Genomic DNA, 144,179 nt, shown 5'->3' on the forward strand with positions numbered 1-144,179 from the left:
AAAAGTAGCCAAATGCCTGATAATAATTAGAGATGTTCACTGACCCCCGTGTTTTGGTTTTGGTTTTGGAGCTGGATAAACTTCGTGTTTTGGTCTTGTCAAAATCGCCCTCGTGTGTTTTGGTTTTGGTTTTGGATCCTTATTTTTTTTTTTCTAAAAACCCTATTTTTTTTTTTGCTAAAATCACATAATTTGGCTCTTTATTTATCCCTACATTATTTTTAACCTCAATAACATTAATTTCCAATCATTTCCAGTCAATTATTGTCAAGTGACAAGAACACTGCTACCCCTCCTGTTTCTGTGTGAGCCATGGCACTGAGCAATGTCACTGGAGACTGGAGAGTGACAAGAACACTGCTACCTCTGTTTCTGTGTGAGCCATGGCACTGAGCAATGTCACTGGAGACTGGAGAGTGACAAGAACACTGCTACCCCTGTTTCTGTGTGAGCAATGGCACTGAGCAATGTCACTGGAGACTGGAGAGTGACAAGAACACTGCTACCCCTGTTTCTGTGTGAGCAATGACACTGAGCAATGTCACTGGAGACTGGAGAGTGACAAGAACACTGCCACCCCTGTTTCTGTGTGAGCAATGGCACTGAGCAATGTCACTGGAGACTGGAGAGTGACAAGAACACTGCTACCCCTGTTTCTGTGTGAGCAATGGCACTGAGCAATGTCACTGGAGAATGGAGAGTGACAAAAACACTGCTACCCCTGTTTCTGTGTGAGCAATGGCGCTGGATCTCCTGGGGAGGGAGGTACATATGGAATCTAAAACCTGCGAGATCCGACAACGCAACAATGACGTTTTGCCTCAATTCAGATCCGAGGACGTGCAAAAGTAACAAGCTGGCTTGCGAGCCTACTAGGATCCCCTAAGTTCGGGTGGACTCGTTATCAGAAAACCAAGCCCGAGCATCTCTAATAATAATACAATAAAAATCATTTGTGTTATCAAGCATGTATGTGGTTATCTTCTGACAACACTAATGAGCCCCAATGAAGCAGGAAGAGTCTGGCTCTTGGCCTATGTGCGAAAATGCTGGATTATGTCCAATTTGGCAACCCCTATATGTGGAATAATTTGGACAAATCTTATCATTCCGGGGTAGGATCATCCCACATGTGGCGTACTTTACTGGTTTCTCTGTACAAGTATACTGCAAGTCCTATACCCAGTGGTGGAACTACAATTGGTGCAGCAGGCGTGGTGCACCAGGGCCCATGGAGATAATGGGGCCCACTGCATGGGGAACTAGTGAGCTAAGGGCCCCGGTTCCCTCCTCCCCGCTAACCTGCAGTGGGGCCCACAGCTCGCTAGTTCGGCCAAGGGCCATAACTAGGGATGTGCAATAGGGGCGACTGCCCAGGGCGCAACACGGAAGGGGGCGCAGTTTAGGAATATTTTAGGTACATTTGGTTAAAATTGAGGGCTAGGGGGGCGGCATTTAACATTCTCGCCCCAGGCACTAGAATTTTAAGCTACGGCTCTGGTTCCGCCTCTGCCTATACCACAGACGTTTGCAGATCTAATTAGCTCAAAGCAGCTATATGATCCAGGCCTGAATTTGAGTAAAGACCTGTTATACCTTATTATCTACTATATAAATGCCTAGTGGCATGTGTGGAAGAAAAACAAACCAAGCTGCAGCGCCACCTGCTGGGCAGAGTTATACACTGACCTATATATTTCTTAAAGGAGAAGTGACAGTTGGGAGTGGTTGGTGGTTGCCGGGGGTGACAGTGGGGAGTTTTTAACACCTTAAGTAGCTTGATGAAGGATGTAGCGATGAAGATGAAGGATGAGGTGATGGAGAAGAATGATGAGGTGGTGACATGTGGACAAAACCACGTTAAAAAAGGGCGCTTACGTCGGGAAGTAATGCTCTTCCCCTGAGGAGGCCTGGGCTAGGCCCAAATGCATGACAAGAACCTTTTTAACACCTTAAGTAGCTTGATTTGACTAGAATGCATGAGTATCATGCACGGGTTAACTTGTATATACATATATACCTTATTTATATATACATAGCTCATTAAATCTGGCTGTGTCAGTGCTATAAATTAGCCATACACCCATTATGGGTGTACAGTTAGTGATTTGTATGTCTCTGCCAACAATGCATTAAATGACATTTCCCGTTTCGAAAATGTCCTTTTAAACGATGACCACCTTTGCCCCTACCTGTACAGTTGGGGATCACCTTCCTCTGGGTCGCTGGGCTACCCCCACAAAGGGCTACCTTGTGGGCAGAGGGTCAAGAGTGCCCCCAACCGTGTCTTATTGTTTTGAACCTATAATGAGATTTCAATGCCCCAGAACTCAGTTACCGTGTTGGCAATTTTTAAATGGCAGCAGCTGGCAGCGTACTTGTTTTGCTGCTGTAGATGAAGGATCACCCTTACGCTCCAATAGAACACTGCCACTTGGGACAAATTCTCATGAAAAATGGTATAATACTTGCTTGGATTTGCCAAGTATACAGCCATCTACAAAGCATCTCATTGAATTTGATATAACTGTGTTTTCCCCCACACTCATATGTGCGTATTATATTCAAAATGACCCATATTTCTATTGTGGTGCCAATTGCAACGATGCAGCCTCATTAAAATGATGTCAGGACTCCAGAGACATATAAAGCATCTGCAGAACGCCCGGCAGGTCATGGCTTCACGATTTCCTTTTCTGAAAATATGTGGGCAAGTAAGATCCATTCATCTGTGTAAGAGAGATCCTGTATACACAGTCTGCTAGAGATTACTGAACACACGGCTGAGAAATAGTCCCAGGCTTTGTGAGAACATAGAAGAAATCTAAATTCATTATTGGTGCATTAAAGCACAATGCTGTACTGATCAGATACAAATCAGTGGCCAGACATTATTTGCTTAACATTTTGATTTAACAGACAGCAAACTAAAGGTCCTGTGTGTGATAACAGTGATATTTGAAGATATCTTATGCAGTGTTTTTTCTACATAGAAGAGGTATAAAATTATATCAGAAAATGTATTATCCCTTTCCAAAGGAAAAGTGAAGGTGTTGCCCATAGCGGCCAATCAGATTCTAGATAGCATGTTCTAGAATGTACAGGATAAATGATTGTTAGAATCTGATTGGTTGCTATGGGCAACACCACCTCTTTTCCTTCTTAAAGGGTTTAGTAAATCTTCCCCAATATCCCACAATAACTTGAGAGTCAGGTCTAAAGGATAAACTTATCTGCATCCAGTTTATGGTGAGATTATCTTAGCACATCATAGTTTTTCTGGAAGTCCAAGGCTGTCGCAGGACACTACACGATCTCAGAACAAAACATAAGGTCCCCACAGTGTACAAAAATGTAAGAGCCGTGAAGGGGGTTAAGTAGTTTGTCCCTTATCATCCTACCTTTTAGGAACCTGCTGTAAAATTAGTTAATAGGTTGTGCTGGCCCTCATTGTGAGGTTGGGAGTGTATATCCAACTGTTGTTGTCAGGATAAACTAGTGTTAGGCAACTAGCTGTTGTGGAACTACAACTCCCAGCATACTATGACATGCTAAGACTTACAGTGCCATGGCAGCTGCAGAGTACAGGTTGCCTAATCCTGGTGTAATCTACAGAGACGATAAATTGATTGCTGTGAAAATGTTTTAGATTACAGGATAAAGGATAAGTCGCTAACAGTGCTTATTTCTACTGCAGAGTATTTATGTTTGTTACAAATTAAAGGTGCTTAGAAAAAGTATCCTGTTTGTCAGAGATTTGAATTCCACCATAACATTTGATTCTACCTTTGGACCAGCTACTTGTACAAATACTCTTGTCCCACAGTTTTGTATTTTATCACAAAACAATAAGTAACTACAGGAATGTTAACAGCAAATATAGAATTGTAATCGATTTAATCCCAGAGGTCTCTAATGCTTTGCAGTGACATTGTTAACACAACCCCTCCATGAGAGTGGGCACAAGCCTTTCCCTGAAAAATTAGGCAACTTGTATTGGAAGGAGAATGGTACAATAGCTATATAGTCCTATATGCTCTATGTCCCATAGATTGTAAGCTTTTGAGCTGGGTCCTCTTACCTCTCTGTCTGTCTGTGTTACCCAATATTGTTTTATTACTGTGCGTGTTCCCAATTGTAAAGCGCTGCAGAATTTGCTGGCGCTATGCAAGTAAATGTTGATGATGAGGAAGATATGTAAAATTGTCAGCATCATATAATAATAATTATCAGTAACCTGCCAATGAAGCTTGTACAGGACACAAGATGAAAAGGGACTTTGTACAGGACAGAGCACAGACCCCAACGCAGACCTGATATTTATTATCCAACTTTTATTTGAATGTAATATCAATATCATCAGATTGATATAAATAGGTTTAAAAATATGTGCAATTTTATGCCGCGCCTGCTAATTTCTTAATATATACAAACAGTACAGGATACAACATTTTAGCAAATATTCAATACATATAAAAACAATACAAAGATGAACGGGATGATCTTGCCTATAACAGATCCTCTTTTCTAAATGTCTGCAGTGGAGAAAATAGGACAAAACAGATGGCGGTGGCAATGATTACACACATTTCTGCCATCGATTTGCCCACTGTTGCTGAAGACCCATCAAGCAAAAAAATATCCAATATTAGAAAACTATAGATTGCCCCAGCATATAGAACACAGTTAGGACCTTTTTATCATACTGGACGATCATATTGGTCATAGATAGTCTCACCATCACTAGTAACCATGAGTAAATGTCCACTCACACCGGTCATTTATTGTTTGGAAATTTCAGAAGACCCAACCAGAAAGGTGTCCTTCAGTAGTAGATCAGCTGGACTTGGAGATTTTGTAGTCCTAGTCCTGAGATGTCCAAGGATGTCCACTCTGACTAAAGCAGACCCTGCTGCGGTTATGTCCCTTTGGAGTTGTTGAGAAGGGTGGTAAGCTCCTCAATGTAGGAGATGGTACATTTTAACGTCTGGATCTTGGTGAGAGGTTGTCTGCCCTGGCTGTAGACTGGTGGCAGATTCGTTCTCAGGGTATGAAGTGCCTCAGCTATGGCCCTCATCCTCATCTTCTCCCTCTCACTGGCCTTTCTCCTGCGTTGGGTGCTCATAACAGCTTTGAAACTTTGCTGACCACTTTTATTGTGACCTCCTTTGCTCCGTTCCATTTTGTGCTGGCATTCAGCAGGGTACTGTAACACCCTGTAAGCAACCATATCCTCGCTGTAGGGCATCTCCTCCAGGCTGGATGGATGTGAGGAACCAGAAAATGGAGACTCATAGGAGGCAGCAGAAGACAAACTCTGTGGGGACGGAGTCTGGCTAAGAGAATAGTTCTCGTTGTTTTGTTTCCAGTCCCAAGAGGTGGACAAGTAAGCAGATTCGGGGTCCGAGTCTGAACACAGGGCATAGTCCTCTTCCATCTTTACAATAGGTTGGTGAAGAGTGTCCATTACACAAGAGTAGGAGCTGGTAGGGAGGATGTAGAAGATACCTGAGCTCTGGAAAGTAGCAGATGACAGCCAGCTTCTCTGTGTGTTGTTAACTAATTCCCTGTAGGGGTGAGGAGGGGGGGGGGACCTTTTTATACAGACCTGCCAAATCTGAAGTGGGTGTCTAAATGGAACAGTTCAAAGGAGACTGCAAAGTGTTAACATGGAAAATTAACTCCTGAAGTGTGACTTTACACTCATGGAGAATTATCAGCTCTCAGCTAAATTGACAGGGTGAGGAGGGGGGAGAGGCTGGGTGGATAGATCTTAAAGATGCAAATGAACATATTAAAGAGTGTGCAAGGCTTTATAATACAAGTTATTTTCCAACTAATAATCACCAAATAAGAGACAGAAATGGCACAGAATACATAATACAGAACACGTGTACTTAATACAAATGTTAGAAGCAAAATTAGGTTTTGCCTAGACAATTTCATGCTATCATTTTACATAGGTCGTCAGGTACTATCCTTTTTACTGTAGATTTACTGTTATCATTGTAATTTTACTGCGTAATTTTGTTTTTCTGCTTTTGTTTGTGCAATAATGGTCCAGGAGCTTAAGTTACATAAATATACACTGTGTTTGTGAGTATTGATGAATACATTTATCCAAATCTAACATTGCCACAAATAATTTGAAAAACTACTTATTTATCTGATATGTGATACATATGTGCACTATTAAATAGAAAGAAAAATAGGTCCCAACAAGGGAGACCTTTATCACACTATAATGTAATAAACTATTGGTATAGCCACATAGCATAGCTACAGTGAGACCCATTGGTTTTTTTTTCACCTCTATTTTCCTCCATATATTATTCTGCAGCTGTGTGACTGCATTTTTCTGTACAGATGTAGGCCCATATTTACAAAGTGGAGATATTGCCTATAGCAACCAATCAGATTCTAGTTATCATTTCTTTAGTACATAATACAAAATGACAGCTAGAATCTGATTGGTTGCTATAGGCAACAGCTCTGCTTTTTCAAACCCACAGTTTAGTAAATATACCCCCAAGTGTAAAAACTTAATTTTAGGGTCTAGCCAGACAACGTAGCAGGTCATGGAAAACATAACAATAAAGTAACCCAAAAGCCACATATCAGCATCAAAACTTTAATATTGCTGTAGGAAATGTGCCCATCACTATTATTAAGTTAAACAGCCAGCACATATATTGTCACACTATTGGTAATGGCTCTCTGAACATATATTGTTGAAATAGTGGAAGCGACACTTGGTACATATATATTTTGACAAAAGTGGTGGTGGTCCCCAGCACATATATTATCACAAGAGGTAAAGTGACCCCCGGGACATATATTATCACAGTAGTGATAGTGACCCTCAGGATCGTGATTGCAGGGGTGATGTGGAATAGGGACCCAGAGGTAAACGGGGGGCGGCAATATCTGTTCATCTGCTCCCACGACCTTTGTTCTGCGCTTCTGTGGGTGGAGTATGGACTGGCATCGTAAGGACCCCCCAAAATAGTGCTATGGTGGCCAACGATGGAGTTTTAAACTCTTGCTCAGTACATGTTTTATTTGAATACTGACATATGTTATGGGAATAGTAGTAGTAGTGCAACCCAGTATAAATATTATTGCAATATTGGCAAAGACCCCAATTGCATATTATATCAGAATTGTGTTAGTGACCTCCAGGATATATATTATTATAATCGTGGTAGTGACTCCTAGAACATATATTATCCCAATAGTGGTAATGTGTTTCAGCACAATAGTGGTTGTGATTCCAACCCATTATAGTGTCACGACAGTGGTAGTGACTAGCACTTATTTTATCACAATAGTGGCAGTGACTAGTACTTATTTTATCACAATAGTGGTTGGAACTAGCACTTATTTTATCACAATAGTGGTAGTGACTAGTACTTATTTTATCACAATAGTGGTAGTGACTAGCACTTATTTTATCACAATAGTGGTTGGAACTAGCACTTATATTATCACAATAGTGGTAGTGACTAGTACTTATTTTATCACAATAGTGGTAGTGACTAGTACTTATTTTATCACAATAGTGGTAGTGACTAACACTTATTTTATCACAATAGTGGTAGTGACTAGCACTTATTTTATCACAATAGTGGTAGTGACTAGTACTTATTTTATCACAAAAGTGGTAGTGACTAGTACTTATTTTATCACAATAGTGGCAGTGACTAGTACTTATTTTATCACAATAGTGGTTGGAACTAGCACTTATTTTATCACAATAGTGGTAGTGACTAGTACTTATATTATCACAATAGTGGTAGTGACTAGCACTTATTTTATCACAATAGTGGTTGGAACTAGCACTTATATTATCACAATAGTGGTAGTGACTAGTACTTATTTTATCACAATAGTGGTAGTGACTAACACTTATTTTATCACCATAGTGGTAGTGACTAGTACTTATTTTATCACAATAGTGGTAGTGACTAACACTTATTTTATCACCATAGTGGTAGTGACTAACACTTATTTTATCACAATAGTGGTAGTGACTAGTACTTATTTTATCACAATAGTGGTAGTGACTAACACTTATTTTATCACCATAGTGGTAGTGACTAGTACTTATTTTATCACAATAGTGGTAGTGACTAACACGTATTTTATCACCATAGTGGTAGTGACTAGCACTTATTTTATCACAATAGTGGTAGTGACTAGTACTTATTTTATCACAATAGTGGTAGTGACTAGTACTTATTTTATCACAATAGTGGTAGTGACTAACACTTATTTTATCACAATAGCGGTAGTGACTAGCACTTATTTTAATCACAATCGTGTTTCTGACTCCCATCACATAAATTGTCACAATACTGGTAGTGAACCCCGACATATATTGTCACAATTATTTTTCCACAATAGTAGTAGTGACCCCAAGCACATATGTTATCATAATAATGGAAGCTTACCCCATCATATATATTGTCACCATAGTGGTAGTGACCCCAGCACAGATAATATCACAATAGGGCTAGTCACTCTCAGCACATATATTATTATCATAGAGATAGTTAGTTACTCCAAGCACATAACATATCACATTCACAATAGTGACACACTGAAGTCTTTGCTAAGTGCAGCTTTGTACCACGCAGCTTCCACCGCCATGCCAAACCTCAACACCCCCCCTTGCATCCCGTGTCTAATCAAACCAAGGCTCCCTCTTCCAATTCTCTTGTACTATCTACCAAACACTAGATTAAACCTTGGGTTAAATTTATGCATCAATTTAGTCTGGTTTACACATATGTTTATTTACTATTTACTTTGATAGTGTTTTTTATTACTATAACCAGTAATGTTGTGTTTTCTCTCAATAAAAGAGATTTAACAAAAAAATAAGTGACCCCCAGCACATGTATCATCACAATGGTGGTTATGATCTCCAGCTTTCACGGCCTGATTATCCAATAGGCTGACTAGGCTGCAGCCTAGGTCATAAGGATTTTGGGGGGGCGCAAAAAAAATTGGGGTGCAAAATTTTGACGGGGGAGAGGTATAATCTAATTAATTTTAGATTATGTGTTCTCCAAAGTACAAAGAAAACATGAAAAAGAAATGTAGTAAGGATTTAATCTTGAAATATTCCCATGGTAAAGGCTGAAGACAATGGGTTATATTTACTAAACTACAGGTTTGAAAAGTGGAGATGTTGCCTATAGCAACCAATCAGTTTCCAGTTAGCATTTATTTAGTACATTGTACAAAATGACAGCTAGAATCTGATTGGTTACTATAGGCAACATCTCCACATTTTTCAAACCCGCAGTTTAGTAAATATACCCCAATGAGTTATCTGGGCACTTTAGGATAAACGAGTAGGAGAGATGAGGATGGCGACAGGTGCAGGTGTGGCAGGCTCCTCCCCCTTCATGCCTCTGTTCTGCTATATAGTTCTGATTTTAATGAAAACAAAATGAGTGACCAAGATTGCCCTGACCCTTTTAAAAGCCAAGTGGAGCCGAGTTTCGAAAACACAGGAACATAAACAATGTTGGGGTTGTGGGGTGAAGGAAGCAGGATTTTAAGTTAAGGACAAGTTCATTTTTAAATACCGCGTGTTATCCTGGCGCGGAAGGCTAGGCTCTTAATCAGGCCCTGACTGCCTATATATATATATATATATATATATATATATATATATAGTAAAACAAAAAAGTTGCATTATTTATAAAAGACTTGGGGGTGTGTTTGCTGCGCTGTGGGTTGGGGGGTGGGGATGTTGCCTGTCGTGGCCGGTCGGATTCTGGGGCCTGATTCATTGGGGATCTTGACTTGGGAGACTTCTGCTCCACGGGAGGTTTCTGTCCTCCCTGAGCTCGCTTTATATATATATACATTTTCACAATAGCTATAGTGACTTCCAGCACATATATTATACCAATAGTGGAAGTGAACCCAAGCTCATATATTATCATTATAATTATAATAACCTCTAGTTTATATCTAGCTTATATGACCCCCAGACACATATATTGTTACAGCCAGTGGTGAAAGTGAGCTGGTATACACAGTGATATGTCCTACCGCCACCTCTGTTACTGCTTTCATTGTAAAACTATCAAATTCCATTCAATTACGTTTTCCATACCGTCAATACTAAATTTCCACTTTGACCACTGGTCACAATAGCTGTAGAGACCTCTGCACATTTATTGTCACAGGAATATAAAATTAAATAAAACACATCATGTAAAAAAAAAAAAAAAGATAAAAACATTCAAAGCATTATGTAATACATTAGTAAAATATGCAAATATTTGTTTTCTTTGTCAAAATCCTCTACTTCTTTGTTATGCGAAATAACTCAGCCCATAGTGAAATATGAAGGTATAAGATGTCACCCCGGAGTTGTCTCTGGTGAGTGCATGCGTGCATCTTGTGTCTGTGGTACAGAAATTAGAAAACAAATCTCTGATTGTACAGTGCTGCAGAATATTATTAACACACACACACACACACACACACACACACACACACACACACACACACACACACACACACACACACACACACACACACACACACAGAGAGAGAAAGAGATTAGGGTCAATTTGATAGCAGCCAATTAACCTACTAGTATGTTTTTGGAGTCATGTCAGCACCATATATATATGAAATATGATAATAATACAAATATGTACAAAATATGTTACATGTAAAAATAAATAATAAACACTGATTTAAGTGCACATTTCACCTGGTTGTATTTAGAGTTGGTGCGATCCCTAGGTAGATGATAAATAGTACAGTAGTAAGACAGAACTACAAGTATAAATATAAATACATTTACATTTTGTGGAATTCCCTCCCTTGCACAGCAAGACTTCCCTATGGTCTTCAAACCTTCAAGCGTTCTCTGAAAACCCACCTCTTCAGACAAGCTTATTATATTCCTCAACCACCATCTTAATCTCCCTAGGTTACCCTATTACCACCCTCTACACAGCTAATACAAGACAGCAACCCTCTGACCAACATTGCTGTGTGACTGATCACACAGCCCACTCAATACTTTGACCTTTGCATTCTAGCTGCTCCAATGTGCAATATGATGTAGCATGTGCCCTTGTGTATCAAACCATTGTCCCATAGATTGTAAGCTTACGAGCAGGGTCCTCTTACCTCTCTGTCTGTATGTATTACCCAGTATTGTTTTATTAATGTTTTCTCCCAATTGTAAAGCGCTATGGAATCTGCTGGTGCTACATAAATAAATGTTGATGATGATGATGATACATATACCATGAAATGATTGTTGCGGCACTCTGACCATATCTGCTCTAGGCAGAGGTCATCTGGTAAGAGGGGCTCACAGTTTTTTCCCACAGCCCTTTGATCTCTGCAAATGGAAATAGGAAGGGAGTAAGTATGTGGTGTAGCACAAATGTAATCAGTGATTTATGACACGGGGGGGGGCATTTCATTATGTATATTTTCTAACTTTCACTGTTTATTAGCAATGCATTTGCACACCAGAGGCCCATGAGGGGGCCCTCCAGATAAGCAGATCATCAGATAAAGGCCCCATAGGAAGATAGGTCTCTGGACACAGATAACCCACCTAGAGTTATGTCATTTTAGGACTTAGCATTTATAACTCTGCCAAAAATACTCTGTAAGGAAAACTTTCTCTATTCAACTCCTTCTGGTTTGCTAAATATTTGTCTTATGTACAGTCTCCTCTTTACTATAGTCCCGTACTTCAGATGTCCCTGCAGACCCAGGCCCTACTTACTAAATAGGCAGTGATGTAGTTAGAAGCTTCCAGGCCCCGATGCAAAATCTGACCCAGGGACCCTCTAATCCAGGCTTGACTAACCTGTGGCACTCCAGGTGTTGTGAAACTACAAGTCCCAACATGCCTTTCCAGCAATAAGCTGCTGTATATTGGCAAAGCATGCTGGGGCATGTAGTTTTACAACACCTGGAGTGCCACAGGTTAGCCAAGACCCAGTCTGCACTCCATCCATGGGCAAACAAAGCTGCAGTGCACAGAGATTCCATTGCACCGTGAACCCCTGCTTTTCACTCCTATCCCAGGTATGCATCTACTTTTGGCAATCATAGATACATCACCACACCATGAGCATCTTAATGATGAGACCTGTGAATAGCCCTTAGGGAGCCCTGGAACATATACTCCAGTGATGGGCAACAGGCAGCCCTCCCAGCCTTCACTTTAGGCCCCCAGAGGGAGTAAGTTGCTGTACCAATGCCTAAAATTCCACTAGCAGCCCTGGGTGAACCTAGGCAAATTGAAGCACACAGCAAAACTGAAGAGGATTAATTTGGTATGGCTCACGGGAAGTGTTGACATTTGGCTGCTGTGGAATGGAGCAGTATCAGCATCATTATGTGAGTTACTGGAGTCTCCTCCGACTTATACTGATAGAAAGTTAGGATTTCAGGACCTCTCTGCCAATGTAACCCAAGGCATTTTATACATAGGGTAATATATCCTTTATTAGAAGTCAGAAAGTAGCTCTGTGACTATATAAGACACAAGGCTACAGGTAGACCCATGGGAGATCATAGGAAAGTATTATTATTTCTATACATATTAGATTATAAAACTTTTTGACATATATCCCAGCAACTGGAGTACCCTCATTTTAACCGGCAGTGTTCTACATATGACTTTTTTTTTTTTTAAAGCAATATTTTCCTTTTAAGCAGAAATTTGCTGAAAACAAAGTGGTTGTATTTAAAAATAAACATAGTTGAGTAAAGAATACAGGTCTATTTATAACACAAATATTTAAAATGGAAACTAGAACCACTTTTGTTTTTACATTTTTAGTCCACTTGAAATTGGTGGTATTATTGGGCATCTTGATAAATGCTGTTAGAAGATTATTACTATTGGTCAATGTGTAACGATCATCTAACTGCACTAACAGGCCCCACTCAGGTTAGTAGAGATCTGGCTACTCAGCCAGTCCACCAAACCCCTTGTTTTAATGCAATCTGGTCAGATACAAGTTCGGCCAAGTTAGGAACATTTATTTTTTTCGAACTGGTTTCATCACCCTTCTAACAACCCCTCTATTAATTAGCTTGATGTGCTAGCTGTCTATCCCCTGCCTATCCCCTACCATAGCTGTTCAGTGAATCTTATTCAAGACCACTCTTCACCCTGCCTGCCTCCAGCTAAAGCATGTTATCTTACATTTACCAAAACTTCTAAAAAGTGAACGTGAGGTGTTGCCCATAGCAACCAACCAGATTCTAGCTATCTTTTACCTAATACATTCTAGAAAATGATAGCTAGAATCTGATTGGTTGCTACACCTCCACTTTTGCATTAGAGAAGGTTTGTGAAATCTAATCTTACTTATGAGAAGTTTTACCTGCCGTTTGAACTGGATTGAACTGGTATTTAACTCACACTCTGTCATTTCAAAGAACAAAATCAGGTCTCAAACAACTGCCCCTAAACTCTCTCTGTATTCATCCAATCTAATCCACACTCACCTACATCTCCCATATTACATCACCCTGCACCCACTTCCACCACAATTCTCCACAAACTATTCCTCTCTCCAGCATCATATTCCTCTGTCCCATCACTATTTCCTCCGTTCTACTTTTCTGCACCAAAGAACTATACTGTTCCCTGCATCCACCTCACTCGATGAGCTACACAAACAGAAACTAGTCTCTCAACCTCAATCCATTCTTATTTCTCCCCTCTTTGCTCTGCCTCTGCCATGCTTTACTGCGCATCTGCTTATTGCTCTCTCACATAGTATATTTTTACCAGCCTTAGCTCCTGATATGTCCCAGTGCTCTTTATCACTGCACTATACTCTGCTACTCTTTGCTCTAAATGGCCCTGTCCTTCATCTCCCTACTAGTGCTTTTTGCTCTGCATTCACCCTCCCTTCCCCAGAAATTGATTGCCCTCTCTTCTAAGCTACCCGAGCAGTCTCCACTCTACACCTACTCCCCCTCCCTGTTTCGCTTGACCTGTTGCCCCTCCCCACTTCCTCTACATATTTCCCCTACATTCATATTTGACATCATATTTTAATTTTTGCCATCCCACCTCACTATCTACAAAATGCTATTTGTCCCTTACCCAACCCCCTCACTCACAAACTCTACAGACCCAAAGGCAGACTAGGTGGCAGGGTGGGCATCTCTCCGCTGCACCTTTTGGGCAATGGCCAATGAGTCCTTTCTCCTTCTCCTCTTCGAGGTCCACTCTGTTCGTCTCTCCTACGCAATCCCCCACTCCTGTCTACCAAGTCCTTGATTGCTTTGGAGCATGTCTCCCCCACATCTTATCCTTTGATCTACTCTTCATCATCTTAATATCCCTCTTCCACCCACTGTAATTATCACTGGAATCTCACCAACGACTAGCGCCTCAACTCCCCACTGATAAACACAATTGTGCGACTCCGCAACTATGTAATATGCTTGCCCATCCAATCAGGCCCTTCATCAGCCTCCAACATCATCATCATCATCATTGATTTATATAGCACCACTAATTCCGCTGCGCTGTACAGAGTCACACTCACATCAGTCTCTGCCCCATTGGAGCTTATAGTCTAAATTCCCTAACACACACACAGACTAGGGTCAATTTTTGATAGCAGCAAATAAACCTATCAGTATGTTTTTGGATTGTAGGAGGAAACTGGAGCACCCGGAGGAAACCCATGCAAACACGTGGAGAACATACAAACTCCACACAGATAAGGCCATGGTCGGGAATCGAACTCATGACCCCAGTGCTGTGAGGCAGAACTACTAACCACTTAGCCTCCGTGCTCCAACATTTTAAACAAAATCTTCAAAAACCCACCTAAGCCCACCGTTCGTTTGTAAGGTCCCGTGATCAGGGTCCTCTGTCTTTTTGTCTTTCTTGTCTGCTCCCACCATATCCCTCTTTGCCTCCTTCACTGGTTATCTGTATATCTCACCTGTTATGTCTTATGTACAGTGTAATGCTTATCTTCTACTATTCTTGCACATATGTGTCTTGAACGTCCTGTATTTTGCCTATTGACCCTCTATGCCTTTGTATTATGCTTTACTACCCCACACTGCAGATGTTTTTGTAGCACCTTATAAATAAACAATTCTAATATTGGCAATGATAGCAGTAAATATAAACGTCAAGCAAACTATTGATGCCTCTTTTGCAGAAAAGAATATGTTCGAGTTTAGCGATGGACGCCCCCAAGGCAATTGCCTCTTCTGCCTTATACCCTCCCCCTACCCCAGCATAAGAGTAATTTAAAAGTATTTTTAGACACTCTTTTTGCCTTCATAATTTAAAGCCATGCACCCTTTAGCTTGCTGCAGTGGAAATCCATGAAAATGTGATTTACGCCCCAGGGGTCAATCTCCCTGAGTGAATTATATTTTGTTCAGGAAACGGTTATTGGGAAAAATGTTATGGCCTGTGACGCATATGGCATATAAAATTCAGACACCCAACACCGCAGTTCACATGCGGATCTTTATCGAATGTGTATCTCATTCATTGTAATTCCATCAGCATCATCAGAATGTCATGGGCCTCCAGCAAACAGGCAGGGAATAAACAAAATATGTAAAGAAAATAAATTAAAATACATAAACTTGGACAGTTCCCGTAGATGTATTCATGTGTTCTAGAAAAAGTGTATAAATAATCAGAGAGAAGGTTAATCTTTATCCCAGATCATGTAAATGAGCTAAATCTAAAGGAAACAAAATGATTTCTGGGAGGAGGATGATAACCACACAATATATAGCAAATCTAATTGCTTTTTTGGTAATTGCATTCAAACTGTAACATATAAATATAGGAGGCATCTTATATCTGAAATTAACTTAATAATCATCTAGTATGTAATGCCTTATGCATTTGATAGGGTAATAAAAGAGGTGAGGGGGGAGGGTAATTAATCATGTCAATTTGAGGCATTGTCAGGGGAAGCACTGCTGGGGTGCAATTTTTTATATGAGTGCATTTTTTAAAAAAAGTGCACAATAATATTATTTAAGAGTTATACAAGAATTGAACAAGAGGCGAACAGGAAAACATATATTACATGACAGATAAAATGGAAGTCTCAAAAGTACACCAAGAGGTAGATGTATCAATCGGCAGTAATTTAAAACGGCCGATTCTCTGCAAATTTTATTAAAGGCAAAGCCCATCGTATTGCACTTTCTAGGGATTATGTGTAACCACTTACATTCGCCTTATTTACAAATTATTCCTCCTCTACTCTCTATTGCTTGATTAATTAATCCCTACTTTCTTCCCTCAAATACCACATATATTGTCTCTCACCACCCCTCCATGGACAAATTAGTTTGTCCTCCTTTTACCTACCTCCACCTTCCCTCTCTCCATCACTTTCCTTCACTACCCTCTTCCTTGCACTCATGTACCTTCTAAATGCTGTTCCTTGCACTCTCCTCACTCTCCAGACTACACAACCCTCCCTCACACCCACATACCACCTTCCCTGGTCTCTTTTCTCACCCACCTCCTACTTTTCAATGCTGGTGATATCTCCCCCAACCGTAGACCCCACACAATACCCGCTATTTACTCAACCTCCTCTTTTACCTCCAAAATATCCCACCCACCAGATACCTCCAACCTAATTCACATCTCTTCGCTTCCCACCCTCCTTCCCCTTTTTCCTGCGCAGTCTACAACTATACTGACATTGCCGTCTCTAAATTTCTTTCACTCATTTTATCCTTTGGTCTCTCTCAGTGTGTGTCATCTCCTACCCACCACAATGAACACTCCTTGGACCTAATTTTATTCTGTCTCTGTTCCATCTCGAGCTCATCCTTCCTGTTTTCTGATCACAACCTCCATTCTTCCTACTTGACCTTGCCTCTTGCTGCACCTAAATCCATGCACAGCACAAACACCTAAAAGGCCTCAATGAAATTCTCTTCTCTGCTCCCTATTACTACCCTGTCCTACCCTGATGTAGCAGCGTTTGTACAAGATTACACTCATCACAAGCCTAGAAGAGGCCGCTCCGGCCAGCTCACATCATCTCTGGCTTTCTAAACCCCAATCTTGATACTTTTGAGACACAGAGTGCCAATGGGGAAAATCTCGCTTCAACGCTTCCTTCTTCCACTACATGTGAATCCTGTCTTCTTACTAGAGATTCCTATCTCATGCCAAGTAAACCTACTTTGTGTCTACTTGCTTCTCTGCCCACCACCACCCTCTTCCTTATTTCCTCACTGCTCTAAAATGCACCAGCTACTTTAAAGGCAAAACAGACACTATCCATCAAGAAAGGTCCTCTCGGCAGATCGAACACCTCACACTCACCTTTCCCTCTTCCTTATCTACCCTCAGTTACTTCTCTCATGTTACTGAAGATATGGTCTTCACGTGAAATAAATGACAGGCGGCGGGTCTGTCCATCGCTGATTTAAGTCAAGTCGCGGTGGTGATGACATCATTTTATACAGTTGGCAACAGAGCAAGTCGTGATATGAAGTGATCTGCATTCTGTCCTCTCAACTTGTCCAATTAACCTTCTTCCCTACCAACTACTCCATTTCCCCCTCTACTTACCCACACCTAGGTTACCTCTTCAACCTGTCCTCTCCACTGACACTGTCTATCAAACATAAGCTACGTTCAAAAAAAATCTCTTAACCCTACATCTCTTCAGTAACCATCCTGGTTCTCTGCTACTATTTTCTGCAAAACTATTTGAGTCTTGTATAAAACTCCCTTAACCCAGTTTCTCTCTTTTCACTTCCCCCTCAACCTTCTCCACTCTCTTTATCTGTTAGGTTCCCCTCAGGACTCTGTTCTTATATCCTCTTTTCTCTCTTTATGCCTCTTGATGACCGAATATGCTCCTTTAGCCTCCCCTCTATATAAGTGACAGCCAAGGGGTAAGTGTACTATGGTCCGGTTTTTTCAACTCGCGGGAGATCGGCAAATTGACAGCTAAAATTTAAAGCAGCGCTGGCTTGTAAAGGCAAACTATTATCTCATGTGTTCGACTGCCTCTATACCTCTCGCCCTCTCCACTTGAATGTCCCAACTCTACTTAAAGCTCAACATGTCCAAAACTGAGCTCACCATATTCCCTCCACTCACCGTCACTGCCCGCGCCCCCTTCGTCTCCCCCAATATATCATGCTTACCCAGTTCCCGATGCCCACTGCCTTGGTGTACACCTTCAGTTTCACTCCTCATATCCAGTCCCTTGCACTCTTGCTGCCTCCCTTGAACCATTGCCAGTTGACACCCTCTTTCTCACTCGTTACCAAACGCTTATCCATTCTGTCATCATCACCTCTCTTGACCTCTTAAACTTCATTCAGTCTGGCCTTTCCCTTAGGAGTCTATCCCTGCTCCAATCTGTCCTAAATGCCGGTATCTCTGAGATACCTCTATGATCACTACCTCTCGCTACCGCCTCCAAACAACATTTCAATCTAATGCATTGGAAATAAAAGCTGGATTTTTAATCACATATGTGTCCTTAACAAAGAAAAAATGTTTGCAAAACACTATAATCATCCCCATTTATTTATATAGCGCCACTGATTACGCAGCGCTGTACAGAGAACTCACTCACATCAGTCCCTGCCCCATTGGAGCGTACAGTCTAAATTCTCTAACACACACACACACACACACACAGAGAGAGAGAGAGAGAGAGAGACTAGGGTCAATTTTGATAGCAGCCAATTAACCTACTAGTATGTTTTTGGAGTGTGGGAATAAACCGGAGCACCCGGAGGAAACCCACGCAAACACGGGGAGAACATACAAACTCCACATAGATAAGGCCATGGTCGGGAATTGAACTCATGACCCCAGTGCTGTGAGGCAGAAGTGCTAACCACTTAGCCACCGTGCTGTCCTATAATGTAAACAAGATAGCAAAATGATAGTTAAACAATGCATATTCTCAACTCTTCAGGCAATCCAAATGTCCATGCCCCTCTGTATAACACCTCATCCTTCATTATTATGTCAGTGAAAAATTAGGTAGTTGGTACAGACAAAAAGAAAATAGAAAAAATTAAATAGAGTTAACATTAACCGCTTATGACCAGAGCGATTTGCAAACTTGTGCTTTGGTTACGCAGCCAAAAGCCCCCATATTCTAGCTGCTGAGTCATAGAGACACCTACATTATCAGTTATCTACCTATCTCCTGCTGTGCGCATCCCACAAACCATATCCTTTGCAGCCAAAAGTTGATTTAATTCCTTTTTACCTCTAGGTGTTTATTAATACTTAGTCCTGTTGTATTATGTTTTGTTTAAAATTGCAAAGCTGCGGAATATGCTGCCGCTATATACATATGTGATAATAGTGATGATAACAGACTATCCCAATTTTACAAGTTTGTGTTTGGAGAGGACGAGGGGTAATTTTGGTAGTATATTGGAATAATACTATTGCATTTTATGTGGATCAAATCAGGTGAAAAATAGGGGAAATGCAATAAAGCATGGTTCTGCCCTTTATTATTTTCATGTAGTTAGTACGCCCCACAAATATATCCTTAAAAGTATTCTTAGACTTGTAATGGCTATAGGTATACTATGTGTACTCTATCAGAATTGAGAGAGGTGTTTGTCCATCTTTCCCCTCAATTTTGGTGTACAACATGTACAACATGTATAAATACACAGGGTGTGTGCTATACAAAGTTCTTAGAACAGACACTTTATTAGACCCAAGAGTTGGACATTTTGGATGGAAAAGGGTATAGGGTATCTAAAAAAAATAATAAAAAAAATAAATAAAAAAAAGACACATCAACCTAACTTGACGTGGGTAGTCCAAATATACAGCATATTGTCTTAATAAAATGAATAAAAACCTTAAACAAAGTTGTTGTTTTTTTTCTTTCTCTATGCGATCTGGTACTCAGCTGCCTGTATGTGATCTATCCCATTTCCTTCAGAGATTGCTGGAGAGAGTGTGGGGCTGAAGGCACCACTGCCCACATACAGTGGTAATGTCCTAAAATAATGCACTTTTGTCAGACTATTCATCACTCATTCTAACGATTACAGGAGCGTCGCTCTCAATCTACCCCTCTAACTCCTGATTACACTGCTACTCTCCAAGGGCCCCTAAGCACACAGGATCTGCCATTGGTCATATCATAAATGCCACAAAATGTTCTATAGCATGTAACTGGAAAAGTCACTTCCCGCTCCCTTACAACTGTAATTAGCAAGACTTGGCAAGTGTTCCTCCATGATTGCCCAATTAAATGTTGAGGCACCTGGTCAGCCTAACTCCCATTGTGAGGCCACTGACCCTATATCATAAACAAACTGTACAATAACTTTTCTGTACTTTCATACCACTAGTTCCTACAGACTGGAGCATCCAATCACCCTCTTCCCCTCCCCAAATTTCCTTTAGTAGCATCCCTACTTACCTCTACTCACTATCCTTTTGCTTTGTGACACCTCACTTAGCTAATCAGGTTCTGATTTACTTTTGTTGGAAAGCTCTTAATAATTATTCCTTACTTAAGATAATATGATCTCAAACGAGTGTAGCTTGTTAACACAAATGATGCATTGTTTTATTCAATAGAAGAGCTAAGGTTATATAGATTTATTGTTCTCATAAGCTGATCTGCCTCCCTCCCTTTCTGTACCACCCCTTAAAAAATTGATATACTTTGAAAAATTGTTAATAAAAAAGTATACTTTAAAAAAATTAAAAACTAAATAAAAAAAACCAAATCCTTTTAACACAACAAAATAAATAAATCCCACAACCACCAGAAAGAAAACACACTGCAAAGTCAAGTGAACGTGGGGGAGTCCAACCGGATGCAGCCTTTTCATGTCTACAGAGGTGCTGATCCCTGCTGTACTACATGCCCAGATAAAAGGCATTCCCTGCTTCCAGTGCTGATAGACCCTGTTCAAGCCCAAGTGCTAGTGACAAGACCATAAAAGTCATGGTCTGTTTTACACTTTCCTCTGCAGGAAGCCAACACTCCACACAGCCTGTGCATCCACTTATCAGCTCAGAGTCAGCGTCTTCTTCTGCCTGTAAACTGGGAGTCTGGCAGCTCAGTGACAAAATGACAAGAAAAACATGCTGAGCTCTCATAGCTTCCTGTGACCAGACTGGAAAAATACCAGGACCCGCTCAGAACGCTTCATGCTAAGGGGCAGATTCAATTCTGCCACGTCAGGCTAGGATTAATGCGGCGTTCGTACTATTATCTTTAATAGGGTAATTTTAACCCGGATATTTACTCACGGTCCGGAGAGGTGCGAGCAAACATCAGCGTTAAAAATTACCGTACTGACAGTAATACTGCGCACTTTTACCGTACTAATAGTAATAGTGCGTTATTACTAGAGTAACATGGCCGAATTGAATTGGCCCTCAAGTCTCTGGCCAGCTAACCTCGTCTCAGTGGAAAATGTAGATTGAAATAAACAGGAAACATAAACTTTACAGTATTGCCCATAGAACATAGTGTATGTGTGTGTGCGCAGTATACATATATAGATCTACACACACTCTATAATTATATTATATATATATATATATATATATACACATACACACATACACACACACACACACACACACATATACACACAGTTGGCATTCTCAAATTCATGTTTCAATGGTCTGTCATACTTTCTTATCTTCCTGCGCCATCGGATGTTTTTTTAACATATAAAAAACAAAAAACAAAAACAAAAACAAACAAACCCATAAAACAAATAAAGCAGAATTTGATGCCAGAAAATGTCCTGGGTGACCCATCTAATCTACCAAAGTAAAACCTATTACATTTCATTTATATTCTAAAGTGTTTTTTTTTTGTTTTCTGTGGACATTGAGAAATAGGCTAAATGCAACAAATATGATAATTAACTGGCTCCTATTATCGAACTTTCAGATGAGCAATGACATGCCAGCAGACATATGGTCTTCGTATACAAGCAGCTCTTTGAAGCATAATTTGTGTAATGTTATGTGTTTCAGTGCGTGTAGTAGAAACGCTCTTTGTAAATATATGAAGCAGTAAATAATGACCAACAAAATAAAAACAAAAATTGTTTAATATACAAATGTCGTTTCATAAGCATACAGACACCATGTTCATACAGCCGTGTGAAAAAGAAACTACAGCCTCTTTGAAAACGGTGTTTCCACATATTGGTGCTTAACTAAATTATTTAGTTCTTGTCAAATATCAATCTGACAAACACAACAGAATCTTGTCCCATAGATTGTAAGCTTGCGAGCAGAGCCCTCTTACCTGTCTGTCTGTATTACCCAGAATTGTCTTATAAATGTTTGTTCCCAATTGTAAAGCGCTACGGAATTTGCTGGCGCTATATAAATAAATGTTGATGATCATGATCTACTTTGTTTATTCAACAGAAAAATAAGTCATGTGTGAATAAGTACACTCCATGATTCAGGGGCTTGTAGAGGCACTATCATCATCATGTTATTTATATAGCGCCACTAATTCCGCAGCGCTGGACAGAAAACTCACTCACATCAGTCCCTGCCCCATTGGGGCTTACAGTCTAAATTCCCTAACATACACATACATACACACACACAGACTAGGGTCAATTTCGATAGCAGCCAATTAACCTACTAGTATGTTTTTGGAGTATGGGAGGAAACAGGAGCACCCGGAGGAAACCCACGCAAACATAGGGAGAACATACAAACTACACACAGATAAGGCCATGGTCTGGAATTGAACTCATGACCCCAGTGCTGTGAGGCAGAAGTGCTAACCACTAAGCCACCGTGCTGCCCAGGTCACTATTAGCAGCAATACCTTGATGTGATTGTTTCCCTTACATTATATTTGAAGCAACTTGGCCCATTCCTCCTTAGAACACGGCTTCACTTCATTAAGGTTTCATTTTTGCTCAGCTCTCCTAAGGTCCAACCACAGCATCTCGATGGGGTGGACATTCGGACTGACCAAGGCCATTGATTATTTTCTGTTTCAGCCACTTAATTGCAGATTTGCTGCTGTGATTAGGATTATTATCCTGTTGCATGAGCCGATATTTTCCAAGCCTCAGTTGACAGATAGATTCATATGTTACTCTAGAAAACAATGGTATAAAGAACAGTTCATAGAGGCCTCAATGACCGTGAAAGCGCCCAGGTCTTGTGGCTGCAAAACAGCCCAAATCATCATCCCTTTGACTCTGTGCTCAATAGTTGCAGGAGGTTCATTAAGCAACACACGGTTTGGCTTTTGCCAAACATGACCAAGACCGTACTGGTAGCTTACTGTTAGTGTGTGTTTGTCTAGTGGATATTGTAAGACGTTAAGTAGCACTGGGGCAAGAACCAAAGTGGATGATTGAATAAAAAATAAAAAAAATTCTCTGTAAAACATTTCGTACTATTTTAAAAGAGAGCACAATTTCTAACTGTGAACACAAAATGGACAGAGATTAGACATATTGTGCATTTTTCTCAATTTTTTATTATTTCTAAAAATTACAGTATGTCAAGGAAATGTTTAAGCGGATAATACAAAACAATTAAATTCCAGGCTTGATTCATTTTTTTTTTTTAAAAATCATTTTATACACTAAAAGTTTTAAATAAAAACAAGGAAAGACTTTTTTAAATGACAAAACATAGAAAAGGAACAGAACAGAACGAGTATAAAACACACATTATATATTAACAGTTCTGTAGTAATCGGAGTTTAAGCCTTTCGGACAACGGTAATGGACTGTCTACGGAAACTATAGAGTCATCACCATCACTCTGTTCTTCCGGAGATTGGGCAGGGATAGTCCTTACAGTCTTGTATTCAGGACTTATAAATACATCATCTAGACTTGAACCATCACCCGCGTCTGGCAAAGAGTGAGCTGGTGGTAGGACAGGAGACACTGTTCCCACAGGTATTGCTGTTTTTGAGCCTTTACGCTCTTTTTGGATGCCATATTTTACGTCGGTATCCTCATCCTCGCTGGATAATGACATTTTGCGGCAGACACTCTTCTTTAGCACGGCTTTTGTGGCCGCTTTGGTTGCTGTTCTGTTGGAAATGCTACCGTCTGAGAGGTTTCTCACAGGCACAGAAGTGGTCTTCTTCACAAACGTGAACGATTTTGTGACGGGGCGTTCAGGTGCTTTAGTGACTGCAACATTTTGCGTTTTATTTTTTTGAGGACTTTGTCCTTTAGATAGCTTGTTATGTACTTGCGTTGGTACATTTTCCTTAAAATTGACACAGTTGGTGGATTTGGATTTAATAGTTTCCCTACTATCATTGCTAGTGGACACAGACTTCAAAGGCGGGCGTTTGTGGTTAAAGTTGTGCAAAACTGCAGACTGAACAGTATTCTTTAAAAGTATTCTCTCTCTTAAGGGTAGCTTTTGTAGATGTGAATTGCAAGCAGAGTCCAAGGACAAAAACGGCTCAGTTCTTTCAATTAACTTACCGTTACTTGGTCCAACAGTTTTTTGGCTGCTTTCAGTAACTGTGTTTCCTGGCTTGTCAGTAGTTGGATTCTTGTTGACCTCATGTGTCTGCTTGCAGCTCGTACGAGATTCTAAACTGGGAGACTTGCTAAATGAGGTATCTTCCCAATTAATGCTGCTGAGATTTAGGTCTGAAATCACAGACGAGATATTAGGGGAAGACACGGTGGGCTCCTGTTTATTGCCCTGTGTTAGAGAAAAACATTCGTCATGAAGACTCTCTCGGTCATCTTCAGTATATAAAGGTCTAGTAGAGATACTGAAGTTCTTTTCTGTTGGTACCAGGATCATTGAAGGTGGTGAAGGATCTACAGGGAAAAGTAAGTCAGGTGACTGACTAGTCGGTCCTAGACTTGCAGCGGTCCAAGGTTCTCCGTTTGTATCAGAGATTGGCAGCGTTGAAGGACTTTCCATGGCTGGAGTTATGCTCATTTTAGAAAGAAGAGAAGAGACATCGTCCACATTGGGAAGCACCTTGGGCTTAGGTTTGCTTTTCTTACCTAAAAAACAACAATATAAACCATTCAATAGCCTGTATTCATGGATAAACAAAGAGGTATCTCTCAATACAGATGGATAATATGATTACACATTGCGCATGGTCAGATGACTTTGCTATCAAATGCAAATTATGTCTACAATAGTTACTATCACTGCTCAGTCTAGATGTAATTATTTCACAGAATGACCAGCATCCAAATGGAAGGAGAAATGGGATTCAGACAAAGTCATTTCAGTCCATTAGCTCCGCTAGACTTTGTTGGACGTCTTATTGGACAAAATAAAGCTTCGGTCTGCCGGTTTACCAATACTTTACTGCAAATAGCCCATCGCAGCTCAGCAATTTCCTGTCAGCGGCTATGGTCTGCCGGGTTACCAATACTTTACTGCAAATAGCCCATCACAGCTCAGCAATTTCCCACTAATTGTAGTTATATTTCAAAAGCTCTTGTCGAATAACAAACACGCAGAGAAGTATAAACACTGGAATACTCTGAAAGATTCGGACACTGCACAAAACTAGATGTCTAGAAAGTATATAGGACATTACCAAGTGAAATATGAATTAGTATTTTGGCAAAATATTTACTAGCTGTATTACGGTCTGATCTGCTTCAGGCATTTTTCACCGAAAAGAGTAGGAGGTGGAAGGAGCCATGAAACTGGGGAATAATCATATATATATTATATATATATATATATATATATATATATATATATATATATATATATATATATATATATATGCTTTTCAGCTCTTGCAACAGATAAATTGCTGTTGTAGGTGAAGATATTATATTTAATATAATCACATAGAAAGGAATATGAGGAAGAAGAATACGAAGAATTATAAGAATAATAAGAAGAAACATAATAAAAAAAAAATACTATAAGAACATTAATATCTTGTAGTATCCAGCCTGTGCTCCCAAAGAATTGTATGCACTTTATAAGTAGATTGCAAGCTTCATAGAACAGGATTTTCAAACGCATCATATTATAGCAGGCTATAAACCAAGTAACCACAAGCCTTTTATTGTAAGCATTTTGTACTAGATCTTTAACGGGTAATGTTGCAAGAACATACCAGCAAAACAAAAATGTATTCAGTGTTGATATGGAAACATAAAAATAAGATGTATGCAAAAGCTTATCAGTAATTTGCCTTTAACTAAATCTACAACAAGTAAAAGTAAAATAAACGTAACCGTCCAAACGGTTTTTATGCAGTGAATACAAACTAATATACAAGTAGAAGGATAAACAACCAAGGGTGCAGAACAACAGAGGTAACAGTCACCATCAATGATAGTCGTTGACTGATACAAGGAGAAATATTAGGTAAAGTTGGACTATGATACGGCTAAACAAACTCCAGCCTCGGTAGCCACATATTCACAGTTTATAACTAGCTTTAGGGTGAACTTCTATATCTCAGATGGACCACATATTCCCTAGTTCTTCACTCTGGCAACCAGAGAGCGAATGGTTCACACACTAAGGAATTAAATTGACTTGTTTGCACTGTGACGTTTGAACTAAACTTACATTTCTGCTTCTGTAGCTCAGCTTCTACTTTGTCCTTTTGGAACACCTCTACGATGCAAGGATAGGCCGCCGTGACGAGAGCTTCTTCCTCTATAGTCAATAGCGGGTCCTCGATGGGGTGATCATCAGGGAACACATAGCCGTCTGGAATAAGAAGAGATCACATAAGGCGTAAGGCGATAAAATCTGTTTGAAATGGCAACAAGACGACAGCAGCTCTGCATGTATGCAGGGGACATGCATTAACCAATCAGGTCACAGGAGAGTATTTTGAGGATATTTTGGTCCTGAGCTGGGTAGGCGTATGTAATCAAGTCGGTACGGTTTACACTGAGGATCTTACACAAACCTGGTTTTACCCATTCGATTTCAAAGCAGGGAACGCCGTTCCTGACTCGTGTCTTGACAATTCTAAAATAGAAAAGAAAATAAATAAGAAAAATAGAACAACACAAATAAAGCAGGAGTAGAACGGTTTCTTATTGAAGAACTATCAAAACTATGCTAGATTTTTATCAGGGAGACGGATGCTGCACAAACTAGGATCGGTAGTGAAGAACGTATAATATGTTACAGTATCAATGCTGTGTTTAGGAGGTACAACGCCCTCATTCTCTTCTGCTTTGATTGTAACCATTTAATAACTGTCCTACGCAGTATTAAGATGGCCCCATTTCAATTATTGTTGTTGCAAGACTAATATTCCTTACCAATATTTTCTTTCCCCGTTGCTAAATTTGCTAGGCTGCTTCTCTCTACCATGATCAATTCAATACTCACTTTGAAAGCCTTCCAGAACAATATACTAACCTCCATCTCCTCTTCTTAACCAAGCTCTTCTATCGGCTAAAGACTTACCACCGTCATCATCTATTGTAATCACCTTCCGCTTCCATCTAGACCTCTCCCGTGCTGCAGCCCGCCTCTGGAATGCTCTCCCATATTCAGACTAACCACTCACGTTTCAAGCATTAAGTGGTCCCTGAAAACTCATCTCTTCAGGTAATACCATATTCCTACAACTTTTACAGATAATCTCTCCACAGAATGGCCACACTACACTCTGTGTACTATATTCCTTAATAAAACATTCTCTGATGTTATCTCAAAACCACGGGAGTGACAGGTCAGCTCTCCAGTACTCATCTCATAAAATCCAGGCAGTGATATAATAGCAGTAAGCTTTACCAACCATACGGGAGATATTTCATCACCCCATGAGAGGAGTGGCTGATCAGGCTGTCAGCGGACAAACCAAGTTTCTCCGTCAGAGTTTTTGACTTGAAGTCCTACACATTAAAAGGGACAATTTTATAGTGCATTTGACTTAGGAATAGAACCACGTGGTGACTTGGTAGCACTGTATAGAACCACGTGGTGACATGGTAGGTCAAGCATAGAACCACGTGGTGATTTGGTAGGTCAGTATAGAACCACGTGGTGACATGGTAGGTCAAGCATATAACCACGTGGTGACATGGTAGGTCAAGCATAGAACCACGTGGTGACATGGTAGGTCAAGCATAGAACCACGTGGTGACATGGTAGGTCAAGCATAGAACCACGTGGTGACATGGTAGGTCAAGCATATAACCACGTGGTGACATGGTAGGTCAAGCATATAACCACGTGGTGACTTGGTAGGTCATGTATAGAACCACATGGTGACTCGGTATTACAGGTGCCCACAGTGAATTGTTCTGTGCAGTCTATTACCGGACAGCCTGGAGCTGGGTTTCTTGTACTCTGCCGGCCTTCCTCTCATGCATGTCATAATATGTCAGTAGGACCAGCAGCTTCTCACACGAATAATGCCTGGGCCACTCCATCCGTTCCAGAGCAAATTTCTAACAAATCAAAGCAGAATGGTTACGTTCAAATTATATGCAATAGATGTCGTACAGGCTCCTTATACAAACTATCCTGAAGGAGGAAATTCATTTAACAGGAACAATAGGTTTCATCATACAGAAATTTACCCGTAATTGAGGTTCACTTATTTTTACCTTCACCGATTTCTGGTTAAAAAGTGGTGGTCTACAATCCCCTTTCATTATGACCCTACGTATGAAGCGAATAGGGGAATATCACTTCCATAGGAGCATCCGCCGAGAGCCAGTACGCTTTGTGGGCTCATCATCATCATCATCATCATCATTTATTTATATAGCGCCACTAATTCCGCAGCGCTGTACAGAGAACTCATTCACATCAGTCCCTGCCCCAATGGAGCTTACAGTCTAAATTCCCTACTATAGACACACACTCACACACACAGACAGACAGACAGACAGAGAGGGAGAAACTAGGGTCAATTTTTTTTTTTTTTTTTTTTATTGCAGCCAATTAACCTACTAGTATGTTTTTGGAGTGTGGGAGGAAACCGGAGCACCCGGAGGAAACCCACGCAAACACAGGGAGAACATACAAACTCCACACAGATAAGGCCATGGTCGGGAATTGAACTCATGACCTCAGCGCTGTGAGGCAGACGTGCTAACCACTACGCCACTGTGCTGCCCCTGGCTCACTGTGCAGGAGAACGCCACAAATTCAGTCCTCTCCAATAGCGCATAATAGAGCTTATTGCATATGAAAGACAGATTGTACCTCATATGTTGTTAAGTTAACAGAGCTAACGGTCTCCCAAAAACTCTCAGCTTCAGGTTAACTGTGGATTCCACATGCTGGAAATGTCCTCATCGGTGATAACATAGAGAAAGCTTGCTGAAAAACAGCATTCGTCATCAGCTATTTATATAGCCACTAATTCTGCAGCGCTGTACAGAGAACTCACTCACATCAGTCCCTGCTCCATTGGAGCTTACAGTCTAAATTCCCTAACACACACACAGACCGAGAGAGACTAATGTCAATTTGATAGCAGCCTATTAACCTACTAGTATGTCTTTAGAATTTGACAGAAAACCGGAGCACCCGGAGGAAACCCACTGGTGGTTGAAAGATGATCATCTGCCTGGGTATATAGACCTCTCCTTACCACATTAGTGGACACCAGAGAATTCAGATCAGGCTGACCAGATAACAGCCAGATTAGGAAGGAGGAAAAGAAGAAAAGAAAGGAAGAAAAGGTTATGCTGCTGCTGCGAAGCTCTATAAACCAAATCATCATTACTTCTGGAGTGTTTTTTTTACCCTCCATTGCACACAACAAAAAACAGCTCTTAGATAATGAGAGAACAAAAAAAAAATGGATAGTACATATTGAAGTGGAAATAAACAGAATGCGGAACACTTATGCTTACTGTAACACCATCTGTCTCAAATCTGTACGGTTCATTCAGTTTACAGCAAGCATGTCACTTATACCCAGGCTGATGGGTGATAGATAATGTACATGAACCCTACCTTGCTAAGAAGGTTTTCCAAGATGTCAGCTGTCAGCAAAGTAATAGGACACATAGCATTCTAGAGAATTTTAGTTAAATATAAAACACATAATATATATATATATAATATATATATATATATATAAATATATATATTAGGGATGTGCACCGGCGACTTTTGAGGTCTCGTGTTTTGTGTTTTGGATCCGGATTTTCATTATTTTTGGGGTTCGGATTTGTCTCGCAAAACACTTGACGAAAGGTCTCGGTTCGGATTTAAGGTTTTGGATTCGGATTTTCTTTGAAAAAAACATAAAAAGTTTAAAAATCAAGTTTTTGGGCTTATTTTCACTCCTACGCTATTATTAACCTCAATAACATTCAATAATAAGCATTTCCACTAATTTACAGTGTATTCTGAACACCTCACAATATAGTTATTAGTCCAAAATGTTGCAACGAGGTATCTTTCTGGACTGCGTAGAGGAGTGGGTCACCACAATATATATAAGAAAACCATCAACTTGTATGATTCGCACCAATAAATGTACCTGGACTGCGTAGAGGAGTGGGTCACCACAATATATATTAAAAACCCTGAACTTGTATGATTCGCACCAATAAATGTATCTGGACTGCGTAGAGGAGTGGGTCACCACAATATATATAATAAGAAAACCATCAACTTGTATGATTCGCACCAATAAATGTACCTGGACTGCCTAGAGGAGTGGGTCACCACAATATATATTAAAAACCCTGAACTTGTATGATTCGCAGCAATAAATGTACCTGGACTGCGTAGAGTAGTGGGCACTGGGCACCACAATAAAAAATATATAGAAAACCTTCAACAGGTCTGAATTACACCCAAAAATAGTATCTGGACTGCATAGAGGACTGGCCACTGGCCACCACAATATAATATATAGAAATCCTTCAACAGGTCTGAATTACACCCAAAAATAGTATCTGGGCTGCATAGAGGACTGGCCACTGGCCACCACAATATAATATATAGAAAACCTTCAACAGGTCAGAATTACACCCAAAAATAGTATCTGGACTGCGTAGAGTAGTGGGTACTGGGCACCACAATAAAATATATAAAAAACCTTCAACAGGTCTGCATTACACTGCACATACGGCTGCTCCTCCATCCTCTCCATCATATACATGTTGGAGTTTCAGCGTGTGACAACCTCTTGTTTTTGATAATGTCAGTGCATTTTGAATATTTTTCAATTTGCTCCACACCACTGAATGTACTTTATCTATGATACGCATCTATCTATCTTGACTGCGTAGTGTGGTGGCCCCGGTACACAATTTGGTACCGAGGCCACAATATAATTAAAAAACCCTCCACGGGTCAGAATTCCACCAAAAAAGGGTATGGACTGTGTAGTGTGGTGGCCCCGGTACACAATTTGGTACCGAGGCCACAATATAATTAAAAAACCCTCCACGGGTCAGAATTCCACCAAAAAAGGGTATGGACTGCGTAGTGTGGTGGCCCCGGTACACAATTTGGTACCGAGGCCACAAAATAATTAAAAAATTGGGCATCAACTGTCACCTTTGTTTAATATCTGATACACCTAAATATGGACTGCACAGTGGAGTGGCCCCGGTAGTAAACTTGGTGCCGGGGCCACAATACCTCCTCCAACTTCCAAGTGTAGTGTTTATAAAGACAGACAGCGTCGAAGTGTTATTAGTTGACTTTCTTAACCCTAAAATTGTCCCTGTTGCAAATATTCGTGCAATGGACAGTTACTTTTTTATTGAAAGACTCAAGCTTTCAAGTGTAGTGTTTATAAAATATAAACAACAATACAGTAGTTTTAGAGCACGTCAATACCTCTTGTTTTAAATTATGACAGGGCATTTTACTTTTGGTTTAATTTCTTGAATTTGTTTAAATTTGGTTTTACTTTTTGAACATGGCAAACGACTGTTGATTGGTCATATAATGCAAAAAAAAAAAGTTCCAAGATGGAATTGTCCTTGGGCCCTCACACCCACCCTTATGTTGTTGAAATAGGACATGCACACTTTAACAAACCAATCATTTCAGCGACAGGGCCTACCAAACAACTGTGGCTGAAATGTTTGGTTTGTTTGGGCCCCCACACCAATAAAACAATTCATCTCTCCATGTACAAACTAAACAGGCTCTACTGAGGAAAGATGTGGTCCTCATCCTCAACCTCTGATTCCTCTCCACCTACAGTGTGTACTTCCTCCTCCTCACACATTATCAATTCGTCCCCGCTGGACTCCACAACCACAGTCCCTCTGTACTGTCTGGAGGGCAGTGCTGTACTTCATTGAGGAATTGATTATTCATTTTTATAAACATCATTTTTTCAACGTTGTGAGGAAGCAACCACCTTCGCCGCTCACTGACCAGGTTCCCCGCTGCACTAAAAACTCTTTCCGAGTACACACTGGAGGGGGGACAACTCAGGTAAAATAGAGCCAGTTTGTACAGGGGCTTCCAAACTGCCTTTTGGAGTTCTACCACGTCACTACCTCTAGTTAATTTAGATTGCAAGGCTTGTAAATATAAATACTTTGAAGATAAAAAAAAGCAGGCTGCACAGACTGTGGAGCTAGAAAGTGAAATTAAATGGACCACGTTACTTTGGTGGCTATCTATGCCCCCCCCCCCCCCGCCCCGCCCTACACTTGTAGTTGAATATAAATAAAGCAGCCTGCATAGACTGTAGAACTAGAAATTCAAATATACAAAGAAATGGACAAAGGCAGTTTGGTATCTGTCTGCATCAGATCCCCTCTCCACTAGGAGTAAAACAGAAAACTTTTCAGCCGTTATATAATCTAGAATATAAATAGAAATTGAGAAAGGCAATTTGGTATCTGTCTGCATCATAATCATCAACATCCTCCTCAGCGCCAGCTACATCAATATCCTCCTCCCAGTGTACAACATTCACACCTTCATTAGCCAAATCTGTAACTGGACTGTGGGTGATCCTTCCAGCATATGCAGAGGGCGTGCTGCAAATGTTGGATGGAGTCACCTCTTCCCGTACAGTGATGGGAAGGTCAGGGTTCACAACCAACAACACCCTTGGACTCGCCTTGGGGATTTGTGATGTCATCTGTTTAGAAGGCAGAGTTCTTTGCTGTTTTGTTGTTGTTGCTGACAGCATAACTCTCTTAAATTTTTTGTAGGGGGGGGGGGGGGGGGGGGGGGGGGGGGAGGAGGGCTTAGATCCTTGGGTGAAGCTGGACCACTAGTCATGAACACAGGCCAGGGCCTAAGCCGTTCCTTGCCACTACGTGTCGTAAATGGCATATTGCCAACTTTACGTTTCTCCTCAGATGATTTTAAGTTTCTCTTTTTGCTATTTTTGGAGAACTTGGGCTTTTTAGATTTTACATGCCCTGTACTAGGAGATTGGGCATCGGGCTTGCCAGACGACGTTGATGGCATTTCATCGTCTATGTCATGACTAGTGGCAGCAGCTTCAGCATTAGGAGGAAGTGGGTCTTGATCTTTCCCTACTTTATCCTCCAAATTTTGGTTTTCCATTATATGTAGTACAAGAGAGCGTACCCCTAAGCCACACACACTCGGCAAAGCCTTTAAAAATTATATGCGGCACAGGAGAGTAGCACTGGACTTATACTGCTGAATCAGTGAACTTTGTAATAGCAGTACCACTGGACTTATACACTGCTGAATCAGTGAACCTTGTAATAGCAGTACCACTGGACTTTTACTGCTGAATGTGTGAACTTGGTAATATTGCAGTACCAATGGGCTTATATACTGCTGGATTAGCTTTGCAAATTTGGTTATAATTATTTTATTTTTTATTTTTTTAAAAACTTGGGAATAATGGGGAAATAACTATGCCCTTAGAAGCACAGAGCACAGGACACAGCACCACTGGACTGAACAGGACACAGCACAGGACCCAGCAGCACCACTGACCTCAGAAGGACATAGCACAGGACACAACACCACTGGACTCAGCACAGCACAGCACAGCACAGCACAGCACAGCACAGCACAGCACTGAACAGCACGAGATATAGCAGGACAGAGGACCACCTAACACACCCTCCCTCTACCCTGATCAATGCCCGAGTGAAGATGGCGGCGACTAGCGGGGAATTTATAGGATCCGAGTATCGCGAGATCCGACAACGGGATTATGAGTCAGAGCCTCAGTTTCAGATTTGAATTTGGCGCCAATACCCGGATCTGTCTCGGATCCGACTCGGATCGGCAACGTTCGGGTGGGCTCGGATTTCATAAATCCGAGTGCGCTCATCTCTATTTGCAATAAGACAGTTTGTGAGATTTCATCCCTGCTGGACATTCCATGGTCAACTGTAAATGATATTATTAGAAAGTGGAAGCATTTCATAAACCCGAGTGCGCTCATCTCTAATATATATATATATATATATTATACGCACACATATATATTTATATATATTAAGTAGCTCGGCAGTATATAGAATTTTAGGTGTTAATCTCCAGTAATGCTTTTACTATAGCTTTAAAAAAGAAATAGAGAGAAAAAAAAAAAGTGTTATAAAAGCAATTAATATCCATATTGTGGATAACACTAAGGCTGCTGTGTTATTTTACCAAGGTATACTTTCAAGAACTACTTTCACGTTGAGTTATTAAAGCCCATTATTGAACATATGCCAAAATGGTTGTACCTACCCAGTATCTTTAGAGATATTGCTTGGAAAGATGGAGCTTTTGTGTGGGGATTGCAATCTCCTCAGTAAAAGGAAACTCTCTCTATAGACACCGATTGGGAATTCCCGCATAGATGCAATGCCAGTAATGTAAGACCAAGCATAACGGACATGCTATGCTTCGCCACTGAGCTTTTCGAAACACTTTATATAGTAACCTATTTAGTATGTAGCTTTATTTTTCTTGATAGGATGGGTGCAGGAATACTCAAATTCAGTTTACTTTTAATATAAGATGGAAAAGCTGGAGGAAGACTAAAAAGTGCGTTTTACCTACAAGCTACAATATAAACACTGGTGATTTTCCTTAAACCTGTAATATGCTAAACATTGATGTACATTAAGGACACCATGGCGGGTATTTATGAAGGATCACATTTGCGTTGCTAGCGTAAAAAGCAAATTGCCATTATTTGCATATTTTAAAAAATAAAAAACTACAAGGTTCACTACAATGTGAACCTCAACTGCTTCAACACGGTATACTATTTTCAGCATATTAAAGTCAATATTCAGCTATACTATATAGCCTATCTATTAGCATCAGAATGCTGTTAACACCACACTTCTAAAGCTTATTTTAAAAAAATGTGCGAGCTTAGAAAGTAATGGGAACACCCTGCCTAAGGGGGAAACAAATGATGAATGTAGAACTATTATTATTATTATTATCATTTATTTGTTAGGCGCCACAAGGTTTCCGCAGCGCCGTACATGGTACAAACAGTAGACTATACAGGGTATAACAGTACAGAACAATAAACAAAAGTACCAATACTTCAGAAACTCCAGGCAGGCAGATGCAATAGACACGGAGCAGAAGAACGGGTAAGGAGACAGGAGGGAAGAGGGCCCTGCTCAAGTGAGCTTACATCCTAAGGGAGGGTTAAACAGACCAGGCACAAGAGGAGCCAGTTGAGGGAATGGGAGAGAGGGGAGAATGAGTGGAGGAGATGGGGGTTAAGTGGATGGTTGGTAGGCTTTGAGAAAGAGGTGAGTTTTGAGTGCACGTTTGAAGGAGCACAGAGTAGGAGAGAGGCAGATGGAGCGAGGGAGGTCATTCCAGTGAAGGGGGGGCTGCACGGGAAAAGTCCTGGATTCTGGAATGGGAAAAGGTGATCAGAGTGGAAAAGAGGCGGCGGTCATTGGCCGAGCGCAGGGAGCGAGTGGGAGTGTGAATGGAGAGGAGGTTAGAGATATAAGGGGCAGTAGAGTGGGAGAGAGCCTTGTAAGTGGTGGTGAGGAGTTTGAAAAGAGTTCTGTAGGGGAAGGGGAGCCAGTGTAGGGCAAGGCAGAGAGGGGAGGCAGAGGAGGAGCGGCGTGAGAGGTAGATGAGTCTTGCGGCCACATTGAGTATAGAGCGGAGGGGGGAGAGACGGGGGTGGGGGAGGCCAGTGAGGAGGAGGTTGCAGTAATCCAGGCGGGAGATGATGAGTACGTGTATGATGGTTTTGGTGGCCTCCTGAGAGAGAAAGGGACGGATGCGGGCGATGTTGCGTAGTTGGAAGCGACAGGCTTTGGCAAGAGAATGAATGTGGGGGCAAAAGAGAGAGAGGAGTCAAGGGTGACACCCAAGCAGCGGAGTTGGGTGACAGAGGAGATGGTAGTGTTGATAACGACAATGGAGAGGTCATGGTGGGATGGGAGGCTGGGAGGAGGAAAGACAATGAGTTCAGTTTTGGAAATGTTGATTTTGAGAAAGCGCTCAGACATCCTGGAGGAGATGGCACACCAACATTTTCTTACATTAAAATGTCTCTATTTAAAAACTTTTTTCACAAGGCATAACAAGACATATTGGCAGACTAAGTTGTACATTCATCATTTGTACTATGTAGGGAGACGTTATGGTAATGTGTACCCATTAGGTAGGCATTAAGCTACTCCTATAAGCTAGCTTCCATGGCAAAACAAGGGTCACCAAGGTCTATTGGAACAATTCTAATTTTAAAATGAAAAACAATTGCTACTTTCCTCCTCATTTTAGGCTGTGTGTCGTGTTCCTCTTGTACCTTTGCACGCTGACTTTCAGGTACCAATGGGAAGTTGTAACATTTGTTTACCGAGAACTCCACTGAGGATTTCAAAGATTTTAATCAATTCCGCAAAAAGACTTTGGACGCTTTATAAAAAGGGAAATCGGGGATTGTGGTTTGAGGTGCTGAAAAGAACTAATGAAATAAAAAAAGAGAAAACTCCAGTTTCAATACTCCACAAATGTGACAGCTTGTTTAGTTTAAGAGAGAACACCCTTATGCATGGATGAATAAAGATTTAGGGGCATATTCAATTAGCTTGGTGGACCGCGATTACGCGCTGGAACGGCCAGCAACAGTAATACGCGGTTGCGCAATAAGGCGGATTTAACGTCACACCCCATAGGAATGCGAAGAGAAATCTGCGGTATTGCGGTACTGTATTACTTTGAGCAAAGCGCAATGGTTGGATAATCGCAGACCGCCAAGCTAATTGAAAATATCATCATCATTTATTTATATAGCGCCACTGATTCCGCAGCGCTGTACAGAGAACTCACTTACATCAGTCCCTGTCCCATTGGAGCTTACAGTCTAAATTCCCTAACATACACGCACACGCACACACGCGCACACTCGCACACAGAGAGGGGGAGAGAGAGACTAGGGTCAATTTTGATAGCAGCAAATTAACATATCAGTATGTTTTTGGAGTGTGGGAGGAAACCAGAGCACCCGGAGGAAACCCAGACAAACACGGGGAGAATGTACAAACTCCTCACAGATAAGGCCATGGTTGGGAATCGAACTCATGACCCTAGTGCTGTAAGCCACCGTGCTGCCCACTAAGGATAATGTGCGGCCCTTTTGAAGGTTAGCGGGCCCCTAAGTGGCCCCTGACGTGTAACAGGTTGCCTGCCACCGATCTAAGGAATGGTATGATTGGCAGTATGGGGTCAGCAAGGAATGTTTCTATTATCATGGCAAATTGAACTATGGTCTTCCCTGGATCAACTTTGCTTTTTGGGGATGAACGTTGAAGTTGATGTACATGTGTCTTTTTTTTTAACAGAACAAACTATGTAACTATAAATAGGCACCTATGTGTTTGTAACATAATACAGTCAGTACAGAGTTTCCTTGCTGGAATTCCCTGGCTGATTGTGCAGTAACACAGTCGAGATTTTTCTCTCAAGCCGTCCAGAAATAGGTTATTGTTACAAATAGGAAGGAGAGGAAAAAACAGTAAAGGTGTAAATGTTATCACTTGTCAGCTTAGTGCCTGGCCAGGCAGATAGACAGGAACCAGAGGGGGGAGGAGAGGCTGTACTGTAAAATGCAGCCAGGACCTGAAGACAGGCAGCTGTTCACAGCCAGGGTAAACATATATTATAGTGCACACACATCAAACACAACCTGCTGGGAGACGTTTATGTAAACCGTCCCACAGGTAACTCTGTGGAAAAGGAGGCGTTACCCACAGCACCCAGATTCCAAGGGGAGTATTCTATTACATTGGAGTAACCTGAAAATATTACAAAAATATCTGATATAATGACTATACAATTCTACACTGTATTCTAATATTAAAAAAAACCAACAACAATATTTAGGATTTTTCTTTTTTTAAATGCTTTTTTCTGTGCTTAAAATTGACATGTTAATGGTCATCCTCTGCTCTCTTTGGACAGGATACTTTCCTACAGTTAATGTGAAATGCTGATTTAGGGGTAGATTTATCAAGCCTAAACAGGAAAAGTGGAGGTGTTGCCCCTAGCAACCAATCAGATTCTAGATATAATTTTCTATAATGTGCTAGATAACTAGAACCTGATTGGTTGCTATGGACAACACCTCCACTTTTCCCTTTTCAGAGGGTTCCATAAATCTACCCCTGTATCGGAAATAGAACGGCCAATGTTTTATTGTGGCATTAACAAACTACGCCCACTTTTTACTCATTAGCGTAAGACGCAGAGGTGGAAGAAAAAAATTGCGTATAACAATATATGGAGTACAAACCTAAAGGCAAATTAAAGAGCAAGCTAAACATAGTTACCTGGAAATTCAAAAGACTGGGCCTCACCCATTTGATCACTTTCACCAACTTATCCTTATTTACGAGAAATTCACGAATAACCTAAAATCAGAATTGGCATTTTGAGAAAACGTAATCTGCATTTTAAACACTATATTGACAAAATGGAGACTAATTTTACCTCACGGTATGGAAATCCCTCCCGTTTTTTCGCTTTCCTGCAGGATAAAACACAGACGTTACTAGGAGTGAATGGTACCAAGGACCGATGCGTTTCCTTGGTAACCCGTTACACACATCTTAAGGGTGTATTCCACAGGGCGGTTGTTCTTTTCTTCTTGCGCTTTATGCCAGTCACAGGGGCAGCAGTAGTCATAGTCATGCGGCTCGCAGTACCGCTCACTCCCGCATAACTTGCAGCCAATCCGCTCATGTTCTTTAGAGGAACCTAAACAGGAAATGTGCTACCGTGTAATTAAATGTCATACAAACACCTTCAATTCTAAACGCTAAAACACGAACATTACATGGACACGATTCAGTCTACGGTCATCATAAATGACCTTGAGGGTCATTTACCCATTAAAACCTTGATTTTTCAGTTTTTCTTATTAAAAACACCAAAAAGTATCACTTTTATAGTCATTTTGCTGTATTTCCAAACACAGATATCTGCTATCGCATTCAATCTCTGGGGTAACAAGTCTTTGTACCAGAATCTCCACCTATTGTAACGGTTTAATACAAGCAAAGCATAACTCACAGAACAGATTTCTGGCCAAGAGCAATGGTTCTTATTTCAGGATATAAGTAAATACTTAAGACCATCAAGTAGCAGAAAGGTACACGTCAATATCACCATTACATTTTATTATTTTGTTTTTATGTTATCTTAATTCTTCCTATGTTCTTCCATTGCATTAATTGCCTCCGTGTATTTGATATAACAGTTATGCATATTCTATATATCACCACCTAACTAGACACAATAGAGGGCTGTAAGAAAAGTACAAAAACAAAAGGTTGCAAAACAAAAAACAGAAACATAAGTTATAAGAAGTGCTAGAAGACACATGAAAAGTGGACTTAGCATCTTTGTGCGACGTGTAAGTAATTGTAGCTTGAGACTCAGGGGCGAGATTGACGAACAAGCAGTTTTCAATAGGAGCTAAAACTTTTGCTATGTCAAAGTGTGAGCGTAACGTGAGTTACAGGTAAGTCCCAGGATTAGGGAGCAATCACAGTGGAAGGGTCAAATTTGTTCTGATTTGTCAAAAGTTTTGTGCACAAGCTAATAATCCCCCTCCCCCAAAACTGGATCTACAGTCATGGCCAAAAGTTTTGAGAAAGACACAAGTATTGGTTTTCACAAAGTTTGCTGCTTCAGTGTTTTTAGACCTTCTTGTCAGATGTTGATATGGTACACTGAAGTCAAATTACAAGCATTTCATAAATGTCAAAGGCTTTTATTGACAATTACATTAAGTTTATGCAAAGAGTGCTCCATCATGATGGAAAAGGCATTGTTCATCACCAAACTGTTCTTGGATGGTTGGGAGAAGTTGCTCTTGGTGGATGTTTTGGTACCATTCTTTATTTATGGCTGTGTTCTTAGGCAAAATTGTGAGTGAGCCCATTACCTTGGCTGAGAAGCAACCCCATACATGAATGGTCTCAGGATGCTTTACTGTTGGCATGACACAGGACTGATTGTAGCGCTCACCTTTCCTTCTCCAGACAAGCGTTTTTCCAGATGCCCCAAACAATCTGAAAGAGGATTCATCAGAGAAAATGACTCTACCCCAGTCCTCGGCAGTCCAATCCCTGTACCTTTTGCAGAATATCAGTCTGTCCCTGATGTTTTTCCTGGAGAGAAGTGGCTTCTTTGCTGGCCTTCTTGACACCAGGCCATCCTCCAAAAGTCTTCACCTCTCTGTGCATGCAGATGTACTCACACCTGCCTGCTGCCATTCCTGAGCAAGCTCTGCACTGGTAGTGCCCCGATCCTGCAGCTGAATCAACTTTAGGAGACGGCCCCGCTGCTTGCTGGATGTTCTTGGGTGCCCTGAAGCCTTCTTCACAACTATTGAACCTCTCTTCTTGAAGTTGTTGATAACCCAATAAATGTTTAATTTAGGTGCAATCTTACTAGCAGCAATATCCTTGTCTGTGAAGCCCTTTTTGTGCAAAGCAATGATGACTGCACGTTTCCTTGCAGGTAACCATGGATAAGAGAGGAAGAACAATGATTTCATGCACCACCCTTCTTTCAAAGCTTCCAGTCTGTTATTCTAACTCAATCAGTATGACATGAGTCATCTCCAGCCTTGTCCTCGTCAACACTCTCATCTGTGTTAAGAGAATCACTGACCTAAAGTTCATTGTCATGGCAAAGAGGGACTTTGAAATTAATTGGAATTCATCTGATCACTCTTCATTACATTCTGTAGTATATGCAAATTGCAATCGTAAAAACTGAAGTAGCAGACTATGTGAAAAAATAATATTTGTGTCATTCTCAAAACTTTTGGCCATGACTGTAAATCGAAGGTGTCTATTGCTGCAGAGAACAGGAGATTGGGCTCGTTATCACCTTATACATTAAGTTATTACAGCCGGCAACATTATTATAACAGTGTAAAAATAAAGCATTTTTATGAAGTCATTAAAAAAAACAAAAAAAAAAAAACAAACACCAAACACACATACATTTTTTAACAAATGAAACTGTAAGCCCAATGTACTTTCCCTTCCATTGTGCATGTGTGAGACAGCAAGTGGGCAACTGAAGAGAGGTAATACTTTTACCCCTCTGATAATGCTCATTTTCTGATTCATTCAGACATTAAAGTGATTTTTTTATTTATTGTGGCGAATAAAGAAAATGTAAAAAAAACAAACTAAAAAAAAAAAAAAAAATCACACTCCCTATAATTTCCCACAAAAATTAACTAAAATTAAAGACCAGAGAAATGTTAAAATGCCTGGCTACTTGATAGGTTACATAGAAAAAAATGAATGGAATAAAACCAAAATATATCAAAACTTGTGAAGGAGATACCACCGTTTTATTCATCCATTCATTCTGGACCCCCGGGAGCACTGTACTACAACAACAAAAACATGGCTGCACCGGTGTGCAAATCTGGAAACAAGTTATGGTATAACAAGCGGACATAGCTGAATGTTATAACAAGTGGACATACCTGAATGTTATAACAAGCGGACATACCTGGATGGCAACAGACAGAACAATGAACTGCCTTTTTGGCTGTTTTAGGGGTAACTGTGGGATCATCGAACTGCTTCTTCCACTGGTAAAACCTATAAACAAGCACAAAGACATTTACCATCAAGCATACGAGTCTTTAATATCTCCGCCATGGTTGCCCCATCTGCCCAGCTTCTGCGGTATACATAGCGGGATCACTGCACCAGATTGTATCTATAGCTTTTTATACAAAATATGTTGGTGAAGATTCAACATAGTCTGCTTATATTTATCCAGCATTTCCAAAGTATAACTATATGGGTGAGAGGCAGACTACATCCATTCTGGTTGGTTGTGCTGTACAGGTAGATCTCCATAACTTTCTGCACCAGCAGCAGCAGTGTCTTCCCAATGTCAGGTTAGAAAAACTCCCAGGCGAAGCTGGGAATGTAGACAGGACTGTATAGTAAATCCCTGGCCCCAGAAGAGGCTTTTCAACTTCAATACATCCGGGTACTCAGCTAGAGAGCGGATCTAACCTATCATACAAGTTAGTTGGGGATTTCTATTAGTTGAAAAATCTTTGTGATCTACTATATTTAATCCAGACGTTGGGCATGTCCTTTAAAGGCCTGTGTGCAAGCTCATTACATTTCTTCATAATAATTAGCGATTCCTATCCGAGACTGCCCATCCTTCATTTAGGGATTTAAAAAAAAAGCGCAAATGAACTTGGACGATCAGAACGGACACGTGCACATACTGTAAACTACTGTTACAATAAAAATTAATAATTTTATGATAATGACATATAAAATTACTAAAAGCTTTCAAAGCAATAAAGTCTCTGTTAGGCAGACTGCCAGTGTCTTGCCAGCTGATAAAGGATTTAGCATTTTAAAAATAAAAAAATTGCAATATTTAAAATCACTTATTTTAATTTATAAATTTGACTTTATGCTTTCGTCTATTTTACAACCAACATGATATCATCTAATGTGAAAGTTTCACACGTTACACTAGTAAAAGGATAGCACATGTCCTGGCTTTCGTCCTTTATACTACTGAAAACCTGATAACTATTGGTAATAAACACTTATGGCTGCTTAATTGAAAACTATAGATAGAAAGTTCAAGTTAAGTGGAAACTCTACAGTAAATTACTGAATGCAGGCATTGCAATGACACAAAAGACACAGGACTACAATGGTAAACCATCTAATTGACATAATAAATTACAGCCATTGTTTGAGTATTATGTGCCCTTTAAATGAAGAATAACAGGACGCCGGCCACTGAGGCTAAATTCACTTTTTAATGACTGGAGGTATTTCATACCATCGTTACTAAACCATAGTTTTGCTATGTGTTGGTTAAACTGAATAATTTAAATGTTGCCTTTTTTGTTAGTTTTGTGGAATAAAAACCTCTTTATTCTAGTTATGTGTTGCAACGTTTTAAAAAATATTATTTTTATCATTTATTTTTAACCTGTCTAGTCTCTTATGGGTCTCTCAAATTGTCAACATTGATAGATTCAGTGTGCCCTGGATCTAACAGCAGCTGACATGTCAACCACAAAAAGATGCGGGCAATGCTATTGGCCAGGGAAGACCTCAAACATATCCTGGGTTTCCCTACTCTGGGGGAACTCCCCAATGATGTCATCATTGTGACATCAGAGGATTTCTAGTGCACAATAGGAGAGTGTACACTTGCCCCTTAAGAAGTACATACGACTGTGCCACACATCGGTGTCAGGATGGCTGCCTCCACGTTGTGCTAGTGACAAGTGAACCTTTCAGTGTACATTAACACTACTCAATTCTATATAACCTAAAGCTTCTATATACTAATCTTGACCATTGTTATAGAAAGGTGACCTTTTTACTTTAGAACATTGATAGTAATGTTAATTAACAATATCTTTTTTTCGGCTTTTAATATGCATCTGGTTGTAGCAAAAGGAAGGAATGTGTATGTGTGTTATGGAATTTAGACTGTAAGCTCCAATGGGGCAGGGACTGATGTGAGTGAGTTCTCTGTACAGCGCTGTGGAATTAGTGGCGCTATATAAATAAATGGTGATGATGATGATGTGTGACATAAACCACTAGGCAGCCTATAAATGTGTTAGGAACTAGTGACATCACTAAGGCACATCCTGACTAATATTCATGAGCTCCTGGGTCCTAGTGCATGGCTGGGCTATATTCTCATAAACATTACTTTAGTCCACAAAACAGATGAGAGTAAGTGACAGTTCCACTTTAAAGACAGATAAGCCGTGTTATGTAAAGCCGCCCGGGTTGAAGGTAGTGTTATGAAGAAGCAGGATCTAAATTGCTCCACTGCTCTGGAAGAGGTCATGAGACGTTTGGAAGAGAGAGAAACGATCAGACTCCAGATAGTCTTTATCTTACCTCTGCAGCACACTCTCTCCGTTAAGGGATTTGATGAACTTCATGGCCAGTTCTCTTCCGACGCCAGGCAATCCCTTCATTTAGGAAAATAAATACAATGCGTATAAACATTTGTAATCAGCGATTAATAACAAAGCAACAAGAAAGTACAACACTGGCCCCTCTTCCCTCCATTAAACCATAACCGGGTCAGCCAATAGTTTCCGCATTACTATGTCACAGAAATTAAGCAGGGTACACACCTATGCAATACTGTGCAGATAGCACGATTCACAACCGTTCAGTCAGATATTGCAAGAGTGTGTCCACTCCCACAATCATGTTTTATCACACAAAAACAAATCGCATCGGTTGATTTGGTTTTATAAACTTCCTAAAAATTGCAATCAACGATGGAACGATGTCAGGCAAAGGTGGAAGTGTGTACGCAGTCACGGCAGATATCTGCAGAGTGTATGATCTTTTCAGCCGATGGCCTTATCTGTGAAGATTTTTTTATGTTCTCCCCGTGTTTGCGTGGGTTTCCTCCGGGTGCTCCGGTTACCTGCCACACTCCAAAAACATACTGGTAGGTTAATTGGCTGCTAACAAATTAACCCTAGTCTGTGTCTCTGTTTGTTAGGAAATTTAGACTGTAAGCTCCAATGGGGCAGGGACTGATGTGAGTGAGTTCTCTGTACAGCGCTGTGGAATTAGCGGCACTATATAAATAAATGGTGATGATGATGGTTATGAGAGATGAATATCACAGATCTGAAGGTAAATTGTGTAGCTGTGTACGTATGAATCGACATGCACATCGGGACTTTCAATCGTTGGTGAAATCGTTACAGGAATCGCATCTTATGTAAGATTGCATAGGTGTGTACCCAGCTTTACAGCAGAGCCATACCTCCCAACTATTTGCATTTATTTTTATGGGACAGTACCGAAACAAGTGCCTCGAACATAGCTTGGAAATAAATGGGCGAGGATTCCTACAAAAGCCTATGTTTTGGGATGATCTGGGAGTGGTTAGAGGTAATAGGTTGGGGTTTATTTTGCCCCTATTCATGGTGTATCAATGTTTGGAGGTATGACTTCCCTAATAACAGATTAAAAATAAAGCTCTCCTCAGCCACTATGACTTTCTGGACAATAATTACATTGCTTTTAAAGGGCTTGTTTACTCAGACAACTGTAATGCACCTTCACACACTACATACAATTTCTAACTCTTTGGCTTCCTTCTCTATTCTTGTTACCAAAAGCTTTATATCAGCCAGTTACAGATTATCTTTGTTGCCCTTGGATATGACACAGATCAGCTATGCCCTGTGCGATGGACATATTTGTATAGATAATATTAGTGCCTTGATCAAAATCAAGTTAAGGCAACCAAAAAGATAATTATTTTAAGTAAAAATTGGAAGTGAGGCATGGAGGCCCATAAACTTGGAAGGGAAGCCATTAGACTTTTATTTGATGATTTAAAACACAGCAATGTGGATTTGAGTTTAGCAGCCCCTCTACCTATGATTGTTAATGCCCGACATCCAACAAGCTACAACCCATGACTTAAAATTGCTCATATCAGTCATATAGTTACCCTTACAAGTTGCAGCGACATCACTGGTCATAAAATTATATTTAAATCGAGTAGACTGTACAGAGCATGACTATTACCTAGCGGACTACAAGCCAATCACTGAGATCTACATTTACATTATAGGATTCGGAGCAATATAGTTGCTCTTTTAAGTGAACATGTTAGTTCTGTGACAAGTCCTCTTGTTATGTACTGGCTGGGCAATACCTGTTGCAAACAAAAATTAAATAATTTCACTTTCCTGGTCCGCTCAGAAGAGGGACAGACGGCAATTAGTATATTACTGTTCCTCCTTCCAACACCCGCTGCTCCACACCAGCGTTATACACTGGTGGAGAATACCGATATGGAGCAGAGGGGCAGCAGTGGCTGCAATTTGCATACAGGTCAGGCTGTTTAACAACTTAGTCAGGTTAATTAGCATACTAAGTGCCAGAGCCACAGAGTCTTTCCAGGACAAGACATGCTTAAAGTTGAGCCTGTATTTAATAAAAAAAAAAAAGACCAATCACAGAGATACAAACACATGGGTCAGTGCTGGCAAGGTAAGTTAGCAAGCTAAAAATTAAAAACAGGTTTCTGCAAAGTATTCAATGTAATAAATGAGCAAAAAAAATTGATTTTCCTGTTGTTATTCCTGAACATTACACAAACTTCAAGCAAAACAACTCTGCAGCCTCTCGGCCTTACTTGCTCTTTAATTTCAGCAATACTGCATTCCCGTCACACACAGAATAGGAGTAAATAGGAATGTCTCTGCAACCATTTCAGTCTGCAGCAATTACTGAACAGAAGAGAATGCTGATTGCGATTCTTTCAGATAATGGAAATATCAGGCTCGGTAGTTAAATGCTAAGCAGTCCAGGCCAGGATTGTTGTGATAGCTATGACAATAAGAGCCACACAATGCTAAATTACGCTGTGTGTATGGCGCTATAACAACATCATTATCTTCTTAAAGACGACCAAACTGGAGGCAGAAGCCTGCAACTATAGGTGTCATATCGCTGCCAGTGTTGCTGTGGAAGAGAGATCATACACAATAACTAATAAACTAGTATGCAAAAGTGGTTTGTGACTAATGCCCTGTGCACATATATATTCATTCAATTTCTCCTGCATTTTTTTTTTGACAAGTGAAAGGAGGGGAGACTGGACCTCACAGAGACTAATGACGGAGAGATGCTGTTGCAGTGTACAAAGACCGCGGGGTAAATATATCAAACGGAGGGTTTAAAAAGTGGAGATGTTGCCTATAGCAACCAATCAGATTCTAGCTGTCCTTTATCAGTTGGAGTACCACAAGGCTCAGTGCTAGGTCCTCTGCTGTTCTCTATCTATACCGCTTCTTTTGGAAATCTAATAAGTTCCTTTGGATTTCAGTATCATCTCTATGCGGATGATACCCAAATCTATCTATCCTCTCCTGATCTCTCAACATCTGTGTTGTCCCGTGTAACTGACTGTCTTTCTGCCATTTCATCTTGGATGTCCTCTCGCCAACTCAAACTTAATTTTTCTAAAACAGAGTTAATAATATTCCCACCCACCAACAAGAGCATACCTGACATTTCTATATCTCTGTTGATAACATGACCATAAATCCCACCCCACAAGCTCGCTGCCTAGGTGTAATCCTTGACTCACACCTATCCTTTGTTCCCCACATTGACTCTATATCTAAATCATGTTCTTTAGATGTATGCAACATTTCCAGAATTCGCACATATCTCACGTAAGACACTGCAAAAACCTTAATTCATGCACTTATCTCCCGCATTGACTATTGCAATTCCCTCCTTACTGGTCTTCCCCAAAACAGACTCAAACCCCTACAATCTATTTGCACGCTGCGGCAAGACTGATTTTCCTTGCAAATCGTTACTCCTCTGTTGAATCACTCTGCATGTCTCTAACACTGGTTGCCTGTTTTCTACTGAATCCAATATAAAATACTTTTACTAACCTACAAGGCCATCAACAAAGCTGCACCAACATACATCTCCTTTCTTGTCTCAAAATATCTCCCAACTCGGCAACTCCATTCTGCACAAGATCTGCGTCTCTCATCCACCCTCATCCTCCCATTCCAGTTTACAGGAATTTTTTTCAGGCTGCACCCTCTCTATGGAAATTCCCTCCCTCGCACAATAAGACTCTCCTCTGGTCTACAAACTTTCAAGCATTCTCTGAAAACCCACCTCTTCAGACAAGCTTATAATATTCCTCAACCACCCTCTTAACCTCACTACCTTATCCTATTACCACCCATTACACAATTTCACACAAGACAACTACCCCCTGATCAACATTGTTGTGTGACGGGGTCATTTAGCTTATGAGTCACTTTTACCTTTGCAGCCTGGCTGGGCAGAAATGCAAAATGCAGACTTAGCCTTAGCCTCATGTGTCAAACTCTCATTGTCCCATAGATTGTAAGCTTGCAAGCAGGGCCTTCTCACCTCTTTGTCTGTTTTACACAGTTTGTTTATTAGTTTACCCCCAATTATAAAGCGCTACGGAATATGTTGGCGCTATATAAATAAATGATGATGATAGACTGTACTAAATAACTATAGGCAACATATCCACTTTTTAAACGCGCCAGTAACTCTCAGCTTGATACATTTACCCCCTGTGTGTACAAGGCTGTGAACAGTCACAAGCGAGTACCAAAAGGAAAGTTAAGGGTTCCGTTCTATTACCGGTGGGCCTAGGTATTATATATAGTGAGCAGCAGATCAGAGTTTGGTACGATGAGCCCAAACATACAAGGATTGGTCAATTTGGTTGAATAGACAAAACGAGAATCCCACGCAACAGTGAATGAAGCTTTTTGGTCCCCCCATGCAGCTATGGAACAAGGGATCTCTAAATAGGGAGCAAGGGCTGTTTAAAAACATAAATACTGAAATATTATTATTGTCACAATGAAACTGGTTACCTGCCCTAGCAGTATGTCACCCTGACACAATATATTGTAATCATACAGCACAAGAATTCTGTATCTCTCACATATACAATGGAGTCATTTATAAATAGAGGACAAACCCATGTGTTGCCTATTTCTGCATGGAAACGGGACAGTGTAAGAGGAACACACCCTCATTAAGCTTTTTGATGTTCCTGGGCACAGATAATATGTAGTAATTGACTCTACAAAGCAATTTCATTGGGATTCCACATTAACAGATAGGAAGTGCTTCCCTAGGTAATTAACACTTGAGACCTCTCTGGTATGAAGGTGTTGCCCATTTAGCACAGGTATGAGAGGCTGTAGCTAATTGGGGCCAGATGTCATCAAAGCCTGTAATACTCATCTGCATTATATGGGCAAAAACTGGTATAACAGACACGTTTATGCCTCGTCTGGCACAGAACCCACAGTCTCTTCTCATAGAAACAATGAATTTGACAGTAGATAAGAACCACTTGGCCCATCTAGTCTACCCATTCTTAACCCATGGTAACTTCAAACCCTATTTGAACCTTAGTTCTTTGTAAGGATATCCTTATGTCTATCCCAAGCATGTTTAAATTGCTCTAAAGTATTAGCCTCTACCACCTCTGATGGGAGGCTATTCCACTTATCCACTACCCTTTCTCATCTGAATCCTACTGGGCAGCAGGAGAACTGGCACATACATGACTTAAAATTCCTTTTACAGTTGTTCCAACTCGTTGGGTAAGCCTCCTCCCAAAATTTGGTATAATTTCCAAGTCTTCTCTTAAATAACAGATTTAAAACAAGCATAATTATATAAACACAAGAACATAATTTAAGACTAAATTTGAGAAGTCCTGCTCTCCAGAGCTTACAATCTAAAAGAAAGACAGGGTAAGTAAAACAAAAAGGTACATTCATCATCATCAACATTTATTTATATAGCGCCAGCAAATTCTGTAGCGCTTTACAATTGATATTGCATGTTATAGACACAGCCATGCTAATGGGTATAAATTATACATTAATTATAATTCACAATAAGATAGCAAATCACCAAGGATTTCTGTGACCCTTTAAAGGCGCTAGGCCAAGTACTTTTACACAGGTGACGCCTATACGATGCGACTTGTAATATCTGCAATGCTTTACTTTTGGGATAGCAATCCCAATTTTAGGATCTGCAATTGCTCTCTCTGTAGCTGTTCTGACCTTTCATTGTGCCGCATAAGAGTAGTTACCGGTCATCACAAATGAAATCATAGTTGGCGGCACTGTACAAATGGAACATAGTTATCACCAATGAGGCCTAGTTGCTGCACAAGGTTCTTGAAAAGACAGAGGGGTAAGTTATCATTTATTTAGTACATTCTACAAAATGACAGCTAGAATCTGATTGGTTGCTATAGGCAACATCTCCACTTTTTCAAACCCGCAGCTTGATAAATTTACCCCAGAGTGTACCTACACATATAGCCGGATCAAATAAATAATGGGGGAAATCATTTAAGGAACACTGAACGGAAAATAAAAGTTGTCTTGAATGTGAAGGTCACAAATAGCTCTTATATATACATACCCCTGGCTACACAAGCAAATATCACCAGCACCATGCAAATATCTCTGTTCCACTGCACGCAAGGCCCTCAAAATAAGCTAAATCAATAGCATCACTATTAGGAATTGGCAAAAGTGGAAAGATGACAGTGATCACTCATTTATGGGGAATCATCTTACAACAACACTAACAGATACCAGAGGCGATCTGGCTCAGAGTGACTGGATCTCATCAAATATACTGATGCTGGCACTCAGGTTGAAAGCGGGATCAACCCATGTGCGGCCAATCTCAAACGGCAACGCCACCCAAACAATTTCACCCAGCATTCAGCTCTCGCAACTAGCAGACCTGTGTCAGAAACCCTTACAGAATGCGAGCACTCACTGCAGTCTTCATCGTAAGCAGTGACTGTGTTAGAAACAAATGCTGAATTCATTTCAATAGTTCCAAAGTGTCAATGCCAGGACAAGCAAATAGACCTGCACAGGCTTATATATGCTGTGTGTAATTTATATATTACACACATATACTATATGGACAAAAGAATTCGGACGCATGACCATTACACCAACAGGGACTGTAATGACATTGTATTCAAATACATATACAGGGTGATTCAAAAGTCGCAGTACACCCTTTTATTTCAAAAACTCTACAGGAAATTGGGAAACCTGAATACTCCAGTAAGGTATGGGTGACGTGGTCTATCTTTTACGGTATGTACCAAACATGGGCACCATCTTGAAATCGGCCCAATTCCTGTAGAGTTTTTTAAATAAAAGGGTGTACTGCGACTTTTGAATTACCCTGTACTTTAATACAGAGTTCGTCCCCCATTTTGCAGTGATGACAGCTTCCACTTTCCACAAGATGTTGGAGTGTTTCTGTGGGAATTTGTGCTCATTCATTCTGTAGAGCATTTATGAGGTCTGGCACTGATGTTGGACAAGAAGGCCTGGATCGCAATCTCTGTTCATTTCTGTGTCGGCCAGTCAAGCTCTTCCACACCAAACTCATCAAATCATGTATTTGTAGTCCTTGCTTTGTGCACTGGGGCACAGTCATGTTGGAATAAAAAAGGGTCTTCCCCAAACTGTTGTCACAAAGTTGGAAGTATAGCATTATCCAAAATGACTTGGTATGCTGAAGTATTAAGATCGCCCTTCACTGGAGATAAGGGGCCTATCCCAAACCCTGAAAAACAGCCCTATACCATTATCACTACTCTACCAAACTTCACAGTTGGCGTAATACAGTCAGGCAGGTAACGTTCTTCCGGCATCCGTCAAACCCAGACTCGCCCATTTGACTGCCAGAGAAGTGTCACTCCACAGAACATGACTCCACAGAACAGATTTCCACTAGTCCACAGTCCAGTGTGGGTTTACTTTACACCACTCCATCGGATTCTTGGCATTGGTCTTAGTGATGTGAGGCTTGTATGCAGCTGCTCAGGCATGGAAACCCCCCATTAAGCTCCTGCCGCACAGTTTTTGTGTTTACATTAATGCCAGTGAAATCAACAGAGCTTGGTGACTCATACGCACGTTTTGAGAAACGGCATGTTCCTAAATGCTTCCACTTTCTAATAATATCATTTACAGTTGACCATGGAATGTCCAGCAGGGATGAAATCTCACAAACTGTCTTATTGCAAATAGAGATGAGCGCACTCGGATTTATGAAATCTGAGCCCACCCGAACGTTGCCGATCCGAGTCGGATCCGAGACAGATCCGGGTATTGGCGCCAAATTCAAATCTGAAACTGAGGCTCTGACTCATAATCCCGTTGTCGGATCTCGCGATACTCGGATCCTATAAATTCACCGCTAGTCGCCGCCATCTTCACTCGGGCATTGATCAGGGTAGAGGGAGGGTGTGTTAGGTGGTCCTTTGTCCTGCTATATCTCGTGCTGTTCAGTTCAGTTCTGTGCTGTGCTCAGTCCAGTGGTGCTGTGTCCTGTGCTCTGTCCTTCTGAGGTCAGTGGTGCTGCTGGGTCCTGTGCTGTGTCCTGTTCAGTCCAGTGGTGCTGTGTCCTGTGCTCTGTGCTTCTAAGGGCATAGTTATTTCCCCATTATTCCCAAGTTTTTAAAAAATAAAAAAAAAGTTATAAAAAATAAAAAATAAAAAAAATAATTATAACCAAATTTGCAAAACAAATCCAGCAGTATAAGCCCATTGGTACTGCAATATTACCAAGTTCACACATTCAGCAGTATCTTGTGCTACATATAATGGAGACCAAAAATTTGGAGGATAAAGTAGGGAAAGATCAAGACCCACTTCCTCCTAATGCTGAAGCTGCTGCCACTAGTCATGACATAGACGATGAAATGCCATCAACGTCGTCTTCCAAGCCCGATGCCCAATCTCCTAGTACAGGGCATGCAAAATCCAAAAAGCCCAAGTTCTCAAAAAATAGCAAAAAGAGAAACTTAAAATCAGCTGAGGAGAAACGTAAAGTTGGCAATATGCCATTTACGACACGTAGTGGCAAGGAATGGCTTAGGCCCTGGCCCGTGTTCATGACTAGTGGTCCAGCTTCACCCACGGATCTAAGCCCTCCTCCTCCCCCCCCTACAAAAAAATGAAGAGAGTTATGCTGTCAGCAACAACAACAAAACAGCAAAGAACTCTGCCTTCTAAACAGATTACATCCAAGGGTGTTGTTGGTTGTGAACCCTGACCTTCCCATCACTGCACGGGAAGAGGTGACTCCATCCAGCATTTGCAGCACGCCCTCTGCATATGCTGGAAGGATCACCCATAGTCCAGTTACAGATCTGGCTAATGAAGGTGTGAATGTTGTACACCGGGAGGAGGATATTGATGTAGCTGGCGCTGAGGAGGATGTTGATGATTATGATGCAGACAGATACCAAATTGCCTTTCTCAATTTCTATTTATATTCTAGATTATATAATGGCTGAATAGTTTTCTGTTTTACTCCTAGTGGAGAGGGGATCTGATGCAGACAGATACTAAACTGCCTTTGTCCATTTCTTTGTATATTTGAATTTCTAGTTCTACAGTCTATGCAGGCTGCTTTATTTATATTCAACTACAAGTGTAGGGCGGGGGGGCATAGATAGCCACCAAAGTAACGTGGTCCATTTAATTACACTTTCTAGCTCCACAGTCTGTGCAGCCTGCTTTTTTTTATCTTCAAAGTATTTATATTTACAAGCCTTGCAATCTAAATTAACTAGAGGTAGTGACATGGTAGAACTCCAAAAGGCAGTTTGGAAGCCCCTGTACAAACTGGCTCTATTTTTTAACTGCGTTGTCCCCCCTCCAGTGTGTACTCGGAAAGAGTTTTTAGTGCAGCTGGGAACCTGGTCAGTGAGTGGCGAAGAAGGTTGCTTCCTCACAACGTTGAAAAAATGATGTTTATAAAAATGAATAATCAATTCCTCAATGAAGTACAGCACTGCCCTCCAGACAGTACAGAGGGACCTGTGGTTGTGGAGTCCAGCGGGGACGAATTGATAATGTATGAGGAGGAGGAAGTACACACTGTAGGGGGAGAGGAATCAGAGGTTGAGGATGAGGACGACATCTTTCCTCAGTAGAGCCTGTTTAGTTTGTACAGGGAGAGATGAATTGTTTTATTGGTGTGGGGGCCCAAACAAACCAATCATTTCAGCCAAAGTTGTTTGGTAGGCCCTGTCGCTGAAATGATTGGTTTGTTAAAGTGTGCATGTCCTATTTCAACAACATAAGGGTGGGTGGGAGGGCCCAAGGACAATTCCATCTTGGAACTTTTTTTTTGCATAATATGACCAATCAACAGTCGTTTGCCATGTTCAAAAAGTAAAACCAAATTTAAACAAATTCAGGAAATTAAACCAAAAGTAAAATGCCCTGTCATAATTTAAAACAAGAGGGATTGACGTGCTCTAGAACTACTGTATTGTTGTTTATATTTTATAAACACTACACTTGAAAGCTTGAGTCTTTCAATGAAAAAGTAACTCTCCATTGCATGAATATTTGCAACAGGGACAATTTTAGGGTTAAGAAAGTCAACTAATAACACTTCGACGCTGTCTGTCTTTATAAACACTACACTTGGAAGTTGGAGGAGGTATTGTGGCCCCGGCACCAAATTTACTACCGGGGCCACTCCACTGTGCAGTCCATATTTAGGTGTATCAGATATTAAACAACGGTGACAGTTGATGCCCAATTTTTTAATTATATTGTTGGCGCTGTAAAAAATTGTGTTTCGGGCACACCACACTACGCAGTCCATACCCTTTTTTGGTGGAATTCTGACCCGTGGAGGGTTTTTTAATTATATTGTGGCCTCGGTACCAAATTGTGTACCGGGGCCACCACACTACGCAGTCAAGATAGATAGATGCGCATCATAGATAAAGTACATTCAGTGTTGTGGGGCAAATTGAAAAATATTCAAAATGCACTGACATTATCAAAAACAAGAGGTTTTCACACGCTGAAACTCCAACATGTATATGATGGAGAGGATGGAGGAGCAGCCGTATGTGCAGTGTAATGCAGACCTGTTGAAGGTTTTTTATATATTTTATTGTGGTGCCCAGTGCCCACTACTCTACGCAGTCCAGATACTATTTTTGGGTGTAATTCTGTCCTGTTGAAGGTTTTCTATATATTATATTGTGGTGGCCAGTGGCCAGTCCTCTACGCAGTCCAGATACTATTTTTGGGTGTAATTCAGACCTGTTGAAGGTTTTCTATATATTTTTTATAGCAGTGCCCAGTGCCCACTACTCTACACAGTCCAGATACTATTTTTGGGTGTAATTCAGACCTGTTGAAGGTTTTCTATATATTTTTTATAGCAGTGCCCAGTGCCCACTACTCTACGCAGTCCAGATACTATTTTTGGGTGTAATTCTGACCTGTTGAAGATTTTCTATATATTTTTTATTGTGGTGCCCAGTGCCCACTACTCTACGCAGTCCAGATACTATTTTTGGGTGTAATTCTGACCTGTTGAAGATTTTCTATATATTTTTTATTGTGGTGCCCAGTGCCCACTACTCTACGCAGTCCAGATACTATTTTTGGGTGTAATTCAGACCTGTTGAAGGTTTTCTATATATTTTATTGTGGTGCCCAGTGCCCACTACTCTACGCAGTCCAGATACTATTTTTGGGTGTAATTCAGACCTGTTGAAGGTTTTCTATATATTATATTGTGGTGGCCAGTGGCCAGTCCTCTACGCAGTCCAGATACTATTTTTGGGTGTAATGCAGACCTGTTGAAGGTTTACTATATATTATATTGTGGTGGCCAGTGCCCACTACTCTACGCAGTCCAGATACTATTTTTGGGTGTAATGCAGACCTGTTGAAGGTTTACTATATATTATATTGTGGTGCCCAGTGCCCACTACTCTACGCAGTCCAGATACTATTTTTGGGTGTAATTCAGACCAGTTGATGGGTTTTTAATTGTATTGTGGGGAACACTCCTCTACGCAGTCCAGAAAGATACCTCGTTGCAACGTTTTGTACTAAAAAAAAAATTATTGTGAGGTGTTAGGTGTTCAGAATAGCCTTTAAATTAGTGGAAATTATTGTTATTGAATGTTATTGAGGTTAATAATAGCGTAGGAGTGAAAATAAGCCCAAAAACTTGATTTTTACACTTTTTAGTTTTTTAAAAAAAAAAAATCCGAATCCAAAGCCTTAAATCCGAACCAAAACGTTTCGGCAGGTGTTTTGCAAAACAAATCCGAACCCAAAACATCGAGAAAATCCGGATCCAAAACACAAAACACGAGACCTCAAAAGTCGTCGGTGCACATCCCTAATTGCAAAGGTGGCATCCTATCACAGTACCACGCTTGAAGTTACTGAGCTCTTCAGAACAATTAATTTTGTACCTTAAACGTATGTAAATGGTGGCTGCATGGCTAGGTGCTGGATTTTACACACCTCTGGCAACAGGCTCAATTCAATAATTAACAGGTGTGGCCAAATACTACTATAAAATAAATTTTTATATATATTATATATATTATATATATATATAAAAAAAAAAACAATCTGTAATAATGGTTATCGCAATACCTGAAAATGTGCAGGGGAGAATATAGCGATGCACGAGGCTCCAGTATGTGTTTGTTTGAATCACAATCTTCTGAACGTACAGTACTGAGCTACATATTAGAGCTTTATAAATGAAAGATAATAACTATCTGCAGAACTCCAACTCCCACCATCAACATCCAGTGTAGATGGAGGCTCAGAGTAGTAAAGACGGCAGCTGGATAGTGGGGAGCGGAACCATCTCCGATCAGAGCATTAGGCAGTCAGTTCACAATGTGCTCTCCCTTCACATTCCCTTTTTATGATCATTACTATTAGTATGTATGTATACAGTAGATAAAATACACTCACTTTGGGGATATAATCACAGCCAAGCAGGATTGCCAGACCAACCAGCGACTCTCTTTCCAACCCCAGCTTATCCTTAATGGTGGACATTTCATAGCGGTCTACATGAGGGTCCTGCAATAATACAAGCAGAGACAAATAACAATAACAATAATAATAATAATAATAATAATAATAATAAATAAAAATTCTTGTGCTTGAAATCAATGAAAATAAATAAATAATTGTAGCAATCTGCTATGCAAACCACTTTGTGCTTCCCTTTAAGTGTCAAGTTCAGCAAAACATTCATGTAAATATATACACAAAAACTAAGGAAGCTTCTATAGCGATCTGAGCTACAGGACTAGTTTATCATAGCTGGAAAAATCAGATCTCCTCGTATACTGCCCAAGCAACAGCGTCACCTAGAGGAGAAGAGAGGAGTTGCAATGTCACTTGGGAAACTATAGTCAAGTGGTTTGGTACAGTACTGAGAAATTCAAATGCAGAATTGTCCATATTAACCAGTTTTCATATAAGACCTTACAATAAGATAAATATATTAATGATTTCAATAAGGTTCACGAGAGGGAGTATGTTAAGGAGAATTCCCTTCTCCAACAACCAATACTGCAGCCGCCATTGATATTATAGCACTCCTGTTGCCTATACACATGGAGGACACCACTTTGGGAACATTCATAGGAATGTGGGCTCCCAATTCATAGGGAAGGAATCAATTTAGTGGTCAATTCTATTTTATTTATTACTTAGATTATTCAATAAATTATGTAGATTAACGCAGGGGAGATTACAATATTCCTCTTCTGTGATGCTCTCCCCATAGGATGGAATGACGAATTTCATTTTCAGTTAAGCTTTTCGAAGTTGGATACATGTGCCTAATGCAGGAGATATCTCATGCTAGGTTTTCTTAAATAGTCAATTTACTTGAAAATGCCTAAACCAATGCGGAAAATGTCCCATAAATGTTATAACTTTACTAAGTGAGTTAGTGCTGCCATCTAGTGTATAAAAGACAGATACTTTTTATTCACAGGATGGGTACGATTGTTGTTGCAGTGCTACCATATCTGACACGTGTTCTGTGACAAATTTATTTAAAAAAATAATAAAATAAGAGCCAGAGAGCGAGACGGACAGAGGCCGACAGAGGCGAGCACGCCAGTTGCGAGTACAGACAGGGGCGCACAGAGAGACAGACAGGGGCGCACAGAGAGACAGACAGGGGCGCACAGAGAGACAGACAGGGGCGCACAGAGAAACAAAAATCCACGTCTCATACCTTCACGTTCATGGTGAAGTTCCTGTAAACAGTTTGAGCTCCATAAAGAAAGACGTCCCCATCATTGGTAATGCATCCATCTACATAGCCCATTGCATTGAGATATGCGCACATTGCTTCAGCTTCCCCAGCAGCTTCAACCCACGGCACACCCAAGCAGTCCAACATGCGGAGACACTGTGCAAAGACACGGCAGTGAGCAATCATTCTTAATGATGAATTAAACCACAGTTTATTTCCTTCTCAGTGAATCCAACAGGACAAATAGGCAGAATGTCCCTGTGTAAGCACATGTTGGATAACTTCCACTCAGTAAATTAAAGTAAAGGGGTTTTCAACATTTGGGGTTGTGACGTTTCCACTACTTTTCTACCAGACTAATAGGTATCCCTCCATTGCTGTCTGCAAGATGTAGCTGTCCCCACTTGTACATGGACGGCTGCTGGACAGCTCTCCTAAATCCCCCAGGTCCGACATAGTGCTCATAATAGAAGGAGGTTCCTGACTGGATGAGCATTATGTTTGTCCAATCAGGAAGCACCTAATATTATTACTATGTTGACGGACCTGGAGAATTTCAGAAAGCAATTATAAGCTAGGCAGCTGCAGAGAAGTACAAAATATAGGTATTGCATTGGCCGGGGTGTAGTCATTCTGGCGACAGTGAGTATGTCAATACTTAAACTGTCAACATCAAAATTGTGACAGTGTAAATATCTACATATTCATTATATTGACATGTTTAAAATGGTGACAATGTGATGGCTCCATAGTACTAATGTCAACAGTCACAATGTCGACATACAAAGGCCAATGCCAGCTGCAGCCGGGATTGCCCTTTAGAGCCGGCAGGTCCAGCACAAAGTAGCAAATATTACCAACAACAACAAAAACACCCACAAATATTTAACCCTAATGCTGCCGGCACAATACAGCACATGATCTGCCCAGCAAACAGATTAACTGTAGGCTGGTACTAGCAAAATCGGTGGTGGGGGGGGGGGGGGTTCTATGGAGATGGACACGACAAAAAGAGTGGGGTCCCCCGTGATTTTACTAGGACCAGCACTACAAGCACCTGCATGCCCAAACTGTTAATGGCAGCCTGGGCTTGTTGGGACTTGTAGTGCACCAAGGCAAAATGGTGTCTTTGATATAAAATCATTTTAAAGTACGGAGCTTTTCGGGTTTTTTTGCGGGCCCCATCTCCCTGGGGAATCCAGCCCCGTTCTGACCAGCTTGGAGCTGGCTGTCACTGACTGTCGTTTTTAAAAAATACTTTATCTATTTACTGTACTTTGCCAACTGGTACACGGACTGCATTACCCTTTGTATGTGGACATTGTGATTGTCAACATTACTAATGTCACAATGTCACAATTCTAAACTTGTCGGCAGTATAAGTGTAGACATATTCACCATTGCCATATCGTACCCAACCCCGTTGGTCGATGGACTTCTGGGGGCCAACGGTTACTTGTCAGACTCTGTATTGCTCCCTACAAATAAATGTCTCCTTAGTCAAACAAGGGATTATCTCATTTTCTTTATCAATGGCAGTAATGAGTATCCCCCTCTATCATCTACAAGCCCCAAAGAAGTCACCAGCATAAAATGTTAAGGTTACTGTGAAATCTACATAGCACTGTTCTATTGATGTCTATGGCTCCTACATCAGAAAAAAACATTCCTTGTTCATTAAGAAAAGCAAATTAATATATTATATATATATTTATCTCCTATTATTATCATCATCACCACCTACCTCCTTCAAAACAGACTTGAAGTAGGAGCGTCCAGGCCTGGCTGGGGCTGGCTTATTGGATGCACCGTACCTCATCTCATTCCTCCTGTTCATTGTGTCAGCTTTAACCTTTGGGGCTTCTCCCTCAGATACAAAGACCAGCTTTACTTCCATAAGACTCAGCGAGGACACCCGGAAAAAGAGGTTCCTTGGGAACACACAGTGGAAATACTTGCATTAAAGTATGCTTGCAATATGTGCAAGAAAATACTCAGATGCTTTTAGAACATCAAACAAGAACATGTTTTGGTTATTGCAGAATTGTTGCCATTATATTTGCCATTTCCTCCACACGATCAACTAGGAATATATATACTCCTAACATGCCCCCTTCACACAAGCTGGAGCCCGTGGCTGTAGCAGCTTTACCTGGGGCTCCTCCGCTTCTGTAAAAGCTCCGACAGTAAAAAAAGGAAGGAAAAGGTGGAGGTATGTGAGAAAGCAAGGACCAATCACAAGCTGCAATCAAGAAACTGTGAGTTGTGATTGGTCCTCCTGCCCACACGCTGCTGCCATTTAAACCTGGTGAGCTTTATTGAGATGCTAGTTCTGTATTAAGAAACCGACAGAACCAAGAAAAAATGGATCCACGTAGCAGCCGTCAGGGCTTCGATTATGGGGTGAGAGTACTTATGGAAAATATATTACTAGGTGGAAGTGCAACTTATAAGCTACAGTAGCATTAACTAACTTTCTTAATACACAACTAGAATACCTGCCTGATTTCTTTCTCCCTGATTTTAATAGAAGAGTCACTGGCATTAGATGTCTTAAACACGCATTACTGTGACCAATAGCAAGATATTTGACATTGTCAAAATATGCTATAAATAAAATAATGTGACAAATAAAATTCAGTGTGGAAGCACACTTGCACATAGTAATACCTATTATGTCATCATTTGGTAGCATTTGTATTGTTATATGGGGGGTGTTAAACATTAGGCATTGACTGGTGAAGTGTGTATATAAAAATGAAATGGGAAGGAACTGGAGTGGCTATAGAGGGAACAGAGTCGAAACCAGTGTGTTACTTCTGGGGACTGTTCCCTGAGCGATGGCCGAAATTAATTCTATGAGGGATTATAAAGAGAGGTCCTACCCATGGAGGAATAGGTAAACCAGGGGGTATATTTACTAAACAGCGGGTTCATTATGTAGAATGTACTAAATAAATGACAGCTAAAATCTGATTGGTTGCTATAGGCAACATCTCCACTTTTCCAAACCCGCAGTTTAGCACATGTACCCCCTCAGGTCCCAAACTTGGAGCATACTTATGAAACAGCAAAAAGCCCTATTACTTGCGAAACGAGTTTTTCATCTGCCATAGTACTTTGTCCTATACATCAAGGTCGGTATTCTACACTTATTTTGTGTCAAATACCAAAGTAGATTTTTGATGTGGGCAGTCTCTCAATTGCAGTTTGTGATTGGCCTTTCACCTGGTTCCCCAGTAAAGGGGAGGGGTCATGTTTTCTAGAGGATAATGAATGATTTTACAATGCATGTTTTAAAACTTACCTGAGATGAGGTTTGGCAACAACTCCAACCATTTGTCTTACAGACTGAGCTTCACACACCCAAATGCTCAAATCCACAGCAAGGGTCTTCCCGCTAAGACTTTGCAGTGGGACATGCTGCTTTACAGGCTCCAGGATAGGCCACAGTTCGTGGACACCCATTATGTTTTGTCGCACACGTCACCGTAGACCACAGCTGAAATTACGTTTGAAACGCAATTAATATATCTGTACAATCACATTATGCAATCTAGCCACATACATTACTAGCAGATCATTTTAATCAGGTCATTTTTGTTTTTCAGCAAAGTATTTCTGTAATTATTTGCGCTGTCCTTAAATACAACAGAGCTCTGTTGAATATAGAGATCAGTTTTGAGTAACGGCAATGGAAAATATATGCATGCAAGAAAGTTAAAGCAATATATTTAGTAAAGGTTTCAGGAGACAATAATGCAGCCCTGGCAGGCTCATTGGCATCATACAAAGTTAAACCTAGCTTGTGTTTCTGTATGTGTGCGAGTGTCCACGTGGTAAGGAATATAGATTGTTAGCTCCACTGATGTAGGGACTGATGAAGGCACTATATAAATAACTTTTAATAAATAATTATCAATTTGCATTTTAGATTGAATAGCCCTTAACATACAAATGTAAAATTCAAATCAAAAGTGCCTTTATATACCTGAATAAATCCTCTGCATATACCTTTTTTTTTTCTTTGCCTAAACCTCTCCCCTCCAACTAGCAGAATCAAGGGGCCTCTATGGTTTAGGAAAAATGCACCTATCCAGCCCCATGATGCTTCATGGATGACAGACTGGTGTATGGACTTGAATTAGCATATAGAGGCTGTTAATGTGTCTTGTTCAATCAGGACATTGACAAGTTGGCTTCTAACTAGTGCTCGCTGCTTGTTCTTGAAGGTGCCAACCCTGCCCTGGAACCCAAGCTGGATAGGTAAACTGGACTAAGTGGATAATTTGTAATTTACTTAATGTTTTTATTCCTTGCAATGTTTTAATCTTGCTTTTCTCTCTCTCTCTCTTTCTTTTTTTGTGTAGTGTTTACCTTCCGTCTAGAACAAATTGTTACAGAAAGTTTGAAAATGAACAGTATCAATAAATTATAAAGTTCAAAGGAAACAATACACAGCCAGAACAAAACAATGTGTGGAAAAAGAGTGTAAAGAAATGTCAACATTCCTAAATACAAAACAGAGTGCAATTGAGTATTGAAAGCATATCAAAATGATGTGAATACAGTGGTCAAAGTGGAAATTTAGAAGTGTCAATATGGAAACTGTACATTAATGGACTTTCATAGTTTTACAATGAAGGCAGTGGAAGGAGTGGTAGTATCATCATCATTTATTTATATAGCGCCACTAATTCAGTAGCGCTGTACAGAGAACTCACTCACATCAGTCCCTGCCCCATTGGAGCTTAGTCTAAATTCCCTAACACACACGGGTCAATTTGTTAGCAGCCAATTAACCTACTAGTATGTTTTTTGGGAGTGTGGGAGGAAACCAGAGCACCCGGAGGAAACCCACAAACACGGGGAGAACATACAAACTCCTCACAGATAAGGCCATGGTCAGGAATTGAACTCATGACCCCGGTGCTGTGAGGCAGAAGTGCTAACCACTAAGCCGCCATGCTGTATAGCATACTACCATATATACCACCATTTCCACAGCTGTGTGCATATAGCAGATGACAAAACCAACTTGTACGCTAGTTAATATTTACTGTATTTATTAGAAACAAAGCATATTGCAGGCACATTCTCAGATAATCTTAAATACAGAGATAATTTATATAAGGAAATAAAGCACCAGCAGCTGAACCTCTAACATGAGACATTATATACAGCCTGATGTTTGAGAGTAGTGTTTCCTATATTGCTTATCTACTTAGAGATCTCACCTTCTAAGGGGCGCTAGGAGCTGGTGAGTGGGTCAATCTGCAGTATCCATGTTATAACCGGCAGCCATCCATTCCCTCTCCTCTCATTGTTATTACTCTAGTCCAGCTTACTTCCCGCCACTAAATTGAATGGTAGGATCTGTCAGCGAACCCTACTGCTCGGCCTGCAGATCTGACACAGCATCCGGCACCAGTCACATGACAGAGATGACGTAATATGAAACCGCTCTATTCATTTGCAGCGCTGCGGTCTCCTGTATGTCAGTGCTGCAGTGTGTCTGCCAGTGCTGGTGTGTCACAATGTTACATGCATGTTATGCAATGACTGTGCTAAAGGAGTAAATATGGGTAGTGGTTTCAGTTGCCATTAATTCTTTGTATGTATAAAGTATTTTATCAGGAACTACTAATACATTGTCACTTCTGGTGTTTTGAGTATGTCCAGGATACATCATACACATATAGGATGTGCTCAAATAATATTCTGTACCATCTCTTTTACTACTTGTCCTCCTAGTTCAATAAGAAGGGATGGCTGTATTAATTGATTTATTAACACTTTAAAAAATAAATAACAAAAATTGTAACTTGTTGTCTGGTCTTGTATACAGTAAAACATGAATATACTAAATTCATTGATAAAGCTTGCAAACACATCGGAGAGATTTATATAAGTTACAACAGCTACAGCATGCATATGCACACAAAGTGGAGGGTCTACATGCTGAAGAATTGCCTTGGCCAAGCTCTGAGACCTATAGTTCCACTGGAGAGACACAAGCTATGTCTGCTCTACAATTTTTCCAGTTATGATTACGTTTAATGTGTAAACACTGATATAACCACAAGAGACCGACATGTCAACAAAGGAGACTGTGAGACGACAGAAGTATGCCTCCTGTCTCGGAGACAGTAATATTGCGCAATGTTCATCCTCTAGTGACTGAAACCTCAGCAGTAACGCCAAGCATCACGTGACGCGTTTCCGGCCAGTGATGGCAGGTGAGGTGGGCGGGGCTTGGGATACCGCGCGGAGCTGTGGTGCAGACCGGTGTTTGTGATGTGTCCAGTAACGAACACAGCGGACGGAGAGTGACAGCGGCGGCGGCCAGTGTCCCGGGAGCCCGGTGAGAGCCTGTACCTAGTCTGGTCCTGTCACACCTGTGTATATGACCAGTGTCACTCACTATAAGGGTCAGTACCTGGTATATGATATAGTTATACCTCATTTATATCCAGTATACAGTCAGTCAGGCTGGTCAGGACATAAGTGTGTGTGTGTGTGTGTGTGTGTGTGTGTGTATATATATATATATATATATATATATATATATGTGTGGGGGTGTACCAGGCACGGCTGACGGACGTCAGCCCGGGGGGCACACGCCGCACAGGCGGGCGCATCACATGACACGTGATGCGGCCGCGTCACATTTATATTACTTCCGGGGCGGCCGGCCGGCCCTAACAGCCGTGATTGTGAGCGGCCCGGGGGGGGGGGGGCGATGCCCCCCGGCCCAGCGATGCCCCCCGGCCCAGCCCGCCCCTGGGGTGTACATGGTATGATTGTGAAACTATCAAATTCCATTCACTTACATTTTTCATTCCACCACTTCTAATGGGGGACTTCAATTTTAAGGGACATATTCAATTGTGCCGTTTCCGCGGCGCGTAAAAATTATTACCGTTAATACGGTAATAGCTGGATTTCACGCTGCGAGCTGAAATCCAGTGAGAAAATTACCGTATTAACGGTTTTTACGTGCACTATTACCGTAGTAATAGTGCGACGAGCGCGAGATTTTCGGCGTTTCCGCCGACAATTGAATATGCCCCTAACAATTCTTACTTAACCCCTCATCTACTCTGCTCGCTATTCCCTCTCTCCCCTGGCCCCTTGTCCACCCTCCCTTAGGATGTAAGCTCGTATGAGCAGAGCCCCCCTTCCCTCGCGTCTCCATACCTGTTATTCTGCTCTGTCCTTACTCCATATGTCTGTCCCGGAGTTAATGAAGCATTGGTACTTTGTGTTTATCGTTCTGTACTGTTTAACCCTGTATGGTCTACTGTTTGTACTTTGTACGACACTGCGGAAACCATGTGGCACCCAACAAATAAATGATAATAATAATAATAATAAAAAAGGTCCTTGTGAGGTGCCTCCAGAACAGCTGTGAGACAACTCACGCAGATTTTTTTATTTTTACAGAAGTAACGCTTATTCTTGCTCGCCCACCAAAGGGCTGTGAGTAAAAATGAGTTGCTTTTTACCGTAGTAATGCAAAAAATGCGTAGCAGAACATCGCCAATTGAATCTACCCCTTAATCTCCACTTCGACCACTGTATATATGTATTAAGTATCTATAACTGTCAACTTCTTGTTTATGTGAAAAAATGTTGCTTGTTGTGTGCTAACTACAGGAATGTGAATATAGTCTCTTGCGGTAAAGTAATTTGCTGTCACCAATGTATTTCATCACATTTGTAAAAGCAAACCGTGTTAGATTGTTTTACATTTATTTTTGTATTTTCTTTAGTTTTTATTGCATAAACAGCAATGGGTAAAAGAAAGGAATCGAGTCCTCTGACCACACCTGGATGTAATAAAAGAGCCAGACCAGATGATACGATTTGTAATTCTTCTTATGTAAGAGAGGAGTCTCAGTCAGTAAGTACAGATGTTTCTGTTCTGATTATTGCTAATTCTTTTACTGTGTTAGACATGCAAGGCTGGGTTATAGCATCTGTCAAACTGTCCTATCCGTGTCAAAGCGTAAAAATGGTTGTTGCTGAGTATAATATTTAAAGACAGACATTTTCATAAAAGTTATACAATTAGGGACTTCATTGCATTTACTAATGATGAAGTGGTGCTCTGATGAAATAAAATGTATACAGAGTGCCTTGTCACATTGAGGATTTTGTTTTGACTGTACATCACAGGAGAGACTTCCTGTATTTACTCTCCAACCACAACTTTATATCTGTATTTTTTGCCATTGAGTAGAATTGGACTGTTTTGACATTTGATTACTTTGTTTCACATTTCACAAGCCACACACCCATTTGTACAAATTCATACAACTATTGTCTAAATGTTGTTTACTGATGTAGTCACTTCAGTTTTCACTGTGAAAAGTGTAAGGAATGACATGCCTTGTACCGTAGATTACGAGGATATTTAAAGTATAGATCTCTAACCTGTATAAAAGCACTTGGCCTGAAATTATTTATTGGTGGTGTCACACTGGTTCTTTGAATGTAAGCCATCCAGTGTTCCGAAATCCCTTCAGTATGTCAGTGCAGGAGTCCCATCAACGCTTGGTCTTTTTTAGCCAGAGTCCTGTTAGTGTTCAATATTCTAGCGCAGTGTTTGCCAATCCTCGAGGAGCCCTGACAATGCAGGTTTTCTATATCTCTTTGCTGGAGCACAGGTGTCCTCATTACTGACTGACACATTGTAGCAGATCCACAGGTGGTATAATTATTTCCCTGGTCACCTGGAAAACCTGCACTGTTAGGGGTCCCTGAGGACTGGGTTTGGGAAACCCCATCTGTGCTACTGTGACACACACCACAAATGACAGAAATGTAGCAATAGATTTGCTACTGCTGACTGCACACATCTCAGTTTTTCTCATTTCAGAATGAACAGTTATGTTTGTGTACATTTGCATCATTCTACAACTGTTATACCTGTTTGTTTTTGTAACTTTGTTTATTTATTTGCAACTAAAACAGCGAGTGTTTCACATATTTTGATCTTGCAGAGCAGAAAGTCATTTTCAGTGTATAAACAATGTAGTATAGCTGTAGGATTTAGACAAATGCAATACACTCACTTCAATGCCACTGTTTGCAGATGAAATTTCTGCATTTCAATAGAGCGTTGGAAGTGTTTGTTAACATGTTTCAATTCCCTGTGGCATAGAGTACCAAGTACTTCAGTGAACACTGCCATAGTACTCCATTGTAGTTTACCAAGTGTTGTTACTACCGATCGCTGCAAGGAATGTCTAGTATAGCACAGGTCTAAATGTGCTGCTGAAATACAGATTGTGCCAGATTAAAGAAAAAAACCTTCTAGAGACCTAAACAGCTCATGGCATTTTTTGGTATTACAGACTCCATACTCAACACAGAAATGATCTACAGATTTTTAAACTCATTCCGTATTGGAGTGTTCTCAGGATTATAGTTTCCAATTTAAAGTCTGTGCATATATCATTTAAATTAAAATGAAGCTACAGTACAACATAATTATTTGCCAGGTAGCCCTTGTGCATAAAATTGTCTTCCTGGTGGCCAGTGGGTGTTATTACTTCCCTGTGTCCTGAAACATCCAATGTTTTCTTAGTTAAGAAAAAAAAGCTGTAGTGTTTGCACTTTACTGTTTGAAATGCAAAACAGCTATTAGCTGGCAGGAGGTGACACTAAAATAAACACAAGGTGGGTAGTGTTAAAGTGCCAAATAAATTACAGAAGAAGGTGTTAGGTGCCAGTGAGACTCTTATTGAGACAAGTAACATGATGAGTTTTGCTTTAATAGCACATTTTTCTTGAAAGTCGTTATGTTAATCATTTTGAAGTGAAAGATAAATCCTTTTATTAGATATTTTACTTTACAATATTGCCTTTGTTTATTTACACATTTTTTGTGCCCAAAAATTTTTTTTGTGTATGTCAACCTCCTATCGTCATGTTGTGACGACTAACTACAGTTCGTTTAGTAGTAGTATTGTTTTGAGAAATACTTTCAACAAATATTTGAAAACCTGCTTTTGAAAGACTGGCTGATTAATTTTATAAATTGACCTTGTTTTGCTAGAGTACGGCTGAGGTTGGGATAATTGAAAGCATTTCCCTGAAGAATTTCATGTGTCATTCAATGCTTGGACCTTTCCGGTTTGGACCAAATGTCAACTTTGTTGTTGGGAACAATGGAAGTAAGTTATGAAGGAACAGTACTTGGCTTTTTTGATATTGTGATATCACCTCAACCAATCATCACTTGATATAATATCAATAGATCAGTTGTAAGGCTGGGTACACACTACCAACGACTGAAAAAAATAAAAATACCCATCAGCATGTCGTTTCATGTGTATACACGTTTTACACAATTAACCCTCAGATCTGTGCTTTTCATCTGTCATAACCATTGACTGAAAAGATGGTGACTCTGTAAAACTCTATGGAGATCCTGATCATGTGTGTATACACACTGCAGAATTGGCAGGACATCGTTGAACAAGAGTTTTAGTCCGGTTTAAATGAAATGATACCATGCGCTTTGGAATGACCATCGTTTCAGTGTACACACTAATGTGATACTGAGCCGAACAGTCATTTATTGTGTGATTGGCACGATAATCGGTTGTAAAGCCTGTAGTGTGCACCTAGCCTTACTCCGTTAGTTATATAGTAGGGCTTTGTAGAGCAGTCGCTGTTGTGTGTTTAAAGAGGTCCTACATGTATCCATTCGAACATAGTGCACTATGTACGTCCTACAAGTAACAGAGTTCCGCCCCCCCATCCTCCATCTGACTTGGAGAGAGTGACATATTGCTGCATACTGTATGCAAATGATGAATGTCAGCTGCAGACATGGATTCTGCTTCCTTCAGGACATACCATATAGCAGGCTTGGCTAACCTGTTGCATTGCAGGTGTTGTGAAACTAAAAGTCCCAGCATACCCATCCAGCAATAAGATGCTATATATTGCCAAAGCATGTTGGGGCTTGTAGTTTCACAACACCTGGAATGCCACAGGTTAGCCAAGCCTGCCATATAGGGTTCCTCGATATGTAATTGTTGAAGCTTGCCCCATTGTTACTGAGAGCTCAGTAATTTTGACATAACTTGTTTCTGTAGATCAGAAACAGCCAGTGATTCCTTGTCATATACTAAATAAAAACCGTTCTCAAGCAGAGTTACTGTTAGAGATGTACCAGGGCTACACAAGATTATTACAGAGCTTCTGAACAGAGACAGTTGTACATCATTAATCGGACAAGGACAATTTCCAATTATTTATTGTAGCATTTATTTTAATAACAGGAAAATTGAACGTCTTTGACTTGCAGCGAGGGTGATAAAAGCCTTTTGCTACTTTAGAAAAAGTATTTTAGAAAACATAGGAACACCTATTCCCCCAAGTTTTAAATATATGAATGTGTCGGGAATGTGAAACTTTCTTAGATAAAACAATTCGGAACTGTAGCGACACCAGGGAATAATCCATACAGAACAAAATTCAATGCTGGAAAGCTCTTTGTTTGGTGACCCCTCAATTGAAATCCATTTTGTTTTTCTAGGCGGTAAAAGTGCAGTTCTGACGGCTCTCATTGTAGGACTGGGTGGAAAAGCCGCCCTCACCAACAGAGGCTCATCAATAAAAGGATTTGTGAAGGATGGACAGACGTGAGTTTTATTGGCATGAATGGTGACAGTCTTCTAACAAAGCAATCCATGTTTCAAGTTTTTTCTTTCTCTTTTGCTAAATGATTTCTCTCGCTTTGCATCATGATATTCAGTAGAGAAGGCTATTGCCTGACGACACAGCCTGTTGATCATAATGTGGTTAGTTACTCCTTAGTTCAGTGATATTCATGTATTTACGTGAGGAGGGCAGGATATATGTCATGAGTCTGAATGTCTTTCATAAAAACTTTATGCAGTATAGTCTGTGGAGGGTGCATCTGCCATTTGGATAGTTTTGATGTAGTACATCCTTCTGTATCTGCATAACTCTAGAATGTTGTACATTTTGCATTTATTGTAATTTTAAGTGGTCTTTGTTTTCATGAGCTCCTGTTTAACCCCTTCAACACCGGACGATATTTACACCCCTACAACCGGGCCTATTTTCATGTGTTTTGTACTGCGGTATTACCGGAAATTACTTTTTAATTTCCTATTCTATCAATTGTTATATATTACTATTCAGGACATTTATGGGTTTGAATGGCAAAAGCGCTTGGGATCACTGCAGAAAATAATTTCAATTTAGTAATGGAAATTTTTTGCTGTACTTATTTTTTTTCCTTTATAACTTGTGATATAATTTGCTTGTAAAAGAGGGTTAAAAATGTACTAAGCATTGCTATTAAAGAGCCATTTGTTTATAATTCCGGGTGGTGGGTGACATTCCACAGAAATATGGCAACATTTATAGCTGACCATAAGTCAAATGTGATTTTCCATACTGTGCATGTGCAATAAACTACTGTACATCTGAGTCTGTACATCACCCATAGGAAAATCCAGCCCCATGCTGAAATCACTAGGACTGTCCCCACAACCCTGGTGCGGTGGGTGTATATTAGTAATAACAATTAAAGTGTTATTAAAGCTTTTTTTTACATGGTGCACTGCTGATTCCAGCATGCCGTGGCCACCTTAAAGTGTTTGGGTATGGTGTCGCCTGTAGTATTACAATTGCCAGCATATACCCCTGGCTGCCAGGACATGCTGGCACTTATTTCCTATGCTTAACAGATTCCTACTCTCGATTTCAGCTCAGCAGATGTTTCCATTACGCTGCGGAACCGAGGACACGACGCATTCAAACCTGAGGTTTATGGAGAATCCATTATCGTACAGCAACGTTTTACTACAGATGGCAACCGCAGTTATAAACTAAAAAGTTCTACAGGTACTTTGTGAAAATGATACATGATACGTGTGAAAGTATTGAAAGCTGGGCCGGAATGTTATGTTAATAGTGTTATCATTGCAGGTAATGTATATTTTCTCTTAATAATACAGGGAAAAGACTTGGATAAAACTCCTGCTGCCAGTTTCACTAACATACCAAACAATAAAAACCAAACTAATTAAAGCATACATTTTATTAGATAACGTTAAAAGATTATGAGAAAATTATTAAACTGTCTAATAGTAATAAATAGTAAAAGTCTGATTATCATGTGTGGATTAAACAACTATTTATTGGTAAAAAAAGTGTTGCTCACTAATACGATAAGGTACACAGTGATTTTGGCGATTTTCTCTTTAATAAAGAAGCACAGGTGCGCATACCGTTTAGCAAACGCAGGTGTAAATTTTGGGTCCATGGCCAGGAAACTCCCCAGACCTTAATCCCATTGAAAAGTTGTCGTCAGTCCTCAAGAGGCGGGTGGACAAACAAAAACCCACAAATTCTGACAACCTCCAAGCATTGATTAGGCAAGAATGGGCGGCCATCAGTCAGTATGTGGCCCAGAAGTTGATTGACAGCATGCCAGGGCGAGTTGCAGAGGTCTTAAAAAAAAAAGGGTCTGCACTGCACACACTGACCCGACATTTGAACGAGCGGTCGTATGTCGGCTGTTTGAGCAGATTATTGGACGAAAACAGTGTAGTGTGTACCCAGCTTAAGAAAGATTTTACTTGGGAAGGAAAAACTTTTAGAAACTTTCAGCATATTTATTTATTATTTATTATTTATGATCAGTCCACAGTAAACTAAAATAAAGTAATTGAGCAAAATTGTCATCTTTTTGGTTAGAAACATTGTGGGTGGGGGGGGGGGGGGGGGGAATTCCATTCTGGAGACACTTTGTGATGTAGATTTTTCATCACGCCCCATAGAGGTGTGAGGCTAAATAAACAGATTCCTACTGTAGTAACTGAAACACTGCGCAGCCGCGGAGTTCTGAGGAACATCGGGGATAATTGAATTTCCTCCTGTATCTTATCTAATTTATGCAGTATTGTTGTGTAACAAACATAATCAAAAAACCCTCAATTTCTAAATTCAGTTACACTGCGAAATTCTAAAACACTTATACTTCATATCAGATGTTGCGATACATATGTACCAATACAGATATACGTACTGGTTAATTTGGTATAGAAAATTCTCCTTAAATCTACTGTATACTTCTATTCAAACAATAGCAACATTATTCTTGTTTTGTTCTGCCATGTAATTTACTTGTCTGCAATCCTAAAACAGCGCCCCCTACATTATACGGAATCTGAAAGTAAAAAAAAAAATTACGCAAATATCTGCCTTGCAATTTTATGATGGGAGAAAAAAAGTGCATTACAGGGAATTCTAAATCTTCACAAAACTATAACGCCAAAATATAATATCTTCAAAAATGCAATTAAACCTTCAAAAAATAAGAAAAATAAAATACTGCTTAAAAATGTAAATACTGATCAGTTTTATTTCAAATAGATTTACTTCTCATCTGAACTTTTTAATTGCTCTTACATTGTAGGTATATTGAAAATTAAATTGATTGCCATGATCTGTTTTTATAAACACACTTGCAAATTTTTTTTTTTTTTAAACTGCTGTACTGCATTTGTTTTTCTTTGCTTTGTTTTAAAACCACTTTCTTAGCATATGTACTTCCATAGTGCATACAAACTTTTTTTCTTTCTTGCTGGTGTAAGATAAGAACCTTACCTGTCCCCATCTTGTAATCCATAATTCACATGGACAATTTAATACACAAAGCCTTGTTTAGGAGGTTTTTAAAGAATAGGTGTTGCCCAATATGGGGCATATCTCGGTTCTTGAACTCACAACTCTGATCCCAGAGGGAGAGGGATAGTGAAAAGGACTTCTTGTGGTCTCTGTAGGCATATAGTATGAACGATGGGCAGTTTACTACTGTTCTAGTAGTATATTGACCCATAGCATGAAGTTTGACACACTTGAGTGCCCACCCCCACCATGCAATTGGGGTAATATCTAAACCACGTCTACATACATAGCTAGAATAACAGAAAGTGAAAGAATTCCTCAGCGTGTGAGAAATTAAAATTCATAAACAAGATAATGATAACCTTTAATTTCACTCCTATTCCTGACAAGCCAGAACACGCAGTTTTTGATTCACCATGACCTGCCCTGTTACACCCTGTGACACATTCTTTTTCAAGCACCTTAAAAGATCAGCTTTCACTTTCTTTTACAATCACTTTTCTTACCTTATTTTTCATTCATTTGATTTAGGGGTTCCTGCTTACCATGGGATATAGAGGGCGCTGTGTCGAGAGTAGGGCATTACTTATCTGGCCTGCTCCGCTGTGCACCCTGTACACAAACCTACATAGTTTTTTCATTTGTGCTGAAGGAGTAGGGAGTATTCTTTTTATTGTATTTATTTAGCAGGCATTTTAGCGGTATTCTCTTGGAAAACTCTGCTGCACGAGAGTAGGGCAGGCACTGTTGGCTCTTTCTTGCCGCTTCCCTCACTCGCCAACGGTATTGGCTCTCTGAACAAAGGTCACTTGGTCGACTGCACAGATCAGCAACTAGGAACCCAGGATCCGTCCTAGTGCAGCATCGTACAGCACCCGGGACCCACAGCAAGCACTAGCCCCAGTCTTTATCAACATGGCTGAGACAGTGCTGGCTTTGGTCTCCTTCAGCTGCTGAGAAGATGGTGCCTCAGCAGAAGAGCAGAGGCACAAGGATCAGACAGCGTTGGACTCTCAAGTGGCTGGGATATGTTCTGGTGGGGGCTGTACATGGTTAGCCCCACACGAGGGACAATGTGCATGGAATGCAGCCATGATTTAACTGGATCTAAGGGAGGAGGTGCTTTCTGCAGCAGTAGCACCTCCCCCTTTGTCGGGATTCTGTACAGGAAAGCCCGCCAATACCCCCTTCATGTGGAAAAAAAAATTCAGTGCAAGATAGCTGTGTGACATTGTGAAAGTGCTTTCATCCTGCCATTTCATACTCTTATTTACTGGCATTGTCCTCTCACTTTTATCTATAGAGAACTGAATTTATTTACCACTTTGTCACTGTATTCTCATTGCTTTTATACATTGAGTACGGACATATCTGCCACTCTGTTCGGTCTCTACTCTCTATGGCATATGCATTGACTACTGACTTATTTAGTTAAGCTATTTCTCACAGTACTCTCTCTGGCTATATACATAGATTAGCCACAATATTGAAACCACTGACAAGTGAAGTGAATAACATTTATTATCTCGTTACAGTGGCACCTATCAAGGGGTGGGATGTATTAGGCACTAAGTGAACAGTCATGTCTTGAAGTTGATGTGTTGGAACGAGGAAAAATGGGCAAGCGTAAAGATCTGAGAGTTTTTGACAAGAGCCAAATTGTGATTGCCAGACGACTGGGTCAGAGCATCTCCAAATAGGCAGGTGGTGTGTTCCCGGTATGCAGTAGTTGGTACCTACCAAAAGTGCTCCAAAGAAGGGCAATCTGTGACAGGGTCATAGGTGTCGTAAAGGCTCATTGATGTGTGTGGGGAGCGGAGGATAGCCCGTCTGGTCCAATTCCACAGAGGAGCTACTGTAGCACAAATCGCTGAAAAAGTTAATGCTGGCTATGGTAGAAAGGTGTCAGAACACAACGTGCATCGCAGCTTTCTGCGTATGGGGCTGCATAGCCACATGCCGGTCAGAGTCAGTTTTTCCCCCGGTCATCAGGCCTTTCAACATACTGTTCGGCTCCTACAAGGTTACGAAAAGTCCGCTGGCTCCCATGTAAAGGTTTTGGGCACTGTCAAGTGGTTTAATGTGCGGAATGGATATGGCTTCATCAACAGAAATGACACCAAAGAAGATGTCTTTGTCCACCAGACAGCAATAAAGCGAAATAACCCTTGGAAGTTTCTGCGTAGTGTTGGAGACGGGGAGACTGTGGAATTTGATGTTGTGGACGGAGAGAAGGGTGCCGAGGCAGCAAACGTGACTGGCCCTGGTGGTGTACCAGTAAAAGGAAGCAGATTTGCACCCTAACGACAAAGATTTCGCAGACGTTTCTACCGGCCAAGAGTAGAGAATGCTGCAGAATCTGGTGGGGAAGTAAGTACAGAGCAAGTGAGCGAGGGAGAGAGAGCAGAAGTGTCCTCTCAGCAGAGACCTGTCCAGCGCAGGCGCCCTCCTCCATTCTTCTACGAACGGCAGCAGAAAGCCTACGACTGGGATGCACAGGCCTGTCGGATGTCAGAAGGAAACATTGTCCTCAAGAAGAAACATCAAGGGATGACTGGGACAAAGAGCTAGATGATAGAAAAGGGACTTTGCCTTAGCTGCCCACTGACCCTTTCAAGCTACTATTGGCAGTATCAGGATTAGAGATCTTTCTCACTGAAACTGTTGTATATAATGTAAATTAAAACTGTTGTCATTGAAAATGTTTGCTATTATAAATGTTGTAGATGTGTGATTTGAGTTGATAAAGAACAACCACCTTTATGTCTTAATGCGTGAGGACACGCACCTGAAAAAGCGGGGGAGAATGTGGTGCCCCAAAGCCCTGTTGAACAGCACAGAGGAAGTGCATAAACGCTTTTAAAATGCAGGGCTACAAGGGGTTACTAGAGGCTGAGGAAGACACAGTGGGAATGACAGTTGACAGTTGAACTGAAAGTACGTACCCAGGAGGATGTGCAGGAAGGAGGAGTGTGTGATATAGTAACAAGAAAGGGAAAGCTGTCATGAGAGACTGATCATCTGCTGGAATTGGTGATATTGGCAGCAAACACGGCTGGAGAACGGCTGGGGATACACAGTGGGGCATCCAACACAGTTTCCACGAACTGCAGAACTTTTTTAAGGTAAAATCCTAGCCTGCAGTGAACTGCACACACCCCAGCGTCAGAGGGAAGAGTGATGAGAGAACAGCGCCATCTTGTGACTGAATTGAGTAACAGTCCTGTGTTTTGTTATAATCTTTAACACTGCCTACAGTTTAACATCTACCTTTTAGAGAGAAAGTACAGAGACTTAATCGGGAATATTAACCCTTCTGGAAACTTCTGCAGGATATTTAAACACTACAAAATTCCTGTGCACAGTTCAACCCAGGACTGAGTGTAAAATATGGTAACGTTACCAGGGATAATATTGGTGCACCAAATGTTTTAGATGAATGTTAATGTTAAGTGATTTACCTAAAAATTGATTTATTGATATTGAAATGTTATAGCTATTGTGCCTTATACTCACCAAGTGTATATTATATATTAAATGCTATTGTGCTCTATGTTGATTATTTTGCCATTACCATTGAGCTGAAGGGGTCAGTGGCGCGGTGGCTTACCAAAATTATCCTTACCGCAGTCTTAATAAACCCAAGTTATTTGACCAATCCTTGTCCCTTTCATTGCCTGTCCACCGCCGAACGTGCCCACAATCGGCACGTGAGCGCTAGAACTGGACCATGGGCTGTGAGGATTCGGTTTTAATCGGTCAAGCAGACCCTTAATATTTAGAATGTGGAACTGGTGGTTCCCTATTGAAATTGAAAAACAGGCAAAGTGTTTATTTTTTTTTCTTCCTCCCCGTCCCTTGTGAACTGTTGGTTGAGACTCGGTACTTGAAAGCTCCCATCTGGTTTCTTCCGAGAATGTTCAAGTTAATTTTCCCTTTCTCTGAAGCAGACACATAGAAATGGTATTTTCTGCCACAAGTGGATGCCCCCATTGGTAATCTTGGTAAATACACTACACTTCCTATTCTCAATGCTGCTTCCTTAAATGACAGCACGGATAGGAAATGCAACGGGATTTTAAAATCCATCTTTTTTGCAACAGGCTCCTCGTTCAGTCCTATTCTTGAAGCATTTTGGGTAATAAAAGCTTTGGAAAAATGGACTGGGCAACTCAGTGAGGTCATACAAGCTAGGACGCCTAGATAGGCATTTACGCCATTGTGGACCATGTAAAAGAGGCATTCGAGTATTTGGATGACACTATCCCTGATGCAGATCTGGGTCCGTAAAGAGCCTCTGTCTTAGCGGTAACAGCCAGACGTACTCTCTTGCTTCAATCATGGGAGACAGATGTAGAGTTCAAAAAGCACTTACCTTTTGAGGGTGCTATCCTTTTCTCTCCAGTACTGGACAAGATCATCTTCCCGGCCACAGGAGGAAAGACCTCCTTTCTTCCCGTTCTCCAAAAGCTAGGGGCTGAAGATTTTGATTCTTCAATATGTTGGTTAAATGAGAGCAACGACCACGAGGGACCTGTCCTTTGCCCTATATGGGGCTCAATAAAGGGGTAAGCAGGTTTGGGCAGGCAGAGGTCCTAGTTCGTAGCCTGCTGGAAAACAATCTGCATGACTCGTCCCTCCACACCCACAAAGCTCTGTGGTGGGAACCCATCTACTATTTTGAGATCAGTGGAACCGTTCTTTAGACACATGGGTGGCAGACATAATCAATAGAGGCTACGTCTTGAACCTTTTGGGGCCGCCTCAAGGCCAGAAAACCATCCTATTCTAACATTTATCAAAGACTAGAACATTCAGAGGCTGGTGTGAAAGTAAAGGTGTACACATATTTTACTTTAGATTGGCTTGCATCTTGTCCTTCTTACAGGATGGCCTGGACCTGGGGTTGAGAAAAGCCGCACTCAAATTCTAGGTGTTTGTGTTATCCATCTTCATCCAGAGAAAACTGAGTACTATGTCTGTAGTCCAGAGGTGTCTTTAGGTGGTTCTTCAAGTGCAGCCGTTCTTTGTACTGGTGGGATCTAAACGTTGTCCTTTCGGTGGTACAGAAGCCACCCTTCGAGCCATTGGAATACAAGTTTCTTACCTGGAAGGTGTCCTCCTTGCTGGCTATCTCTTCAGCGAGACGAACGTCTGAATTGGCTTCTCTGCCTTTCAGGTCACCATTTCTTGTCTTTCACAATGACAGCTGTTCTGTGCACCACGGGTTCTTTCCAGTCCAAGATGATATCAAAATCCCTTCTCGATCAAGCTATTGTTACCCCTGTACAAGACCAGTGCATGGAATCTAGAAGTACAGAAGTGATCCACCTATTGGATGTGATTAAGGCCTTGAGGAACTATGTGGGCGGATTTAGCCTCTTTGCGTAGAACAGGCAGCCTCCTTGTTCTGTAAGACACACACAGTTGAGGATGGTCGGCAACAAAACACAGTTGCGAGGTGGGTTAAGGCTATCCTCTGTCAGGCTTATATCTCTGAGGGAACTCCAGTTCTGGAATATATTACAGCCCACTCTACCAGATCAGTGAGCGCCTCCTGGGCAGCGTAGCATGGAGACTTGGTTCAACAGTAGTCCGGCAGCAACCTGTCCACAACTTTACCAGATTCTATAGGTTTATTGTCCTTGTTTTAATATATGCCACTTTGGGCCAAAACGTTTTGTGCGGCAGTGTCTGAGTGTACCCGCCCCTATGGGCAGCTTTGGAACGTCCTCATGGCAAACAAGTCATTTTTTTTAAACAATCGATATTAACAGCATGTCTGGTTCCCAGATTCCCTGTCAAGATGTAGCGGTACTCATGTTCTCTGTCAAGTACCCAACCCCCATAGATTACCCCACATACATGGTTTTCTACAATTTATGATGGCAGTGTATTTGTCAAATACAAATGAGACTATATCTATAATTTACTAGCAAATAATTGGACAGCACAGTGGCTCAGTGGTTAGCACTTCTGCCTCACAGCACTGGGATCATGAGTTATATTCCCAACCATGGCCTTATCTGTGCAGAGTTTGTATGTTCTCCCCATGTTTGCGTGGGTTTCCTCCGGATGCTCCGGTTTCCTCCCACACTCTAAAAACATACTAGTAGGTTAATTGGCTGCTATCAAATTGGCCCTAGTCTCTCTTTCTCTCTCTGTGTGTGTTAGGAAATTTAGACTGTAAGCTCCAATGGGGCAGGGACCAATGTGAATGAGTTCTCTGTACAGCGCTGCGGAATTAGTGACGCTATATAAATAAATGGTGATGATGATGATGCCACTTAATGCAGTTGTTTTTTTTCAAACAGGATCATTGGTTTCTTCTAAGAAAGAAGATCTTATCGCAATCCTTGATCATTTTAATATACAGGTAATTATTAAATAAGCACATGTTATGGAGTGTAATCCACAGTAGTTGGTGCAAATTAACGTTTGTCATGCTAGTTAGCATTTGTAACCTATAGATATTAATGTGTATTTGACATGTCAGGACCTAAGGAGAGCCACATTTATGCTTTATCTTCAACCTTCAAATTTTGTCATTAAAGTAAGTGATTAATGTGATGTGCATGAATTCGTCTTGAAGATGATGAGTTGAGTCTATATGTGGCTCATTATTAAATAATAATTCACCCCCCAATACTCCTCAGTATTTTATCTTATTTATTTTGCTCTTTCTAAAAAAATTTTTTAAAAAAACCCCACAAAAAACAAAACTTTCTACAGTGATTTTCTTGTGTCTATCAGGTTGTGTTCTGGCACCCGCTCTGAATCTTCTTGCTTCTCACCCATTTGTCCATTGCCTTTGTAGGATTTAACCATTTATGCTGGGGAGAAGTGTCTCTGTGTGCCTTGCAAAGCACGGTATGTGCATTGGTGCTAAGGGACAGTAAGATTTCTGGAACTGATCATTGAGTTCACCCAGAATGTTTGTGCGGCCACTATTTGGTTTTGTGTGTACTCCATGTCTCTGGAATTCCCTTAATCACCTTATTACAAAGACTCCTTCTTAGTCCTGATTACTTGTGGTACAGCGTACAGTTTATTTTCACTGACCTTGCCTTGCAGCTATTTTATTTGCACTTTAAACAAACGGCACATATGAGAGCAGGGATCTTGTACCCAAATTTATGGCACAACCACTCCCTTGGCTTCTGCCTCTAAAGCTGGCTATGTATATTATAATCATACATTTTCTTTTGCTCCCGCATCCATCGGAGGACACCAGGAAAATTGGGCTATGGTGTAGAGCAGTGATTCCCAACCAGGGGTTTTAGAAACCCCTAAAGGGTACTTGTAGTGTTACCTGGGGGTTCTCAGAAAACAAAATAATGGTTGCACTATTGTCCTTATTGTCAAGTGGATGGATCTGTGTGATGTGTCTCCTGTCAGGTGACCTATCAAGTCCAGCCAGGGAGTCTGGAAGGGAGGAGTTAGAATTATCAGAATTACCTGTCACCATTTGGAGACCTGCAGGTTGACACAGATTTTATGTAGTTAGCAATGTACTTGTAGTTCTACAATATCTGGAGATATGAAACTTTGCTGTAGTAACATTGGAGTCTATTCTTTGTAGCAATTTCTTTGGGCTAGATAGATTTTTGCTTAGCTTGAATCTGACTGCACTTTTTATTTCCATTTTGTTCAGGGATGGGGGGCCCAAGGACTAATGCTGCACACAGGCCCACTCATTTCTAAAAATGCCCCTGGCTGGAGGGCTGCAGATCACTGCCTCCTGCAGTCCAAAAGCATTATGTCTGTCTGTAAACAGCCCTTAATTTAATGGGATGAGAGGAACACAGCTATGCAGCATTAGAACAAGCTGAAGCAATAGACAAATTACACTTTGCATTGCTATATCTGAGAGAAGTGGAATCTCTAGTCAGGGAAATCCCAGTACATTATAGAACGGTCTACCTCACATTTACCTAGAAAGAAGCTGTAGAACTGATCATTTTGACATTGCAGGGCTAACCTTAACCCGGTATAGAATACAGATTTGACTATGTTGGTGTTTATTTTCTGAACCCTCTTGGGCATGTATGATGTGTGAGTGTGAAAAGGTTAATTAAAACGTAACCCCAAAATGGTATCTCACATTCTTCCACCACTAAGGTTTAATTGAAGTGCTGACACACTTGGGAAGTCTTCAGTTATGCAGTCATCACAACCTTATTTAATCAGTTACTGTAAATTAAACAATCCCCAGTCTTAAATGTAGCTTTATAAACACCAAGCATATCTGGCACAGGAATTCTTTAACAACACAAAACCAGAGCATTATTACATGGAATTTAATATAACAATAATAAGGCTCAATGAATAAAAGTTGTGATAAATTATATCACACTACCTCTGACATCAGACCCTGCCAATAAATCACTGTGCAATTGTCTTGCAACTTTTGTATTGTGTTTTGATTATCACTTTTACTTAAGTATGACAGGCCTCAATAAAGAGATATACATATTTAATAATGTTACTGTTTCAAGGGTGCCTTGTTTCTAATCTATTATTAATTTTAGATGCAGAGCTCATCATGCAATGAACAGCCATTTATTATGTCTATCATATAATCCTCTCTTTAATTTATAGATTTAGAATATAAACGGGACTGTTAAAAACTTAGCATTAGTGTATTTTTTAAACTGATCCTATTTACATTTTATGGTACCTAATATTATAATTTTAAAGTTTAACGTTTTGCAAAATTATTTTCTCCTTTACTATGTTGAGTCTTATTAACCCATAATCTCCTATCTGCCAATACATACAATGGGCTGACTGTACTAGTCTGAGTTTTTGTAAATATATTGCTCTCTATTCCCATTTAATTGTTGTCTCCACAGCCTGTGTGGCTCTTCATCTATTGGGTATCCACTAATAAAACAAACCATCTCTTCCTGAGGGGTAAAGAGAGAGAGAGGGGATTAAAATTAGAGGTCCGGTGTACTTAATCTAGTATTTCCACCCACCTCTGGCAGCTTCTGTTTTTCTTCAGTTTTATTGAGAAGCGTTCTCTTTTTTTTCCACTTGTAGGTAGACAATCCAGTGTCTGTTCTAACTCAAGAGATGAGTAAACATTTTCTACAGTCAAAGAATGAATCTGACAAATATAAGGTGAGTGACGTCTGGTTATAGTATATCTCTCGTGCCATAACTGCTCCTGTGAGTATGTTGTGTCTTGGCATATTACAGATAAATGTTATTGGATAGCAACCTACCATCTCCTTTGTCTTTTATTCACTTACTATGTGAATCAGCTTGTGGGAAGAACTGGATTTTTCTCTCTGACTTCCTTTATTTTAGTTTTTCATGAAGGCTACACAGTTAGATCAGATGAAGATAGATTATTCGAGCATCATGGAAACAAAGACCAGAACTCATGACCAAATAAAGTTTGGTGTTGAGGTAAGATTATAGAGCTGGCTTGTCAAATTCAAGTATTTTTAAAGGCCAAATTGGAGTTGTTTGTCTATGGAAGACTTTTTTGAAATTATGATTTTTGCGCTCACCAATGAGTATGCACAGGGCTGGTCAAACCTTAGACTAAAAAAAAAAAATCCCACTGAAGCTGAGCTGTCTAAAGTGACTGACGTAAGGCTTCCTTATGCCCTGTGCTCCTGACCAATCGTGGATGTGTCACTTATTCTGCGTGGTTGGCATTCCTTATATTAATTGTCAAGAAAACCCTCTCCTTGCCAGGCAGCTGGTTGTCAAACTGCCACTGAACCCTGCTAACGTCACCTGTTTGGTAAGTGATGTCCACGACTTAACGTGCTTTATGCTTGGATCTAGGTAACGCAGCTTTGACAACCTGCTGTGTGAACAAGGGCGATGATTTCCATTGATAGCCAGCGGCAACCATTCCCGCTTGTAGCCACTTCAGGAGGTGTCAATGGGGGGCTGAGCGGGTACTGCCATTAGAGAAGCCGTTAATGGGTACTAAGGTGGTTGTTTAAATTTGTCAGTCTGTTCAGTATGATCCACTGTTTAGGCATTTTATATTTCTATGTTATAGACATAAACCTGCATTTATATAATATATTCCTTAACAATTCTGATTTTTTCTTTAGAGACTGCAAGAGCTGAAACGAGAGTGCATGGAAAAGGAGGAGAAATTTAAGAATCTGTCATCTTTGGGAGAAATGAAGGAGAAATTGGAGAATCTCATGTGTAAAATGGCCTGGGCTTTGGTGAGACTCGTGTTACTTTGTGTAAAGTGTGCTAGACACTGAACCAGTGTTGGAACTCTGTATATGTGATTAAAGCACTATAGTTTACTACAGAATCTATTGCCACATTTTACATTACTAAGTGTGTGTTTGCAGAGGTCACTTTATTCTTTGGGGGGGTTTTTTTCATTAAAAGAGGAAATATGATGTTTGCCTTCTGTTTTCAGGTTAATGAGGCTGAGAAACATATCAAGCCATTCAGAGAGCAAATTGCTGCTGAGGAAGGACGCACAGTTAAATTTCAACAGAAGATCAATGAATGGCAGGTAATTTGATATATATGACATGTTTTATGCATGATATTGTCCTGATGAGTCCCCAATGACCATGATGTTGGGGAAGTTTATTCTCCCACGTACCGCTTGTTGAACTTTCCCTCCGGCTTCATACAAGATGACAGTAGATTTACATGAGATGGGTGTCCCCGTTTTCGTTATTCAGATCTCAAACGAGCTGCAGTACATAAGGCTTTGAAATCCCTAGCTAGGCTTGTTTTGAAAAATGCTAAAAGGACAATTCCACTTTATACAAAGTTTTTAAAATAAAATAATTTAAATTGCAAACTTGTACCAGAGTAGTGGGGTGGAGCGTACTACAGGGAAATATGATGGCCTGGCCCATGGTGCCAGCATGATAACGGTCAATGCTACATCTGCAGACTGAACAAGTGCCACTCTGCTGCAGATGTGTTAAGCAGATCATATCAGTTATGCCACCTTTCATGTATAATACGCACATTTAGTACACGTTTCTGCAGTGATGCTGTCTTTAGAGACGTTTTGCATAGAAGAAACCAATAAATTCCAAATGGTAATATTTACATCTTTTATTTCCCTTTTGAGGATAAAGTGAATGATGTTGAAGAAAATTTCCGAGCCATACAGGAGAAACTGGAAGAGATCAGCCAGGAGGCCAAGGCACTGAAGCCACAGTGTATTGCTTTAAAAGATGACGTACAACAAAGAAAGAGGGCCCACAATGAATCGGAGGTATGTTTTATAGTCTTGGTCATCAATTCTCTCTGTCACAAGTTCATTTTTATGTATCTGCAGAAGAGCACCAACGCCAGATCTGGGCAAACGTTACAGTGAACATATCAAGTAGCCGATCTGTCCTCTTACTGCCGCTGGCCTACTATACACAGACTGGGGTCAATTTGATAGCAACCAATTAACTTACTAGAATGTTTTTGGAGTGTGGGAGAAAACCTGAGCACCCGGAGGCAACACGGGGAGAACATACAAACTCCACACACATAAGGCCATGGTCGGGAATCGACCCCAGTGCTGTGAGGCAGAAGTGCTAACATTAAGCCACCGTACTGCTCATGCTCTCTTTTGTCAAATTAGTTACCAGTTTGATTTATAGATTTCTGAACAGGATATATTATGAAGTGTAGAAAGTTCAGTAGACCACAGCTTTGGGGAAAAAAAGAAATATACCAATGTTAATGTTAATGTTCTTATGTATTATAGAAATAGGATAGTTATGGAACTTTAATAGAAATGTAACATTATTTTCATTTATATACTTTGAAAGGATTATTTTAGTTTGGAAATAGTATCCAGTTTGTCGAATGTATTTGTTATGTTGTTTTTTGATGGCAGTAAAAATACATACAATTTACATATACCCATTTCTGCAGTGTGGCATTGGGGGGGGGCACACAAAAGGGTTGGGTATAGCACACCCGTCTCTACTGGATGTCATACTTTCTGGGCATGACACAAACTATAAAGTCTAAGTCAGGTTATAAAGAGATGGAACTAGACCCGGTCTCCTGGACCTGCTTTGCATTTGATATCTCTTTGTAGTCCTCCTTTAGCCTCTTTTGGACTTGAATTGAGTGTTCAAGACTATGCAGCTGGCTTCCTTTGTACCACTGAAGTCTGTGGATATCAGGTTCTCAAATAGAAGATTTTCCCTGTTGCTTATTTCCACTGTCCGAATGTTGCTTGAACTGGGGCTCTGTCTTGCAGATCTCCCTATCTTTTTTTTCTTGTGAAGGTAGAGCTGTGCTTAGTATGAAACTTATCTTTTTAGCTAGACTGAGGTGGTTACTAGTTTTCTCTTAAATCAGGAAATCGTAATTCTGATGTTTTGTCACAATCAGATCTCAGGGAAGAGGGATCTCTTCACTTCCTAGATGTGTTTAGGTAAATGGATTCCAAACTTTCTCAGTTGGAGGCACCATTAGGTTCTCCATAGTTTTTTCAAGGCACCCATAAGCCAAAATAATTACCAAGTAGCCCCCCACCTTGGTTACGGCACCCCAGGGAGCAAACGGCGCACAGTTAGGGAAGCACTGGTTTACTGCATTCACGATAGGTGTCTGGAGAGCACTTGAGTGTAGGGAGTCTGATGATCTTCTGGTCCTGTACGATAGAGCGGTAAAGTCTGTTACTTACTATGTGGAGCATCCTAGCAGATCAGGAAGTGATTCGGGGGCTGTGTTGAGCTTCAGCTGAGTAACTAGGTCAGGTGGCCACATGGTCCCCAATTTGATAAATGAGACAACTGAATTTTTATACTTTAGTTAAATCCTTTTCTCAGAATCCATTGGGGGACAACGAGCACCCACCCTTTCACATTCTAGTTCTCCTGTTAAATGTTTCAAGAAGGTGGTTGTTTATCTCTTATTTTCTTTCTCTCTGGTTCTGTTCTATGGGGCTTGGTGTCCCCCAATGGATTTAGAGAAAATGATTTAACACAGATATAACAGTCCCTTTTTTTGTACTTGGTGTCCCCAATGAACCACAAGATGCCTTTTTGTTAACCAAGTTTTCCCACCCATTGTTTTTATTTCTGTGGTTGAATTTGTTGCCTTCAGTCTGTTCTTCCATCTTCTGTAGATTTGCACACTGTGAGCTATGTTTCGTTAATAGTAGGCAGGACCACGATATAGGGGAGAGATCTATAGAGGTGTAAGTTTTGGGAAGGCATCTGCTAGAGACCCTCTTGGAGGGTGCTGGACTAATCTGATCCTGCACACATGCCTCGGATTGGCAAATAGGAGTTCTAGGATAACAGCATTGTGCTCCAGCCAGTGTGACTCCCAATTCTTTCCTGTGTCTGCGCAACAACTTGACTCCACAGTTGATCTGGTTCCACAGCCTGCAACACGCTTTATCCTGCTTAAGACACTCGATCCCAATGTGTTTTTAGGTATAGGACTATGATTGGTTGGTTTAATTCATGCCCCCGGCACATAATTGGCTACTTTTGAATGCCGTTGAATCGCTGTATATTGATAAGGTTATTGGACCACTGCTTTTAGTTATTGTAACAATGTGTTTTTGGGAACTTAATGTATACATGTCATTGGCTTGTGTAATGGCGATCGGACTAGGCGGTTAGCAGTATGAAATAATTGTGAGGATGTCTGCCTACTCCACTTCTTTATATGGTCAAAGAATTCCTCATTTTTAGTATGTGCTGTAGGTGTTACATTATCCCATATTACATCTGTCGCTCAACCTGAACCTATTGATATTTTGAAAATGTTAAATATTTTCTAGGTTATATATAACAGACACCGGATGGATTTAAAGCGTTTGGAAAGAGATGCCCAGCAGCTTCACATGCGTATCCAGGAGTTACAGAACAGGTGCCGGCTGTCTTATTAAATCAATGTTAACTTTTCAACTCCGTGGCAGTGTGCAGGAATGGGTTATCTCCCTAGTCAACTGAGTAGACAGGATGAAAGGAAAAACCTCCGGAAGGTAGTGAGGCTCCCCCTCTCCCCTGATGTATTCCTCCTGTCTCTCAGCTAGTGAGCAAACATTTGTTGTGTAGTGAGGCTTTTGTTTTCTATGGAGACTTACCTTTTTCCCGGTGGTGTCCAGAGGGTCCCAGCGGTGAAGCAGCAGAAGTTCAAGTAGGGATGACTACCTGGGGACATGATTTGCTACAACTAGGTACCAAATGCAGGCCAGTCTTCTTGGGCCTTCTGCTGTGGTGTGCACATTATAGATTGCAGCAGTGACACACACATGGTGACATTTCTGAGTCACTGGCTTTATAGGCTGGCTCTAAGGCCCTACTACAACATAGGAAAACACGGGACATTTCCTGTCCCTGTAGCCCTTTATGATCACTGCTGTGGGTCCACGACATAGCCTGAACCCACCCTCCAACAGGCTGAGGATCACCTGTTCTAGGTGAGCCCCTAGTCAGGGTTGCTTTCCATACTTTTCTGTTCTCTTTTAGTTATGTCAGCTAGTTAGTCCTTTCCTTGCAGTACTCTTTCAGAGGCCATTGAAGTAAAGAAAAACAGCACGACTCATTGTCTCGTTTTTGTGGAGCACGTGACAAGCTTTTGAATAAGAAGTGTGAAGGGGTTTTCTGAGCAAAATGTATTCCTTATCCCAGGAGCCACTGCGAAGTCTCCTGATCACTGCCATAGGTGGACTTTAAAACTTGTAAATATCCACTAAGGCTTATGGCAACTAATATGTCTTTAAATTATTAAATTTAAAAAATGCTCTACTCTCTTTTTGTTTTTAGTGCTGATAATAATACTGAAGACGAGAAGATGGAGAGGCTGAGGGAAATAGATCAGCTGAAAAACAAAATTAAAGAACTTCATGATCAAGACATTACAACTACTGAGCAGATCAGCCAGTTCCATCAAGCTATCTGTAGGAATAAGGAAGAACGCAGCAGGCTTAAGTATGTGTCATCTCACCCAGACAAATTCCTTATTTACTTTTGTATAAATGTATTTTATGTGCAGGGTGACATCTGCTTTTATCTGTAACATTTTGTGCTATTGTGTGCCCCGCAGTGGCTTTTTACACATAATCCTTTCCTCTCCAAAACTCTGTTGTAGTCACCATTGGCCTTTGTGGCAGGTATTTGGACATTTGTGAGGAATTATTAGAGTTTGTCATATGTATTATTCCGGTGCACAGGAATCATGGTGCATGGGTCCTGCCTCTAGGCGTTTGGATACAAGTTAGGTAAGCTGTCTAGAAATTCTGCACTCTGGTTTTAGAAAGCATTCCTATTGTCACATTTTTATTTATTATTATTTTTTTTTGTTTTTGTTTTTCTGCTCTTAGTTGGTGGCAGGAAAATCAGCAGATTTTTTTATTTATTTTTTGCTCATTTCCATTTTCCCAGTGCGTTTTGGTGTTGTGGAAGTCCTCTCCAGCTTTTAACTCTCCCGTTTCATGGATACCTAAGAGGACTTTAATTTCTTTCTAGATGCACCGTCCTTTAATGACCCCTGGAATAGGAGGTTAGATGGTCTAAAGAGCCTGTTTTGCTCATCTGGTTCAGTCTTTGCAGCTGCTTGAGAGACCAAAATGGAATATGGAGCTCTTGAATTCGCTCGGCAAGATCCTCAGTCCAACAAATGAGTTACTTTTTATTAGAAAAACTCTTTGGGTGCACACATCCTAACAGGAAGCTCCTCTGGACTTCAAAGCTGGTGACAGTGTTATCTTCTCTTGATTACATACTAGGACCTAGTGTACAGGGGTGACTTGAGTCAGTGTCCTCCCGGCACCTTGTCCGACCCCTGGGTACTCTCTTTTATAATGTTTTTTTTGGATATCCTTATTTGATCTATCTTCAAACCATTTCTTCCTTTCTTTGTTTCCCGGACATGCAGAGTGCAGAAATATTTTCCATTTAAAGCAGCTGTTCGCTGGGGTCATCTGCCCATTTTCGGATCAATAGAGGTGTTAAGATTGTTCCTGAAATATCTTCTTTGATGCTAGTGTCCTTTGCTGGATCTGATGGCCTTCAAATAAATTTCTTTAGTGGGAAGATATAAGGAGAAGTTGCTTAAGTCAGTAATTCAATACAAGAGGTAAGAGCAGAGTCTGGCATCCCTAGATATCAAGGATGCTTACCTTCATATACCTCTATTGGAGGACTGCTTGGCTATGCTTTTCAGTGAGCTTCTAGTTTTGGGAGTTGATGTTGTGCCTTTTCTCAGCTCTGCTGATCTTCATTTTGGTCATGGGGTTGTGATTGCCCATATCTGCAACTACACTTGGTGATGGCTTGATCCAAGGAGCTGTCAATTCATTATGTTTATATTATCCAGATTCTGGAGTCGCACGTTTGGATTATAAACTTACCCAAACTGTTGATGTGTTTCTGATTTTTTTTTTTGTTTTGATACATTGCTTCAGTGTTCCTTCCCAAGACAGGATTTGCTCCTGAAACTAATGTTCTCACTCCTGGGATAGGTGATGGGGTAACTCAGTGATCTTATAGTAAGAGTCCAGATTTAGGTTTAAATTTCTCCTGAGTTTGGTTTTGTCCAGATTGTTTGTGACTGGACGATTCATGTGGAGTATGCCACAAGGCAGTGTGAGATATTGAATTGATCCTGTTTTAGGTTTTTGTGACTCTTTGTGTAGGTAATTACATAAAATTGACTTCTGCAGATGCGTTAGACAAATGCCTGGATTAGGTCACTTACAGAATATATAAGAAGTGATGCAGTTAAAGGCTTATTCTGATAGCAAACACCCATTGATAAACTGGTGGGAAATGCTCCGAGCCAAGAGATAGAGGACCGTCCTGCTCTGGCCTAACCGGAAGCAGAGATGTTGCACTAGTGATGTATAGCGCTGTCCAATAACTGGTAAGGATTTGTTATGTAAATTCCGCCACCATATCGCGCAGTTCTGTACAGAGAATATTTAAATCTTCACATCAGTCTCTACTCCATTACAGTCGGAATTCCCTAACTTGCACATACACACACTTCTATTTTAGTCAGCAGCCAGTTAACCTACCAGTGTGCTTTTGGACTGTGGGATGAAGTTTGAGCAACCACAGGGACATCATGCTTCACAGTGGAGTGGTGACTAATATTTTAACGCTTTTTGTGCTTTTCCATTACTGTTAATTTTCAATGTCAAATGAGTTGTATAAATAGGTGAGGATTTTCACATCTGTTAATTTCTCTCATAGTAATGAAGAGCGCGATCGCAAGCACACATTGGAGGGACATAAGAGGCAGATAATGGCGTTCCAGGACAGTAAAACAGACCGGTTGAAGAGGTATGGACAGCACATGCCATCTCTGCTCGCAGCAATCGATGAGGCATACAGGCAGGGTCGTTTCAAGAAGAAACCCATTGGACCGTTAGGTATGCTATGTTACATTGCTAGGCATAAAAGAGCAGCTCTGTAATTGTGACAGCTGTGCACTTACCAGCACAGTCAGCTGTTACTTTGGGTCCATAAAGCCTTATTGAATCTGTGTTGCAAACATCACCTGCTTTTAAGACGCTGTTTTCCCCCTTCCTAAATATAGGTGCTTGCGTACATCTGAAAGACCCCCAGCTTGCACTTGCAGTGGAGTGCTGTCTGAAAGGGCTGATTGCTGCTTTCTGCTGTGATAATCATCAGGATGAGAGAATTCTGCAGAATCTTATGTCCAGGGCATGTCCACCTGGTTATAGGCCCCAGATCATTGTCAACACATTTCGCAATGAAGTGTATAATGTTTCACAACGGTGAGAGGAAATATTTAATTAAGTCTTTGTCTATATTACTAGCGTAACTTTAATAATGCTTCCTTATTTGGAATAGTCATATAAGGGCATAGGTTAATTTGATGTGTACTCGTTGCATACAGTAAAGGCAGTCGTTATCTTAATATACCCACTATGTGTAAGATTGAATCCCAACAATATGACCATTTTGTAAGAAATAAAGACTGACTTGTTCCAAGATGGATAGAGGCATAATGTAAATTTACCTGCACTAACTATGCAGTATAGTGTCTTTAAATGGGCATACTGATTGAGATGCTCAACTTCTATTGCGTCAAATTCACATTGAGCAGAGTTAGTGCGTTGTGATCTGTTGTTTCTTGTGCTTTGTTGCATTCATAAAATCCTGGATAGCTAAAGCCTAAAGAACAGATGGCGTAGAACTCTCCGTGCCAGAGTTACGTCCTATTCTGCTTTACATGATGCTGCATTCAAGCTAGTACTTCAGATATTAAAGTTTAATAGGCACAATTATTTATTAAGAATAACTGTGAAAGACTCCATTGTGTGTACTGAACCAAAAGTTACAGGAATGCAGCCTGTAAATTAAGTAAGTAAAAAAAAAATAAAAAAAAAAATTTGTCAGAGTTTAATAAACCAAGTGCTGCTTATCCAATGTATAAAAGACCTGACAGATGATAATAGCACTGTATAGGGTATTGCATCATCATCCTCATCACCATTTATTTATATAGCGCCACTGATTCCGCAGCACTGTACAGAGAACTCACTCACATCAGTCCCTGCCTACAGTCTAAATTCCCTAACACACACAGAGAGACAGACTAGGGTCAATTTTGATAGCAGCCAATTAACCTACCAGTATGTTTTTGGAATGTGGGAGGAAACCGGAGCACCCGGAGGAAACCCACGCAAACACGGGGAGAACATACAAACTCCACACAGATAAGGCCATGGTCGGGAATTGAACTCATGACCCCAGCGCTGTGAGGCAGAAGTGCTAACCACTGAGCCACCGTGCTGCCCAACATACGCCTTATAATAAAAATGACAGGGTAGCTAGACATGGAATGCTGGGAAAGTTCTAAGCAGTAGCTTATAATTCATATCCTGTGGTGTATATACATTTTTATGGTTTATTAAAGGTGATGGGGGAGTTTTGACATTTCTACCCCTATGTTTTTTTACATTATAAATGTACACCTTAGTGTCACCGATTCTCATGTTATTCCTAGTAAATTGATACTCTCTACGGATAAGAGTTTTGCACACTTTAAAGTGAAATTCAGTTCCGCCTTTGGAGAGGCCACGGAATTGGCGCTTTATAAGTGTGGTGTTATATTTCTGAGACAACGGTGGGGATATAGGGATGACATCAGTGTTGTATTAGTGTATTTCTTTCTGCTAAATTATCATTAATATAGTCACAATGAATCGTTTATATTTTATGATATTTTTTTTAATAGTGAAGTATCTTTAAATATCTGATAACTAATCTATGATTTGTTTATTTTTTCTGTATGCATTAACAACAGAAGTTGTTTACATTCTCTTTCCGTAGAAGATGGCTCTGAATAAAGATTCCTATACCTGTGTTTGACTTATAAAGTAAATGTTTACCAGGCATGGCGATTTTTCCTTTTTGCATATTATTTTTTTGCATCTGGAGCTCAATTATTGTTATAAATTCTCCTCTAGAGCCGTGGTTCATCCCGATTATCCAACCGTATTGACCACTTTGGAAATTGATAACCCGGTGGTCGCCAACTGCATGATTGATATGAGAGGAATAGAGACTGTTCTACTAATTAAGGTATCTAACTTCTTTTCTATATATCAATAGGAGCCTGTCAGTCAAAGAACACGATAAATGAGTGTTGCATTTCTCGGTGTCCCCAACATAAGGCAGGATCTAATCCTGCACTCTGATGTGGCTTTATTGCTCAACAATCTACATCAATTCTGCTTTTTTTAAAAAAAAAAAAAAAAAAAAGCAAAACAAGAAACTACTACCTGCACGCAGAAGAGTTATACTAATGTCTGTTGTGTCTCAGAATAACAAAGACGCTCGAGAAGTGATGCAGAAAAGAACGCCACCCAGGAATTGCAGAGAAGCTTTTACCGCCGATGGGGATCAAGTGTATAATAACCGTTACTATTCATCAGACTTCAACAGAGCCAGATATTTGAGCCGAGATGTAGAAGTGGAAATAAGGTTTGTTTGTGATTGTTTCCCGTGTCCTTTTTTTTTCTTCTGATCCCGCTTACCTGATTTTTTTTATATCTGTCCATTTTTGTGAAATTAGATTGTTAGGAGAGGTTTTTAATGATGCAATGTATAAGAGAGCCTTTAATCTTATTAGAAGTCACAGAGGAAATCCGTGATTTTTAGAATTTTTAATTGCCTTAAAATAACCTTTTTATTTTACAGTTTTGAGGTTCATTATAGCTTATAATACAGTTTAAATTTGAAACAAAGCAAGTGGTTGGAATGAGGTGATTTTTATACCCAGATGTGTTACCATCATTGAACACTTTTACAATGAGTCATAATGTGACATCACTACTAAATAGATGTAAGGAATACATTATTTATTATGTGTATATAATGAGTTAACCACTGATATTTTATTATATTTTTTTCTCTTTCATCCATCTGGGGTCCAGCTACCAAGCTTCCCCCTCCTTCACCGATGAGGGGACTTGGTATGCTCCACTCTCCTCAACATGGCCCCGGGGACAGACAGGACTACCGGTGCTCTATGCCGGCATCCTGTAGCAGTGTGACAGCGGTCTGTACAGACCGCTGTCACACTGTGAGAAGCATTCACAGTCTGTCCTAGAGCTTTCAACGTGAGTCGTTCGGCTCCCTTCTGGCAGCTGCTTCTCCAGGCGAGTGTGCTCTGTATACAAAGTACACCCGTCTTATCAGCTAAAAGTAAAATAAATGTTTTAAAATAAACATCCAAACAGTGAATCCAATTCACTGTTCAGCAGTTCTTTACTCTTCAGCCACTCCTTGGGCACCTACATTAAACTGACTTCCTGTGGGGCTTGGCAGGGGGAGGGGCCTGTCGACAGCTTGGAAATTAACTATTTAGGTGCCAAACTCCTCTCTACCCTACTCAACCCCATGGTTAAGCAGTGTCCCCCAGATGGAATCAGAGAAACCGATTTATCGTAAGTATAAATCCTCTTTTTTTGTAACATCCAGCACAATAATGATATAGTTGTGTTTTATGGTACATTTTAGTGAATACAGTTTGTGACAAGTCTTGTATTTGCAATATATGTTTGTTAAGCTTCACTAAAGCAAGATTATTTTGTCAGAAGGCCTTACCCAAATGTATTCTTGATTGAATTGACAGGATAACGTAGTGCTGGGCTGTTCCTATAAACAGTTGATGAACACTACATTAAATTTATCCATTGGTTTTATTTTCTACAGTCACCTAGAAAAAGAAGTCAGTGACATTTTAGCTCAACTGTCTAACACCCAGCAGCGAGTATGTTTCATCGATGGTGACATCAGGAAGAATGAAGGCTTTTTGCGCCAGTATCACGACACAAAGAAAAAAATACTGGTACGTTATACATATTGCAATACATTTTGATATCCGATGTTTTCATTCTAATACGGTGGAATTCGTCAGTGATTGTGAATCTCCAGTTGCACATTTTTGACAACTCTGCCGATATGTTAACAATATTGAAATGTTTCTTTGGAATGTTGACAAGGGTTGGTGGGGGTCCAGTGTTGGTTTGATCGACCTTTCAGAATACATTTCCTTCTTAGGAGATTGGTCCATTCGAACCGTAATTTTATTTAAACTCCATTGACCTCAGTTATGTTTAAGTGCCCAAGGAGTTGGGCTTTGTTTAGTACTGCTTGGCAGTACTTGCTTGTTTAGTTTAGGTTTTTATTATTTTTTAGTTCTTATTTTAGTGAGTGTTAGGTGAGGGATAAGTGTTTTGATAACATTTTTCCTCTTAGATCTTTAATGGAACAATGTTCTGTTCTTGGCTTTTTAAAAAAAAAAAAGAAAGAAGATAAGGATAAAGAAACTCCAGAGGAGTTTACAAGTACCGCGGGCAGTGACTGCTCTATGCGGCTGTTAATGAACTGTCCTGACGGGGCCGGCGCTGCCACGGGCAGAGAGTGCCGCACTCGTTTGAGGACCAGACATGTTGGGAGATTCCAAGTCCCCCGCTGAGGCGGAGGTGGGGCTTGGATCTCACAGAGCCCGAGGATAAGCTGTAGGTGTGTAAGATGTTCCCGAGTGGGCAGCGGTACAGGAGTTAACAGTAGTGTGGCAGCATGGGTTCACGGATGCTCTCTCCTGTGTGTGTGTGAAGCATCGGACAGCAAGGGGTAAGTGTGAGACTCTGGCTGTCTTTGGTATGCTCCAAAGCATACCAATGGCAGCCGCCGGACTTCAGGGGCAGTCGGACTTCAGGGGCACCTCTGAGAGTTATTCTGCTGCTGGCTTCTCCACTTAATTTCTCCTAGTGTCAGCTAAGTGCCCCATAGGGGATATATTGACTTTATTTTTTTTGTCTGAACAACTACTGTTCCGTCCTCTGCTTTGAGGGTACCCGATTCTGTAGCTAGGACTGGTGGTATTACAGTGTTAACGCAGGTCAGAACTTGTGATTGAGACTATTTTCTCTGTTTTACTCCATTAGCAGAGTTTATTTTGTTGTACTATATTTCTTTCTACTTCTTAAAAAAAGAAAAAAAAAAAGAAAGGAGAGAATAGAAGGTACTTGAAAAAATTGTGTCTGATAAGGAGAAGAATGTCCGTGTTAAGTTTTATTCCTGCTCTAAATGTTCCGCAAAGCTGTCTGTGGGACAGTTGCACCAGGGGGCTGTATGTGTGCAGTGTGAAGGGGGGACCAGGGCGTGCAGACGCAGGGCGGCCCTTCCACTGTAGTGGAGGAGCCGGTGTGGGTTTCCTCTTTTTGGCGCAGTCTGTCTCTAATTCCACTTCTATCAATGTAAATACTGGCTCTTCTTTGGCTGCTTCTGTGGAGGTTGTTAATTCTAGGACTTCAGATGGTTTGGGGGTGACTTACCACGGGCCCTGCCTTCTCCATCTCAAGTCTCTCAGCCTGAACCTGAGTGGTCATCCGCTTTGCGAAAGCGTTTAGACCGCCAGAACAGATATTTAGCCTCCTCAGCACATTTGGCGCCTAAGGCCAAACAATCTCGTTTTTCTCAACCTTTGTTATTTTCTGACTATGAAGGTTCATCCGGAGAGGAAGGCGAATTAGAGGAGGATTCGGATTCTATACATTTAGGTGACTGAGATGACATCTCCAGGAACCAGGATATTCAAGATTTGGTGATGACGGTGCGTCACTCTTGACCGGGTGGAAGAATATTAGGTCCTACCTGTTCAGGGTTTGTTTAAACGCAGTAGACCGAGAACTGTCTGTTTTACAGTTTCAGCGGAGCTTACGGAGATTGCTGAGTCTGCCTGGAAACATCCAGATAAGAAGTTTTCAGTTCCTCGCAGGTATTCAATGCTCTATCCTCTGCAGGAACAGGATGTACCTCGTTGGGAACAGTTACTCAAAGTAGATACTCTGGTGGCCAGGTTAGCCCAACATACTACTCTGTAGGTTCCTGGCGCAAAGGTTCTTCGGGATTCTACGGATCGCAGGTTGGAAGGGTTTATAAGAAGCATCTTCCTTGCGGCCGGCACATCCTTTAGACCCTTGTTTGCGTCCGCGTGGGTGACCAGAGTAGTGGAGTCTGGGCCGACTAATTGGCCTAGAATCTGCAGGAGTCGGAATTGCTTCCCTTAGCTCTTTACTTAAGGAAGCTTCTTGCTATCTCTGAGGCGGCCCAGAATTCGGCTCTGTTTTCTTCTTCTGTGTTTGCTTTTGCAGTGGCAGCTAGGAGAACGCTTTGGCTTCGTTCCTGGAATGCTGACGGGAAGTCCAAGAGGTCCTTAGAGGCTTTGCCTTTTTCAGGGTCGGTCCTCTTTGGTCCTGAATTAGATAACATGATCAGTCAGACTACCGGAAATAAGAGTTCTTTTCTGCCTGTGAATATTTCTAAACCCAGGATTCCTCGGTTTGGTTCCTTTCGGCAGTCCTTTTGTGGTAACCCGGCCCCAACGGGGCAGTCTTCAATTAGAGGCAGACCACTTGCTCTCAGGGGACAATCTCAGAAGGGAAGAGGTTCCTATTCTAAGAGGCGTCCATCTTCCAAGATTTCAGACAAGACTCGCTACTGCGGGGATGGGGGGGGGGGGGGGTCGCCTTCAGTTATTAAAGGATCAATGGGCTGCATCCACCAGGGATGTTTGGATGTTGGGAATAATATCCAGAGGTTATTTCATATACATCATAGGTCCTGCTCCTCAATGTTTCTTCCAGGCTCCATTGCCCTGCATTTTGATCAGGAGAAGGGCGATGCTCCAGTCGGTCTCTTCCCTTCTCTCCGCTGGAGTCATTTGCCGATTTCCGGACGATCAAAAATGCAGGGGTTTTTACTCAAACCTGCTTTTGGTTCCCAAGCAGGACTGTTCGTTTTGGCCGATTCTGAACCTCAAAAGTCTAGATCTTCATCTTCAGGTAACCAACAAATTTCGTATGGAATCTGTTCGCTCGGTGATCAATGGTTTGGAACCCCTGGAGTTTTTGGCATCTATAGACATTCAGGATGCATACCTGCATGTTCCTATTTGGGAGGGACATTAGCCCCTGCTTCGTTTTCCGTAGGGAGTTCTCAATTCAATTTCGGGCTCTTCCCTTCGGTCTTTCCAACGCGCCCAGAGTTTTTACGAAGATTATGGCCGTTATAGCGGCAGGTTTACATGCCCAGGGAGTAAATGTAGTTCCATACCTGGACGATTTACTCAAGGCTTCCTCGGGCCTGCTTCTGTTGCAACATCTTGCTCTGTCCCTTCAATTTCTATAACGGCACTTGTTGAAAATTATCCGAAATCTCAACTGGAACCCTCCCAAAGGATGGTTTGGACTTTTGATGGACAGGGTCCTTTAGAGGGTCTTTCTACCGGAGCAGAAAGTTTGCTCAGTTCAGAACTCTGTTCAGCTGCTCCTAGATCATCTGCGCCCTTCCATGAAGATGGTGTATTGGATTCAAATGTCCTTTCTAGAAAAGGGGGAAACGTAACCAGTCCCTGTACTGAAGTCTTGCTGGACCACTGAACCAAGCCGGTTCCTTTGTGGCTACCGCCACAGGACCTTGCCTGGTAAAATAGGCACCAAATCCATGCGACTCCATGAAGAGCCCGAGGGAATCTGGGAAAGACCGATCACCAATTAGGAATGGACTAGCTGAGCAAACTCAAACAGAGTTGAGACCTAGCCCGGGGCGGCTCCATTAGAATCAGAGCCCCCAAGCACACACATCACCCAATCCTCAGACTGCACACAAAGCATCTGCACATGACTGTCCTAAGGGCAACTTAATGTTGCATCTGACATAGGTAAACAATGTCATAAGAGTTGCCCCAGCCTTAGCCCTCTAAGATCTCCCCCTATCCGACTTGATAGACACACAGATAGAAGAAAAAAAAAATACAAGAAAAGACTGAATAGCAGTACACCGTTAGAAAATGGTATTGTGCTTGCAATACAGTCCCAGAACGCTAGGAATCTGATGGACTAACCACCCAGAAAACCAACCCCACAGACTGGTAACTTACAGATGGAAGGGTAGAGAAGAGTAGTTCTAGAGCTCCAAGATATCTGCAGTTTTGGTGTCAGCACGTGAGGGGTGAGAGAGCACCAGGGAGGAACTGGATAGTTAGCCGTTGTGAAAGACGGCCTCCTCCACCAATCCTTTGCCTAATGCATGCTTACATGTAAAAAACCCCACCAGACCTAGGCCTCTTGAGTAAACCTGAAAACTAAATAAAAGAAAACAGCCCCAGTAATCTAAACATGCCCTGCTATGTTGGGCACTTAAACTAAAGGCCTAATAGGAGAGTGATATAAAGGGAAAGGAGGTAAGGTGAATTTTTAAGATGTCTTAAAGTGCCCTTCATTATACCCCCAATGGATGATGGAGAAAAGACACTTTATGATGAAGATTGCTGGCTGTAGTTTAAGAGATAGCTATGCACCTTTTAAGATAATGTAACTAGATAAAATGCATTAAAAAATATGTTATAGGGGGCAGTATACAGAGTGATTATTATACAACTTAGTTTGCCATTGGTCATGCATGTTCCGTTATATTTGCAGATAGAGCTCAGAGAAGTGAGTGCTCGCATAACAGATCTGGAGAATGTGGAGGAGCAGCCGTCCATTGACATTGCCACCTTGGTAAGATGCTCTTGTTTCCCCTCTGCTATCAGGTAGTCTCTTATTTTGCCGCAGCGTTGTCAGGGAATCTCTTATTTGCCACATATGCAAATACAGACATTGCCGCATTGTAAGCTATCTAGATGTTAATAAAAAAGCTCCCATCGAATAAAGAAACAAAATGATAAACTTGAGCATTCCATCTGTTAGAACAGTGCAAATGATCTATATTTAACCTTTTAAGCTCTGTACATTTTTGAATGGAATCTGTGAGCTTGTGATGTATTTAAACCGGTTGTGAGCAACATGCTACTTCTCCTGTAGGTGCACATTACCTTTCATCAGATCACATTATGAGATCAGTGCATTAGCATGAAGTGTTCACAAAGCCTTAACAGTGGGCTCACACTTGGCTGTCTAGAAGACTATCCTGCTACATAGAAACATCCCGAATTACCCAATTCTCACGCAGTCATGGCATTCCAGTGTTAATGCTCATGTATTCTCCTCCATGTTTCTATAGTTTATCATTTGTCCGTGCTTTCTATAGCAACGACATGGCAATGTTTTTCTGCATTTACATTCAAGTTGTTTTACATGTTTGTTTTTCTCTTTGTTTTCTTACTTTTAATAGGAGGGTGAAATGCAAGATAACGAGAAAAGGATGGAGCGTGTTAAACTTGAAATGCAGAAGACAAAGGTGCACTTGGATGAATCCAAGTCCCTACTCATGACATCTGAGCGTCAGTATGAGGAGATAAAAATGAAAATCAGTTCAGTGTCTGAGGTTGCTGACCCGGTGAAGGTTTGTTGTTACTTATTACTGGGACTTATTATTATTGATTTTATTTATCTTTGTGAGTGCTTGAGTTAGTTTTATATGTAGAGTTTCAAAATTCTGTATTGTAGTCTGATAACCACAATACAACCATACATTTTATCTGTTATTTTATTATCAAGTTGCCATTGCATGCGCTGTTAAATACATGTGACATTATATTTGTAGCCATGGCTGCTGTCACAAATTGTCTTTTGTCTAATGTCTCGGACTAAATTTGCATTAGGTAGGCCACTGAAGCTGCAAGTGTCATCATCATCATTTATTTATATAGCTATCTTTATTTATATAAATTTATTTCTATAGCTATAACTCACATCAGTTCCTGCCCCAATGAAGCTTACAGCCTAAATTCCCTAACATACACACAGACCCAGACTAGGGTCAATTTGATAGCAGCCATTTAACCTACCAGTATGTTTTTGGAGTGTGGGAGGAAACTGGAGCACCCGGAGGAAACCCACGCAAACATGGGGAGAACATACAAACTCCACACAGATAAGGCCATGGTCGGGAATTGAACTCATGACCCCAGTGCTGAGAGGCAGAAGTGCTAACCACTAAGCCACCATGCTCTTGCCTAGCCTTTTCCTATCTGATCTGTTACTTGTGCCCAATGTCAAGTAATAGCTAAAATTGGTAGAACATGGAGAGATTAGAGGCTGAAAGTAGTGATGACTAAACGTGAGCACCCGTTCCTTCGCAGAAACACGTATTGGCTCTTATCATAGACAAGGGGTATTGAAGGATAGTTTGCATTGTAAAACAACTCTACATATTGAAACAGACTACCTAAACATTTTTAATAAGAAACATTTTTGTAAGCCAGTTGTAAGAGTTTATCCTCCTAATTGTAAAGTTAAATTTGAACAAACTCTCAATTTTAATGTAGAAAGAAAGAGACCCACTGGTACTAAAGGGAAACTGAGAGCTGTCCCCTTCAATGGCTATTTGTCCTGTATAGAAGTTTATCAGATCAGTATTGTAATTTGTGCTATTTTCTTTAGTGGCAGCTGCTGGGACAAACAGGCAAGGTTGCATATAAAGAATATTTGGTAACACTGAGACACATCTAGGCAGCGTTAAGGCATTTCTTGCTGTGCTTCTCAAATGCTGGTTTGAATCAGTTGCCACATTGTAGCTCTCCAGCTGTAAAACTGCAATGGAAGCTGGGGGAGTCCATGGTTTCCTTCCACTGATTTCTAGATGTTATGGAAATAGATCTTGAAATATAGATTACATTGCCTTCTGATAAGCCTTACAAGCAGAAGGTCCAGATTTAACCATTTCACTCTGCTGTTTCAGGAAGATCTCCACAAGGTGGACCAAGAAGTGGACAATTGTAAACGTCATAAAAAGCACTATGAGGAAAAGCACAGACAGCATTTAGAGGGAATCCACAAGCACAAGGGGGAATTATCAACCAAAGAGAGAGACCTAGAGGTAAAGTGTGAAATCTGCATTACAGCAATCTGCTTTAACAGAATGCTTTTCTATAATGGTCATCACTTATTCAGTCCTATATCCCTATATAACGCTATCATATCACATAGTACTGTGCGTAGTGTCCTACTATAGCAAATCATCATTCATTTCCTATCCTCCCTGCTTTCCCTCCTGATCAGTGTACAGCTGCAAAAGGTTTCAGGAATTCAGATTGCCAGGAATGAACATTCAGAGAGATTAGAAACTTTATAGGCTACTCTAGGGACCATAATTTTTCAGCATATGTTATGGTTAGTAAATAATACATACAGTGTGGATCATGGTAGGTATTGAGGTGCAGTTACAGCAGTAATTTATTTATAAATGCTGCACCAAGCCTACGGAGAAACATGCACACCGCATTTCCATGGCAGCACATGTGATATACAGAGCAGCAAGACATGGTACATAGGAGCAAGTCTTTACCATGGTATATAGAGCCCATACCTCATGTTATGCATTTTAGGGGGTGGTGGGGGTTTCTCTAACTTACATAATTTTCCTTGCAGCCAGATTTGTTGATTTCCCTAGCTCTTGGATACGCCACAAAAATAAGTGAAGATATAATTGTATCAAATCTATTGTATATAAGGGGATCAAACAATAATCTTGCATCTAGAAAACAAGAGTTGCTGAAAGTAGCGTTCCCCTTTAATACTTGTTGTTTTAGTTGTAGCCTAAAATCCTTTTGCTCTGGGCCTGTTCCCTGCGATTTGAATTACTGACGTGTTTTACAGGAAGGAACAGGTTAACCGAATGATGACTTCCATACAAATAGGAGGGTAGGGAAAGAGTAACACTTTCATTTTAGGTTTTCAAGACGTTCGGAGGAGATAAACTGCCCAAAGTAATGCTGCTAATATGCTGCAAATTGAGGCAATTGGCCTGAGAACTTTGGCAATGCTTGATGATAATCTTAATGGACTTCTTAGGTTCCTTGTCGAGCACGTTGGTGAATGTGGTCAGTAGATGATAGTTATCGACCTGTGTGTGTGGTCATCTTCTCACCACATTAACAAACACCAGAAGTGATCTAGTTGCTTGCCCTGAGCAGTGACTGGCTGCACTTCATTCAACTTCACTTCCCGTGTGCGTTTCGTTATCCACCTGCTTGACGCGTGCCTAGCAGCAGGATCTCGGTACGTGTGGCCAGCTTTAGCCAGAACATGCTTGTGGCACAGTGAAATAGATACATTATTTTATTATGGATATATTTGCAAGAAACCCTGAACACACATTAAGTGGAGGGTTTGGTAAGTTAATTTCATGTGTAAATTTCATTGAAATGAAAACAAATGTAGAGTTTTGGTAGCACTTTGTTTTTAATACATAAAGGTGGAAAAAGTCTGTAAAGAGTGAAATTGGCAGAACCTGCTGTAAACGAATTGCCAAAATATGTGTTTTCTAGCTAATGAATCTGTTTATTGAAAAAGTAATTTAATTGCCTTAAATATTATCTGTTTGTTTTTTGTTTGTTTTGGTTCTTTTTTTTAAGGGAATATTTTTCAGGATTTTTTGATGGTTTGCCTTTTTTATATTGGTACAGGGAAAAATCTCTCAGGCAAGGCAGATATGTCCAGAGCGGGTTGAAGTTTCCCGGACTGCTAGAAGTCTTGATACTGAAATTAGCCATCTCCGGCAAAAGATCAACTCGGAACAGGAACTTCACGGAAATAGAGAGGACATAATAAAGTAGGTTCACATTTAATTGTGTCTGGTTCTCCAGTTTGCTGATGGGTAACAATGGCATCTTGGCTCTCTTCCGCGCCACTTCTAAGGAACTTCACTGCCTGCCTTATAACATATGAACTTGGGTGCTTATGTCAGAACATCATAGATAAGAGCCTTATTCCACAACCCTGTACAGATAATTCACTCATCAGTCCCTGCCCCATTGGACCTTATAGTCTAAATTCCCTAAAATACACACACAGACAGAGAGAGATCAAGGTCAATTTAATAGCCGCTAAATAACCTACTAGTATGTATATATTCTGAATTGTAACATTATCTTGTGTTACTTGTCACATATCTCTGCTCCATGAAGACACTCCTGACATATTTTGCGATGAATGTACCATTTAAAAGTCCCTGAGATTTCTTGTTTCTCATTTCACTCAGGATCTGCCACTGCTATAACACTGTCTTCTGATGAACAAATAGCAGTATCACTCCATTTCCAGGATAATTAGGCCCTTGCACAGTGTCAATGTCAGTTCATGTGACACAACATATTATGCAACATGTGGTTGTGATTAAATATTTGAAGTATCCGTTTAGATGTGTGTCACTTGCTGACTTGTGGAGTTGATGGCTAGCAATACCTGAAGCACATAATGATTGGACAGTTTATGTTTAGTTAGGCTTTTTAATTGGCTGATCCTGTCACTGCTTGCACCTGTTTACCATATGCTTGGCTTGTGCTTTTTTGCAGAGAGTACCATGATGCAAAAGAGAACTATCATGATATGGAAAGCAAAGTGAAGAATCTCAAGGTGTTTGTTAAAATGTTGGATGACATGATGGCTCAGCGATTTAAGACATACCATCAGTTTCGCAGGTAGGACTACTTCCTTATAAGCCCATTTTTCCTTTGCATTTGATCGCTTTGATATTGCAGCTGTATAAATATGTGTTGGCCTGTTGGTAGTATAGACTGGCCTATTGGGTGGCCTTTCGCCCAGTTGCTCCATTGTGTTTCTAGTCAGTCTCCAGTAGGGGGCGTTCATCATCATCATTTATTTATATAGCGCCACTGATTTTGCAGCACTGTACAGAGAACTCGCTCACATCAATCCCTGCTCCATTGGAGCTTACAGTCTAAATTCCCCAATACACACACACAGAGAGAGAGACTAGGGTCAATTTTGATATCGGCCAGTTAACTTATTGGTACCCGGAGGAATCCCACGCAAACACGGAGAGAACACCCAAACTCCACACAGATAAGGCCATGGTCGGGAATTGAACTCATGACCCCAGCGCTGTGAGGCAGAAGTGCTAACCACTGAGCCACCGGGGTGGGGGGAGGGGGGGTGTTTTTAGAAACTCAGTTTATACTGTTGGATGGATGGCTATTGCCACACAACTGGGAGTCTTAGTTAAAGGCTGATATCCAGTAGGTTTGGTGCCATTTATCCATGTCAGCAATGTTTTTTTGGGTTTGGAAAAAAAGGATTTAACTGTAAATACAGTTACACATGTGAAGAAAAGTGGTATATACTAATATTGGAACCCAACAATGCATTTAAAGCCTGTTGTCTATACACAGTGGCGTTGGTCATCTTGTGAACTGAAATAATATCCACCGTGGGATGTAGTAGTATCTATGAGAATGTGAGCACAGTCTGTTGGTGATGTCACTACCTCCTCGTGAACTGGTAGTCTGTATTCTTGTGAAGATTAGTTCAGCCCCTCCCCCCCCCCCCTCCCGAAAAAAAAGCTGAATCTTACACTGCCAACAATTAACAATAAAGTATCTTCATACTAAATGTTTTATCTATGACTTGTTCAGCTTCTGTCCACAGGGAGGCAGCAGCTCTCCTTTCACTGTATACAGCCGGAAATTAGTTTATTGCTTATGTCTTGACCATGACAAAAAAAAACCCTGAAAGTTCATGCCTCCTATCTGCCGCTTTGTCTGCATAGTTAATGTGTTGTGTGACCTGTATAAGAATCTCTGCATTATCTGTCTATCGGCTCTTTTAAGGCTGCTTTGTATTCAGTGCAGGCTCGCCCTGTAAATTGATCTGTATTAATGTGTGCAATGTCAGCCTGTGAGTGGCACAATTAATATCCTCACTGTAAGGGCCTTATGAAACCACGGCATCTATATTCAGAATACCATTGTTTTTTTTCTCTTTAGGTTTTCAGGATGACATTACATTTAGTCATGCTCGGATATTCATTTAATTGATGTAGCTGATACAGTCTCTGCAGAGAGAATTGCAAATCTCGTTACTTAACCTTGGAGTCTTCTCTCAAGGCTCTTTGTACATCCCTCTGTTTAATGGAACTGAAAAGAATATTATTTTTCGGTTGATTTATAAATCCCAGCCCTAGGAAGAATATCATATGCTATTGTCACTGAGGTCAAGAGGATAGTCCTACAGGATGTCCTTCTATTAGTAAAATAGCAGGAGATGGGGGGGGGGGGGCCTGTTGCAGGTATCTGTAATATTGGCATTGTTCTCCTTTCAAATTTCAACACTTAGTGCAATATCCACCCCTCCCCTTTCCCTAGAATATGCGCTTCCTCTTTAGTGCCTTACTGCTGGAAGTTATATGTTGTTTCTTATTCATCCCTCTTCAGGTACCTTACTTTACGGTGCAAGTTTTACTTTGACTCCTTGTTATCTCAAAGAGCTTACTCTGGGAAAATCTCTTTTGACCACAAGAACGAAACTCTCTCAATAACCGTAAGTCTGTCCTAAGTCGTCCCGCTTTTAGGTGGTAAATGCTATAGGTGTTGGAGAAATGTCTGTGATTCCATATGTTCAGCTCTACCAAATGTGGAAAAAGACTACAGCGTATACCAGCTTCATAACCTTGTATAATCTAATATGCCTGATAATAAAAACAATTTTGCTCCAAAACAGTCTGAGACACTAGACAATTCCTGCAGTTATCGGATTGCATTCAGATAAATGGTTTTAGAAAGTTGCCTACTACATAATATTATACTGTATAAATAACAGGATAACAATGCAAAGTGGGTTGAGCTCTGGTTTCACCTTTTAAAATTTAATTTTCAGAACTACATGGATTGAAATTGCTAATGTTGTGTTTATAAATGGACCACTTGGGGTCCTCGCAGCCTGAGGAACAGGGAACAGCTGCTGCAGTTAGTTTGCCATTACGCAGCTGATATGAAGAAACTAGCTAGTACATGTCTGTTAAACAGGCTAGCAGCTAATCTGTGTTATGATCATTGGGAATTGAAGGGTAGCAAAATCTGTGTCGATTAGTTCTAGGCTCAGTTGCCTTCTATCTTTATTTAAATTGTTTTGGTTTTGTTTAAGTACATCAGGATAGTAATGCTTTGTTCTGCTTTCATTCTGTAATTGCTGTCCAGCCTAATTTCTCCAATAATAATTGCAGTTCCTGACTTAATCTATACCCAGCAATAGTATACAGCTGCTCCCTGTCATTATTTTTTATCTCAATTGGACTTAAAGTTTCATGTCTTTTACTTTAAAATGGTATTTTTTATAGAGTATCTATTGTTTAGGCTGGGTACACATTACAGAAAATATTTACTGAAGTGACATCTGTAACGTTTTTACCAAGGACAGAAAAAAAGAAAAAAGGTCCTTATCAGCGTGACGATTCATGTGTACACACTATACACGTTTTACAAGATTTATCTTCAGGTTTATTTAATGTGCTTTACATGTTTTCTTATTCATTTAAAAAAAATAATAAAAATTGTATATATTATATACTATATATATTTTGTAAACCTTCTGAAAAAGCCCTACATATTCGTTGGTTTAACATCTGAAGTTATTTGTAGTTGTTCTCATGAGACAGGGAACTTGTATTTCACTTTGAAAGCTCTTCATCTGTCATAACCATCTGCTGAAAAGATGGTGACTCTGCACACTCCATAGAGATCTATGGACACTGCCGGCCCTAAGTGCATTCACACTGCAGGATTGGAACGACGTCGTTGAACGACTTATTAGTCCGGCTTAAAAAGCAAATGAAACGATACAATGATGTTTGGAACAAAATTCGTTCATCATTACAGCGTACACACTAATGCGATATTGTCCTTTATCGTCTCATTGGCTGAAAACACTTTAGTGTGTACCCAGCCTTATTGAGAGCAAAGGGAGCAAATCTGTGAACACAACCATTATTTACAAGAGCGCAGCCTCACTAGGAACCAGTGACATAACTGAGGTATAAGGCACAGGCAGAGTGAGGTCACTGGTACCTAGTGAATGGACAGGCTGCATTCTCACAGTATGACTGAATCCCCCCCTACTAGGTAGGTGATGTAATGTGTGTATCTCCAATACTCTACTACAGGTCCAGCCAGGAGAAGGAAACAAGGCAGCATTGTCTGATATGAGGTCTCTTTCTGGAGGGGAACGATCTTTCTCCACTGTCTGTTTCGTGCTTTCTCTTTGGTCGATTGCTGAATCTCCCTTCAGGTGTCTGGATGAATTTGACGTCTACATGGTAATGTTTCACAATGGTTTTTTTACATGTTTTTTTATGAAGAATTATCTACAGAACATGTTTTGGGATTATTATTAGTGGCTTTGTTGATTCTTTCGTTGGTGCCAGTTTCTCACCTACAATACTGCAGCATGTCACCACGTCTGTGGAAAAAGATTACAATTTAATTGCTTTTAATTCGATTGTATATTGTGTCTGATAAAGAATAACCAAGTCTGTAATTATATCTATCTAGTGTGCCTGAAAAAGGCATCTTTTGAACGCCATAATTTCTTGCTTTTATAGATGACTAACACAGTACATAACTCCAATGCTACTTTGATAAGAATACCCCTCAATGGCACCACATATGATCATGTTTCTGTACCATCTTATGTCCTCTCCATTTCTGCCTATGCTTCTCAGTGCTTCCATTGCTACTCACCACCCCCACTTTCATGCTACATTCATCTTTGTTTAACCATTTAAGGCAAGCTATATTGGCCAATGCTGGTCATCTCTTGGGTCTCATTTGGTCATCCCAGCTTATTGATCTTTATCTCTCTCCCTTTTCTGTCCCACACTTGTCTTGATCTGGAGAATTTATCCAAAATTATATGCCAGATCCTTTTGTCTTTCTCAAATCTCGACAGTAAAAATGAATCATGCTACTTACATGTGTAATCTGTGATGTCGCCATTTCTCCCTGTAAATGTCTTACTGAAACTGTGCTATTTCATTTCTTCTCCTACACTGAATAAATCGCTTGTTGGTTCTTTTGTGTTTGGTCAGAAATGCAAACGTGGTTGTCCATGCACAAAGCCTGCAGCCTGTTTTATATGAAGTGTCAGTTGGCAGGGTTATTCTTGGGTTTCTGAGATGGGAAAGCAGATTTCTAAAGTAATAACACCCTCGGGCGGCTCTTATTAGTCCTTAGGAACTTTACGATGCTGTGGTTCACACCTTGCCAGCATGCCCATCAATCCTCCTTGGAGATTAGATTCACGTTACTACCTACTGACTCATGATTAGGCAAGAGATTCTTGGAAAAAGTAAATTCTACCTTTTAGTAAAGCTTATTATATTTCATTTAAATCCTAAAATGGTAACTAAAGTTTTTCTATAATGGTCTTTGCAACAGATTCTGGTCACTGATCTCCTCTTTTACCCTGTGTGTGTTTCAGCTGCTTCCCTTCACCATGAATGCTATATTTTCATCTCCTGAATTTTAGGTTTCAGGGCCCAATTATATATACTTGTGGGCTTGGGAGAATGACTTTGTGTAGCCGCCTTTAGCTGCTTTTTCAAATAGAACGTTTTAAATGTGTTGCAGTCAGAGCTCTCTTGCACGGCCCTTTCAGGAGTATGTAGGTTCTGCCTCTCATCCTTGGGGATGCAGAGGGCAAGCGGATAGATCGCATAGTCTGGTGGGAATGCTCCAGTAGAAAGAATTTATTGGGATAAATAGAAACTTCTATACACAGAAAGCTAAAGTGTAAAAATGTTTACCCCATGTGCAGCCCTATTACTCAAACGTGTTCAAAATGTTTAAGTAGCTGGGCATGTTAGTGACATATGTCTAAAACCAGATTTACCTTCTACCTGACAAATCCATCTGTATTATGTTTGGATTTTCTAGCAGCTTCTCCCCTGAACTGGGGCAATGTTGGGGGCTCCTGGCCTGAATCCTCAGTTTTGGTGACTTTCTGTACCCCTTCCCTATTCCCACCTCCCTCACACACTTTTCTTTCACCAACCCACTCGCCCCCCTTAACACGATTTTAGATTTCCTTTTCATAAAGTTTTATTAACTTCTCATTGTTGTTGTTTAACGTACTTTCTTTTTCGTTTTAAAATAGTGTATACATATTGTAAACCTGCTGAAAAAAAACCTACATATTCGGTGGTTTAACATCTAAAGTTATGTGCAGTTGTTCTCGGGAGACAGGGAAACTATATTTCCCTTTTGAAATTCGTTATACCCCAGGATCCCTGCACTAGGCAGCGCATTAGGAAAGGCAAGAAAGATTTAAAAGTAAATTCAGAAATAATTTTCTTTTATTCCAATCACTTTCCATCTTCTACTCTTTCTTGCAAGTTTGGGAATGTTTTAAGTACTGCCAATGTTTATCTCTCTTCTGTATTGTGTAACACAGGACATGGTGAATAGGAGGATATCTATGGATATGATGCTGACGATGGCCGATTCTCAGAGGTATCGGCAGTTCATTTTGTTAACCCCACAACATATGAGGTAAAACATTCCTTTCTTATTATAGCACAACAGTAGATAAACTTCTAGCGAGTGAAAGAAAACATTCAGCTGCTATTAAACCAGGTTTTAATATACATTTGGCACAGAGCATGAAAGCTCTACTAGAAAATAGAGCAGGATTTAGCCTGTAGTGCATAGACATTGTATTTATATGTGTGTGGCAGAAGGGGAGGTAGCTATACACATTTTCATAGTGTTGAATAGAAATAAGGGTGACCGTTTTACTCTAAAACCTCATTTTCTCTACATTTTTTCAAGTTATACACTTTTGTGTTGTGATATAAGCATTTTTAACAAAGTGTTTGGAACAGTTTTACGTTAAAGCACATGAATGAGCATAAAACAGGTCACAAAAGGAGTGATCTAAATAAAATGAGCATGCAGCAAAGGTATCTTGTAGCTCTGCAAGGGGATGAAGTCCCTACATCCGCTGTCCTTGCTGATTAGGGTTCTATATTCCAGCCAGGAAAGAGCACTGGAAACTTGTTGGCTTTGCTTTTCATGGCAGTTCCTAGCACTATGGATGATCTGTTTTCTTGGAACAGCCCTATGTAAGTGTAGGAGACTTTGTTGTGTGTTCCTTCACCACTGGGTGGCAGTACAGTCACCTAACTCCTGCCAGCTCCAGACACCAATGTTACGGGAGCTTACCAGTGGGTTGCCCAATCCCCTCCTTCTGGGACTGAGGTGCATCCTAAACTTGCACCCCCACTTAGTGCTAGGTCCAGGTGGCCAGAAGTCTGCCGGCGCTCTACCTGCTTGTATGTGTTTCTTCTGGCACATGTCAGTATTATGGGCTGGAGGGTAGGGGCAGTGGTCGCTTTGACTTCTACTCTTTATTCTGCTTGATGACACTATATACTGGCACTGATGTTTGTATCCGCTACAGCCTCTGAGAGTATAAAGCTACAGGGCCTGGAACATCTATTGAGCAACTGAAACAGTCAATATCCACTTAAAGCAGGTCCCCGTCCTACTAATCATCTTCCTCTGAGACTAAACTTCATATTCTCACATGGAACAAGTCTCCTTCATACAATGCAACACAGAATTCATGTTCTGATGAGGATGGTTCCTTTTTGTTTTCGCCCCTCAGAAAATGATGATGATGATGATGATGATGTTGAATTTAAGTGCACCTCCCTGTCTGTGGCCTCGGTGGCATACTGGGACCTTGGATTTAAGTGTGGGAAAGATCCTGTGGTTTTTGCAAAATGTAAATGCAAGTTTACAGTATTGTAAATCTAGGCACATGCCCTTCTCACTAAACGCTGGTGTTGGGCCGCTCCTTTGTCGTCCCCGGGGTTCCACCCATGACCCTTATGGCAGTTTTTATTTAATGCATATGAGTTACTGCTTGCGCCATTGCGAATACTATTACTACACGCAGAGCTGTATGGTTAAGAGGGTGATCGGGAAATGCTAGTTCCAAAAACTGTCCAGGTCAAAATTTTACTTATTTACACCCAATCACAACTCATTGCGGAGGTCAAAAGGGGAACGTATCTTAATGCGGTAAGATGAACAAAGTGCACTGCCCATACTGTACAGTACATGTTACATACATGTCTCATGATGTGCCGAACCAGACCTAAAGCACATTAATGCATGAGATTTACATTTTAAGTCTCTTACCACTTGTAAATAACGACTGAGCATTAAAGTAGAAAAGATGTTGACTGCTGTCCAAGTTACCTTCACTGAAAGCCAGGATTTCACTTGATAACATTCTATTCTCTGAGGCTGCTTTAATAAAGAATGAACTTTGAAAAGCCACATTTCCCCTTAGTCTGCAGCTCCTTAATTGATGTTTTGGCATGAAGCCTGTTTGCATCCCTCTGGAGTATACTACCGTGCCACAGGATTGCCCGCCGAACTGCTGGGTACTTCAGTGCAGGCTTGGTTATGGTACAGTGTCTTTATACATAGAGATGGGCACAGTCCTATCCCTCTTAAGGCGTTAATGGTAAGTTTGCTTTCATTGAAACTACAGCAAGAAAGTACACTGCTGGAATCTGGTTGCTATGGGCAACACAACTTTTTTTACTTCCACTAGTTTCTATAAATCCCACCAATTTTTAATTCTTAAATGGTCCCTATATTTGAAGACAAGACTTAGTTGAAACGGAACCGGTGTAGCAAACTCCCAGCACAGAATGCACATTTGACGGCATGCCTGCAGCTTTTTGGGAAACCTCCTTGAACTGTTGTATCAGATGTTTTTGTTTTGTTAGTAGGATTGAGACCACGAGCATGTATAAACAAATGCAGCTTTTACCCATAGACTATGGTCACCGCACTGTCTTGGAGAGGTGTTATGCCTTACCTCCCTGATATTAGATGTCTTCAATCTGGGTTGGGTTTTACTTTTACTACAGCCTCAAATATGGTCTTTACTCCCTCTTAGCTGCCTGTGGTGTATTAGAATTGATTAGCATTTAAAATGCTCCTTTAAGACATAGCCTTGCATTTCCGTAACAGCCCCATTGCGGCTTGAAGTGGGTATCAGACGTGGCTGCTGATTATAGCACAACAACCTGCCTCCTTACAGTCATCTATGCAGGGTCATGAGGTCACGTGTGGCGCTAATACACAGCGATCTGTGTTACGTTCCACATTGAGTATTCCTATTGCAGAAATAGCCAACCTGATACACTACAGGGGCCACCTGGTGTGACCCTCTATCTCTCAGAAAGGGCCCCACATTGAACTTATCACTGAGATTAAGGGTAAACAATGCATTTAATCAAATAAAGAGACGCCTACCTGTAATAACATAGCAGGCAGTTTAAACAAGTGTTACAAGCTCTGGTAACGTAGGAAGGAGCTGGGGCCCGCAGGTGAAGGCTCGGAGGGCCATCTACTTCCCAGAACTATCCTAAGGGCTAAACATGGATGAAAACTCCACATAGCAACATGATGAATAGAGAGTTCTTACATTGGAGTTATATTTCTTGTGTGTTTGTGTGTGTGACCTTTCTTTTCCACATCTCATGTGTTTATTGAATGTGACTTTACACGTGTATTATCTGCAAGGGTGCTCCCTAATCACAAACCTTATGACCATTTCTCAGATCATCCTTTATCAAGCTTGGCATAAAAAGCACAAAAATAGCTATTGGCAGCTCCAAATCCCCCCTGGCATCTTCTGTAAGAAGCTGCTTGTCAGAGTGCTGGAAACCTGCCACATATCCTGATATCTGTAAGCGCTGGTGTGGTGGTTTCTGCCACAAGCAATATCTTGCATCAGGAGCGCAGTAACAGCCATGTCAGCAGTGATTTGTGTGCAGCATCCAGGCATCATAGTGCATGTAACCCGTCAGGTGCACACGTTTTAGTGACTTCTATATCTTTTACTGTGTAGATGCTGTACCTGGCTCCTTTCCTTTAGTGTAGCTAAAGGATGCCTGCTCTTTGTCAATGTAAAACTTAGTAGGTTCTGCAGAAGGTCTGCACCCCTCCTTCCTCCCCATAGAACATCAGTTGTCGCTGGGTTTGCATACTCCTGCCAATTAGCTTTTTGAAGAGGTTATTAGCAATCTTTGACATTAGAAAAACAATATGGCAGTGCATTGCTTACAGGTTATCCAAATCTGTCAAAATTGTTGAGTGATTAGATAAACGTCAGTGCTTATTTTTATGACTGCTCCTCAGTCTACTTGTCCTTTTTTAGTGTTTTTTGTCTACAGCACACACATCTTGTTGTACTTGCTATATCTGTCTGTCCTTCCCTATGCACACCATAGTGTCATCCCTGCACAACCTGCTAGTGGGAATTGTAATTGAACAGTTGCTGAAGAAGTGTAGGTTGCCTCCCCCCTGCTGCGTCTTGTGCCCCCTCCGCCTCGCTTCTTCTATACATCACAGATAATAGCATAATTAATCAGTATTCTAATGAGCATCCCTAGGTAAGTAATTCAGAGTTTCATTCTCCAGTGAAGTACTTTTCTTAATTATTTGTGTAGTTTCTTAATTATTCTTGACATGACCCATTTTATGTGCCGCTGAGCATCTCTTGGTAGGACCCAGCAATTCTGCCGTTGTCTGTAAATATCTCATTTTCTGAGTGCTTTCCATTTAGCGCTGTATCCTTGCAATGATGTTAAACATGTATATAGATATACTGCTTATCCTATTAAAAAGATGCTGCTTTTAAAAAGGTCAATAACTCTGAGATACAGACCTGGCCTTAGACTTCCTATTGATAGAAATGTTCCCAAAATAGATTTTATCTCAACCTCTTCTTGCTGTCCCAGGATGGGAAAGGATGGTTTAGAAATAATGGTTCAAGAAAGCAAAATGGCAGCTCTCTGTGAACGTATTTGCTTCTAGGATTGTTTACTTAGAGGGTTTCCACCTGTAGGTAGTAATGTGCAGGTACGCACCCTTGTGGGTTGGTTTGCTCTTTTCCCTCACACGCTCCCTTATGTGCTTCTCAGTCATGCCTTTATATCATCCATTACAATTGTTTGTTCCGACAAGAAGCCAAAAAGCAGCATCATTGTATTTAAAAAGCTGCATAATATGGTGCAAATGATCAAATATATTAACAACATCTGAAAGTGGAAAACCCTTTACTACCTTGTAAGAGAGTGTTCTAGAAATGCAACTGCTAATATAGCACTATTATAAAGTGTCTTATGTGCCAACAATGTCACCATTTGTTCCTTTCCAGCTCTCTCCCTTCCAGTAGTCTTATCCGAATTCTTCGAATGCAAGATCCTGAACGAGGACAAACCAAGCTGCCATTTCTCACAAGGAGCCAGGAGGAGGAAGAAAATGAAGATTAATGTGACTCTCCTGACTGCAGATCATGCAGTCCATTCATGTGCAGTTTCCTTTTTAGATTTTTAAAAAATAAATAAATACCCTGTCCGCTTCACACTTGCCAAATGACACTCTGTCAAGTCTAATATAGAGACGTGTATATATATATATCTATATATGTATTTCTGTAAATATCCATTGTGTTTTATTTGTTTTATTTCTCTCCTATTTATTTGAATTCAGGCTGGGTGCTGCCTGACTGTTTTCATTCTCTAGAATTTAAAGTTGAGAATGAAATGTTAAACAGTCTTTGTTTTATGGTGTAGTTTTATTTAAAACATTGTTCCTGCAAATATAGGAAGGATTATATACACCCTCTACTGGCACTGGGCATCATATGTGGCTTTTCCATCTGCCGGACAGGATGGTACTTGTAGTCTTACCGCTTGTTGTCCGACTCTGCTCAAGATTGTTTCCTGGATATTACAAGACTACATGACTTGTCATATCCTTATGTAGAGAAGAGGCATTTATAACTACAGTCCCCAACATTCTCTGCCAGACAGCCGCAAAGCATGTTGGGAAATGTCCTCTGTCACAACTTGCCATCATCGGTAGTTCTCAGAAGCTGTTCGGTACGGTATTGTAGCATCGTCTATAATAAAGTGTATAGTAATGTTTAATGACATGACTGCTTTCATTTTATCACCATCGGGGCTGCAGAATTCCAAGCTGTGAGAGCTGCTCAGAGGCCAGATGTTTCATTTATATCTCCAATTAATCACACGTGGCAGTCGGTCACTTTTTCTGCTAACTGCCAAATCTGAGTTATTGGGGGATATCTGAAAAATCTGTCCGGCTTTGATACAAGCTTCACTTTCAGGTTCTATGTGAGAATTTAAAGTCTACAGGATGGTTTGTATAAACAGAAGTACAGAATAAAGCAATATGACTGACATTACTCAAATTTTTTTTAAAGGATGAAGCTAGGCAAACTTCAGAATTTGGTAAAAGCCCTCTGAGCCATTGCTGTTCATGAAAGCATGCAGCCTGCACATTACGATGGTTGTACAAACTGCTGCAACCGGTGGATGCAGAATGTGTACAGACTTTTTTGGGGGTAAGATACAGATAGTGGCTTTTTCAGAACTTACTGTGCCATTGTGTCGCTGATCCAGGTTGTCGTTTACTGTTCTTTCTCTGATGCCCAGATCACCAGGAAGAGGTTCTAAGTAATGAAATGGCTTCAGTTCCGCATTGTCTGGAGTTGTACATGATGTTGCCATGTAGTATTGCCACTGTTTGTATTAATTCATGTTCGATGCTTTGTATTGTGTAGATGTTCGTGTGCTTCTGTTTTAGTTGGCACACAAACAATAGTGCTCTAATCTTGTGTGTTTGTTTTTTTTCTTTTGCCCGTTGAATTTCAGGTAGTTTACATCACAATATTGTGTTTCTCTAAAACAGATGGAGAAAAGTCTTATAGTGTGTCTAGTGTCCTGAGATATGGAGAGAGCACTGGATTGCATTGTACTATCCCTGCCCCACACAATAACAGCATAATACACTGGTTAGGCAGCAACAGGGCAATTGATGGGTCAAGTGGCATGTGTTTGCACACACTATTTACTATAATAAAAAATCAGGCTTATATTTATATAGACAGATATTATGTTATTCATTATATTTTACCGCTGCCCTGTTTTTAACATCACTTAAATGTTCTCTCACCCTGATTTGCTATAACTACCGCTGTCTGTTATTGTTCACTTATTGTTCTCTAATCAGTTTGAGAAGATAGTTTTATAATAAATAGCGCTGTGCACTTTCTGAGAAAGGCTGCTTGTCCCTCTGTGACGCACATTCTTTATGAAAATGGATATTGGCCTAGTCTCATACCAAGGGCTAAGTAATCTCCTATGTAGATGTATTGATCTTGACAGATTGTCTCGCTGTCGTTTTCCTGATGTGTGCCAAAGCAGAATCTCCTGACAGCAAAAGCTGATTGGTATTTTTTTTTTTTTTTTTGTTTTTAAGATGAGTTGACTTATACAGAGCTATTTCTTTTTGGTGACAATGATGTGATTGACATTGTTGCTGTCAAAAGGGTTAAGATGGAAGGATGAAGGTTCTGCAGCGTCTTTGTCCTCAGTCACCTAGAATTGTGCTAGAGCTCTGTGTTCTACAGCACAGAAGCCAATGTACCGTGTACAATGGAAATGAATCAAAGAGTAAGTCATACCATGTACGTGCAAACTCCATGCAGCTTGTGGTGCAATGCAGACAGATACTGAGACCTTGCTTCAGCTCTTTAGGCTGCAGATTCTACTGAAGGCTTCTTGTTTCATCTGGTTAGAGCTCAGAGAGAAAAAATGATACCAATAGAAGTTGGGTTCTTTGGCGTTTCTTTAATCATTGTCTTCATCATTCATTCCTGTACTTTGTGTTCATTGTAATGTATTGCAAAGTACTGCATTAGACGTACGCAGTGGTCTAGAACACCACTAACTGGAGAGAGCAATGTGCCATACTGATGTTAATATTTTACCTTTATCGCCTTGGTGATGGTTCATATGCGATGCAGACAGATTTGTGGCAATGTCTTTTAAGTTTCCATTTAAGTGTGTGATGAGGAATTTTTTAATATGTCTACACAACGAGCCAGTGATGAGAATAATATAATATTCTATACGTGCCCAAAAGATGGATCTTGAGACTAGCCATCCCATGTATTGCATACTGAAAGATATTCTTTACTGTACAAACTTCTGATTGACTGTGGGACATAACATGAGATTACAAAGTCTAGAGTAAGTGTTACGTGAGTGCAATGCAAACAATACAAGGTCATGTACAACTCCAGTCTGCACTAAACAGGAGCTTATTGTACTTTACTGTACACACCAGTTGAGATTTTGCCACAGTTCTAGAGGCACACTTTTTTTTTTTTTTTTTTTTTTTTTTTTTTGGAGAAAAAAAAGTTATTTGTGATCAAATCTGTTATTTGAAACCTCAGATACCAGCTGTCCATCCCTTTCCGTTTTCGTAATATACAGCACTATTTGTGTACATAGTCAAGCTTTGCAAATGGTTTTCAGTTTAACACTACGCTCTTTATATGAAACTTGGAACACAGGAGAAGTGAATAAACAGGAATATTTCAGATCTCCACAGCACATTTTGTACAGTGCAGCTTTCAATTCTAATATGTAGTGCAATTTGACAGGTAATAATTTGACTACTTTTACCTTGAGAGGGACAACTGAAGGGTTGTAGCTAAATGACTTCTATCTTGCGTGAACTGTCAATCTCAAAGCATTTCTGACACAATGGAAGTATATTTGTATGTTGCCTATTCATATATTGTTTTGCTATTGCTATTTTGTTTATCAGTTTTATATACCATTTAACATGTATACAGCAAGGGTCATTTATTGCATCTATCTTGAGGGCAGGTTTAAAATGTTAGAACTATTGTAACCTCTTTTGGAATCTAAGTATTTGTTATGCATATGTTATTCTCCAAAGCCAACATGCACTCATCAGTATTTGTCATGTTGTGCTTCAAATTTGTTTCAAATATCTGCAGCTCCACAGGTATAAATAGCCACAAAATAGTAACTGTTACAACAAATCTCTCGCTATCATCGCAGAAGTGCTGTGCTCAATGACTATCCAGTTCCTAAAGTGATGATTTGCAATTTTGTTATTTTATTCTGGTTATATTTCTCATATATTTGTATTTGCAATAAGAATGAGTAAACGCCTTCCCACAAGCCTCCTGGATCTACACCAATCATCATTTATATAATGCCAGCATATTCCGTAGTGCTTTACACCAATATCTGTACAATTACATCTCTTTAGTTATTAGTAATTACTAGTACTTGCATATCACCCAGGCAAGGACAATAGAAAAGATACAATACCAAGCTACAGTACTAAATTATGTACAATAAGGCATTAATAGTAGCGAGGTGAGTCCCCAACTCTCTCATTCTGCTCCTTACCTGCACAATCTATGAATGCTGCAGCCTTACAAGTGATGTCATCTCCAGCTTCACCGGCAATGCTATCATTGTCATGAGATCCCAGCTGCTTGGCCACTTCACCCCCCTACAGATGTGATAGGAACCAGATACCCAGTCTCCCTACTCCAGTAGAGTCACGGGTTCTCCTGATGGAGTCAGCGACATAGGATACTTGCTGGAAAATAGGGCACAGCAACAATCCAGTAAAATTGCAACACAATAGGCTCTGGTAGATACCAAAACTCCCAACACCAGAAACCTGTCAGGAACAGCAACACATGGTAGAAGCCTAGCAGTCAACACTAGTCCTCAGAGTAGAACAACCAGGGATTCCTCCAGCTCCTTACTTTAACGGGACCCAATTCCCACAATGTTGGGATACACATTGGGTGTGTACCAGACTTCCTGCAGCTCCAGTATTGGGTGGAAGTCACAAAGGAGCTAATAGGTGTCTCCCTTCATTACCTACAATTATTATCTTTAATTTATAAGACGCCACAAAGCTTCCACAGTGCCATACATAGGGGGCTGGAACAGACAAAAACAACAATGGGTACATATAAGCAGAATCAATGCATGGATGTAATTAACAGCACAAAACCATTCAGAATAATTAAAAGAAATATAAGAAACCGGATCATTGAGAGTGGCCAGACATGAGATGGGGTAGAGGTCTGAAAGCTTACATTCTAAAGGGGTAATAATCAGAGAGCAATTGGAAATAATGGGCATGGTGGGGTTCACTGTGGTGCAGAAGTCTGCAAGTCGCTGAGGCCATCCATGATGTAGAGGCATCTATGGATAGGGCTGTGATGGTGAGGAAACCTATTTGGGAAAGAACCAGTATGGTGTCTGGGCCTAAGTAGTGTAGTGTAGAAGTCTGGATGTGACAAGGGAAGTATGACAGTGGCAATGTAATCAGTAATAGTGCAGTAAGTGCTCAAACATCACTATGGAAAACCAGTGTTATGGTAGAGCAGTACAATAATGGTAGCTGTAAATGTAATACCAATGGGAAGTAGGTAGAAGGGGGTATTAGTGGCTGGGGAGAGACAGACAGGAGGTGAGAGAGTTTGTAGAAAGCAGAAGTAATTGGTAGAGGTAGGTGGCTGAGAGAGAGCAGGAGGTGACCAGCTGGATGGTCAGCGTGAAACGGAAATATAGCAAGAAAAGAAAGATAATTACCAAGGTACATTGTCCATGACCGTGAAAGAAGAGTGTAGTGTCTGTTATCAGAGCTTGTTCCCTGTATGTTTAACTGCAGTTCCTTACGCTTTGTGAGAGAAAAATCCCCAACACATCACACCCCAACATGTGTCGTCTTACAGTGAGTGCTCAGATTTAGTTGAGTTGAATAGAAACTAGTTACATCTGTGCTAATTGGTCAGCTGATAAATAAAAAAAAATAACTATTAGTCTTTGGCTAGATGAGAGCCAGACCAGAATAGTCTAACCTTTGTCATAACAATAGATAACTGTGTTTAATTAAATACATACCATAACATATTTATTGGTCTGACAATTTATTAAACTTGTATCTCCCTTTTCTTACTATTATCCCCAAAAAAATCTTTGTCAGAATTTGCATACCTTGCAATGATTACCTGGACAAAATCTTTGTTTTTTGTTTTTTTTCCCCAACCATTTCTTAATTGGTGTTTTGAATTTTTTGTTTCGTTGGTCTTTCTGCGATCAGGGTTTAATTAGAATCAATTTAATTTATTCATCTCATTTATTAAAAGTCATAATAAAGGGAATTTTAAAATAAATCTTGTCGGCTTCTGTTTATTGTACATTAGAAGGATGTTCCAGTAACTGCTTTCAAGAAGATCTCTAGAATATTCTCTCTCTCCAAGGGCAAGATTTACTAAGCTGCGGGTTTGAAAAAGTGGGGATGTTGCCTATAGCAACCAATCAGATTCTAGCTGTCATTTTGTAGAAGGTACTAAATAAATGAAAGCTAGAATCTGATAGGCAACATCCCCACTTTTTCAGACCCCCAGCTTAGTAAATCTAGCCCCAAATCTTATAATATATATTTTGACTTGTTGTTTTCTTGTCTCAGAATCTGTACAGTTTCTCCTAATTCTTGATGGTTGAGAAAAGGGGAATTAATTTTTTTTTCCAATGGCAGCTGGATAAATGCAAATAGCTGTTACTATTACAGTACTTTATATTTGTCTAAACCCTAAGCTGGTCTCCGATTAGGTATATCCAATACTAAGCCAAGGAAACTGCTTTCTAAGTTATCAAAACTAGACGTAAATTTTAAATTTAAAAACATTTATGTTTATATGTGATAAAAAAAAAATAAAAAAAATCATTCTCCTGTGTGGTGCCTTTACAGATAATAACTATAGCATCTATATATCTTTTGAAAAAAGTGGGATTTAAAAAGTTATTATTATAAATAAACATTTCTTTCCGTAACTCGCGTATAAATAATCAAAACTTTACACCAAATGTTAGCTCATGCATTTGGGCAAGTTTGTAAATAAAAGTCATCCTTACATTCCAAAACACAATGATGATCATCATCAGCAAGTATCTTGCACCAGGGAGGTATGCAGCCGCAAAAAAAAATAATTTTTTCTTTTTTTTTTTTTTTTTTTTAAAGGCTCACCTGGGCAGCCTTCCTTTACATAGTACACAAGGTGGCACATCCCTACTCACTTCTGCTGTGTAGGCACCTGGACCTCTGCTGAGATGACTTACAGGACAATAGGCATTCATTATAGCAATGAAGGAGATCAGACCTCCTTCACCAAGATAACATCCCATTGTTATCTCCTTGCCAACTTTCTATATGCAAATAGGGCAGCAGCTGTTCTTGGGTTCCTGTCTGGGAGAGATGGGGGGGGGGGTAGCCCACCTGGCCACATTTAGCAATAAAACATATATCGATATCACACCAAATGTCCAACATAGAGACGAGATAACAAGGTATCGCATAAATGGCACACAGCAATACTGTACTGTACATACACCTAATAATACAGTACTCTCAATCTCCATGCATGAAGAATAGAACTACACTTGCATATATGTATTTCCTAAAATATATTATCTGTATGTATTACATAGATTATATAAAAACTACCTTCACGCAATTTATTGTTTTATGGCCTACTGGAAAAGGGGAGGTCACAGGTGCGCCCCAAGTGACAGCTGATCATCACAATTTCACATGTACCTTACTTATTTTGTTATACAAAGCTGGACTTTCCTGGCATAGCTCTCCCAGGATGGTGATTTCTACCCATCCTTGGCAGTGTAGTGGGGAATATGTGCTGCAGCAGAGACATGGATGTATAGATTATGGACTAACACTAGTTCTAGACATTATTTTTGGATCAGATTTTTCAAAAGCAAAAAGCATTTTAGGTTCTCACATTTGTCCCTATGTATTCAACAAACAGTCCTCATCCTTATATATGAAGTTAACTTCATGTCAACAGTTTTTTTTCTTTCTACCAGTTTATATTTAACCTACTCCTATTAATGTGGAAGTTGTGGAATTTTGCTTCTAATCTTAGGTGAGGACTCCATTTGTTTATTAATTATTTATATAGTGGCTACAATGGTTCCTGCTCCAACTGGAGCCTACAATCTATTCCTTACCATACGGTGCACATATGACAGTTCATTTCAGAAGCCAATGAACCACTGTCTTTAGAGTGTGGTAGTTTGCTGCTTTGCGATCCTCTACCTGTGTACAGAGAGTGCCAACAAAATAGCAGCAGACATTACCGTGAGGGCGTGCTACCCTTTCATTAGGTACAGTTGGATGATTAATTGCACAGCAAGGTAAGTTCAAAACTTGGATAATTACTTAACTATAAAGGGTATGTTGGACTAATTTTAATCAACTATGAATGACCTTTACTAACATGCATCACATGGTTCCAGGCCTCAGTGTTGGACTGGCCCACCGTGGTCACAGGGATATCCCTGCTGGGGGCCCCACAGTCTGAGGGCTTCACCACCTTTCCATAGAGGGCAGGGCCAAGATTTGCACCAGCAGTGCCCGAGGCAGGGTTGTATTTGACTTCACAGGCTGGCTTGATAATGGACTAAAGGACACAGATACTGCAGATACTCTATCAGATCAGACTTGGTAAGTGAAAGATAGGGTTTATGGTCATGGTGTGAACAGAAATTGTGATAGGCAGCTTCTGGTGGCTGTTGGGAATATCATTCGCTCAATTTTTAGAATATTATGATTGAGGTAGCGAGGAGCACATCCAAGATTATATGGCAGATAGATATACAGTGACAATGGCTGATAAAATCATTGAGATAGCCAGAGATGATAAATACATTTTGTGTAGTTCCCTGAGAGAGCTCTGAATGTGGGAAATACAAGTGCCCAATGTCTTTGAACCTCAGGGGGAGGACTTGCTGTTGAGAACATTCCAAAGTTCCTGGTCATAGAGAGAGTCTGGTCCACACTGATTTCTGCCGAGTCCAATCAAGGGGTCGAGCTCTGTGGAGACAGAGACTGAGCTATGTGTGCAAATCCAAACTGTTCAGAAGTTGTGTAGTTTGCATCACTACAGTCTCTTTATACAAAACCATAGTTCAGTCAATGAGTATTTTCTGTTTAGGGATATCACAATGTCATCACTTCTATCTTATTCATTGCAGTAAAGATGTGCAGAATATTTGTACAGTTATGTATCATTGTATCTTCTACTACACAGGGTTACATACAAGTGAAGATGTGGTGATCACGTGACAACAAGCAGCTGTCCCCATGTGTACAGAGGATTGAGATGGACCCAGGAGCCCAATATGGAACCTCTACCTCTCCCACTGATACATGAGAAACAATGACAAGAAATGTTTGATGTTTGGGATGTGGAGGGCTGTGAGCTTGTTTATGTGTCTGCTGAATGGAAGCTGCATCTCGCTGGCTGAGAATATATCAGCTGCACTATTTGTTGCTCCTTGTCTTTGCTGACACTAGTATTACTTGTGTGTCTTCTTTAGGTTCCATGCCCTGTTATAGACCTGATTGTTTGCCAAATTTTGTGTGAATTGAAGACTATTAGCATAATAAATCATCAACATTATTAGGATTGTTTCCAGACTGTCCATTACCCTCATGGCAAGAGGATGCGATCTATAATTAGCATCCTATCCCATCCATTCTACCATCTAAAGTCCTTGGTTTATACAGGTAACACCTGTTAGTAGAGATGGGGTTCCTTCTAAATTAGTATCATTGCCTCTACCTGAATTTTGACGAGGATTGGACTGGTGACATAGTAACCACTAGAGATACCAAGGAATTCTATAACTTCACTTATATCTAGACCGTTTAATATATCTCTCTTCTGTGATCATGAGAAGTGGAACAAGTATTAGTAGAACTGTAGATATCAACCACTATAAAACCTTTCCTCTACATCAACTAGGCATATGTCTTACTACACTAACGTTGTATAGAATGCTTTCTATGAAGCCTTAAGCACTTATCTCAATACAGACACTTCCTGTAGTATTTTACACAGTGTATCTTCTGGTAAGGCATAGATGCATTATTACATACAGTTAAACGATTTACCAATGAAACATTTCAGTTAACAGATACATTTCAATGTAATATATTGGTTCTTCTGTTGATACCATCTCATTATACATAAGTAACTTTGCTTAACAGTTAAAGGTACAGTAATATATATCATGCAGCAATATCAATGTCCATTTTCTCTAAACAATCCATAACATACACTTAAATGATGGCTGTAAGTTTGTGTACTTATTGAGAGTTAATTTGAGACCATATGCGCAAATTGATAAACTCCAATGACTATGAAGATCATTTCTGATATGAAAGGTATGAATATAATTTAGTGAGCTAACAGTATTATTAATCAATAATGGGGATGACAGTCTTCTTGCTCCATCATTCCCACAGCAGGCACTAAATGATTTCCATCTATAATCAGGGGAAAAACAAGTGAGATATATCAGATAATTTAAGATGCAGATATCAATGCTTGCGTGGATATACTATTATCACTATCTCCATCTGTGCAATGTCCGTGCATTAGAAACAATAGTCTAACGGAGGACTGTGCAGCACGGTGGCTAAGTGGTTAGCATTTCTGCCTTACAGCACTGGGGTCATGAGTTCAATTCCCGACCATGGCCTTATCTGTGAGGAGTTTGTATGCTCTCCCCATGATTCCTCCCACACTTCAAAAACATACTGGTAGGTTAATATCCTGCTAACAAATTGACCTGTGTCTTTGTGTTAGGAAATTTAGACTGTAAGCTCCAATGGGGCAGGGACTGATATGAGTGAGTTCTCTGTACAGCGCTGCGGAATCAGTGGTGCTATATAAATAAATGATGATGATGTCATTACAGAGAAGTGTTCAGCTAGTAATACAGTTCTTGATAATGCTTTCAAGGTATTAAAACCGTTCAACTTCTCATCCCCAAAGGATTTCCATTGAATTAGTTGTCCTGAAGCTGATGTCACACTGGTTGAGGCTATAGCTATTCTTACTTACACTGCTGCCTAGTCAGTGTCTCCATAAATTACCGGAGATATACACTTTTCACTTCATGTCTCTCTAGTCTCTCACTATATCCCTGGAGACTGCACATGTGTATGATATCACTTTATGTTAGTTTATTGTACATAACCGCCAAAATACTTATAGTAACTCTGTGTTTTACAACCATATACACATCCATCTACAGATCCAGGACAAGAATTTTATTATATTATATTATTCTACATAAACTACAATCCACCAAACTCTCGCTGATATTAGCACATGAGGTTTCTCATGCACAGTCTTCTTGTTTGTGGCAAATTTCATTTTTTATTTTCTTTTAATCAGCTTTTTCAGATGGTCAACAACAACCGTTGTATATTATATTTTTTATACAGCTTTCTTGCCTGGGTTTGTCTGTGTGGCTCCACGACCCACTCTTGAGACCACCAATATGTCGTTATTAACACAGTGGTGGAAATGTTGCCCATTAGTTAGCACTTATGTGATTCTCCGCTCTGGTATAAAGAGAATTCAGGTCTCAGTGCTTTGGGCCTAAAAGAGGCACAATATTTACATATAATATTTAAAATTGATATGGATGTGAATTACACACCAGCTGAACACTCATCGTATTGGTGGTAGACAACTAGACAACTAATATATGGTGTCTGTGCTCTTCTCAGCGGTCACTGACCACAATGTGACATCATTAAGGATTTTCTCTAGGTCCTGGACCCTGACCTGGGATAACTGAATCAGATATCACATACAAGGCATTACTAGAAGATCCCTGCTGATATTGATCAAATTGTAGCTGGTAATTTAGTTATTAACAGATCCAGTTTGCATAGGATCCTTTAAAAACAAAAACAAGAGAAACCTATTGCAGTCTCTGACTCCTAAAGGATTCTCCTGATTAAAAAAGAAAAATGTGAATAATAATTAAAACGTAAAACTTAAAAAAAACAAAAAGGAGAAAATAGTTTCTGACGGTAAGACTTTGCTTAGAATTACACAGATATATCTCAGGAGTTAATATATATATATATATATATATTTAAATTTTTCTTTGGTTTGGTTTTCCTCATATAATGGACATAAAATAAAAAGCTGTCTATTTCAATTTTTTCCGACTATGTCCCTATATGTCCTGAAAAAACTATGAATAATCCCTGTACCATATAAATGTATTATAGAAGTATAAAACCACCTTCAGACTTGAATGCTTTAAGAGGGACCACATGGATCTTAAAGGGCTGGCACCTGTAGCCATCAAATGCACCAATATGGCTAGGAAGAACCCCTGCAATGTTCAGTGTTATGGTTGGTTCTGTGTAATAGAGAGCAACCATGTGTTGTTGTTGTTGTTGTTGCTGTTTTGTTTCCTGTAGCAAAAATAGTGACTAGGGGCCTGAATCATTAAGGATCGTAACTTAAGAAACTTCTTATTTCAGTCTCCTGGACAAAACAATATTACAATGCAAGGGGTGCAAATTAGTATTCTGTTTTTCACATAAGTTAAATATTGACTGTTTTTATATGTAGCACACAAATATCAACTTTAAATTTCAGTGTACAAATAAGCTATCAGGTATTTGTGTGCTACATGAATAAACAGTCAGTACTTAACTTATGTGCAAAACAGAATACTTATTTGCACCCCTTGCATTGTAACATGGTTTTGTACAGAAGACTTAAATAAGAAGTTTCTTAAGTTAAGATCCTTAATCAATCAGGCCCTAGGAGTGTAAGAGCAGACACCTGGAAACATAGAAAATATTTCTATATGTAAAAATGAGAATTAATGAAATGAAATAATTTGTGGTGGAACGTGTGTAGAGATCACAGTGTATTATATTATTGGTGCTGAATGTATATGGAAACCATAAGTGTACAGTGAGCAGCATTGTGCATGTCTCCACTAAAATTATACCAGCTCTGTGCACCCATCATTTATGCTACACTTTTTAGCTGCTCAAAGAACCCAATTCTTACACCATCTCAGAGGTGATTGAACCATGACAATGACCACTTTCCTTAAAGTGCTGGCATTCAAACTAAATGCACCGATCAAAGGTACCTTATTGTCATGAGCTGTTAAATACATAAATATAAGCTGTACAAACAGTATTTCAGAGGTAAAAGAGAAAATTTTTTAATTACTGACGCACTCTACATGTCTTAGTAGGTAGTATTTTGAGGTAAGGTTTATCATTTTGCAGATCTGATCTTTCAGTTACAGTACAGAGGGGACCTTGCTGCACATTTTCCACTCAGCCTGCAGCGTGTAGGATCCCTGTTCATGTTGGACCTGATCCAATATCTGTAGATTAGTTTGGACAGCCAACTATTATTATTATTATGTGGTGGAGGTAACTCTCTATGTATCGCTGCCACTGATTACCATGCTGTGGCTGCTCTGGGAGCCCCAGTGAAGACCACCCTCCACAAAGATTTATTTCTACTCACCCGAGGTCTACACTGCCGCCAAATGGAGGAAGTGCTATGTACATGTGTATAGCGCATCAACAGTGAGAGATCCTGCAAGGCCAGAGACACTTCAGCTGGATCACATTGTAAAAGAGGAGTAACGCCATCCTGATACTTACGCGGCTTATTAAATGACTAACGCTGCTGTCCCCATAGAGGTGAAGAGTATTATGGCTTTTCACCACTTGTTAAATAGACCACTTGGCCTTTTATGATTTTGCAGCCCTGATAATCACAAGTGTATTACTTACCACATTGTATATAAAATTTATGGAATTCATCAGCTATTATAATTTAGCAACTAACTATACAATAATTATAATATTGGTTTTAATACATTCATTATAAAAAGTTCCTCCAGCAAAAGATGTCATGTAGTGTTTGTTAAGCAAGGCCACTAGGGGCCTAATGTGTCCTGATTTCCCATCAGGATTGCTGTGAGGTATACATGGGGTCCTGGCAGGTTTACTATCCAGTCTAATAAACATCTAATCTCAGGTTTATTTGGTCTTTTCGGACCCACACAAAGATCAGTTTTGAGATGAAATTGGCCAAACTTATTGCATGTAGAAAATGTTTTCAAATACTGTACAGAATTAAATAAAGGACATGTTTATACATCCTTTTTAAGGTATGGAAAATTAAGGAAGAAGAGAAATAATAATTTAAGTGTATGTACTAATCTGAGCTAAATGCCTTATTATAGAGGATAATTTCATTGCTAACGTGATAAAGCCTCTCACAGGAATTTTTGTTAATTTATTATAGGAAGCAAGAAAAACAAATACGTTGGTCTCCAACGCTGTCAACCATAAAGAGCACTGAGTAAGTTTATAGATCAAGACAAATGTTCTGGGCAACATGGTGGCATGAGTTCGATTCCTGACCATGGCCTTATCTCTGTGGAGTTTATATGTTCTCCCCATGTTTGCGTGGGTTTCCTCCGGGTGCTCCGGTTTCCTCCCACAATCCAAAAACATACTGGTAGGTTAATTGGCTGCTATTAAATTGCCCTTAGTGTCTCGGTCTGTGTGTGTGTTAGGGAATTTAGATTGTAAGCTTCAATGGGGCAGGGACTGATGTGAGTGAGTTCTCTGTACAGTGCTGTGGAATTAGTGGCGCTATATAAATAAATAGATGATGATAGATGATGATGATGATGAAATGTTCGGAGATTATAGGATAGTTTAATAAAGAGTAAAAAGCATTATTACCAATGATAACGAGTTTCCACTGCCAATAGGGCTTTTTTTTTTTAATTTCACCCGTATACAGCAAAAGATTACTGGAGGCAATAGCCCCCGCCAACAGTAAGTGTTACCATGTTTACATGAGGATTCCTAATTAACGGGTACTGTGGCGGTACTGATACCACAGCAAAACCTGTTCTGTTATAATTCTCTCCGGATGTCATTTAAAATTGCTGTATTACTAGAAAGGGAAGATAGAGAGGGAGAGAATGGGGATGAGATTGATGGATTAATATTTCATATAGACACGGAGAAGAAATATGATGTATATAGGGGTGAATAAATAGAGAGTTCAGATATAATGTTCAGATAACAATTTATAATTGTTGTGAAATGTGCTCATTCCTATGGTCTACTCTGACTACTACATTGTAGTGTACATGTAGGAAGAACAATTGTCTCAGTGAGTGTGAGAACAATAAAGGCCTAAATCCCAGTGTACTTACTCTCCAAGTAGTGAACAAAATAAGAGAGAAATACACATAACACACAAGTGCCTCATACCTCAGTCATGTCACTAGTTGTCCGTTAACTGATAGACTATGTATTGGTTCAGCCCACAAAATGGCTGCTTTATGTAGGTGACAAGTCCACACTCACACAGTAACATGAGCGACATTGTAAGAGCTACTACTGGAAATCACTGCTGTAAGGTATATGCATCAATCAGTGAGTCTAACACTCACACTGATATGAATGAGCTCCAGTTCAGAGTGTGGGCTTCTAGTGCAAATCTATGGTGTAAATAGCATGACATGGGTGATTGTAATAACTGCTGGGCCATTACCATATACATTAGTTTACTAGCAGAAAAAATGATGCTGTAAAGTACATATTTTGATATGACAGGTAAAGGACTAGACTCAGCCAATTAGACAAGGCTTTATAGATGCAGTAATTGCCAGTAGGGAGTATCAGACATCATAGCTGATCTGAAAAAAGACAAAAGCCCTACTGCTAGGGCAAACAGGCAAGTTGGCTACTGCATGCTCGATTTTGCAGAGTTTGGACCATTGAAGCGGTAAGCTAACACTCACTGCTCCAGGCCAATATTGCCAAGGCAGCAGAGGATGGAACTTTTAATTACTGCTCTAAAAAATCAACCTTTTCTCCACAATGAGACCTATTGATAAATAGGCCTCTGTACCCTTAAAAGTATTACTTGCATAGTAAATTTAATCTGACACATTCCAGTTCATCACAGTAGGACTTCTATATTGGAAATATCTGCTGCGTTCAGTCCAAAAATGTTTGCTTAAACTTTTTGCAATATCTCCAATTACTAATGTCATCTTCATATGGAATTATCAGCTCTTCTCTATAGTAGAAGCCCAGCCAGTGAAGGATCTTTTGTCCATTAAAACCACCACCTTCTCCCACCAGGACATTTGAGATGTCGGGGCACATGTTATCCCCATCGCTGTGCACCTGACTTGCAAAAAAAAATAATATTAAAGATGACATAGTCTTTGGTGGAGGAGATACATACATTACAAACACTTATTATTCCCTTCAGTGAGCTAAAAGATTTAAAGGAGAATATCTGTTTTATAGAAAATAAAATTGATAAACACACTAAGGAATTAGTCCAAAAAAACCCAGAGAAAATATAGAAGAGATAAGGAACTTCACAAAAGAGAAAAATCACCACAAAAAAGTAAAAAAAATGTTAGAGTGAGAAATCTGAATATTATTGGAGTAAGAAAAATAAAAAAGCTTTCAAAAAAATATGGGAAGAAAACAACATACAAGATACATCTCCATTGCAGTTCATGAGAGAAAGGAGGATAAGATATGATAGTTACAGACCACATTGGAAAAATCAAGAGAAATATAGAAATCCCCAATGGAGAAGAGAAAAATGGGATTATAGGAAAGAACCAGCAGTTAGAAATTTCAACACCTACAATAAATATGATAATTTATGTTATGTAGACGAAAATGAAGATGACCCATGGAGTTCTAATGAACCTGGGACTTCTAGAAATCTGAATTTTTTAGAGCGAAATCCGTTACCACAAAGAATCCAAAGAAATGGATGGGGAAGGAGAGGAGCAAGATAGTTAAGAGACAGGAGAATAAAAATGAGAAAAAATGAGGAAAGAGAGCGGGGAATAATTTGAGAAAAAAGGAGAGAAAGATTGAAAAAAGAGAGAAGCAAAATAAAATGAGGATTTTGGATTTAATTAAGGACCCCATCCCCATAGGTAGTGATACTCAAATATTTAATCTAAGTTCAAAGGAAATAAAAGAGGAAGAAATTTCCCTTTTGATAAAGGGCTTGAAATTTTCACACACAAATGCTCCAGACCCATTTAAGATATTTATAGACATCCAAAAATATGTACGAAAGTTGACCTTAAAGAAATTATTTTCCAATCAGAAGGAGCATGAAATAAATTCAACAACTTGTGTATTGAATCCAAAGGGAATTGGAAAAAAAGAAATCCACATTTTATCCCATTTATGCAAAAGGACCCTATTTAGAAAGTTTTAATAAATTGATTATGGATGAAATCACCAATATGTTGAAATCATCTAGGAAATTTCAATGTAATCTTATGAAAAAAGAATGGAATGGTCTTAAAAACATACAGGAAGACCAAACAATAAAAATATAACCCGTGGATAAGGTAGGTGGGGTGGTGATTATAGATAGAGAAGCATATATGAATGAAATAAATAGGCAATTACAAGATATTAACACCTATCAGAAATTAAAACAAGATCCTACTTTAAAAATTGCAACAAAATATATAAATCTAATTCATAAATACGGTGAAGATGGAAGCTTGTCACAGGAGGAAGTTTTGTATTTACAAGTGGAAAAGTGTGTTATTCCACATATTTATATTTTGCCTAAAATTCATAAGAGCACCTCCCCACCCCCCAGGTAGGCCCATTATTTCTGGTATAGAGGGAATTACCACCAAATTATCATCATATATAGATTTTCATCTACAACCCTTAGTGAAAAATACTCCTGCTTATCTTAAGGATACAAAAGATATTATAAATAAATTATCAAAAATTGAGTGGCAACAAAATTACATTTTAGTTACAGCAGATGTAATCACTTTATATACCAGTATACAACAACAAAACGGATTAGAAGTAGTTCAATATTTTTTGCAAAAAACTAATAACTCCAAGGGTTTAAATGCCCTTTGATAGAAGGGATTCAATTTATTTTGGAGAATAACTATTTTTATCATGATGGGGACTATTTTCTACAGATAATGGGAACAGTTATGGGCACCAGCTTTGCCCCAAGTTATGCTAACTTATACATGGCCCACTGGGAAGAGTGGTACCTAGTGTCTGTTGGCTCTCTTGGGGCAGGCCTGGTATCCTGGCATTGTTACATAGACAATGTAATTTTTGTATGGAATGGAGATGAATTGTCCTTGGAAGCTTTTTGTACATACCTCAATTCAAATGATGAAAACATCAGATTCACATTTAATATTAGTTCCAAAACAGTCAACTTTTTGGACCTCAATATTTATGTAGAACAGGGCCAATTATGTACCAAGTGCTTTAAAAAACGTTATGGATGCAAACTCTTATTTGTTGGCAAACAGTGAACATCATGAAAATTGGCTAAGATTAATTCCTTATGGACAATTTTTACGAATTAAGAGGAATTGCAAAAAAGAATCTATCATGTTAAAACAATTGGAAGAGATGAAGGGTGATTTTTTGCAGAAAGGTTATACAAACAAGGAGTTAATTCAGGCAAAAGAAAAAGTCCTTAAAGTTGACCGGACTGAATTATTGGTGCAAATTAAGAACAAGTTAAGAACATCAGATAAGGAAGAATCAAATAAATCTGAAGTTGCATTTATTATGGAGTATAGCCACCATCATAAAAAGATAGAGAAAATTGTAAGAAAGCACTGGGGACTTTTGCACAAGGATCCAATCTTACACTCCTTATTGCCCAATAATCCTAATTTTATATACAGGAGGGCCTGAACACTTAAGGAGAAACTGGTGAGAGGACCCTTAGGTGTCTATAAGGAAAAGAAATTTAATAAAACAAAAGGTTTTTTCCGATGTGGAGACTGCATAGCATGCAAAACAATTGAAACTAACTATACCAAATTATCGGAATACACTCATAATAATGTTGATTATAAAATTCCACAATTTATCACATATTATTCGAAAAATGTGATATATGTTCTACAATGTGAATGTAATCTTTTATATATAGGCAGAACTTCCAGACCTCTAAAAAAACGTATTGCCAAGAAGTCCATTTTTGTTGATTCATCATTTTATATGTTTTATATTTTGTATCTAATTTTATCTTATTTGCAAATATTTATGCAAAATTAAAAAAAACTTTCTACTTGGATACTTTTTGGATAATTTTTATGTCAAGATTGGAGAAAATCATCCACCATAAAAAAATTATAAAGATATACATACAACGCTCACTAAATCACAATAACTTATGAGTATATGCACAAAACGGATGAGAAATCCTGAAAAAGAGTTTCATGCTGTGGAAAGACACATTTAGAAGAAAATTCATAACATAATTAGAAACACATGTCTATATTTGTTTCTGGAAGTGCACTATTTGAAAGTGTTTATGTCACGGGCACTAGGAGTCTTTACCCAGGGATCACCAGATGATAGGCTTACCGGAGCAGTATAGGTGGTAATATGGTACTCTGGTAGCAGGGTGATCACGGAACAGGAAATAGCAGATGATGAGATGCTCAGGAAAGTCTATGACTAGCAGCACTGGCAATATGGAGGTAGTAATACACGAGGAACTGTATGGACAAAGGACACGTGAAGGTAGTCAGTGGTCTGCGGTAGCAAGTTGTACCACTGCTATAGTGAGGAGGAATGTCCAACAGAAACGAGGAGGTGATGAGAGTCAGCGGTCTGCGGATAGCAAGTTGTACCGCTGTCTGAGTGAAGGAATGGAATCCAAATGGAGGTATCCGGGGAGTCAGTGGTCTGCGTTAGCAAGTTGTACCACTGCTATGTGAGAGGATACTGGAACAGGTGAAACTGTAAACAGGAGTCAGTGGTCTGACATCAGCAAGTTGTACCACTGAATATATATGTGAGGAGGTGCACGGGGGAAGACTGCAACACAGGATATACACAGGCACCTTATACACGATCCACAGTAATATGCACAATATGGATATACATATATATAAATGACTGATCAGGTCTGCAATCTAGAAAGTCTCTTGAAGTAGTCCAGCACAATGATAACACAGTCAATGATGGCAATAGACTCAGCGGACAGCAAACTCCAGAGAGAACCAAACACAGTCCAGCAAGATATGCAATACACAGCACAGTCAATGAGAAGTATGCATACCGTGGTTCAGCAGTAGCAGTCAGATGGGATTGCAGCGGTACCTGAGCGGCTGGAGACCGCCTGGATAGGAAGTCCCTGGATAGGTGAAGCAGCGGTCTAGCAGGTGCAGTGCACAGGTGAGTAGACCGACAGGGACACGAATCCACAGGAGTCAGCAACACGTGGAACTGGACTCATAGGAAACCCAGGAGAATGGAGATGATCCAGCAGAGGGTAGTAGAAGAGATACAAATCCAATGCTGACAGGAGGGTAGAGGCCAGTGGAACACGTGAAGGCGTGGAGAGTGGATCAGCAGGAGATGGACGATAGCGCTGACCACAGCGGCAGGACTCAGCGGCACACGGAGGTAACCAGTAGCAACCACAGGAACCAACAGCGATGGGAAACAGGAGTGCAGCGCAGGGCAGGAACTGTAGATCACGAAGTGTAGCAGATGGTAATGAAAAGCGGCAGTCTCGAGGAAGTCACAGCAAAGATGAGATGAGAGTGTAGTGCACGGAGGCAGCGGATAGTAATCAGCTGGCAGTCACGATGTTGAACACAGGCGAGTTGTAAGCAGGAGACTGTAGTGCACAGAGGCAGCGGATAGCAGTCAGCTGGCAGTCACGATGTTGAACACAGGCGAATTGCAAGCAGGAGACTGTAGTGCACAGAGGCAGCGGATAGTAGTCAGCTGGCAGTCACGATGTTGAACACAGGCGAGTTGCAAGCAGGAGACTGTAGTGCACAGAGGCAGCGGATAGAAATCAGCAAACAGACTTGATGAGAAGCAGGTGAGTGAGGTAAAAGCTGGAGTGCACGGAGGCAGCGGATAGCAATGAGCAAACAGTCACATTGATATAAAATAACGTTGAAGTGGTGTAGAAGACTGTAGTGCACGGAGGCAGCGGATAGGAATCAGCAAACAGTCATGATGATAAAGTTGATGGTAGAAGTGGTATGGAACCACAGTAGTAGAAGTGGTTTGGAAACCACAGGAATCAGCAGCACTGAATACACAAGTAATACAGGAACACCTTCAGAGACTCATGAGGAATGAGACTCCAAGATCAGGCAACGTGGTAGTGACCACAGGTGCTTAATATAGGGAGGTTGCCTGATCTGCCAATTAAGTTAAAGGGGTATACACTGAAGTATAGAAAAGGGCTGCGCATGCGCAGACCCTCAGGATGGTGGACGGCCACGGTTCCTAAATGTCCGGGAAGAGGCACTCACGGTCCGGTGAGTGACAGTACCCCCCCTTTTAAAGGTGGGCACAGAACGCCTGGAACCGGGCTTGTCCGGATTTTTGGAGTAAAACTTCTTCAAAAGGGCAGGAGCATTAAGATCTTCAGCTTTGATCCAAGAGCGCTCCTCAGGACCAAAGCCCTTCCAATGAACGAGGAAGTGGAGGACTCCTCGCGAAATTTTTGCATCTAGTACCTCGGTAATCTCAAAATCCTCCTCCTGATGGACTTGAACTGGCTGCGGAGCTGAGGGAGGAGTTGAAAAACGGTTGATAATAAGAGGTTTGAGCAAAGATACATGGAAGGCATTAGAAATCCGAAGACTCTTAGGAAGAAGGAGTTTCACACATACTGGATTGATAACTTGAATGATCCTATATGGACCAATAAAACGAGGGGCGAATTTCATGGATGGAACCTTCAAACGAATATTTTTTGTGGATAACCAGACACGATCTCCAATTTTTAGTGGTGGAATAGCCCGCCTCTTCTTATCAGCGAAAGATTTATATTTGACAGATGTCTTCTTCAAACAGGTTCTAACCTGAGACCAGATATTTTTAAAGGTCTGACAAACAGTCTCCACCGCAGGAACTTGGGTGGGCGGGAGGGCAGGAAATTCCGGAAAAGACGGATGGTGACCGTAGACCACAAAGAATGGAGTTTTGGATGATGACTCATGGTACATGTTGTTATGGGCGAACTCAGCCCAAGGGAGTAACTCTACCCAGTTGTCTTGATTGGCTGATGAAAATATCCTTATAAAAGTCTCAAGATCTTGATTGACACGTTCGGTTTGTCCATTGGATTGTGGATGGTAAGAAGATGAGAGTGCTAATCGTATGCCCAAGGTTTTACAAAGGGCTCGCCAGAATCTGGACACGAATTGTACTCCTCTATCAGACACAATCTCAGATGGACATCCATGGATACGGAAGATCTCTTTAATGAAATGTTCAGCCAGGATAGACGAGGAAGGCAAACCAGACAGAGGGATGAAATGAGCCATCTTCGAAAATCTGTCCACTACGACCCAAATAGTGTTATGGTTCTTACTAGGTGGTAAGTCAGTAACGAAATCCATACTAATATGGGTCCATGGTTTGGACGGAATGGGTAGTGGTCGCAGCAACCCTGCTGGGGTTCTGCGGGAGGATTTGAATTGCGAACATAATTCACAGGAAGCAATGAACTCTTTGACGTCTCTCCTCATTGAAGGCCACCAGTAACTTCGAGAGAGGATCTCAAAAGTCTTGTGTTCACCGGCGTGTCCAGAAAAACGAGAGGCATGGAACCACGAAAGGATTTTCCTCCTTAGAGTAGGAGGCACGAGGGTCTTCCCAAATGGTAGCGTTTTGGTGGATGAAGCAGCCAGTGAGATACATTTGGGGTCTAGAATGGTATGGTTGGAAACCTCTTCTATATCAGAGGACGTAGCAAAGGCTCTAGATAAGGCATCAGCTTTTTTGTTCTTGGCAGCTGGTTTGAAGGTAATTATTAATTCAAAACGGGAAAAGAAAAGAGACCATCTTGCTTGACGAGGGTTCAAGCATTGGGCAGACTGGAGATATGACAAGTTCTTATGATCCGTGAAGATCGTCACCGGATGGCGAGCTCCCTCCAACAAGTATCTCCATTCCTCTAATGCGGCTTTGATAGCCAGTAATTCCTTGTCTCCGATGGTATAATTCTTCTCTGCGGGTAGGAGACCCCGAGAATAGAAGGCACAAGGGTGGAATTTTTGCTGTTCCGAGCGTTGGGAGAGAATAGCTCCTAAGCCCACATTAGAGGCATCTACTTCTAGGAAAAAAGGGAGTGTCACATCAGGCTGACGAAGGATTGGAGCCGAAGAGAAGGACTCTTTTAATGTTTGAAAGGCTTGAATAGCCTCAGTAGACCATTGCTTAGGATTAGCCCCTTTACGAGTCAGGGCCACAATAGGAGATGCAATGGAAGAAAAGTCTTGAATGAAGCGTCTATAGTAATTGGCAAAACCTAAAAAACGCTGGATGGCACGAAGAGTAGTTGGCTGGGGCCAATGTAGTACAGCATTTACTTTGTCAGGATCCATCTTCAGACCAACTCCGGAAACAATATACCCCAAGAATGGAATCTGGGGTAATTCGAATGAACATTTTTCTAATTTACAGAACAATGAATTTTTCCGTAGCCTGGAGAGGACTTCTGCCACATGTTGGTGGTGAGAAGGCAGGTCCTGTGAAAAAATCAATATGTCGTCCAGGTAGACGACGACACATACATATAATAAGTCCCGAAAAATCTCATTGATGAAGCCCTGAAAAACAGCGGGGGCATTACATAGCCCGAAAGGCATTACCAGATATTCGTAATGCCCGTCTCTGGTGTTAAACGCCGTCTTCCATTCGTCACCAGAACGGATTCTGATTAAATTGTAAGCACCACGAAGATCCAACTTAGTAAAAATACGGGCTCCCTTAATGCGGTCAAATAGCTCAGTGATCAACGGAATGGGATACCGGTTCTTGATAGTAATGGCATTGAGTCCACGAAAATCTATACAAGGGCGTAATGATCCATCCTTCTTTTTGACAAAGAAGAACCCAGCTCCAGCGGGCGAGGTGGAAGGTCGAATGAACCCACGCTGGAGGTTCTCCCGTATATATTCAGATGTAGCTTGAGTTTCAGGTAACGAGAGTGGATAGACCCGGCCTCTGGGAGGAGTCTTGCCAGGAAGAAGATCAATCGGACAATCCCAAGAACGATGAGGAGGAAGACGTTCAGACTGAGCTTTATCAAAAACATCGGTAAATGAAGCATATTGAGGAGGGAGTCCCGGTGAAATAGCTGAAATGGAAGCTTGCTGTACCTTGAGAGGAATGACTTGGGAAAGGCAATGATGGTGACATTCAGGCCCCCAAGACGTGACTTGAGGGGTGCGCCAGTCAATCTGGGGAGAGTGACACTGAAGCCATGGAAGGCCTAGGACAATCGGACTTGTCGTAACAGGAAGAATTAAAAACGATATCTCTTCATGATGCAGAGCACCAATCTGAAGGGTTACTGGAGACGTACTCTGGGTGATGAGACCGTTGATGAGACGTGATCCATCGATAGCCGTCACAGTAATGGGAGTTTTTAAGGTAATCATTGGTAGAGACCATTGATTAACTAACGATTTGGAAATAAAATTTCCTGCTGCTCCGGAATCAATCAATGCCTGTGACTCAAAGGTCTTGGTAGCAAAGGAAATAGTCACATCAAAAGCGCAGACTTTAGATTTCATAGACGATGGAGAGGACTCCAGGGACCCTAACTTCACCTCTCCAGAACTAGTTAGGGCCTGGCATTTCCCGATCTCTTAGGGCAGGAGCTGAGGACATGAGTGGAATCAGCACAATAGATACAGAGTCTATTCTTGACTCTTCGTTTCCTCTCCTCAGAAGATAACTTGGAACGTCCAATCTCCATGGGAATCACAGCGGGTGACACTGGACGAAATTGAGGGTTAGAGCGAAAAGGTGCTTTAGCAGAAGTCGTTTTCTCAGCCTCTCTTTCACGAAATCTCATATCAACACGATGGCAAAGAGAGATCAAATCTTCAAGTGACGAAGGAAGCTCTTGGGTAGTCAGTGCATCTTTAATTTTATCGGAAAGCCCCTGCCAGAAGGCGGCAACTAGGGCTTCAGTGTTCCACTGAAGTTCAGAGGCTAAGATCCTAAATTGAATGACGTACTGGCCTACAGTATGAGATCCTTGTCGCAGACGGAGGATGCTGGAAGCAGCGGAGGTCACACGACCTGGTTCATCGAACACACTTCGGAATGTGGAAATGAATTTGGCACTATCTTGTAGAATTGGATCGTTTCTTTCCCACAGGGGGGAGGCCCAAGCCAGGGCTTGACCCGAAAACAATGAGATAAGATAGGCCACTCTGGAACGATGGGTAGAAAAATTTTGAGGTTGGAGTTCAAAATGGACTGAACATTGGTTAAGGAAACCTCTACAAGTTTTGGGGTCCCCGTCATATTTTGACGGAGTAGGCAGGTGAAGCGTAGGAGCTGTAGACACCTGGGATGGCAATGGGGAAACGGAGGAAAGCACAGGAGCTTCAATATTAGCTGTAACAGTCTGTCCAGATGTTCCTTGGGAGGTTAATGATTGGTAACATTGAAGTAACAGCTGTTGGCGAGCATCCTGTTGCTCCACACGGCTGACCAGATGCTGCAGCTTCTCTTTAGCAGTAGGTTCCGTATCTGGGTCTGTCATGGCCTGATCTTACTGTCACGGGCACTAGGAGTCTTTACCCAGGGATCACCAGATGATAGGCTTACCGGAGCAGTATAGGTGGTAATATGGTACTCTGGTAGCAGGGTGATCACGGAACAGGAAATAGCAGATGATGAGATGCTCAGGAAAGTCTATGACTAGCAGCACTGGCAATATGGAGGTAGTAATACACGAGGAACTGTATGGACAAAGGACACGTGAAGGTAGTCAGTGGTCTGCGGTAGCAAGTTGTACCACTGCTATAGTGAGGAGGAATGTCCAACAGAAACGAGGAGGTGATGAGAGTCAGCGGTCTGCGGATCCCAAGTTGTACCGCTGTCTGAGTGAAGGAATGGAATCCAAATGGAGGTATCCGGGGAGTCAGTGGTCTGCGTTAGCAAGTTGTACCACTGCTATGTGAGAGGATACTGGAACAGGTGAAACTGTAAACAGGAGTCAGTGGTCTGACATCAGCAAGTTGTACCACTGAATATATATGTGAGGAGGTGCACGGGGGAAGACTGCAACACAGGATATACACAGGCACCTTATACACGATCCACAGTAATATGCACAATATGGATATACATATATATAAATGACTGATCAGGTCTGCAATCTAGAAAGTCTCTTGAAGTAGTCCAGCACAATGATAACACAGTCAATGATGGCAATAGACTCAGCGGACAGCAAACTCCAGAGAGAACCAAACACAGTCCAGCAAGATATGCAATACACAGCACAGTCAATGAGAAGTATGCATACCGTGGTTCAGCAGTAGCAGTCAGATGGGATTGCAGCGGTACCTGAGCGGCTGGAGACCGCCTGGATAGGAAGTCCCTGGATAGGTGAAGCAGCGGTCTAGCAGGTGCAGCGCACAGGTGAGTAGACCGACAGGGACACGAATCCACAGGAGTCAGCAACACGTGGAACTGGACTCATAGGAAACCCAGGAGAATGGAGATGATCCAGCAGAGGGTAGTAGAAGAGATACAAATCCAATGCTGACAGGAGGGTAGAGGCCAGTGGAACACGTGAAGGCGTGGAGAGTGGATCAGCAGGAGATGGACGATAGCGCTGACCACAGCGGCAGGACTCAGCGGCACACGGAGGTAACCAGTAGCAACCACAGGAACCAACAGCGATGGGAAACAGGAGTGCAGCGCAGGGCAGGAACTGTAGATCACGAAGTGTAGCAGATGGTAATGAAAAGCGGCAGTCTCGAGGAAGTCACAGCAAAGATGAGATGAGAGTGTAGTGCACGGAGGCAGCGGATAGTAATCAGCTGGCAGTCACGATGTTGAACACAGGCGAGTTGTAAGCAGGAGACTGTAGTGCACAGAGGCAGCGGATAGCAGTCAGCTGGCAGTCACGATGTTGAACACAGGCGAATTGCAAGCAGGAGACTGTAGTGCACAGAGGCAGCGGATAGTAGTCAGCTGGCAGTCACGATGTTGAACACAGGCGAGTTGCAAGCAGGAGACTGTAGTGCACAGAGGCAGCGGATAGAAATCAGCAAACAGACTTGATGAGAAGCAGGTGAGTGAGGTAAAAGCTGGAGTGCACGGAGGCAGCGGATAGCAATGAGCAAACAGTCACATTGATATAAAATAACGTTGAAGTGGTGTAGAAGACTGTAGTGCACGGAGGCAGCGGATAGGAATCAGCAAACAGTCATGATGATAAAGTTGATGGTAGAAGTGGTATGGAACCACAGTAGTAGAAGTGGTTTGGAAACCACAGGAATCAGCAGCACTGAATACACAAGTAATACAGGAACACCTTCAGAGACTCATGAGGAATGAGACTCCAAGATCAGGCAACGTGGTAGTGACCACAGGTGCTTAATATAGGGAGGTTGCCTGATCTGCCAATTAAGTTAAAGGGGTATACACTGAAGTATAGAAAAGGGCTGCGCATGCGCAGACCCTCAGGATGGTGGACGGCCACGGTTCCTAAATGTCCGGGAAGAGGCACTCACGGTCCGGTGAGTGACAGTTTAAAGGAGAAGGAACTATAAGAATATTACATTTGTTTGTATTTTTTACATGCAGTATTACGGTATGTATTTGTTATTTGTTTCATTCACATGAATAATCAAACAAGGAGTGACTTCAAACCAAGAAGAGTCTGAACTCCATAAAAGTATGTATTAATCATTTTATTTCAATTGATTTTGTTATCATTTTGTCACTAATATTATGTAAGAGCACCTAAGAGCTTGAGGTTTTACCATTTACGTTGTTTTGTAGAGATTAATCTCAAGTAGATCCAAAAGGAATGTTTTAATTTTTTTGTCATGACTCATATTGAGAAAATGTCTTTTCAGAATAACCTACTTTCTCCTATACTTGAATGTTATAATGTGGACTGTAGCAATCCCAGTTTACTGCAAGATTGAAGGCATAATAAAATTAAAATCCCAACTTGTATTTACGCATTTTCTAAGTTTGCCGTAAGAATAATAGTAAATGGGGTTAACAATGTATTCACTAACATATTTATTTTCCCACTTATGAAATGCTTATCACAATAACACACTTTGATTTGTTCACAGATTGCGTTGAATATTGGGACCCATTTAATACAATCCAACCTGCTGTAAACCTGATTTGATTTGAAAGCTCACTAATGAAATTAAATGAATGAAAAAATAATAATTGGTTTTCTATGAAGCTTTATTTTCTTCTAAGGCACAGCAACAGCAAAGTATACCATTCATGATGTCAGCATACAGATTGGTTGATGGAATGAACACAAAAATCACCATCCTACTAGCCCCTTACATTTTCTAAAGTAAATGTGTATCTATGCAATCTACAAGATCACTGTGATGTTAAATGATTGGTTAAGCTAGTATATGTAAAACATATGTTATACTTAAGCAAATGTCTGTAAAAAATGTATACCTTTCTGGCTCTGTTCATCTTTCACATCTTCAGGCTGTCTCATTGTCTATCTAATTTATTTATCAAGATGTCTCCTTTCCTAAAACCTTCCTGTAACCTTCTTTTACAGACATCTTGCTTATTCACAGAAAACATATAAATATATATTAATATACAAATGGAATACAATATATTCATTCCCTATTATTTCCCCTTTTAGACTGCAACATCTAATTTATACAAAGCATTATTTATAGTTTGTCAAACAAATTAAAAATCCATGATAAAAAAGCTAGATAACTATAGCAAAACAAAATAACTACAAACCATATCTGACAATCAAGGTCTTCTAGTCCAGAAAACCACCATAGGGGTGGTGCATACAACTTTCCCTGCTGTTGTCTAATTCTTCCTTTATCTAAAGCTAAAAAGCGAGAACTGTTTATTAAATTGCATAAATAATCGCAAACTCCTTCAGACATTCCCCACAATATCTTAGTCTTATTAAACAGATACTTTATCTCTGGTTCAGGGCATCATTTACTTAATATATTTTACCTTTCTTAGACTTATTTATTGTTACACAGACCTTAGGAGATGTAAATGTATAACTTGATACCAGCTCTAAACCCAAAACCTGTGTTTCATTTTTCTTATTCAATTTTTGTCTCATAGTCCATGTGTCATAAGAAATACTGATCTATAATAACATTAAAGAAGATGTCTCCACATTTACAATCACAAATCCACATATCAAGTCATTAAATTGGTTAAAAGCTTGTGCTATAAAATCATGTGGTAACATCATCACATTATTTCCCCATGTACTAAAAAGAACAATAAAGAATGCACATGAGACAACCTCCCTCCCCCATACATACATTTTGGAATCACCTACATTTTTGTTTTGTTCTTTACAGTCAATGTTTGTCCCAGATAATTGTATATCGTGTTGGATGTCTGACTTCTCCTCCAGGAATGAAGCATCTTCAACTGATGAACTGAAATAAAAATCTAGCACAGTCCCATGTCTCTTAATGCTCCAAAGAGATGACAGAGAAACCTTGTTCTTTCCTAGAAATTCTATGGATATGCAGGAATACATTTCTAATTCAATTTTCAGAGGCAGTTAGCATGTCATTTTCTTTAGAACTCCCCCAATCCATGCTGCAAAATCAAACATTTCTTCTCATTTCTTTGTTAGTCACTACACTTACAATATAGTGTTACCTATAATCTGGAGAATGACAAATTGGATTTCTCAATTATCATACCATTCCCCTCTATCATTATAATTATGTTCTTACGTATCCAATTCATGCACTCTACCATTCCACAGATTTGGGGTAATGACGCTTAATGAATTATGAAAGATTGCGAGGTTTGTTTATCTAGGGTATTTCCCATTCTTCTCACTGACAGCATGGGAAAGCCCCCTAGCTTATAAGTAGACCTTGGGGTAAATGTATGAATGTCCGATTTCTACAAGTCGCCGGAAATTGGTGACTTTGCAGTGAAAATTTAAAGGAACAATGGCTTGTAAAGGCAAAGATGTTTATTGTAGTTTGCAGCAAACATAAATTAAAGAAGCAGATACAGACTGTTCTAGTAATTATTATATACCAGACCTTCCACCATGACCTATTTCTTCTAGTACACTTTCCTCTGCTCTAGATCTTGTAAAGTTGTCTATAACAGAAGCTGCAATACAATTTATTGAGCAAACTGGGTAAACATAATGTGGAGAAGCAAAGGTTCAATTTCCCTTTATTTATTACAATGAAATCTAATGGTGATGAGGATGACAATGT

General features: G+C 40.5%; 3 protein-coding genes across 4 annotated transcripts; 1 reads left to right on the forward strand and 2 right to left on the reverse strand.

The window, feature by feature from the left end:
• Window positions 1-4,918: 4,918 nt before the first annotated feature.
• MSGN1 (mesogenin 1) lies at window positions 4,919-5,467 on the reverse strand. Its single transcript, XM_075200832.1, has one exon. It carries the CDS (start codon window positions 5,465-5,467, stop codon window positions 4,919-4,921), a length of 549 nt encoding a protein of 182 aa, XP_075056933.1.
• An 18,094-nt stretch (window positions 5,468-23,561) lies between these two features.
• On the reverse strand, window positions 23,562-63,543 carry GEN1 (GEN1 Holliday junction 5' flap endonuclease). The gene is made up of 14 exons (XM_075201397.1): window positions 63,375-63,543; window positions 61,445-61,639; window positions 59,882-60,068; window positions 58,117-58,293; window positions 56,832-56,942; window positions 44,344-44,417; window positions 41,942-42,033; window positions 39,007-39,157; window positions 38,891-38,927; window positions 38,731-38,811; window positions 28,307-28,437; window positions 26,940-27,001; window positions 26,591-26,734; window positions 23,562-25,041 (listed from the first exon to the last, which is right to left on the reverse strand). Exons 2-14 carry the CDS (start codon window positions 61,603-61,605, stop codon window positions 23,732-23,734), a joined length of 2,718 nt encoding a protein of 905 aa, XP_075057498.1. The 5' UTR covers window positions 61,606-61,639; window positions 63,375-63,543; the 3' UTR covers window positions 23,562-23,731.
• Window positions 63,544-64,371: 828 nt separating this feature from the next.
• On the forward strand, window positions 64,372-118,144 carry SMC6 (structural maintenance of chromosomes 6). 2 transcript variants are annotated; one of them, XM_075201398.1, is made up of 27 exons: window positions 64,372-64,568; window positions 65,913-66,043; window positions 68,204-68,321; window positions 69,695-69,800; window positions 70,898-71,034; window positions 79,137-79,198; window positions 81,868-81,948; window positions 82,138-82,239; window positions 82,905-83,024; window positions 83,231-83,329; window positions 83,906-84,052; window positions 86,582-86,670; window positions 87,570-87,734; window positions 90,000-90,178; window positions 90,346-90,547; window positions 92,246-92,360; window positions 92,602-92,762; window positions 93,996-94,131; window positions 98,771-98,851; window positions 99,465-99,635; window positions 100,974-101,111; window positions 102,700-102,845; window positions 103,588-103,713; window positions 105,466-105,571; window positions 107,190-107,342; window positions 109,478-109,575; window positions 114,272-118,144. In XM_075201398.1, exons 2-27 carry the CDS (start codon window positions 65,933-65,935, stop codon window positions 114,384-114,386), a joined length of 3,264 nt encoding a protein of 1,087 aa, XP_075057499.1. In that variant the 5' UTR covers window positions 64,372-64,568; window positions 65,913-65,932; the 3' UTR covers window positions 114,387-118,144. The 2 variants fall into 2 exon arrangements, with proteins under 2 accessions (XP_075057499.1, XP_075057500.1); XM_075201399.1 differs by having other exon boundaries at window positions 64,372-64,501.
• Window positions 118,145-144,179: the final 26,035 nt, after the last annotated feature.

Source organism: Mixophyes fleayi, chromosome 3 (genome assembly GCF_038048845.1).
Source record: "Mixophyes fleayi isolate aMixFle1 chromosome 3, aMixFle1.hap1, whole genome shotgun sequence".
Lineage (NCBI taxonomy): Eukaryota > Metazoa > Chordata > Amphibia > Anura > Limnodynastidae > Mixophyes > Mixophyes fleayi.

Excerpts from the sequence above, each read along its gene's own strand:
- GEN1 (XM_075201397.1), bottom strand. The coding sequence starts at position 61,605 with ATGGGTGTCCACGAACTGTGGCCTATCCTGGAGCCTGTAAAGCAGCAT. Across the intron at positions 39,158-41,941 it reads TTCTGTCTGTTGCCATCCAG|GTTCCTCTAAAGAACATGAG; the intron begins GTATGTCCGCTT and ends TTTCCTGTTTAG. Across the intron at positions 25,042-26,590 it reads TGAGCTACAGAAGCAGAAAT|GTAAGAAAAGCAAACCTAAG; the intron begins GTAAGTTTAGTT and ends GTTGTTTTTTAG.
- MSGN1 (XM_075200832.1), bottom strand. The coding sequence starts at position 5,467 with ATGGACACTCTTCACCAACCTATTGTAAAGATGGAAGAGGACTATGCC.
- SMC6 (XM_075201398.1), top strand. The coding sequence starts at position 65,933 with ATGGGTAAAAGAAAGGAATCGAGTCCTCTGACCACACCTGGATGTAAT. Across the intron at positions 90,548-92,245 it reads GTGTATAATGTTTCACAACG|AGCCGTGGTTCATCCCGATT; the intron begins GTGAGAGGAAAT and ends ATTCTCCTCTAG. Across the intron at positions 101,112-102,699 it reads CCAAAGAGAGAGACCTAGAG|GGAAAAATCTCTCAGGCAAG; the intron begins GTAAAGTGTGAA and ends ATATTGGTACAG.